The following is a 144179-nucleotide window of genomic DNA, read 5'->3' as shown; positions in this document are numbered from 1 at the left end:
CTTCCGTTTTCCTAAATTTTCAGTACTTTTCACCCTTTTTTACGTTACGTTGGTAGTGTGACTGTCCTGGTTTTGGCTAGGATAGAGTTAATTTTTCTCCTAGTATCTTATGTAGTATCCTAGCCAAAACCAGGACAGTGACCCTCCAGTGAGGTTTCCCACTTACCTCAGATAGACAAAAATAGAATTTCAGACAATGAGTGGGCATAAAGAAGTTGGGCTTTCTATCACCAGCTGAGGCAGGGGAAGCAGCTGCCTTTGCTGTTCCTGGACCTGGGAAGAAGTGGATTTTTCTGCTTTTAAAACTGTATTTTCCCAGCATGGAAGAAATGTAGCAAATAGACATGTATTTGCTACACCAACATTTCTCCAAATGTTAAAATAATCTACCATCATTTTCCAAGTACCAGACAGGTACTCCAGGAAATTTTTAATTTTTTTTTTTTTTTTCTTGTGGACTGCCAGTCTACATTTATATTTCCACCTCCACACTCCTGATTTCATTCTTATATGTGACAAAGCACTTCTCTGAGAATAGCTAAATCACCTGATCTCTGTGGCAACTTGCCTCATGAGACCACTAATTAGCTGATGTCTGGGTTTATAGAGAACTGGCATGAATTATGTTTCTTTCCTAGGAAAGCTAGAATCTCCCAAGCTATCCTTTTGCCAGAAAAGGCTACAAATTCTTCAATTTAATCTACCATGCAGCCTCTCATATGTGTTCATCTGGAGACAAATGAAGTACTTCTTAGCCACAGTACTTTTCTTACCCAGAAATCAAAGAAAAATTCCCATGCTTGATTTCGTAAGGCAACTCACTGTGTTCCCAGCAGGGCATGAACTGAGACCTAGTTACCAGTTACCTACACCCTGCAGGCGTAGGCTCCAAATTAAATACCATGACCCTTCTGTGAGGTTGCCTCCAACAGAGAAAACAATGAGCCTCAGACCTTCATTAAACAGTGTGTGGCTAAACACCACTTTTTTTTCCTCAGCTCATGATGTGAGGCAGCAGTCTGGTGAAGAGAGCAGGAGAATCTAGATGAAAAGATGCCAGAACTGTTTGTTTCCAATTCATCCAGTGCTAAAGGGTAACTATAGCAGGCAAGTGAAACAGCAAGCTCGAACAGAAGCTTGTTTTTGACTCTTCTTTAAAAATTAATGCATCTAGTGGTACCCCAAGGCTGTTCATGAAAGCATTTTTGGTTAAAATGATGAGTACAAAGAAACAGAAACCTGAAAATATGCCTAACATTTGTCTTTTCCTGAGCTGTCACAATGTCATTTCTCCTGCACCTGTTTTTCATAAGCCCTTGGATTTCTTTTTTCTTGTCTAGGAAGTAAATCTCAGGCTTAAATGTAAGTCAGATTAGGAAATGCTATGTTTTAAATACTCTGAAAGCACTTCTATTCAAATCCTGATTATAAGCATCAGACATTGTAAAATCTGTGATTCCAGAGCACTCCAACACCAATTACGTCTTTTTAAATGTGTCATCTGAACTTGGCTACTCAGCAGAGATTTCTAGGGAAAATACAATCCTTTTCTTTCATTTTCTTCACAGCTGATGGGCACATACAGATGCAAAAAAGAAATCATCTTTAATTAAAACTGTGATTACTTTGTCTGACCTAAAGACACTACAGTGTTTGGTAAACTGTCAATGAATAGACATTTCATCATCCTGTATTGTAGCTTTAAACTGTTTGTTTTTTACAGCAATTTGTGCAAGAGTTTTAAGATGCTTTTTTTTTTTACAGTTGTGATTTATGTTACCTTATTCCCAGAAAAATATATATTTATTTTAAATATATTCTGACTTTTTTTTTCCCTTCCATTTCTGGTCAGTATTTAGACCATTTCCACCTTCACACAAATCCTGGTAATAATATTTCATTCAATTTTTCTACAAGGCGTATAGAATAATTGCTGGAGGTGGCTTACTAAAGTTAAACGTTTGTCCACATCTTAAGAGAAGATTCAACATTGAGGAAATTTGCAGGGTGAGATGCGGCAGATATGCAAGGAATAGGTTTCATGGTAGTCCCCTTGGCAACATAACCTGTAACATTAGATATTGGTAACACCAGCGGAGCTTGGTGTACTGACTCTAAGAGATATAGCATGGAAGGTGGAGCAATGTGAAGACACCTCGGCCAGGCTCTGTGCTATCATTGCAGGCATAGAGCACCTGATGACACTATGTAACTGCATGGCCAGGCTTGAGTCTAACTGATAATCAAATCATGTCCTCTGGGTGAACTTCACTCATTATAATATCATTATAATGCCAGAACACCTCTGTCACAAAGGCTACTCACCTCCAAGGTGCAACCACCCCTCACTGGGCACGCACTCTGAATTTCTCTGAACCTATACCTTTAAAACAAAAGCAAGAAAATTGTATACCAATCACAATAAAGAAACGTATTACTAGAGTTGCTCAAGTTCCACCTAAAAAATAGTATTAAAATGCCTCAAGAGAGGAAAATGTCAGGGAAAACACCATCACAGAGAAGTTAGAAGGACATTGCTGACTTCTGGGATCAGTCAATGGGCTGAGCTCTCTTTCCCTCCCTACTGGGGACAGCTACTGGGTGAGATTCCAACTCTCGGTTATACGGAGTGCTTCCCCAGGAAACCAAACATTCTCTACGGAGTTTGTTTCACAAGTTAGCACATGTAGTTGGTTGTGTTTGTCATATTCTTGGTATTGGCACGTGCTTTGCAGTGTGGTTATCACAGGCAATCCAAAGGAACTTATATTCCAGTTTCTTCAATAAACTACACAAGTCATTTATTAGACTGAAAGTGTATTGAGCTATTTGTACATCCATGATCATGATTAATGTGATCTGACTTATAGTGCCAATTGCACTATTTCTGTATCTATGATCATGATAATTTAATATATTGAATGCGACCAAACTTATAGTGCCAAATTAAGCATCACTTAGAATCTAAGCCCAGCCACCCCCAAGCCCTCTGATATCTGAGGACAAGCTGGAACACAAGGGGGCTTAGGTCCTGATAAACTTCCTTACCCTTTAATGCAACATAGAGGTCATAATGCAACATATTTGCAGTATCTTACATATGCTTCCTTTTTTACTCAGGATAACATGTATGGCTCAGCAATTTCAAGAGCATGAAAATATTTTGTAGAGGCCTGCAGAGCAGAATTGTGCACATCTCCAAAGGAACAAAATATACACACCCTTCACACACACAAAACAAACAAACAAACAAACAAACAAAAAAAAGTCATCATCTACAGAAACTGAATAGCTGTAAGTTTTGTGGGTTTTATCACCTTCACGTAAAATTATCACCTTCTTAAGTAGAATATTTTCCTTTGGAAACTAGACACTGGCTCATCTGTTAATGTGTGTTAATTGTGGTGACTAACCTAAAGAGGAAACATTGATTGAACTCAGGCCAACCTCACATCACTCAGTAAGGCAAAACATTCATGCTACGAGTGCATTTAAACTAGATTTAAAGGCAAAACTTAATCTTGGAAACATGAAATTTATAGCTACTTCAGGAGACAGGATGTCTCTTTGAGGCCTAAACATACATCGGGTATGTCTCCTTAAGAGATGGCTTATTGAAAAAAAAAGGGGGGTGGAGGAGCCCATGAAGAGCAATTCTCTTATGGCTCCAGGCATATTGAAAAGCTGTTCAGAGAATATGAAATTATGTTGACAGAATGCGATATTTTTGTCATACTTACACCTAAGATTATCTCTGTGGTATTCAGCCAAAATCAAATTCAGAATTAGAAGAAGGAAAAAAAAAAAAAAAAAGATAAACTTTGGACAACAGAAAACCAACAACAAAATTGAGGACCCCATGAAACAGTTTAATTCTCTAGCACTTACTGAAAAGAAGTACAAAGCCCTTTTTCTGTGCATCAGTTCTAAGGAACTAATAATGTGCAAGAAAGAAACATGTTTCTATATCTTCAACAAAGAAATATTTATTAAGTGGCCAGACACTGCAGCCTGATCCTGGTATGGTGCTCTAGGAAATTAAAATAAAATAAAATAAAATAAAATAAAATAAAATAAAATAAAATAAAATAAAATAAAATAAAATAAAATAAAATAAAATGTTACACTTCTGATTATTTTTTCTAGGTTATCCTCCATATTATATTCAGATCCTAATATATTACAGAAAAATATATATGGCTGTTATTTGAAGAAAGCAAAGTTATTAAATTTCACATACCTAATGAATCAATATGGAGTAAAAATGGATTAACATAGAGACTCCAAAAAAAATGTGAACAACTTGTGATGATGAATTAAATCAATAAACAGTAAATAAAGTTATGACTAGTGAAATAAACCCCTTATAAGGGAAAAGAGAGAGAGAGAGATAGACTATACAGCTTCACTTGTTGTTCTGAAAAATATATATTGCATATTGATATTATCACTATTGGTAGTGATTCTATCAACTATGCAGATTTAGCATTGCTAGAGAACATAACTTCTGAGCATGAGACTTCATATAAGTTCTATTTCTTAGGAAAGAGAATACCACGTCATTATAAGAATTGATAATGGATTACAATGTGCTATGTGTTTAAACGTTTTAAAAAGTAGTGGAATTTTAAGAACACTTCTTTGCACCTTGGGGATTGTGTCAAATTGTATAAAAAGCTGTTGAAAGAATGCTTTAAGACTTTTAAGTCAAATTCTGTTTCAAATTTAAATTCACATTCCTAAATGAAGGCATCATCTTTGAATCCAACTACCTCTTGAAGCAGACAATCAGAATTCAAATGTCTGATTGTAAAAACTCAGATGTTAGACCCAAGATACAGTAAACATCATTAACTATCATGAGAAAGTAAAGCACAAAATATTCTTCCACAAAGAGTCAAGTAATTTAAAGCCTATGTAGTCACAAAGCAGCGTATATATATATAACGTCTGAAGCTGTTACCCATTGCTATGAGGTGCTCATGAAACCCAGATAGATAGGCAGAAGGTGTATCTTCCTGTTTATCTTATGTATAGCTATTTGTGTTAAAAATAATAAAATAAAATAAAATAAAATAAAATAAAATAAAATAAAATAAAATAAAATAAAATAAAATAAAATAAAATAAAATAAAATAAAATAAAAATGCTGTTATTCTGAATCCTGAAGCTGGACTGAAATGGAAGAACCAGAGTAAGGAGAGCTCCATCAGAAAGCCCTAAGCACAGCAAAGCAGTGGGCAGTCTAAGTCATCTCTTGGTGACTTGCACAATGAACAAAGTCTTTTCTTTTTATACTTTGTACCAGGTGGTGAGTGCAAATGAAATTACTAATACATAAATAAATAAGACCTTCACTTTCCTTCAAACTCTCATTTTCTTAGAGAAACTACATTTATTCTTGTAGTACATTTTAATAAAAGACCTATCATTCTACAACACTGATAATATGTAAATTCAAGATAGGGTGAGCATAAGGAACAAACCAAGAAATTTCCTCAAATACCAGTTAATCCAGGAGTGAGCTCCCAAACCTCCTTGAATAAATGCTGCAACAACGGTGCTAGAGCTGAGCTTAGCACTTTCTGGACTATATAAGCTCTATGGTTACAGCTTTTATGCTTCACAGGCTGTTATATTAACACTAAGGCTCAATGTGTGCTTTTACTTGTGCATACATTAAATGACACTATGTTATGAATTCACAAAAGAAAAGAGAAAAGAAAAGAAAAGAAAAGAAAAGAAAAGAAAAGAAAAGAAAAGAAAAGAAAAGAAAAGAAAAGAAAAGAAAAGAAAAAAGAAAAGAAAAGAAAAGAAAAGAAAAGAAAAGAAAAGAAAAGAAAAGAAAAGAAAAGAAAAGAAAAGAAAAGAAAAGAAAAGAAAAGAAAAGAAAAGAAAAGAAAAGAAAAGAAAAGAAAAGAAAAGAAAAGAAAAGAAAAGAAAAGAAAAGAAAAGAAAAGAAAAGAAAAGAAAAGAAAAGAAAAGAAAAGAAAAGAAAAGAAAAAAGAAAAAGAAGAGAAGAGAAAAAAGAAGAGAAAAAAAGAAAATAAAAATGCTTCTCTGAGAGAGACTTCTTATAGGAAGCAGGGTAAAACTATGACCTATGCCACATTCACAGAATAAGTGTGATCTATTTCTCACTATCAATTAGTTTTCTGGTACAAAACTTCCTTTATCCCAGAACCTAAGACAGAGACTATATAAGTGTTAATGCCTGAATGGATTCTTTTAACTTTTTATTATAACATATAACCTTTGTATTAACATTTAAGAGTACATTTTGAGTGCTAAACCCAAAGAACAGATCTAAAAGTACATTTAAATTAATACTTTATTTTAAATGATCTTTACCCACCAGCTTGCCTGACTAGTCATAAAACCAATGTTGCTATTCCTGTACTTAAGCTGCTCGAAAAGGCTAAAATTTGAGGTCAGAAATACAGCTCAGTGTTAAATAAACAAAGTGTGTTTTCTGGAATGAAAATACTAAATGTGTACTGCAGTGTTAATCTCCTGTTGCTTAGTTCCCAAAGCACTGGAAAGACACCATCCTTTTATGAAAAAATTCAAATTTCAGGGTTGGATTTCTGCCTTCAAAAGTGCTTCTAATCACACTGATGAGTTTTGGAAAGCCCTGCTCTTCTTGAGTGCTGGGGGCCAATACAAACCTATACACTCAAGGCATTTTTAAGGGTATGTGGAAGCAAGCATCTAGTTCATTAATTTGTTTAGATAAGGACTATCAGTACAAAATAAATAATAAATAACAAGGGATGTGATTAATGAAAATTAAAAGGAGAGCACCCATAACAAAGACTAGAGCTCTTTGGCCACTGGTCAATGGCTGTTAAGGGAATCACCCTGAACTGTGTAACTGATAAAAAGTACAAACATGATTATCATGAGCATTGGGAAATATTTCAGGGGACTTCTGTGAAACTACTGATGGACTTTCAGAAGGGTCTTGTGGGATTATGTAACACTTTTTATGAGATGTTTAGATTAGAGGCAGGAAAACAGAAGGATTGTGGCAGATTGGAAAGCAGGAAACACAAGAAAAAAGAAAGGAGGGAAGGGTGAGTAGTGGCCTGTCTTGCATAAGCAGCCATGAGTACATCTGTCTGAATGCACCCTCTGTCATGTCACCACAATCTACCCTATCTTCTTGCTCAGTCCTATGCTTAACTATTTGTTCTGTGTAATCTCACTCTCTATCCTACATGTAAGTGCCACCAACTGAAGAATGGCTATGGGTCACAACATTCATAAACCTAAGTGCCAGCTGAGGTGTGTTAATATTTCCCTAGTGAATTTACCCTTGTGTGGATGTGTGTATATGTGTAATTCACTAGTGAACTTCAGGATGGACTAGCCAGTTAGCAGGAGAAGGCCCACATCTGGAAAGACTGAAGGTCTGAGCGAGTGGCTGGCTATGGGGCCAGGGCAAGGCATGGATATTAGCAAAATTTAAGACTTTTGATAATTTTGAAAGAATGCAGGAATGTGGGTGTACTTGTGAATTTAAAGAGTGGTGATGGTGTATTTCACAGTGAATTTCAATCCTGATTGCTTAAGTGGTAGGAAAAGGATAGGAATAGGAGCAATTAGAGTTTGTCAGAGCAAGAGGCCTCACTTCTGTTGAGATGTAACTTTATAAAGGGGATAATTTAACATGGTAGACTGCACAGCAGGGGGGCAACCTTCTTGAGCCCATGTGGAAGCCAGTAATAAAACCCACACGCTCTTCCCAGTCTGTGCAAAGAGAAGACACCAATTTCCATTTCTGTGGATTTGGTATCTTTCAGAAGCAAATCCTCAGCAGGACAATTACTGAATAAACATCTCCTCATAAGAGAAATTATACTTTCCTACATTGTTTCAATGAAAATATTTATTTTGATGTAATGTTTCTTTAATCCAAAACAAATTAAAGCTGTTAAATCTTCCTGCACTAATTGTCACCAAAGCAGCACAAATCCTTTATCAACAGTTTTCATTAGCACAGAATGTCAGCACAGCAAGAACCCTAACTCTTTATCCAGCTGGTATTGAAACAAATATATATACATATAGCTATTCAAAAAAAAAAAAAAAAAAAAAAAAAACTGATTTGAGTACTCCCCACAATCTTAATTTCCAGACTGTTGCTTTGAACACTAGCAAACAGGTTGATACAGTTTCCACATAAACCAGAAATATCATCCCTTTTGTGTACATTTTTCTGTTCTTTGCTTTACTGTGTCTGTAGACAATATTAAACCTAGGAGTGGAAGTGGGTTTCTGCAGCTAGGGCACTAACAACACTGGTAGGTTTAGGTTGCTAAATTTCAAAGGTGAAGGATTACCAACATGTTTGAAAGCCATGTTCTGATATGGGAGGACAACCTCACCCTGAGCCATGTAGGGTTATAAAGCACTTTTCCTCATCTCATGTAGATTGAAAATGATTTTTTAACATCAGATAGCCTCCGGATGAGTCACAGAATCACTGAGATTGGAAGGAGTCTGAACATCACCCAGTCCAACCCCACTCTTCATAGCAGGGCCAGCTAGAGCAGATTGTTCAGGGCTATGTTTTGGCAGATTTTAAATATTTCCAAGTATGGAGAATCCCCAGCCTCTCTGGGCAACCTCTTCCAGTGTTTGACCACCCTCACAGTAAGAACTGTTTCCCTGTGTTTGACTGGAATTTCCAGTATTTGTGTATGTGCCCACTGCAAACCCATTTGCCAATGGGCACCACTAAAAAGACTGTCTCTGTCTTCTTTACTCCCTCCATCAGGTATTCATGTACATTGATAAGGTCCCCCTGAGCCTTCTTTTCACTGGGCTGAACAGTCCAAACTCTCATCATCGGCTCATATATTAGATGCTCCAAGCCCTTCATCATCTTTGTGGCCCTTCACTGGACTCTCTCCAGGAGCTCCTTGTATTGGGGTGCCCAGGACTGGACTTAGTGTTGCTTATGTATCTAGCTAGTGCTGAGTATAAAGAAGGGATCACCACTCTTGGCCTGCTGGCAAAACTTTTCTTAATCCAAACCCTTACACCACCAGCCTTCTTTGAAACAAGGACACATTGCTGACTCATGCTCAACTTGGTGTCCACCAGGACCCCCAAGTCCTTTTCTGCAAACAGTTTTCCAGCTGGATGGCCTTTAGCATGTACTCATAGATGGGGTTGTTCATTCCCTAAGGCAGAACCTGACATTCTTTTGCAGAATTTCTTGAGGTTCCTATCAACTCTTTGTTCCATCCTGCAAAGATCCTCTCTGAATGGCTACCTAAAGATCTGATACATCATGCACTCCTCCCAGTTTTGTGTCATCTGCAAACCTACAAACTATTTCCCATCATCAAGGTCATAAATTAAGATGTTAAAAAGTACTGGCCTCACCCTCAATGCTATGGGCTACACCACTACTGACTAACTTCTAGCTAGACTTCATGCTGCTGATCACAGCAACATGACTCACCCTCTGAGTCTGACCATTCATTTTTCAGACCACCTCGCTGAGGTAAACAACATCCACTTTCCCATCATCCACATTGCCAGCCATGTCATTGTAAAAGGCTATCAAATTGTTTAAGCATGATTTCCCCTTTGTAAATCCATGCTGACTATTCTCAATCACTTACTTTGCCTTATATTTTGAAATTGCATCCAAGAGGATTTGGCCTATATAAACTTGGTAAATGATGGGTTAGTTCGAAATGCAAATATATACCTTCCAGCCAAACAACATAGGCAGGGAACAAGAGGTAGTATAGGTGTGGATGAACATGTGTTGTAATATATGTTCACCTGATTCGTGTCAGTATGGAACAATGCTAGGGCCGCATGGTATGATGAATGTGACCTTCTGTCTTACGTATCCTTGTATAACCACAAGTCTAAGAAAAACAGAGTGGTTAATGTACATAATTCTTGTATCTTGCAAAGGAATGTTTTAGCAATTCGTGTCAACAGAGAGCTTGAAGGGAAATGTGTTTGTAGTCTTTTCCTTGAAGTCTCTGATATCTGGGGGGTTTCAGAATAACTGCTAACTATTATGACTATTGCATGGGACACTATGCAAGTCTCTGATATCTGGCCAGGAGATTAAGGAGATGGGGAGAGCTGAAGAATGACTAAAAGACAAAGCTTGCAGGGAACACTGCACAAGTCTCTGACATATAGCCAAATTGGACAAAGGAGAAGGACAAGAGGGAGGAAGACTATGAGCCTTCGGCACGAGAGACCCCCAGAGACTCCCAGAGGGACCACCGGAGACTGACACGCATGCTCCAGTAGGAGGGTTTGGATTCCAGAAACTAATTATAATAACCCTGGTGTTTTTTTAGAAGTAGTAATGAATATGTATTAGCCTAGGAACATAAAAATCAGCTACTTGATGTAACTGGTGTGCGTCTTGATGGAGCAGAGACTCCCAGCACACCCAGCACTGTTTGCTTACCTCTATTCCTTTAATAAATTGTAAACTTTGATTATAGTCCTATTTTGAAGACTGAGCCATTTATTACAGCTAGAGAAATAAATTAGTTTTCATAGAATGTGGTGGTCTGGTTTTGAGTGTATAAGACATTCCAGTTATCCTTGAATAAGAAGTTTATCCTGAAGAGGACTTTTCAGTGCAAGAATTGCATCTGGAGAGGAAAAAAGAAAATAGATGTGTGTCTACATGAAAACTTGGTGTCCGTGCTCTTGTTACTGTCTGGTGACTTAATTTGGTTGCCCAAAGATAGGTGCTCAATGCTATTTCAGATGCTCTGAACATGCCCATATGCATGGATCTGGCAGATGCAGGAACTACACAAGACCTACACCCTTTCAGTGCAACAGACATGGCTGTGGATGGAGCACCTCAAATGGCCCTGGGTATCAACATTTGGAAGGCTGAACCCCACTTGTAATCTCTGCAGCCCATGGAGCACATCACAAACAGTAATGATTAGATGATGTTTTCTCTTCAAAGCAGTAGCATTTTTCTTCCTTCTAGTATCAGACTCAACAGATACAGAAGAGAGGAATGACAGTAAGTACCTTATTTTCCTTAGATTTCCCAAGCTGCCAAATTTGTATTAAGAAAAGTATTGCCAGGCTGCCAAATCTGTACATTTTATACTGCTTCTCCACTCTCAGTTTCTCAATTTAAAATGTTTGAAAATGTCTCTATTAAAGCTTTTAAGGGGGAAAAGGTTGGTATTCATAATTAACACAATAAATGAGCTGTATCTTTCAAATTAAATAAAAAACTGAAATCCATGGCTGTAGTGATTATTTTTGCAACAATACTGAAGCTCTAATTTTTTGTCATCTCTGTTCAAAAATTCTATTTCTTCCCTAGTTATTTAGCAGCCAGCTAGGGCCTAAGGATTATATCTAAGCCTGGTTTAACAGCAGTCCTTAAGGTGATAAAATCTAGTTTGCTAGCAATAGAAAATCTCGGGTGAATAGTTGAAATTCATACATCCATTTCAAAAGACTGAACTCATTTGCCTCTGTATGTTCCTCTGTATCTAGAAATTTACATGGGAATATTACATTTAAGGGCTGATGTAAATAATTTGTGCTCTCAGCAAGGAAAAATAAATTCAATAAGCGCATGAATAAAATCCTTGATGTAAGTGGTAGGTATTGATGTAAAACAGTTTGGGTGCTCACTCAAGTGTTTCTGATACTAAGTGTCAGCACAGAGAATGTATTTTTTTCCTTTCTCTGCAGCTCAACAACAGAATGGAAAATAAGCTTTTGTGGAGTATTAGAGATACATTTCACTGATAGATTTTGGAAAAGAGAAGATGCTGAGCCATGGCCCCATTTTTAGAACATTCTTAGATGCGCTGATAGGTGAAAATGATGTTGGCTCAAAAATAGTTCAAAGATTCTTGATATGGAAGGCTACACAACTCAGCTGATGGTGTGTGTTTGTGTGTGAGGTGTGAGTCTGGGGGGTTGAAGAAGGAGTTAATCTTTGGTATCAAATGCTTCAGCAAGGCAATATCTTTACATTTTCTATTTGCCCCAATTCTTCTTTTCCAGCATGTTTATAAGTACCATGGTCTGCTGTGCTATATAGATCATCTTGTAACTCATATCTCTTGTGCCAGGCAAAACGCCATATCAGGAGGAATATAGGAAGCTGTCACTCTGGTTCATCTTCCGCAGCAAGGCTGCAGTGATGCCGTACAGCGCACCAGCACCTCTTCCTCTTCAGGGAGGGCTGGTGGTGAGACAGATCTGGTACCAGAATACATAGACTGGGAAAGATAATGCAGTACAGTGGAGGTGGGGAAGCATGAGGCAAGGAGAAAGCATCAAAGAGGAGAGCAGGACACTACATGAAAAGGTGAACAAAACAATTCCATGCTGTTTTCTTCCCTTCTTATCATTATTTTCTCTCAGGACCTTCTTTTTAATTCTTGGATTCTCAAGCATTCCTATATCCTTTCTCTCACACCTTCTACAATACTGAACAAAAATTTTCTTATCAGGGTTTCCCATATAAACAAACAAACAAACAAAACAATTTAATTTGTTTGACTTTTATTTTTCTTTCTTCTCTTCCCCACTACATCTTTTCAGAAATCTTAAATAAGTATCAGCCCAGCACAGTCTTTACTACCGTTTTACTGCTCAGATATTCTCATTGTGAATTATCATTTTCATATAGTTCTCTTTGTTCTAAAAAATTAGTTCCATAAAATATAAAAATATAGTTCTAAAAAATTAAAGCATCATAATAAGGTGAAAAATACTCAGCTGGAAACAATGCTGGTATTTGTAAAGTGAACCAACTCCTCTTGCTTACTTTGTGTTCCAGGATGGATGCTTCAGTATTATTACACACTTGTACTAACAACATTAGTAAGCATTTCTAAAAAGTGCTCTCATTGGAGATTAAACTGGCATGATTGGCTGGCATTATATATACACAGTCATATTTCAAAATTAAATTGAAGATAAAAACCTTTTCTGCCATTTCCATGTCACACCATACTTTCTAGATGTGTGTCACTGTAGTCAAGTTTAGCTCAAAAGAAACGGTTAAAAAGCAGTACCCTTCCATCTCAGTGGCGTAGGGCTAAGTTATAAAGATCACAGTGAGCCCCTCTATGTTGATAATAACCATGGGCTGTTAACTCAGTTAAAGTCACTGCTGGTGAACTCCTTCCTTCAAGCTAAAGCCTCTCGCTGTCTGAGGTAGAAAGAAATATTCCCCAACGTCACACAATTTCCTTAGGGACCTTCTTCACCTCACTAGTCACTGAGATGTTTAGACACACTATTTGATCTTTCTGAACCAGACAAAAGAAACACCTCTTGCATTCACTGTATTGTCTGCTCAGGAAGACATCAGAGTCAGGAAGGAGAGGCCATTTCCTAAAGGCTAATGTCATTCACAAGTGTCTGGTTGTCTGTTCATTAATTTTACAGGACTCAGAGAAACTTTTTTCTGCTTCACCTACTCAGCTGACACACTAGTATGCATGCTGAGAGACATCTTGTACTCTGCAGATTGTATAATGCAATCAGATGGCTATTGGCAGCTGAAATACAATCAGAAGCATTGTTTTATGTAGCAAAATCATACAGAAATTTTGAAAACTGAATTCTCTCCCTTTCTCTATAGAGTATTTACGATGCTAGGTTGTCATATCTCTTCCTGATTATGAACACACATTGACTGTCTCTTATTGGAGAGTGTCTGTCATATAGAATAATACTGCCCGCTCTGGCTGAAGTTTATTATCTGACTTGTGAAGTAAACACCTTTAAAGGCTTGGAAAATGTTTGAGCACTTGTTTGTCACTTACTGCTTTGATGCAAGCTCTATAGCCTGTTGGTCTCCAGACACACATACTTCTAAAGAGCAATGAAAAGGGTGAGCCTGACCATCTACAAAGCTCTCATTCACCCCTCTGGGAAGAGCCAGTGTTACAACCAAAGACACAAAGGTCACTTCTTTCACTGACTTGTAACTGTGCATGTCTCCTGGGCAGCCCTTACCTCAGGTGCTCCTAAGAAGCCCAGTCTGAGAAGCACAAAAGCACCTTACAAAGTAAATTAATCTGCATGGTTGCTGACTTAAGAACTTTTTCCAGCTGGATCTAACCAAACCATCACCTCTTTCAAAGGTTTGGATTTACTTCCATCTATCTCATTTTCCAAGAACTGTGACACATGGCACCCTGTCTTTCCTTTGTACATCTTTACTTAATTAACATAATACATGCCTCCATTCTTATCAGCCCTGGAGTCTGTGACAGCACTTTTCTTTTTCTACTTCAGGAATCAATGAACTGGACATTTGACCCTGTACAGCCATGTTTGACCCCATGACCACACACCACTCTGTCAGAATAATAACTCAAATACATTGTCCATCCTCTAGCAACCAAGCTGGTTAGAAGAAATCAGGACTTGCACTTACAATAAGGTACAAGAACTGAAAAATCCCGGTGGGTATAAAATTTTCAGTCTGCTGCTCCAAAGGTCCAGTCACTCATTACAGTACAGTGTGTGACAGCTTTCAGGGCAAGCAATGTCTAATATTGGAGGGAAAAAAACAGCACTTCAACAAAATAAAATAAGAGAAGGAAAATAAAGATGTATCTGACCTCAGTTCACTGTGTAAGAAAGTTGCAATGACGTTGCAATTATTTTTTTTTTATTTAGTCAGAGAAAAAAACATTATTTTTCTTCAGATTGCTGATCATTACAGTTTAGTGCCTTTGCGCTTAACCTAGGAATTTCTTTTCCGGAATGCTTTGCTGGTAAAATAAATGCCAGCAGGAAATGATAGGATAGTTTAAAGAAATGTCTTTCCATAGGGCATATTGCTGATTACTATTATGTTATCCTGATATGGCAAGGCACCAAATCTTAAGAGAGGAGTTTTAATTAAATAGGAGAAAGCGCTTATTCCCTGCTCGAGACAAAGCTGACAGAAAGGTTTGTCATTTCGACTGGGGCCATATTCCCAGTGCAGAGAGATCCTTTTAAGCCAGCACAGTTTTCTTAGTAAGTAATTGAAACACATTCAGGTGCAATGTGGAGAGCAAATGTCATGAAAAAGATTTTCTGGCAAGAGTCAAGCAGCGCTTCTTCTGATCAGTAATTCAGATGGAGTTTATCACATAGATGGAAACATAATCATTGTACTGCTAAACGGGGTAACGTGCCAGTGCAGCACTTCACTTCTGATTCAGTGCTACAGGAGGGTACACAGACCTCAGTCAAGATGCTGGTGGGCACCATGCAGGCTCACAGGTAGATTTAGTACCTGCTGCAGCATGCTTATATTTTTGTCTGCAGATATATTTTCCGAGCTTACCGTTTTTAATGTATTACCTTATTTTATTTTATTTTTTTACTGAAGATCATACTCTATAGCTTTGATACGGCTCCTTTAATACACCACAGAAAGTGGAAATTTGCCTGAATGCCTTTCACTCGGTTCCAGCAGAATTGTCAGGAGCCTTTCCCTCTTCACCTGCAATGACCGGAAAACTGTTGCAAAGGGATGATCAGCATCTCACCACATTATCTATGGGCACAGAGGTGTAGCACTTATTGCCTAGCAAGCTGTTACTCCCTTTACTCACTTTTGAAATGATATTATGACATTACAGAGACACACACTGAAAATTACCTAGTGGCCAGTGACAGTTTTATTCAAATATCCACACATAACTAATAATATCTAATACCAACAGGGTAATAGAAAATGTTTATCTCTTGAAATGAAAGCTAGAATAATTATAACACTTATGTTGCATTTTAAGTGTGGTACAAATGTAACATTAAATAACAATAGCTTTGTAAGTAATATCACAGACATTATCATTAGGAAAGAGATTCATATTAGTGTAACTATCGTGGCATGATAAAATGGATGACTTTTTTGTTACAAAGAAGAAATATAAATATAGAAGGTTGTCCAGATGAATTATTCTATTTTAGGGCTCATCAGCTCACCATGTTTTGCAAAGAACTTACTGTAAACTGCCATTCTTCAGGTTTTACACATACTTTAACTATTTGAAATATGTAAAAGCAAATGTAGCATACGCTTTAAGCAATAATATACAATAAAATCAACTCTGTCTAACTATACATTCCCTTCCTGAAACTGTTTGCAATGCAATGGACATTTCTCACAATGCCTGTTAAAATTTATTCACGTTGTACTTGAAAAGAAGAAAAGTAGAAAATAATTTGTTCCACAAAATTGACTTTACAAATGTTGGAATTTAACAGTTTGCATACAGAAATGATTGGGATTTCAGGAACACAATTGGAGATCCTCTGTCTTCTTAGCTCACTGTCAAAGACAGAAATATCTTTTAAAAAAATAAATTGACTTTGAAAATATAAGGAAAAAAAAAAAACTCAGCATAGTTCTTTTGTGATATGTTCATTGAGGTCTTCATTGATTTTTCATTTTGATACTTATGTTCCCACCCACTTTCTTGGCTTTTTATTGGAAACAACAATCATGCCATACTGCAGAGGATAAGACATGGCTTCATGTAGAATATTGCATAATATAAAATGGTATTCCCCAGCAATTAAATTAGCACAGAAAGACCTTTGTCTCACCTGTCAAACACTCTTTTGGAAAAGCCCAGAACATAGATTCTGTTTTAATGTAGTTCAGAGTCTGGACATGGCAGTGCTGAGACTTGACTTCTCTAACTGTCAAGAGCCTGTGACTACACAGACTGTACAAGAAGTATGTAGTCCATGGAGGTTTTACCTTCTGTAATCCTAGTCCTGGGGTGCTGGGTAATTATGAAAAAGTGCTGACAGCTGTGAACTGATCTGGATCCATGCTATGTTTTTATAGGAAACACTGGCTGGAATCTGGGGAAACATTAGGGGTTTTATCATGCCTCATAAATTACTGATTTGGTAATTGTACATTAGATATTCCCAAAACAATTGTGTATATTTTCACACCATAACAAAGATAAAACTGCTGTTGTGCACTCTTGCCAACATGGACTGTGCTCAAATTTAACTTCTAGCATGTAAAGTAAACCTGGTATTACACAATCCTGGGTAATGTGCTCTAGAGGACCCTGACTGAACAGGGAGGTTGGACTAGATGATCTCCAGAGGTGCTTCCCAACCTCAACCATTCTGTGACTTTGTGATTTAATTCCGTGATTATCTAAATTCTAAACTCTAAGTAAAGTACTCCAAATATTGCTCTATAAAAGACTTTGTTTTCATGTCAATGAACATTAAATGAGTAAGGGTTTATGGCTCAATGAAAAACCTGGTAATCTTTAACTGTAGTGAATCTAAATAATGAGCACAAGGGATAGAGCCAGGATACCAGTTCTCTGCAACCCTCCCCCAAGTGACATTGGTTTAAGCTGTCAAAAAGAAAGCGATGGACCTAGGCTCGTCTGATGCCTGATTAACACCCAAAGTGAAGTTGTGTTTGGGGAAGACTGGCCAGGAAAAGATTGGTTACTGACTTTGAAAGGGCAGTGGCATGTGAAGAAAAGATCAGACAGTTCTTTCTGTGTTTCCCATACAGGAAGAAAAGAGAGCAAGTATTGTAAATGTGCTGTCAACATCGAGCAGGAGACACAAGCATATCCAAGCACTTGAGTCGTGCTTAATTGGGCATAAGCTCATTAACCCCTAAATATATAGGATCAGAGCATTTTCTAGGCTGCTGTCTGAAGTTCATCTCCATACTGGATTTTTTTATTTCCTAAAAGGTCAGTCCCTGGGCTAGACCAGTAGTACATTATCCTTGACATTGAGACTAGATCTAAAAGTCAATGGCTCATATATGGAGTTGAGTTGCCAAAATTGCACTCGTGATAACTTCCTGGTGCCTAAATATCCTCAGATGAGCATTTTGTGATGCTAGAATTTCCTGAGCATGAGAAAACTCTGCTGTCAGGCATGTGCAGAAGGATCCCAATCTGGACAGAGCTGAAATTGCCCAGGTCCAGAGCATAGCCAACACTTGCTTTTATTACCTCAATTTAGTAGGCAGTTCAGAGGATGCCTGCAGACCCGGGGTCCCCACAAAATCCATTTCCTTCTTTTTTTTTTTTTCCTATTTCCTGGGTTAGTGCTCTAACCACCAGTTTCATCGTCTTTTCTAAATTACTTTTACTCATGTCTGGAAGACAAGGATGCAGGTACCAATGATTAGGAGAGGGGACTGAACTGCAGAAAATGTTGCCTGATGCCTTACCTTAGAGATCAAATTTAAGATACACACATGGGGTTTGCACTTTCTACCAGCTAGTATGTTCATTATGACTTCTTGCAACATCTAAAAATATATCAAGGCACTGCCTACCCTGTGACTGTGCCCATTCTTTTCTAGCTGCATGTCCCTTATACACTTCAATACATAAAAAAAGTTCCTCTGGACATTAATGATATGGGAAAACACGAAACTATGAGGATAATGCATTAAGTCCTTAATTGCTGAATGAATAAGAAGTGCAGAGACTTTGTGGGCATACTAAAGGAAGACTGAAATCCAACTAGCACTTCTTCTATGACAACATATTTTATAGCCAGATCATGTTTTAGAATTTATGTTCAACACCTTTGCTGTTCTATTCTCTGGAGAGGAGCTCAAGAGTAGTTCTTTTACAAAAGCTCAGAGCCAACAATAACATCTCATACAACTAACTTAATTATCCACCTGTGTTTGATGTTTAACATGAGACTGAATACCAAAGGAAATCACTGTATACCGATCTTACTTTGAGCCAGCCATGAAGTTATAAGATGCTGGTCTCAGGATCCAAATACATATTACTCTACAAAAATCTGCTTCTGACTTATTTACTCTAATAAACAGCCATGACTTCCTTTTAATAAAAATGTAAATTCTCTGATTTTTAATACTTATTTTTAAATTATTTAAATTTTAAAATTCTGAAAAGGATTCTGGTAAGACTATACTGGGGAGGGTAGCTTGGTTTGGTTCTTAGTCAATGCAAGCTTTGGAGTAAGAAAAACAACATTATCTGTGGATTTTTGGCTTTCTTCAAACTTATATAATCACCATCTGGTTTATCATTCTGAGGTTTCTATTTTCTGGACAATGATAAATGCTATCAGATTTATGAAGCTGGGAAGGGATTTGGAGACTCAGCAGCTCTGCTTGCTGGGACGGAGCCCTCACTTGTCAGGAGTTGGGCTTGCACAAATGCTTTCATGTGACAGGCAGAAATGAGTCTTGTTATTCACCTCTGCTGCTCCTGTCAATGGAATCCACACCCTGGGACTAGAGCAGTAATGCAAAATGATGGAGTTCTGGCTGATATCAGTCACGGAAAAAAAAATGATTTTTGCATCATTTAAAAGAGTGACTGATGCCACCTGCTAGAATATTTCACACCAACTTTGTCCATATGAGACTTTCATCTTATGTTTTGTTTTAAATAGTTACAGTCCCCCTGGACTTGTAGAAAATTCATGGCTGTGTGTGACCCTGAAAGAAGAAACAAAATCCTTTTACACAGGTGTGCAAACACTCAGCTATAACCTTGAGTCTGAGATACTTCTCCATCACTTACAGATTTGGTACAGAGTGGAACAGAGCTGGAGATGAAGGAAGAACACTTTAGTAGTCTTAATTTAAGAGGGGGTGATTGTCCACCCATCTTTGTCTACCGTCATCCTACCACGACTCACTCACAGACACCAGTTGAAGAGCCTAAACACACAGCATCTCTTGAAAGACAGACTGCATGTTCACTGCACCAGAATGACACAGGTCCCTGGTCACTTAGAAGAAGGAAGATATCAGGACTCAGTCCCATCAACCTTAGTATCACCTCAAAGAGCTCCATCTCAATGAAAAAGTAGTTATGACCTTAATAGATTTAGCCAATTTTATGTTTGTATCAGTGTTCAATATTAAGTTTTATTATAATGTTCACCAGAGGAAAAGTTTTCATGTGGAGGCATGCATATGCTCTCACAAAAAAAAAAAAATCACTGAATATACTTTTACCCAGAGTTTATGCAAATAATTAATAATTAGCAAGCCCAGAAGAGTTGACAACATCTGGTTTAACAAAGATATATGTACATCTCAAGAGGAAAAATGTTTATTCTACCTCAGAGGAAACTCTAACTTATCTCCAGGTAAGGAAGAAATAAAACACGTTCCTGGAAGAAAGATTGTATCTTTCCAAAGCTGGCAAAGGACTTCAAGGGAGACATTAGCTAGCAAGTTCAACCAGTGTGGAAGCTCCATAATGAATGTAATTTGTAACCCAAGGCATTTGAAACACAAGAAAGAATCTCTGACAGCCATCTCACCAGAGAGAATTACAGCAGGTCAGCTGTTGGATAAGATAGACAAAGAGAAACATTTCTTTGATTAGTCTTGCTGTAAGCACACTTAAGCACGATTTTCTTCCATTTCTTCATCTCTCTCTCTTTTTTTTTCTTTTTTTTTTTTTTAATACATGATTGTTGCCTATTTTGGTTGGTGAAAAATGTCAACAAATTATTGAATTGGCTTAAACAAGGAGTGATTTTCAGATAGCTTATCTTTTTTTCTAGGAATATTGCTGGTGGTGAAAATCCATATAGTTGGCTCCAGAATTCCATACAAAATGTCATGGCTTCCCATCATCTGTCCTTAATAGCACCCAAAGGTGCTATTAAGGTACCAATTAAAGGAGCATCTGTGAAAGCTGGCTAAGCCACATGGAGATGTAATAAGGTAGGATAGTGAGAATTGTTTTCCATTCCCTAGCATGGCTCAAGATATGAAGTACATAGCATAATTGAACCCTAGGGTAACAAATCTGTACAAAGGCACTAACCATGTCCAAGACAGAGACACAAGCATAGGTATATAATGTTTTAAGCTGTTAACACTATTTATGATGCAGTCTGGGAACCCGGCTAGTCTGCAGACAAAACCTGGGCACTGCCAAGTTATGAGCCCAAGGCTGGGATTATTCCTGGAAGGAACTTTAGATAAAATTGCCCTGTAGTAGAGGTCAAGAGTGTAGGCACTAGTCACACCTTGCCACCTGTACACAAGAACAGGAAATGGCCCTGGAAATGTTTAAAGGTATTGCTGTAGCCTGATCCAGCAGGTTTAAACTCTTGCTGCAAGTCTGCTGTAAGACAAAAGATTTGTAGATTCCTGCACCACTGACCTGGCCCCAATAATACTGGGAAAACAGCATCTTCATGTATTCCTTGTGATGTCCATGGGGATTAGGCACCTGACTGCTGGGGAAGGTTCATTGTGATGATTTCTGAATCAGTTGTACTCCTTCCTCCATGTTAGTCAGCTCCTGTGGTGTCTTGGTGCACAATCCCAGTCCCCTTTTCTCAGCATTGCCTGCCATTTTGATGCCTTTTATTGTACTAGACAAAAATGAACTCGTGTTATATCAGTGCTGAAGTTGCAGGCACCACAGTGCTAGTGTATCTGCTGCCAGCAGGCTCCAATGCTACTTATTACAGGAATGGTCAGTTGGGTGGCAAAACTTTAGCAGTTTCTTGTGTGACTGCATAATTTCACTGTTTGTTCCAACAGTGTGTTAAAGCATAAGTGCCTACAGAAAGGTCTTGGTACAAAAACCAGATTTCTGACTCTCTAAGCAAGCTGAATCAACCAGTCAAGCTCCCTACTTTCCTCACCACACACACACACAGCCTGTCACATCCTCCCTCCGTATAGATAGACATTTGTGCACTTTTTGCACTATTGTACTGACTACATTTGCAGGGTTTGTTTTTTATGTTTCAGCAAGCCTTCAAGTGATCAAAACATGCTAACCCATGCACTCATAAGGCTTCTCTCCCAGCTTGCTGACACCTGGGACTTGTACTCAGATGTGCAGGGAAGTTTGGAGTCTATTTGAGGGCTAAGGGTGTTGTAGAGCAGTGAGACACCTGAAGTATTGCAAGGCTCACAGCTACACTCGCACCTCAGTCACATTATCCCTGACAGATTTAAATTTGATATGTAAGGCAAAGGGAGGTCAGGGAGAGAGAAGATTTGGGATAGAGTTTGCTTGTTCAGGACAACCAGCAACTGTTTTATAAAGCACCATTTATTTCTTAATTAGGATTTTCTAACACAGATAAGAACATGCTGTTTCACAGAATGGGCAAAAAGGCAGAGCAGTGAAACAGACTGTAAGGTGTAGCTGAACCAGCATGAAGAGCTTGGTATTGCCATCTGGTTTTGGTATGCAGCAACTGAGGGCAGTTCCATGTGTGACAGTGAATTGTTTTACATCACGTTTGTGCCTACCTAATAACTTGCCTCTTTTTGGTGCAACAAGTTCCTGCTTTCCCTGAACCTTTTAATTCTAAAGACTAGTTGTTGTTGTCTCCTTGAGAATTTGGAAATAGTTTGTCTAAGAAAAAACTGATAAACAATATCCTGAAACACAAGACATATCAACTGTTTTCTATTCTTCTGCCAGCTTTAACTGATAGATTCCTGAATACATACTCTGACCATGTAAATGTAGTAAAATATTTTAAAACTACCTGCAGCTTTACAATTTTAACAAGCAGCTCAGACTAATTTTTGTTTTTCCCTCTGTAGGATGATAAAACTGTTTTGTTTTATTTTGTTTTGTTTTAAATATCACTATCTCAGCTTGAATTTCTCCCACAGATCCCAAACACGATTTTTTCTAGACAACTAGCAATCATCTACCTGGACTCTTTTCAAACCACAGTCTACATGGTCCCGTTATCTCTGTACACTGGAGAGCAAAGCTTCCCTTGAACTTTCACAACACCTAGTTCTGCTTCAGACAGACCACAATTATTTTATTTTAATTTTTTTTTTTTGTGTGTGTGTGTGTGTGTGTGTAGTTGTTTAAGTATGTTTGCTGTGTTGTCACTGTATAGCTGCCAAACGGGTAGTGTCAGGTGACCTGCAGAGCTAGTATGGATTTGGATTCATGTAACTGTTCTTTTGATCAAACAGACTCTCATGGTTACAGCTAGTTCCCTCTGTCTAAGACAAATGTATTATTTTGGGTTGATTACTGTAATTTAACACTACTGGCAAAGGAAGGAGATGTTATTACAGATTATCATAGCTCTTTCACAGCCAGTATAGCACAATTATTTTTCCCCTTTTGCTGAAATAATGTTTTGCTGACTCCAAAGGCAGGCCTATTTCAAATTTGTTTATATCTGAAACAACATCCGTAATTTGTGCTTGATGCACATGGATGGTGTTCACAATTGTTTTAAGGCAGTGGTGCAGAAGCATTCTCTATTACTTGCTGTCAAGAAAATCTACATTACAGCTTTCCTGTAACACTGATTCTCATCTGTCATCTCTAAGCAGTCAAAATGAGCATTGGCTGCAGCCCACAGAGAGTTAATGTAAAAGCTTGCTGAAGCTTCAGCAACTTTCAGAAATATTCTTGCTCTCCTTATTATAATATCGCTTCTCTTTTTAAAAGCTCTGATGTCAGCTTTTAGTTCAGCACATAAGAACTGAACTGCTGATCTCTTCAAGAGAGGTGAACATTAATTTTAACTTTGTAAGGGGCAGCTCTTTAGCTAGTTTAAATAATGTTGTGCAAGTAGCAGAGGATCTTTGTCTACAGTCTCAGAAATCTATCAGGTTCTTATTTGTGTGATTACCAGGAACTTCTCTTTCTGATCCTAGTATTGCCTGAATCAGGACAATGCAGAAGAGAAAACAGCTAAAAATGATAGGAAGGATTCGACTTAAACAGAAATGTCAGTATGCCAGCTTGTTTTTTTAAAGCATAGTAGAAATCGGCTTTACCATGAGTTAATAATGAACCTTATATATTTTCTTTATTTGTACAATGGAGCAGTGAAAGAACTAAAATGCACACATCCATAGTGGTGGGATGTCTCAAAATCCCCTGTTTGTCTGACAAGAAAAATATCTTTGTTTAATGCTAAATGTACATAATTTGTTCACTATGGACAAAGTGTTCAGACTGGAACTGACTGGCTAGGTAGGACATTGGAAAAGCAATATAATGTGATTAAAAAGAAGGTGAGCTAACCAAAACTTTGCAGGACATGTGAAGCATCAGTCAACTTTCAGGATATACTTTAGACCCCTGTCTGTGGATTTAAGCTTTTGAGCTCTCTAAAGTCATATTTTCACAAAACAGTAGTTCTTATGGCCCTACTGGATTAAGAAGTGTCTCCTTCTATTCTTGTCCAGTCATTCTTTCCTTTTCACAAAAGTAATGTTTGTTTATGGGGTGGTTACATTTTTTAGCCAGTTCAATGATCCATTTTAGCCCAATGCTAAAAGCTTGATGGGGGGGATCATGATGCTGTGGAAGGGCAAGTATGAGTAGATTGGTTGGGGTGAAGAAATGGATTATACTGCTTAGGCTGATATTGCTGTTGCAGCTGCATTAAAAGAAAATAGAGATGAATAAATTTGGGAAATTAAAAGAGATTGTACCTCAAATAAATACATTTTTTTTCTTTGTTAGCATGCTGAAGGCAGAATTTCAGGACTTGGCAATGACTGTATTTCAGCTTTGGGGAGCTGTTTAAAATGCTTTGGTAGATTGGCAGATAATTAGACAGTATGCTATCTGCAAGACACCTAGAAGCAAAACTGTAGTCATCAGTTTTTTAAATATAGTAGCATAGTTTGTGGTGTCTTTTTCTATACTGTAAGGTCTGTTTAGCACAGAGTGATTTCAGGAAACTCAGTAAAAGAAAGATATGGGAGTTTCCTGGACATGGTAATCCAGAGCAGAACATATGCATCACCTTCTGTGCCCAGGATCCCCAGCACGGGCCACTAGGCCCTTTGCAAGGCTGCTGCTCCTCGGTGCAGGTGGGATGGGAGCTTCTGGGGGGGCACACGCCAAGATATCCTTCTTCATACTCATCAGGCTACATGATAAGTGCTAAAACTGCCCTCAAGATTGTAACAGAGAGTTTTTATGAAAGTAAGGATTAGAGGTATATGAATGTCTCTGTGATCGGCATGTCCCATTCTGCTGATCTGCATGCATCTAATAAGGATTTCTGTCCTTACCTGCAGACAGATGATGTACATCCTGCTTCTACAGGGCATACATTTTTAATTTGTTGTCAGTTGTAACATAAATTCTGTGGCAAAGTATCAATTAGCTCCAAATATTTAATAATTTAGTTTTTCACAGTTGGCCAATTCAGCAGTGCAAAAGATGATAGAAAAACAATGTTTGTAGGCCAGCAATAATTTCCCCACATAGCAGATGTTTGTATGGAAATAGACACATGGTGACTGACTTATCTTATGTTCAAAGCAACAATCTCTTCCAAAGATACAGACACTTAACATATAGGCACTCCATTCACTCTGCTTTATTACTACAATGAGAACCAGGTCTTGAATGATTTGCCCTAAAACTTTCCAAAAAATAGGAGGAAGGAACAAACTCAGAAGCACTGACAGAGACCCTGATGGAAGTAGTGATGCTGTCAGCAGAGGAACTGGGCTAATGTTACTTGATATTTACTCTACATGTTAGGAAAATTGGATAGTACCTATCTGAAGCCGAAGGAGATTATGCAACAGAGAGAAGAAAATAAGGTTCTTGATTTTTTTCTCTGTAAATGCTTGATATATAAAGGAAAGACAAGATAAAGGATGAAATCCAGTTAAAGTCTAAACAGATCCAGCATGACCTTAGAAGCCTATGTCCAACTATGAAAACCATCCAGCTAATTCCGGAAGTGCATAAATCCTTAAGTATATTATTTTCCTCTATATATCTTCTGAAGTTCTGCTTTTTGGGCCCTCCACTCAGAGCATTTACTCCTTGCCTGTAACCAGCAGGGCTACAGACACAAGCTGTCTCAGTCTTGGTAGGTTGTGGGCAAAACCCTCACATCACAAGACCACTTTGCTTTAAAACTCAGGTGTTTAAGAAGTTGCTTGTATTCACCCAGGAAAAAAGAGATCTGAGTTAAATGCCCTCTGTGGCTTGAGGGAATTAAAGCCTCATAGCCCAGCGCACCCTAACCAATAGATATACCTCTGCTCCTTGCTCTAATTTTATACAGTGAGTGATTGAGGCTCAAGTCTAAAAGCGAGCTATACAGCTAGTTCATTATCAGGGATGAGCAGTAGCTCCTTCAATTCCAGCTTCAGCTTCATTTTAAATGGAAACTGCTAACTTTGTTTAACTCTTCCAAAGAGTGGTACTTCAGGCACTTTCCTTGTTCACAGAAAGACTCTGGACTCAATTCCAAGCAGATAGAGGTACCATCCTAATGCCCTGACTCAGGATTTTGCACGTGTAACTCCTTTTCCGCATGTGATTTCATTGCCAGGTGATTTTCAGAGCTTAGAGCAGTGTCAGAGAGGAGCTATCAATCCTATGTTTCAGCGTGAAGTGCTAAGAACAAGTTTCAAGCTTACTCTCAGAAGTTGTACCAGTGCATCACAGATGATTTAGGGAGTGACACTCAAGTTTCAAGGTTGTTGAATTGTTCACATGAGCAGAGAGGGGACAATGTGTAAATATTCAGGGGAACTATAAGTACCGATGTTATAATGCAATCCCAGAGTAAGGCTGTGGTCTGCAAAAAATGATAGGGAACACAAGCTCTATTTATCATCTCAAATGGCTTTTATCATATTAATCTAATAACATCCTAACTTTCCTTTCAGGCCTACATATCAAATCTGCTTTGTAACCTGCCAGCCCAGACTGTGGACAGGACCAGCATGTGACACCATTGTTACGTATTCACCCCTTTCTATGCTTGTTTTGATTTTATTCATTTTTGCTATATCTCCTTCATTCAACATCTTTTTTTTTTTTTTAACCTCAAGAATCCTAACATGTCCCATTTTCTCATATGGGAATGGTTTCACACATCTGCACTTCATAAACTTGCCCTTCTCTGAATATTTTCTAATTCAAAAACTTCTTTTAAAAAAGAAAACTGACAGATGCATGTAATAATCAAGTAGGAGGAGGAGTTATGGATTTTTACTTTGGCCAGTATTTTAATGACACTTTTTTGCTTTCTTCTCTAATCCAATTCTATAATTACTTTTGTCTTTTGACTGCAACTGGGTATCAAGATCATCTGTACAGTTTTCACAGCATTGTCCAAAGAGATGATGGTAATAATTTACTTTAAGCTCTTTGCTGTGTGTTTGTGTAGTTGGGATTATTTTTGGTGTTGCTGCCACTTTGTGTTTCTTGACACTGAACTGCATCAGATCTCAACTAACCCCAGCAGCTTGTGCCTGGAGAATTTTCTGCAGCAGTTTTTGGTAACTTCGGTTTTGACTATTCTGATTCTGTTAAGATCAGAAAGCCTGTTCTCTTCCTTTCCAGATTATTAATGAATGTGCCAAACAACAAAGTCATCCTATCTTCGCTGAAAAAAAGTCTTATTATTCCTATCCTTTTTATCTGTCTTTTCATCAATGTTAATCCATGCATAGAACTTTATATACTATGACAGTGTATTTTCTAGAAGTATTTTTTTAATAGGCCTATTCAAAGTTTTTTGGAAACTCCTTGTACAATGTATTGAACAATTCACTGTTATCAGTATGTTAATGGACTTTAGAAGGCAATACTGTGAGGCATGACTATCTGTTGAAAAAAATATTTTTCCTGTTTATATTTTTTTCACCCATATGTCTCTTAATTCTGTTCTTTATCATAGTTTACATCAGTTTGCCCAACACATTACCCAAACTTCCTGTTTTTCCTAGTTGTGCCCATAGTTTTTTTAAAGGTATGTCATGTTTACCACTTCACATTTTGCTGGTACCTCAACTGATTTAAACTATCAGCAAGTTGTGGTTCATTAGCAGTTTCATAGTCAGGTTCCCTAAGAAATCTTTGATGAATACCACACTGTTATTTTGAAAGACCACTGATAGTTTGATTATTTACTTAGTAGAAGAATTCTTAATGTTAATTGTGTGTTTTTAACTGAACGAAGAATAAACAGATGATTTTATTTGAGATGGTAATTGCTGCTGCTAAAACTGTTCTGCAGAGTGGTTGTATCTATCGGGAATAGTGAAGGACTGTCCAGAGTCATGGTAGTATAACAGTGCATGGTACAGCTGGGGAAATGGTTGAACACCACAGGGAAGAAAATCCTGTGGTCTCCAGAAGTAAACAGCCACTCACAACAGTTAAAAATGCACAAGAGGTTAACTTTTCCAAGGAATTATTTTTAGAATCTATTAACAGGATGTTCAGATTGAGAAGTCTGATATCCTGTTCAGTTATCTAGTAATAAATCAAGTTTCATGCATCTCCTTCTCATTAGTCTTTCATGTGATGAGTGTCTGCCAGCCTCCCCAGGGTGTTCAAACCAAAAACCATTTTACCTACCTAAAATATAGCATTCAGACATAGACTTGACTGCCATGGTTCTAATGATCTCCAGTGTTTGAGAATAAGTTTATTGAAGAGCTTTATGCAAATATTTGTAAAGAATGGATATATTTGCCCTGAAGCCTCCTCTGGAAGATACACCAATTCAAGTCCCCAGCTTTTTTTGTTTTGTTTTGTTTTTTCCTTAGCAAGAAACAGAAGAGACCAGAAATCCACCAGAAAGACTGGAGTATTTTCATAATAAAAGGAACAAGGCTACAGCTCACCAGAGGAGGTCTTTGTAGCAAGGAAAGGATACAAATACCTCAGCTCCTTCTGGACTTTTACAAAAATATCTGCAACACAGATTCCTTTTTAACTGATGTCCTACAAGGCAAATTTTGTTATCTTCTGTGCCTCAGTAAAATATCATGTTTTAATAGTCTTATATCTTCTACATTATAATGGAGGAGAGGAACATTTACCTCTGAAAAACAAGAGGACTGCAAATTTCTTTTTTACCTTTTTCTGTCTTCATCAACAATAAAGGGGCTGTTGGTATTTGTATACTAGAAATTCATTTTAAAATGAATCTTTCAGTAACCCTATAAATAAATCTGAAAAAGCTAATGATGGTAGGTTATTAGAGTGACTTGTGGAAGCATTCTGCTCTAAAGACATGTAATGGCCTCTCTGCTTCATTTTTTGCTGTTCACAACAGTGACTCTACTTTTTCCAAGTGCTTTTTCTCAGTGTAAAATATTTTTTATAAATTCATAGAGTCCTAAATGAGGCAGAATGGGATTTCCAAAGAGCCCTCTGTGTTGGTCAAGCCCTGTTTTGTGGAAGTTGACCAGATGCCTTCAGGAGAGGAATGAGGCCAAAGAGGAGTACTGCTGACCTTGCAAGAATGGGGAATTCCAAAGAATTCCAAATATACATAATAGATACTTAACCTGGGGTGCAGATCCATAGTGTGAGACTTAAAGAGAAGTGATGTTCCAAGACCTGTTCTAGATCTGGCAGATTTGCAGCATCATTTGTGCATCACCAGGCCCAGAGTCAGGTAGTGTGACAGAATCGTGAGACCCTCCAGCATGAGAAGATGAGGATAAGGTAAAAAAATCCAGCAAATTACTGTTCTCAGATCTCACGTCTTGTGAAATGGAAGCAGCCATTTCCATATTAGATGCTTCCAGACAGGAGAAGGGAGCACATCTCAGCAGTCTCACAGTTGAAGGTCACTGGAGGAAAAGAGTCTGCACATAAATACTCCACAGCTCAAAGTCTTCCTTCTGTTTCCTAAGTGTTGCTTGTCTCCCAGCCACAGACTCAAAGAGATCAAAGCAGTCACATTATGTTGGTAAAGCAGTATGTCAAAAAGTGAGAGGACAAGAAGACCCTTATTCTTCCTAGCAGAGCAAGAAAATGTGACACGAGTTTCAATGGATTTCATGACTGTAAAGTGATAGATATGTAAATTATTCTGTCTCTGTGCAGCAGGGAACACTCAGAGTGAAACTGGGTTTTGAGACCAGAGATTTCATTGTGTCTTTTCTAATGGTGACAAGAACCATTAAAATTCCTTACAGATTTTTATTTAAAAAATAAAAAGGAGAAATAGCAGAGTTAAAACATTTAATAAGATGAAAAACAGTTTAACTCTATCTTTAAGTTTCTGTGTAAGTGCAGGAAAGATTTCTTTATTTACTGTTTGTTCAAGAAAATTTTCTTAGACTGAATGTGCTGTGGAAATTGCAGCTACTTTTGAAATCTTGACTGCTTCCCATAAATGAAGCAAACAAACAAAAAAAAAAAAAAAAAAAAGTGAGAAAGAAGATGGAAGGGAGAGAACATAAAGGAAGAGGAGGAGGGAAGGAAGGAAAGAAATAACAGCATAGCAAAATCTGCAGCTTTGCCATTGTGCAAAACTGCTTGTTGCTGAAGAAAAGGCTGGTCACAGCATCATCTTATCAGCAACCTCAGACTCTGATATATTTGTATCCAAGCCAGGTTAGACCAGATATTTTTCCAGCCTCTCTGAGCTCCCAGGCTCATGGCTGCTTTGAAAAAGATGCAGTTTTGGCTAGCTAAACCAATTCTCATATCTAAGATTCCACATATACCAGGATGTATGGTGGTGTCCTCAGCTCACTCTCTGGCTCTAATTTGTTAAAACATCTCTGATCAGATAAAGCCATGCAATGTCAGAGAATATAATTTTATCCCAGGGTCGTGGCAGATGTGAGGAGCTGTGGTAGTTCTTCTTTCAGGCCAAAACATATTCATAACTTTTCTTCTTCCCATTTCCCTTTGTTCAGTTTTGCTGAACCCTGGACTTTACAGATGAAATTTTACTCAATTTGCTGTACCAAACAGAGGATGAGATTTGTTATTCAGTTTTCCCTTACTGGACCTGACTATGTGAGCTATGAGAGTTCAATAGGCTGTGAAGAGCTCTTGTGCTCTAGAGATCAAACAAGTATTTCCAAATGCAATAAAACAGTAATGTAATAGAACAGCCAAATACAGTGTGCTGTGATGTCAGATAAACCAGATTTGTGAAGATGATGCCTAACAGAATTAAACTTTCACTTTTAGCATCTATCCAGTTCATGGTGGATGACTGACCTCAGTTTAGTATTGACCCATTTCATGAAGTTCCATTTGAATTTGGTGCATAGTTTTACACAATGACTGTACCTGCCTTCCTGGGAGCCAAAGCATTGCCTGCATACACGGATGACTTCCACTGCCATGGGAGACATTTCATGGTGTTTCACAAAGTTAATTTGCTGCTCATCTATCCATAAAGCCTTACCTAGAACACTTTTTACTTCTACAACTCAATACTACAAACAAATATGAAAATTTCCAAGTTTTATCCTTATATGTCACAAACACAGTGAATCAAGAAATTTATATTCTAGAGAGAAAGAGCAATATCCACGCTACATACAAAGATTTCTTTAATTGCACAACCCCCCAAGCTGTATATTGTCCGGTTCTTGCACAAACACTGAGTATCAAAATACCTTTCCTAGATGGTACACAGAGGAAAGATATGACCAATATGAACTACCTCCAGTGGCATAACCCTTAAGTCAAAGTCAATCAAGATCCATAACTCTGAGTCCACCTGGAATAGCTCAATACAAATATGCCACCACATTTTAGCTGTATAGCATCATTTTAAAAAAAGGAGGAAGAAGCAGGAAAAGGATGGGAGAGAATAGTTTCATGCATTTTACCCTCTTTGGCCCTTCTGTCAATAATGAGTTTTGTGAATGCCATGGTTGAAGACAAACAAGGACTAACATACCAGTTTTTCTGGCTGGGTCAGGAAGATCTACTCCCTGGAGACCAGAGGAGATAGATGTTGGCTGCTGGGTGGTGAAAGGTGGAAGCGCTGTCAGAGTGAATGTAGCATCAGTCCTATCTATATTTATGTCTGTTTTGTGAGGGTGAATTCCTACACTGCCTGAACTTTTCCCCTTTTAAGTAGACTTCAGTGTGGCAACTGTGGGCTGGAGGAACTAAGACAAGGATCTGGACTTTGTACTATAAATGAGGCTTTTCAATAATTGCCACAAAAAGGCACTTTCATAAAGCAGGTTGCTTTGCATAAATGCATTCACTAGCATGAAATACTGTTGAAGAGGAGAGCATAAATGTATCATACCATTTTTACTTACAGTCAGTTGAAGTAAATTGGTAAGGTGAACAGCAAGCAGCAAATGAGGTTTTAATGAGAGATACATCTCCTGCCTCTGAGAGGAAATTTTTGCCTGCAAGAAGTAAAACCAAGACCACCGCAGAGGGAAGAAAACCACAGCTTCAGTTTGCTCGAGTGAAATCTCCGCTGCCTCAGCAAATGAGCAGTGTAAGACAGCAGACATTATTGGCATGCAGACAGTGTGGGAGAGAAGTACAAAACTTATCCTGCTCCGAACTCATCTTAAAGAAGCAGAGAACAGTCAGGGGGGGAAGAAACTGAATTCAGCGTGACTCTTGGAGAGCTCAAATGATGCAAGACTTTGGAAAATAATCCTTGTCTTATTTGATCAACTTGACAATACAATGTCTGAAATAAATTGCCTAGTTAAGAGAAGAAACAGAGAAGAGCTGAAAGAGGGGAACTGATTTAATGGAGAAGTAAATCTCTGTGCTAGATTTGTGGCGGATTAATTTCCTTGTTTAAAATGGGAAAGTCTCCAGAGAGCCAAATCTTACCGCTCACAAAACAGGGTAGCTTAAAAAACAAGGTAGGTTATAAAATGGAGTTTTTCCCTTCCCTCATCTTAAAGAAAGTAGTGAGGAGTATTTTTGTCCTCCTTTTATACAGAGAATTTTTAAGCCTATAAAGTAACCATACTAAACAGAAAATCTTTGGAGCAGAGCCAGCTAAAACAAAAGTTTCGACAAAATCGGCCACAAGAAAAAAATAAAAATAAAAGAATCCAGGTTAAATAAGGAACATTGCAGAATTATTGAAAAAATGACCAGGTTACATGACAGCTATTAGATTTAAATGCCCCAGCGGGCTCAAGCATCTTGAGGACATGAAGCTGGCAACGCCCTGGATCCACTGGAATTTGTGGTTTGGAAGTTTTTATGGTGTGTATCTTTGTCAGGCCTGAAGACTGGATTGACCATTGCAAACTAGCTTGTGACAGAGAATCTTGAGTTCCTAGACATCATATTTCCTTGTCTTTCACAAGAGATAACAGCAAATGAAACCATATCAATAGGTTTTAGGACATGTCTTATGCTAGTCTGTTTTTCTTTGGGGGAAGGGGAGCGGGGAAGGGAGGAGACTTCAATTTCTGCGTAAACATAATCTAAGCATAGTAAAATTCATTTTCCAGCAAGAAGTCAGTTTCAATGTCTCTCGAGTATGTGTAGTAACAAACATTGAGAATTGATAGCTTGAAGTGAAAAATATAGAGAATAGTTAATTTTATAGTTATAATAAAATGGTCATTTATCTTTCATTTGATAGTGTTTTGCTGATCAAAGTAGATAAATACATTAGATGAGTTATCATTACATCCTTACTGTTTTTCCACCTAAATTGTGCTAACGGCTCCTGCAGGACTTGAGGACAGTTACTAGCTTTAAATGACCAGCTGTAGGGACCATACTGAGTGGATTGCACACTTCCCTCCAGGAGCCCATGTGGTATGGGCTCATGCCGTGTCCTCACAGCATGTTTGACTTGTTGCTTATGCTACCAAAACAGTGCTATAGAAGCCCTGCAGACCTCTTGCAAAATTACAGCGCACAGTCATGAGACTGGGGATGTTTCAGTGTTTTTATATGAGTTTCTGCTTTTAACATTTGAGAGGAAAGGAAGAAGGAAGGGAGAAAGTGAAGAAGAGAGGAAGGAAAAAATTCGTACTTCTGATACTTTTTGACTTGCTTCAGTGAAGAATAAACCAAGAAAAAATAAATCTCAGAGGTACTTAAGGACATCTCCATCAATTTATGACAGACAGCATTGTTTAAATCATATGCTCTAGTTCAAGTTCAAAATGATTGCTAGGTTGGTATTCTTTCCTCAATTTCAACCTGACAGAGCTTTTGCCTTGCACCAAAGGGCATATCTTTTAAGATCATCTGGACATATTAGTTCCTGCCAGTTACCAGTCTTGAGGCTCTGTCCTCTCTTTTTCTGTCTCTAGTCTGATGAAGACTGAAATGCTTTACTTGAACTAAACGTGATAAAGCTGATATAGAGTATCTGGGTGAAATCTAATTGTTTGCAAAACACAGGAGGTCAGTTCAGTGGTCCTTTCTGGCCTTAAACTATAGAAAATCTGTTCAGCAAGCCATTAAAATGTTGCTGTGTCTAGTAATCATGAAGATAACAAAAGCTTTTATATATGCCCCCTAATTTAAAGGGTACCCTTTATAGTCCGCTTGCAGGTTCCAATTAGATATTTTAATAATGCTCATAAACGTAGTAAGTAGTTTGTATAACCTAGAGTTTAACAGTTACTTGCTAATAAGGGATAGTGTTTTTGCTGGCAACAGAGCTGTGCTAAAAGCATAGTAACATTTCTGTTATATTATTTTAAGCCTCTGAAAGTAACAAAAAATTCCATAAAAGTAAATTAAGCAGTGCCAAGGAACAAACCCAGGCATTTTAGCTACCTGTGACCACACTATTAAGAGATAAGAACAGACCATGTTATCTACTGTTGTGCAATAACCACAGAGTCCATCAATTTATTCGTAATGGTTTATTGGGACTACTTTTTCTGTTCACAAAACATATGCAAAAACATGCAAAGTGTAACAATTTAGGTTATAATTAATTGCACCTAATTCCAAACATCAAAAGTAAATATTTAGCTCCTAATATTTGTCTGAATAATCTTTATGACCAGCCTAGATTGCAATCTTAGACTGTCAGTTTTCTTTCTAAATAGCTAGAGATAGGTTAGAATTACCTTCTCCCTCCCCTGGATTATTTAAGTGAGCTATTTGTAGCCTTTGTAAAATACCATATGGTTATTTGCCACATAGGAGTCTGAATATGTGATGGGTCTCCCTGTGTCTTAAAGCACAGGGAGATGCTTAAAGCATTTTTCTTCCTTAGACTTACAGGGAATAGGAAGACTTACAGGGAATAGGAAGCTGAAAAGTGATCAGTGAAAAGTCTACTTTTCACTGAAAAAAAAAAAAAAAAATCCTTTTCCTGAAGGCAAGCAGAAAATAATAAAGGAGTAAGCAGCTCACAAATTCTCAGACCTTCAAATGTTTTTTTCAGATTTACATTAGAAATGAAATTCAATTTCAATGTGAAAATGGTCTTTCTTATTTCAAAATAGCTGGCTTTCTTCATAACTATGGAACTAGTATGACTGAAGCCAGATTTACCAAGCATTCAACAGATTTGCACTCAGTTTTCTGTTATGTTCAAATTGATGCACCCTTTTGCACTTGTTTTTCAGAAATTATAACCAGATCTTACCTAGTGCCTTCCTGCTGAAATAGCTGTGTGAATGAAGCTGTGCTTATATTTTCAGAATAATATGGACACCTCTGAAGCTATATAAGAAAAGATGTTGAGCAAATTAAGCACACTGGGCTGTAAACTTTACAGATTTTCCGCACACCAAGTCTTCTGGGATTGCAGATTTCATTACCCAGGTCTTCAGACCGTGCCAGAGAAGTTAATAACTTTAGTGCCAGTTCATGGGTGCTGAGGCCAACATTGCAGTTGATATAAATATGAAAATGTGTTACCGTGTTCAAATAGCTTTTCTCTCTACTATCAACTTTAGTATTTCCATCATCACTTCTTTGTGCTGCTGGAGTAATTTGTTGACTTATTCCACTACCTTAGAAAGGCTTTCAGGTAACCACAGGTCAAATCACAATACAAATTTTAATTTAAATATTTGTGTGAAAATCTGCAATATCAACTAACAGGAGCTGTCATTACTTATAAAAATATTCTGAAATATATTTCTGAAGTACACTTTTTGTAGTTTTCGTAATAATGCCACTGGCTCATAAAATGAAGAGAATATTTTCTTCATCTGGTCCTTAGTATTCATAACAAGATTTAAAACCTACCACCATTGGAACATCATTTAAAAAATAAATAATAATAATAATTTTACAAAAATATTTATTTTATTTATATATATGTATAAAGATTTTGTTACCTAAAAAAAAGGTTTTTAATATTAATTTTCATGATTAATTATTTCCTTGAAGAACAGTACATGAAAAAGATAAATTCCTTGCTGTATGACTATGCTGTAGTTCATTTAATTACTGTTGTTCATTCTCCCTATAGCAATGTTTTATATTTATTTTCTCTGGAACTTTAATCCAGCTCTTATCATATATATACCTGTGGCTACTGTCATGTGGAAAAATAAGCTTTTCCTATCACTAAAACTGTATATATTTAAATGGAAGAAACTTCCATGTTCTTCTCTGAAATCTGTAAATAATAAACTCTTCTATTAGTTTTACAAATAATCTAAATATTTCAATTTTAAACTTCTCTGTTGAAATATGAGGCTTAAATTAAATGAAGTTAAAGGATTTTTTCAAAAAGCCAAGAATATTTAGTTGCACATTGAATTATGATAAATTAAGAATCTATATTCATATCTGAGGAATTCAGAATTCATTATGATTCTATGATAAGATCCCCTGGGAAAATGTCTTTGGGGGACTGGTGCTGTTTAACATTTCTATTAATGCCATAAACAGTGGCATTGAGTGCACCTTCAGCAAGTTTGCAGATGACACTAAGCTGAGTGAGGCTGTTGACTTGATAGAAGGAAGGGATGCCATCCAGAGGGACCTGGACAGACTTGAGAAGCCCGCATGAAGCTCATGAAGTTCAACAAGGCCTAGTGGGTAGACCTGTGCAGTGTCAAGAGTTGGACTTGATGATCCTTAAGGGTCCCTTCCAACTCAGGATATTTTATGATTCTATGATTCTATGATAAGTGCAAGGTGCTGCACCTATGTCAGGGAAATCCCAAGCATCAGTGCAGGCTAGGGGATGAACGCACTGAGAACAGCTCTGTGGAGAGCTTTGGGGTACTCTTGAATAAAAAATTGGACATGAGCCAGCAATGTGCACCTGCATCCCAGAAAGCCAACCATATCCTGGGGTGCATCAAAAGAAGCATGGCCAGCAGGTTGAGAGAGTTGAGTCTTCCCCACTACTCTGCCTTTGTGAGAACCCACTTGGAGAGCTGCATCCAGAGCAGTGGTCCCCAGCACAAAAAAAGACAAGGACCTGTTAGAACAGGTCCAGAGGAGGGCAACAAGAATGCTCAGAGGTTTGGAGCACCTCTTCTGTGAAGACAGTCTGAGTTGGGGTTCTTCAGCCTGGAGAAGAGAATGCTCCAGGGAGATCTTATTGGAGTCTTTCAGTATTTAAAGGGAATCTTCAAGAAAGATGGAGAGAGACTTTTTATGAAGGCATGTAGCAATAGGATGGTGGTGGTTTAAAACCAAAAGGGGGTAGATTTAGATTAGATATTAGGAAGAGCATGGTGAGGCACTGGAACAGGTTGCCCAGAGAAGGTGTGGATGTCCCATCCCTGGAGGTCTTCAAGGCCACGTTGGATGGGGCTTTGGGTAACATATCTAGTGAACAACGTCCCTGTCTATGAAAGGGGGTTTGGAACTAGGTGATCTTTGAAGGTCCTTTACAACCCAAACCATTCTATGATTCTGTGAAATTGGCAACTGCTGAGTGTGTAAATTGCCTGCATCCACATATTTGACAGGAGTTTTGTGATGCTGTATTAGTGCTAGTGGTAGGAAGCATAAGGATTTTTTGAAATTTAATAACTATAGGCTTTGGTTTTAAAATCACAAAAATGTTTTATGAAACTTTCTTTATATTCCAGACATTTTATATCCCAGACATTAATTTATTTTAGTGTTTCTTGAGAAAACAACTTTTCAAAATAGGCCTCGAAAATTTAGTTATAATTGTCACATCCGACGTTAGATAACAGGCAGCTGGCTGTATTATGTTGGAGAGTTTGTTTCATTTGTTTGAGCAGTAAAGAAGTTCAAGTCCTTACATTATTTAAAGAGTACCTTCAAATAAAGATAACTCCTATAACATCTTTATAGTTGCAAGGATGTGGATAGAGCAAGTGGGAGCAAAGTCTTCCAAACAAGGTAGCAGTGAATAAAAGAATTATCAAGGAGAGAAATAATGATGCTATGAAATTCAAGAAAATTCCAAGCAATTAAAATATAATAAGATGGAATATATATATATATATTAATCTCATATAGGTTAAGGTATTGTGCTTTAAAAAAAAAAAAATCTACAACAACAAATCTAAAATTTCTAAATAAATATGTAAATATTGTAAACTAGATATTACCATTTTAAGAAATGTTTTAAATATTAAAGGAAAAAATATATATTGCCTGACAAATAAGTGATTTATAAATACTTTATAATGCACTAAATCCAAATAACATAGAAATATAATATGGAAGTTAGTTCCTTACTTTCAAGTCCGAAGTAAACAGATTTCAACCTGTAGAGAAAACACAGGATCTTCTCATCCCACAGAAGTACCCTAGTCATTACCAGAGAGTGAAATGCTAGACAGTCCAATAGCAGTCATTGGTTTATACCAATACTGTGAGAAAATCATGTTTCTCGCCCTCTCAGTACACAGGAATTCTTTCCAAAGAAAAGTACTTCCCATTCACTACATTCCAGCTGTGAGATCCTAAAAAAAAAAAAAAAAAAAAAAAAACACTTTAAATTTTCCAAAACAAAATTTATTTTTAAAAAATTTAACTAACTCTGCCCTTAGTCTCAGCCACTGATCTTACATTGTTGGAAGGAAAAAAAAATGTTAAATACAAAGCCCCCTTGAAGAAACACCACAAAGCTAAAGAAAGATAACAGATCCTCATCAGTCAATTGCCTTTGCCCTGAAGGTTAACTATTAGCATAAGATTTAACATTTCCTTACTCTCAAGTTCAGGGAAGGCAGTCTGTGTTCATGCATCTCCTACACCCATGAGGGAGGAGTTTACAATTAGCAGTTCTAGCAGTTCTACCATAAGGAAATTTCTTCCTGGACCTCAGCCACTGCCTTTGAGCAGCTACTTCCTAAGCTCTAAAATCTAACCAAGTGAGAAGGTAGCCATGCATTTCAAGGTAGGCTTCTCATGTGAAAAATAGACCTCTGAGCAGATAACAGATGAGTGATAATGGTGTTCTAACAGAATATTAACCATGCTGTAAAGCTCTATATGAATTCTGCTCCAAGAGGGCAGCAGGCTTGGCATCCTCTTTTATAAAATAAGATTTTCAGAACAGGCAGACATATTTTTTAAGTCACTCCACTGACACTCCACTCAAACCAATATGTGACCTTTTACCTAAAGTCACCATTTCACACATTTTTTAGAGTATAGTGACTGCATGATTTCCTTTGACAAGCACACTGATAGCTTTGCCATTAGGTAAGCTAGGACACTGACCTTCTCAAAAATATGTGAAAATAAGCTCAGAAGAGAATATATTAACCCTCTAACCCTCAAGTAATTCAAGTGTACATTACAGAATAACTCTTCTCTGAAGCCTTTATGAAAGGGCAGCTGCTAGAGGGCACCGTACTTTGTACGTTCAAAGAAGGATGTAATGCATAGGGGAAGAGAACATCAGAGTTCACTGGAGAGCAGCCAGACCCTCAGTTGGGTAGCATACCTTTTGCAAAAGTGAATTACTGCAAAACATCTCACTGAAAACATTGTACTAATGTTGCATGTGATTCAGTGGCTGTTTTCAAGGAATTGATTGCCTCACGCCAATGTTTTACACCGAAGATTGTTATACAACAATTTCTGGCACACAACAGGCCAGAAAAAGGCAAATTGCCTACTCTCTAATGTGAGCTGTTTTTGTCTAATTTCATTCAAAGTAAAGACCGTGGATATTATGACTGGGTACCATAAGGGAACACTCTTCAATAAAATTTGAATGGTTGCTGAAAATGAAGAGAGAAATAGTTTCCTCTGAAACCTCAGGTTTAGGGGTAGTAAGAAAGACAAAATCACAGGTTCTTCCCTTAGGAGTTTGAAAGTGAAAAGGAGGTTCCAAAAAATAAAAATCTAGAAATGGACAAGAAAAAGAGAAAGAAGAAGGGAAATGATAATACAATCAAACAGATGCTTAGCCTAAGAGAAAGTAGTGCATAGTGCTGTGTACTTGGTGATGGTTACTTGACTTTATTTTCATGTTAACAACTGTCTTGAAAGATACATCAGTAATCAATGCTGTCAGCAGCCTTGCATTTAGAAGCAGAGTGTAATTCAGCTTGCTTTATAAGTTTCTTATCAGTAAGTTGCACCAAACTACAGTGCTACCTTTTTATTTGTCAGTTATTACCACCATTAAGTACCAGTTCAACACTGTTACAACCACTTGCCTGTTAGTCACCTGAACCTATAATTCCTATGACAAAGCATCTACCAAGTGTAGAGAAAGGGTTCTGTTTGGTCCTACTCTAATTTTAAACACACCAAATAAATAAATAAATAAATAAATAAATAAATAAAATTATTAGGAACCTGTCTGCCCACCAGGAAAAGTTTCCGACTGAATTAAAAAAAAAAAAAAAGCAATTCAGTTCAGTTCAGATTTTCATATTTAATATTTTAATTTAAAGTCCAAAGTTATGGGCACTTCTCTTTCTCTTTTAGAGGTTACACTCCACTTTATTACCATAAAACAGAGGAGGATGTACAGATGTAAACAGTTTTTGAAGCACAGCACATCATTTTGTTGTTAAAAGCTGAACATCTTTTCTTTTTTCCTCATTTTTTCTCTTTTTTTTTTTTTTTCTCCAGTTCCTTCTTTACACTGTGGTACTTAAAAACTTCATATAATTTCAGTGTATCTAGAGACTAAGGCCAGGGATTTTTGGATCATAAAGTCTGACCTTCTGTATTTTAGAAATAGACCCTTCTGGGTCTTAGGACCCAGATATCCATGAATCAAAGCCCAGAACATTTAGTCTTTCAGACCCATTATTCCACTTTCTTTCAGCCTTCATACAGATACCCAAACAACTTAGTGATTCTTCTGTGGGGAGTTTGCCCTGACTGTCAGCTCTTATTACAGCTTTTCTTTATTTCTAATTCAACTCTGTCTGACCTCCACTTTCAGACACTGGTTGCTACTCTGCCTTTCACCAGTCAGCTCAAGAGGCCATTAGTGTCCAGCTGCTCTTCTCCAGTCCTGTTGCTTCTTAATCGCCTTTTCAATAACAGAAAAGACAATGAAGAAAAGCTCTTCTCCAATCTATTGCACTTGTGGCTCTTTTCCAGATGACATCCAATCCTACAATGTTAATATCCTTAAGTATGCCTCACCAGTGCACTCATCTATTCATAGAAACATCCCAGTAGATTGCAGTGAAGCTCAAGAAGTCACTGAGGTGTCTATTTCTCTCTGTTAACCATTAAGGGAGCTCCAAGTAGTTGGATGAGATGTCTAGCATCAAAAGTACCCATGAAAATACCTGTGAAATGATTCCTATATCTGACTTTTGCAGAAAGGTCCCTGATTTTTCAGCATCATGTTAGAGAACGGTAGATTTTTTTTCTCTTGTTCAAATACATTAAGAAATATGATTACTATATTGTACTGTGGGTACTTTTAATTGAACTAAATATATCACTAAAATATGTTGATACAGATTTTCCTGTGATGCTCATTTTTTTCCGTGAACTTTTGTGTATTTAATATTGTTTCCTTATTTCAGATGCACATTGCTTCAGAAATTTGTATCACAATACAGTTTTAACAGCAATAGTTGCCTGCATGGGAAAATCAATAAGTGTATTGAATGATAATACAGTTACAAATATGGACAGTTAGAGGATTGAATTTTGGAATTGACTTCCCACGTCAATGTTAAGTGGGACAACTTAAGTTCTTGAGAAATTGCATCAGGCTACTTTGCAAACATAGCAAGGCAACTCTACTTTACCAGTCTTGTGAGTCGGTGTTAGTTCCATAATGCACTGTGAAAGGTGTATAATGCACTTTTTTTTTTTTTACTTTCTTTTTTGAAAATGAAAATATAGATTTGACAGCATGGTTTTGCTTGAGGATGTGAATTTGACAGTAAATCCCCTGGCTGTAAGAGGTCTTGCTTGTAATAAGTCACCTCTTGACAACCTCTAAATCACAGGTTGAAATGAATCTGAATAAATTAAATTGAGTGTTTCTATTTAAACTGGGTATATTTTCCCTTGGTTCCTTTCGCTTTCGTCTTTTAGTTACCTTCTCTTCTGCCATCTTCCACTTTTCTTAAGCTTCTTCCTTTATTTCTCTGCACAAAAACACTGCATTTTTAGGAAAGGAAATAACGTTTATCAGCTTTCTTTTTTTTTTTTTTTTTTTTTTTAACACCATTTAAATGATTTTATATATCTGGAAACATGACAAAGAATTTGCTTAATCAAGTTCTAAATTATTTTGTTTCCTTTCACCTCTGGTTACTCCCATCTCTCTTCCATTTTATCACATTCTTTCTAGTGTTCTTGGTTATCACCGTGTCTCCTAACCAATTATTTCCCTAAATAAATCTCTCCTTCTATTATTATCAGATAACCTCTTTCTTCTTTTCCACTGTTTCTTTTTCTTCACTTTCCCTTCTCAGGCTTTTTCTTTCCCTCTTCTTTTGCCTCAGAGGTTTTGTTTTCTTTTGCCTCAGCCATACTAGCAAGACTTGTACCCTGTTCTCAGGCGTTTTGCTCTGAAATCCCCTGAGACTGGAAGTCTCTTTCTGGCTGAAAGCTAGTTTAAGAAGTCTCAATACTGTGTTCATTTGAACTTAGAAGAACCATTGTAATTGATGCAGCTGGTGTGATGGGACTCGCACCCAAACTTTATAAGGCTGAAGGCACACAACACAACACAACCACTGCCCAGGCACCCCTTTCCTTCGCAGCCCCCTTCATGCTTCCAGATCTGCTCTAGTCAACTTTCTATAGTACAGGCAGATATTTATTCACTGCTCCATTTCCTAACTCCTATTAAGTGCTAAATTACCATTCTTCAATCTTATCCATTTAGCATGTTGAACAGGAAAAAATTATTGTTGATGAATAAGAAATGCTTCATGCTGACATCTCTGCTGTGTTTTCTCACCTATATCTTGTTCTTAAGAGAAAGCAACAGACTAGTTCACTGGGCTCATGAGCTGAACCAGTAGGAAAGGCTGCAATTGCTGATAGTTCATATTACATATAAAAGCATATCTCTGCTTCTAACAAAGCTTTAAACAGTTCTGTCCAGACATTTTTTTCTGATTTTATGGTTAAAAAAAAAAAAAAAAAAAGATTGTTATTTCATAGTGTTTTAATTCAGCACAGTTTAACTAAAAAATCTTGATTCAAAATAACCACTAACATCAGTTTACAGCAACAGAAATCAAAAATTAAATTTTGAAACCATATTCCTATAGTATTCCTATTGAAATTATTTCGGAAAAAAAAATGATGTTTTTCATTAAAATGTTCGAACTTTATTTTTATAGTTTTTTGTGACAGAAAAAAAAAAATAATTCTTCAAAATGCCCACAGTATCAGGTGCAATTTCTGTGCTTTTGTTGAGTATGTTATATATAGCATTACAGAGAAATTTTTGGGTTTGCAACTATACAGCTGTATTTGTATCCATTTGATTCCACACCATAGCGATGCATACGAATTTATGTTCCCCAGTTGTCATCTTGGTAATCATCGTCCTTACATTCATCCTGGTTTATTGCACAAAGTAATTTAATACTTTAATAATGGAATAAATTATACACTATAACTCCATATTTAAATGCCTATTTCATTAACATTTCATAATTTTATTTTCCACATAAGATCTACCATATAACTCCCTGTTGCTCCAATGAATCATTTTACAACTTTATTCACTATTTGGTTATTATATTAAATTTATTCCAGAGCTGATAACTTAAATAATATTAAATATATCTCAGCCGGGTATTTCAGATTTCATTTGTTGAACAACTGAAATCTCACAAATGAAGGCATATTAAAAAAAAAATAGTTTTATTAATATTTTCTGTTTATCACTAAAACAACCTCCCACATATTGAAAATTGGATGGATGGATGGATGGATGGATGGATGGATGGATGGATGGATGGATGGATGGATGGATGGATGGATGGATGGATGGGTAACATCAACATTCCTTCATTCACAACTTGTGATAGTGACTACTTAAAACACAGAAGGATTCTTACAATGATAGTTTATCTGATTCATTCCACCACATACTGTGGTAGTACTCACTTTCAGTATGGAGACTATCAGTACATTCTCCTTTTCCAGAGATTCCTTTCCTTAGATCCCAGCCAGCATCTCTGAAGCCAGTAAGATTCCCTCCTGAAACACCCAGCCTCCCCTTCATGAACAGCACTGCTTATCTGTCTTGGTTTTGCTGTCTCTAGGGGCAGTAATGTACATATAGGCACCTACTGTTAATTTGGTTATTTGGATTCCAGCACAACCACCCATAAGACTTCCAGAGACCAGTTTGGTACCTGCACAGCAGGACTCCCTGTCTGGGCCAAGGTGATAGAGCAGGCTGCCAAAATTCACATTAGCAGAGACAGGATCACTGATTCATGTCAGTGGGGCAAGAGGGACTGTGGCTTAGGGAGACAAGTAAGGTGGCTCAGCACGCAGTCCTGGGGACTGGGAAGTGACTGGGAAGTGCACTTCCCAGAAATGTGTGTACAGTTTTTATATAAGAAATAATAAAATAATAGAATAAAGGTTCTGGATCATTTCTGCTCCTTACCAGGCTACAGGCAAGCTGTGATTTTCTTCTGGGCTCCCTCTTAATGAAACCTCATCAATCTTGCACATTGATTGGCTTCAGCAAAAGGGGCAGTCTCACCTCATCTTTACATATCTGCCCTAGCATAGGGGGCTGTGCAAGAGGTGACCCTGCAAGTTACACAGTTGTTGGGAAAGGTGTGACTACTTTGAGAAGTATAGTGTTATCAAAAGTCCCCATACACCTTCCAGCAACAGAGCAGAGTTTGGACCCTTATTGCTCCTCAGCACCTCTCCACAGGCACTGACACTTCTTCCTGGGGATCTGGGAACAAAGTGGAGCATCTGCTTGATCTTTTGTGCATCTGAGTTTACCAGAGCAGAATATCAGAGTATCTCAGATGTTTAGGTACCAAGACAAGGTTTGTCCTCCTAATGTGGTTTACCATATAGACATCTCCAGACAGTCTAGTGACTTTGTTATCCCCTTAATAGCCAATGAAGAAAAATAGACCCTTCTAGAGAACAATCTACTTCAGACTCTAAAGTATTTGTATAAAAAATGTTAGCCAAAACATGGCCTATGTCTTCTTCCCAACACTGGGATGGGTAAGTAGTTCCAACTGAATATACACTTTCCGTTCCTAGAAGCTGATCAAATGTGTTACAGGGAATGTATTACAAAGAGAAAAATCAGCTTGACAATATGAAATTCCAAGTATGAATTCACAGTTACTGTAGTGGGTTTACATAGCAAGGTTTTGGTAGCAGGGAGCCATAGAGGTGGCTTCTATGAGAAGAATCTAGAAGCTGCCCCATGTTTGGGAAGGGCCCCACTGTTTTCCAGAGCTGAGCCAATAAGCGATGTTGTTTTGCACATCTGTGAGAGCATATTTAAGACAAGGAAAAAAACACCACACCACACAGCAGCTGGGAGAGTCAAGGGAGTGAGGAACAGCCTTGCAGGCGCCAAGGTCAGTGAAGAAGGAGGGGGAGAGGTGCTCCGGGCGCCAGAGCAGAAGTCCCCTGAGGCCTGTGGTGAGGACCATGGTGAAGCAGGATGTCCCCCTGCAGCCCATGGAGTACCACGGTGGAGCAGGGTTTCATGCTGCAGCCCGTGGAGGAGACCACGGTGGAGCAGGTGACCTGGCAGGAGCTGCTGCCCGTAGGGGAGCCAGGTTGGACCATTTTTCTCCTGAGGGATGGACCCTATGGTATGGACCCATACCTGGAGCAGTTCTTGAGCTGCTGCCTGTGGGAAGCCCACGCCGGATCAGTTCACCAAGGACTGAATCCCGTGGGAGGGACCCCACAGCACAGGGGACGAGAGTGACGGAGAAGGAGCGGCAGAGAAGAAGTGCTACAGACTGACCATAACCCCCATCCCCCCATTCCCCTGCGCTGCTTGGGGGGAAGAGGTGGAAGATGGTGGATGGGGGGTTGGGGGGGAAGGTGCTTTTGGTTTCTTTCATTTGTTTCTCATTTCTCTAGCTTGTTAGTAATAAGTAATAAATCTTACTATCTCCCTATGCTGAGTCTGTTTTGCCTGTCACAATAATTACTGCACAATCTCCCTGTCCTTATCTCAACCCTTGAGCCTTTTTCATTATTTTTTCTCCCCATTCCTCTTTGAGGAGGGGGAGTGAGAGAGCAGTTCTGGTGGAGTTCAGCTGCCCACTCGAGTCAAACCACCACACTGATCTAACCCACAGTCTAAGATAACCTAATCAATATTTCATACACATCAGAGTAAACATGCGATAAACAGAAAATGACTGTCTGAAACAGAGGGTTTTACGTCTTCAAAGAGGCAATGAGGTATGCTCCTGAACAAATGAATAGAGTTGAAAGGAAGGAAACAAACTACATTTTGAACATAAAGATATGTTGGCATTTCTCAATTACAAAGTTTCTTATGTTCTTGTAAAAGTACAATACTTTACCCTCAAAAGAGATATTAAAGTTGAGAGGAAATAAGAGCTGAGAAATAGACACTGCTGTGTTTGAAGGGTATTCTAGCTCATCAAATGTAACCTTTGAAAGAATGGTAAAGAGAGCCTTTATGCTCATCAAGGAAAGAGCTTACATGACATTTCCCAAACCTGCTACTTACCAACAGTCCAGTCAGCTGCAGCAGTAAGTTCTGGGGTGCCCAGGAGAAGTAGAGAGAAGGGATGGCTCTTTTGTCCTGTCTCAGTCTATCACATTTTCAACTCTCACCATTACCAATTCTTTTTTTTTTTCTTTTCTATTTTTTTTTTTAATATCCATTTCACAGAGCTGAAGTAGGTTATTTCGTTACTGGCTTTAAGAAGAAGGTAGTATCTGTGGAGGTGGGCTTTTTGTTTTTGTTTTGGTGTTGGTTTTTTTTTGCTCCATGATACATTTAACATCATGATAAAAACTTCAGTATGTGGAATAAGACCTGAGGCACTTTTCTGAATAATAAAAATCTTCGAAGACTGGGCTAGCAAGACATATTTGACAAGAGTGTGGAGAAGGAAAAGAGGCAGGGGCTGTTCTGGGTCTCTGTCCCCTTTTTGTAGACCCTTTCTGTTACTGTAGTGTAATACATCTTCTCTTAATGAGTCATGTAAAGATCTTTGGATGAAATTCCTGAGAGATTGTCATCAGTGTTCCAGTGCCTATGTCTCTATATTCAAGCTGATGGTGAAATTACAGTTCCTTACAGCCTATTATCTTGCTACAGGTGTTGCTCATTTCCTACTTAAGGTCTTGGCAAACTACTTCTTGCTATTTCTAATCACAGTCCCTGTACCTTTTTTGTTTCTAAATCAGCTATTCCTATTTATTTTTACTTGTTTTACCTCCAGCTCAAATTTATTATCACCCACTACCTTACCTCATGAAAACTTTACCTGATTGCCTCTTTTCTCTAATTTAAAACTCAAATGTGCACATTCATTTTTTGCTGATATACCATTTTGCCTCACTAGAGCAATATGACGGTGTTCATACATTACTAGCAGCCATATTTTTGGTTTATTTTTCCATCCTTTAAATACAGTCCTGATTTGTGTTGCTGTTGCTCCTTTAAATGTTTAAATCATGAACTGAAGGAAAAATGCTTATCTGCCAATGTGGACAGCAGAAACCCAGTGCCATAAATTCTGAGTGTAACTATGAACATATATTGCTGCTGTTCTCTGTTAGTATAAGCAGGAACACTGGGCTCCATAGAATGAATATTTCCTAAACAGTGCTCTACTTTGTGCATGTAGTAGTACTATAGTGATTTGCATGTCTTTATTTTGCCTTAGAATTAAAACATACCACTTTGTTATAGGTCTGAAGTTGCTAATGAGCTATTTATATACTACTAGAAATTATAATTTGTATTTCTTAGGATAAAAAAAGAAATAATAATAATGATGATGATAAAGAAGCTAGAAATCTATTAAACAGGAGATGATTTACTTGAAAAGCAGGTGTTAGTACGGATTCTTCAACCACAGCTGGGATCTAATTTCATATACACTTTAAAGACCAGAACTAGTAAGCAGAAACAGAAGTAGAGATATAAAGTGGGGAGAAAAGTATTTTACCTATATATGTAAGTATGTATGAGCATTCAATACCATGCATTTAACACATTATCCATATTCTTTCAGTGAGAGATAGCATGGTTTGATTTTGGAATGAGAAACAGCTTTCCTAGATGCAACTTATGCTGTAATTAACAGAAGACTTGAAATGTATTCATCAATACAATCAGTGACAATGGTTTGTTTACACCAACAGAAAATTTGTCCTTCATCATTCAGTGGGCTAAAAGTTCACCACTTCAGGTTATACAATGTCTTCTCTATTTTTTCAAGTAGCTATTGAAGTTTGAAGGTCAGAGAATGCTTGGCTAGTGTATAGCTACCTGACCATACTTTCTTCTGACCTTTAAGTAACTGGTGAGTATTTTAAGTGGCCACACAATTTTTAAGCCTTTCCCATGGCATTTATTCAGGAAAGAATTACTTGTTGTTTAACATTTCTGTATTTCAGACTGCCAGTACTCCAGCTATCATTGTTGCTCCAGCTCACTGATCAGACAAAGAGAGTTGGATGAGGTCTGGGGCATCAGCTGGTCTTGACTGGTTCAGTTTATGAATTTTCGTGATAATGTGTTTTAACCTTATTTCAGCAATGTCCTCAGTTTCCCAGTGTCTGTTCTTTAACTTCAGGCATGTTCATCTGTCTCGGTGACAAATGTCTCCATTAGAACAGATTCATTTTATTTTCTCAGTCTCACTCCACATGTTTAAAAAGGTCTTGGAGATTTAGGAACTAATAGAGCTAGGCGAATACAGCAAGAAATGTCAGTGAATTATTGGTTCAATATTTTTTAATGAACTCTCTTCATCTGTGTCCAGCAATTGTCCAACGCATTGGTTTCACAGCTGGCAGAGCTAAAGAATCAGCAATTTTAAAATGATTATTGGAGTCTAACATGAAGATTCACTTTCTATGAGATATGTACACCAGAAATCAAACTCTAACGATTTGATAGGGAATTGGAGCACTCCTGTTGGCATGAAGTTAAGGAAGTGTTGTAACTGTATTTCGTCAGGTACAAGTCACCAATTTCAACATAAGAAAAACTGCCTAAAAATTGGTAATACATGCTGCACTAATGGCCTGTTCTACCTTTACAGATGATTCTGTCCCTCTGTCACTGCCTGTGACAGAGTTTATTTCTTTCCCTGTTGTCTCCTGTGAACAGTAGGCTCAGCCTGAGCAGAACATCCTGTGCTGGTTGGTACCATGCTTTTGGCAAGCCCAATGGCACAGTGGGGATCCTGGTGGTATTTAAATCTCTCTGAAATGGTTTGAAAATAATTTTGTGGAGTGGCTATGGATTTGAGACTTGTGAAAATAAATGGTAATGGTGAACGGGTCCCTCTCATCCACTTCAGACCACAGAATTATGTTGGCTCTGTGTGGTACTTGGCTATCAAAACACACTTACCTCTTGTTTCCATTTCTGCTTAAACCACAGCAAGCAGTACTACAGAGTACACTTTTTTCATAGCAGACATTAGCTTGTATTGAAATCTCTAGGCCACTCAAATGTTTAAATGGTAGCTTGAGAGGTCTGTCATTTTATTGGGGGAAAAAAAAAAAAAAAGAAAGAAAAAAAAGTAAAAAAAAGTATAAGATTTAATTATTTCAGAATCAGAAGCAAAAGAATTTCAGTAAACACTGTAGTCATCTGATCTGCAAGGGCATCTTGTTTAAAGACTTCATAAGCAGTTCATTATCTATGAATGTGCTATGGGCTATTTTCCAATTAATCTATCAATTTTATTCAGGTCTGCATACTAACAATATAGATCAAAAGAAAATATATTCCTCTAGCTTCAAGTAGTTTTGCATTGCACTGGTAATTTACTTTGGAGTTGTTTATTTCTTCTTTCTTTTTTCCCTTCTAACCATCCCTGAAACATTAGCCAGATTATGGTGTTGGAGGACTTGTGTTCTCTAATAACCTACTTGCAAGGTGATGCTGAAAAGACTTTTCTCCTCAAAACCAGAAATATTCTCTCTGGTTATAGATAGATTAAAGGAAGTTTGAGGAGCACAAGAGGATAGGGAGAATCTCAAATTTTAACAGCAGTAAAATACAGCACCTCTTTATTGGAAACATCGATCAATAGCAGAAGGGAAAAGTAATCAGCATTATTTGCATTTGCCAGTATTTTTTCATGAGTAGCCTAGTAGCTCTCTTCTTCTCAACAATGTAGTATATAGGCTGTAAAGCCATACCTTAAGAAAATATTCACCTAGGATGCCAAAACCTGTCACAGTCCAATCAAAATATAATCAAGAGTACTATTAATTTCTAGTTAAAGCATGGAACTAAAATGTGTCCAGTCAAATAAATAACATACTTATCTACTTTAAAAATTAATGAATTTAAAGTGAAATAATTCTGCACTAGTTTGCTAATGCACAGCATAAAAATGTCACTGTCATTTGCTCTATTTCTGATTAGGCATCTTGTGTTTCATCATGTTTAAAAATGCTTCCTGCAGTCAGTCTCAGTCATTTTCAGGAATAAGTTTACCGTGTTTTGACACAAACACTTTCCTCGGACTTCACCTGTAAAAAAAAAATCTTGAATTATTCTGAGAGTGACCAAAAAAGAAAGTGAAATAAGCAATAGTTGAATGCTATTTTTTCCAAATTAAGAAAATTTCCTCAGAACACTCATTAGTGTTTCATTTTTTGCCCAGTTAGCTGTTGGACGGGGAGTCTGCCTTGTGCTATAAACACAGAAGTTTTTTATCTTCTCTTAGAAAGCATGGGAAAATGGTTTTCATATCAAATATTGGATATTCAAACTTTGGATGATTTTGCTATGTTTGGGTGAAAGGCTAAAACATCAAAATACCCAAGTAAATAAAACATCCTGCAGTTGCTAAGTGCTGTCTGAATAGAGTAGATGAGCTTTCCCCTTGAAGTTTTTTGTTTATCAGCATTCATATAGGCAAACAGGTTTTGTTCAGAAAGATGTAGTTGGAGGAATATCATTGTAAGACCACAAGCATTGATGTGAACGTGAATATTTGGTGTGTTTCATCGTTTATTATTTGTTACTCATTTCATCTGACTGCACAAAATAAAAGCTGAATTTCACATAGCATCCTGTGTAAGTAAGTGTCAAAGTCTCAGATGTCAGTATTTAAGACCACAGACACAAAGAGCCACTGCCAAATCTGTATATTATGTATTTCCAGAATTGCCACAAATGGCTGATTTCTTAGTTTATCAGTAAAGCTACTGATCAATAAAGAGGATTCTCATTAAACTACATTTGATTTTTCTTATTAAAAAAAAAAAAAAAGCATCTAGGATGGGATTCAAACTGAGACCAAGACATCTAAATCTAAATCTACACATCTACATAAAGGCACTCAAATATATACACATCTGAGCTCGTACTAAATGCTGGGGACACCAACTCAGTACCATCAACCATGTACTGAGAGAATAGAGTTCTTTAATTGACAGGCTGTATGGCAGGTGTCCAGCGTCATCTTACATTACACTCCCCCTACAGAGAGGGATCTGGGGGTTGTGGTTGACAGCAAGCTGAATATGAGCCAGCAGTGTGCCCTGGCAGCCAAGAGGGCCAAGTGTATCCTGCGGTGCATCAAGCATGGCATTGCAAGTCGGTCAAGGGAAGAGCAAGGGAAGAGTAACGGAAGCACTCTACTCTGCGCTGGTGAGGCCTCACCCCGAGTACTGTGTGCAGTTCTGGGCACCACAGTACAAAAAGGATGTGAAACTGTTGGAGAGTGTCCAGAGAAGTGCTACAAAGGGACTAGAAGGGAAGGGACTAGAGGGGAAGACATATGAGAAGCGGCTGAGGTCACTTGGCCTGTTCAGCCTGGAAAAGAGGAGGCTGAGGGGAGACCTCATCATGGTCTACAGCTTCCTCACAAGGGTGAGTGGAGGGGCAGGCTATTCTCTTTAGTGACCAGTGACAGGATCCGAGGGAATGGAGTCAAGCTGCAACAGGGGAGGTTCAGGCTGGATATCAGGAAGAGGTTCTTCACTGAGAGGGTTTTCGCACACTGGAATAGGCTCCCCAAGGACATAGCCACAGCACCAAGCCTGTCAGAGTTAAGAAGCATTTGGACTGTTCTGTTCACTTAGTCATATGGTCTGCAATTCTGGGTAGACCTGTGTGGTGGCAGGAGTTGGACTCGATGATCTTTGTGGGTCCCTTCCAACTCAGGATATTCTATGATCTATGATTCTATATGCTGTGAGCTATCTTTGCTATCTTCATTTGCTGCTTCTAAAGTGTGGAGGTCTGCTGTGCCTGTCCTATCTGCCAAGCCTGTCCAGGTCTCCTGAGCATCTCAACCACTAGCAGCCTGTAGACAAGTAAGTCCCATCCCAAGTGACTGCTCTGGGGTGAGATGAACTGTTCTCCAAGCATGAATGACTGCATTGACTGTGACAGGAGTTTCAACCCCCGGCAAATGCCTACTTGTAGAAACCCTAATTTGAATATCTTCTTTTTCAACTGAATTGCACTGACAAGCTTCCCTTTGTTAAAAAACTTTTATTTATAATATATATATATACCAAATAATAAATATATAATATATATATACAAAACAATATTATTCCAAGAAACTCTAGGAAAACAAAGTTCTTTATTCCCAAAAATGCAAGGAAAATAAAAGGTTGTCTTTTCTACACTCTTTCAGGACTCAGAGCATTATAGATTTGTTTTCTTCTGCTGCTTGTGAGGGCTGGAATGAATTTTTTTCCCATGTGTAGATGTGATGTACTGAGAAGTACTCTGCATCTTTTCAGCTAACAGTTCCCATAGCTGTAAATCAAGTCTGTAAATCCATCATAATCCAGGGAGTGTCAAAAATGGTAGACAAGAGTGTCATTTTAATGTTCTTTTATGCTGTTTGTGACTGTATAAGCAGTTTATGCCCAGAAGAGGAACTTTAATAGGAAAGACTTGAGCTGAGGTTTCATAAGATGAAGCATTCAGGTATTTTAAGATATGCATGGCCTACAGCTCATTCCCACCTTGTGCTGTGTGTCATTGCTCTTCTGCAGAGCTGGAATAGCTGCTTGTGTGGCTGCACTGTGAAATGAGTCAGGGAGCTTATCCAGCTCAAAAATAAGCCAGTCAATAAAGAAGAGTTTTTTTTATAGCAAAATCAATCCTCATGTCCAGTTTGCAGTGTAGCCACTAGAAGCAAAGTTGGAAAGAGTGCACATGGGTATGAGGACAGGCAAAGGGTCTGGAGAGAGAATGAAAGATGCAAGAATAGGACAAGAATATTTTAAAACAGTGTTGTAATACATGGCTTTGTCATGCGAAAATGAAGTTTGAAGTAACCTCATTTCAGAACAGGTATCTGACAGGTACAATGCTCTAACTGAACTCCACCCTGCAATTTCCATCAGAAAAGGTGCTACCCTCTGAGATAAACCCATTAATGGAGCAAAATCAGATGGGAAATCTATTGCTTTTGCAGAGATTTCTGGATCCCAGATGTCCTGAGAGTTGCTGGAGTCACTGGACTCTTTTGCTAAGTCAGTCAATAGCCTTGCTTCTCTGCAGGAGATAAAAAACCAAAATGCACATGTTTTGGTAGATGATCATTCTCTTAGGTAGGGAATGATATCAAGATCCTGGGAGAAGGGCAGGCTGCATAAGTCCACATCTCCCAGTGTGCCAGCCTGACCACATGCTTTGCCAGGGGCACCTTCAGATCTGGTGAAAATGAAAGTGTGAAAATACTAAGTGATGGAGGAGCACCCTTCACTACGCAAGATCTCTCATGGATCTGTCCAGGACACCTGGGTTGTATCACTGGTCTCTGCATGCATGGTGTCAGCTGCTAGGACCTGGCTGTTTGTCATCTAGTTACCCAGATACGTGGCCAAGACCATCTTTCTCAACCTAGAGGACATCTCCAGGCAGTTTTAATTAAAATGAAAACAAAAATATATATAAATATATATATTATATGGTTCCTTCCCACCCTGCCAGTAACCCCCACACTTGCTTGCACGGACTTCACAACACAAGAAGTGATGAGACTGTGCCAAGAGCTAAATTGTTTGGAGCCATGAGGGCTCCAGCGTTTGGGTTCACTTGGCCTCGGCTGAGATCCAGGGTGTCACTGGCTGCTGAGGTGGTCACACCTCAAGCTGCAGCCCTTCATTCATTCACACACGTTCTCCTCTGCCAAACTGATGTTGTTGCTTAAGATATATTTGACAGCAGATTTGCTTCCAAAATCATCATCTGTTCCCAATTTCCTAGTCAATTAGAGAGCAGTTCACAGGCGCAGAAGGGAACAATAGACTCTGAGGCGATAACGTTACGACATGCTGCACTGTTCAACTACTTGCTTTGCTATCATGGTGTGCATTTAATCTTGCCACGAGCTAGAAGCCTTAATTATGATCTTGCGTCTTCCATTGTTTGAGGCAAATGACTAAGTGGTTTATAAAGACAATTAGATTGGGATCTGTTCTAACTAATCTCTTTCCGAGTATAATATCCTATTAGATACACCAGGTCTTTTTTTCTGGGGCAAGAGGATTTAATTAATTGGCATTGTTCAATCTTCTTTGGTTGTCACCAACCACCTTTACTGCTCCTCCCACACTTAAATGAACAGAGTTAAAGCTACAGGTACTTGGATGACAGAAAGTAGATGAGAATGGTAAGTCCAAGACACTCTTTGGTGAAAATGTATTTATTATCTGGGCAAGACCAAACTGTGTGATGGTTTGTCCTGATCATGAAGGTCTTGTATTTGGGAGAAGGGAGGGTGCCTGGCCATTCATTCATTTCAAACTTGACTTTAGGATCACACAACTTGTTTGTGCACAGGGATATATACATACTCATATATCACACCATCTTTGCACTAAAGTGGTCATTAACCAACCCATTATACTGAGATAGAACAATAACTTTAAAAGCAGAAAAAACTTCTGATTTTTCTCCCTCTTTCATTCCTACAAAGGCATGTTTATCTTCAGTAGCTCACAGCTTAGCACTGCATTTCTTGACCCCTTCGCAGTCTTTGTGGACAATTAGATTTTTGTCACAGCCCCCACTCAGCTACTATTCCAATGATGACCATTAAGACTGTAACCACTGACAAACATATAGTATACGTCTCCATCAACACTCTCTAAAGCAGTTTCTGTGGCTTAACAAAACTAAAGGTCATTACAAAAATAATGACATTAGTAGATAACAATGGGGCCAGCAATTTTATCTCGTCATTTTAATTTGTACTCACACCTAGCACCAAGGGCAAAGTATATGCGATCAGAAGTTAGTATAAGAGACTCTGGAACTATGTTTTTCAAATTAGCAATTCAAAATAAATAATTAATTAAAAAGAAAAAAAGACTTGTTTTCTCCGTATATGAGATAGATACTTACACGTTGCTTACTGATGAGACTTCTAAACATAAAGAGCACACAATGCAGCCACAAAGAAGGGTATCTGTTGGTCCACATTGTTATGTGTCAGGTCTGAATTACCAGCAGCCCTGAAAAAATGTGAGTACTTCAGTCTCAAGAAGATAAAACCAAAATGGAAACATAATAACAGTTTTCAAAGCAATTCAAAAGTACCAGCAAAACAGAAGAGAATTAATTATTCTCCAGATCCCCAACTGATGAAAGGACCAAATGTAACAGGTTTACATCTGAAATTCAGGAAATGGGGCAAGAATAACTTCCTAAGCATAAACGGCCCAGCAATGGAATAGGTCACAGGGGGAAATATTGAGCAATTATTGACTGAGAGTTTTTGAGAAGTGTTTAGGTGTATTTCCATCAGAACTGGTTCAAGCATAACATTTCCTGCCAGAAAACATTGGAGGACAATAGAGAAGACAACCCAGGCAGGCAGGGTTCAGTTTCCTATTGTTTCAGCAAGGAGTGGAAGGACAAGTGCAGGTGAAGACGTACCTTGTCAGTAAAACACTCTGAAGGAATCTAGTGTCCATCAAGAGGGCCTGATGGATGTTGATAGGTTTAGTTGGTGCAATCTGGAATAACTATTGCCCCCATGAAACTAACATGTATTTAATGAAGTATGAAAAGAAGTAAAAATCAATTTTTCTTACCATCTACTGAGTCACTAAATGATTGCTTTCCTTTTTAAATTATCTATAATTAGTCTCCCTTATCTATTAATCTAAAAATGACACTTCTGGTTATCCTAGGGTTATTAAGTCTTGATAATGAGAGCTGAAATACTGTCAGCCTAGAAATTTTCAGAAACTGTCTCCAAGATTAGGGTACATATAATTTTCCTAAAACTAGAAAAAAAAAATGTCCACAGCATACCATAAGTTATTTTATTACCACGTTAGTTAACATGGTACTGCATGCAGCAAAAGTCCAAACTTTTACTGATACATGATTCTAGAAATACAGTTTTCAAAAATACATATAGCCAGTGAATCTTAAATACTGTAAAAAAACAGTTTAGGTTCTCTTCTGAATCGTACTTAATACCAACCTGGGTCTTAGAATGTATTTACAAAGTTTGACAGTATTCTTAGGGCCCACATAGCCTATTTCCCACATTCAAATATTTTAGGAATAATGTACTTTATTCCCTTTACTTATAGCAGTAAACCTTGGAGACACATACATTTTCAAATTTTGAAGAGTATGTTTACAAATTAAGAATTAGAAAACTTAGAGTGATCTAAAATAAAATAAAATAACAGTGTCTTGAAATTTGTGACCCACATAAACTTACTTTATGAAGCTTAATGTAGAGATTAAAAGATTTAATAGTCGATTTTAATTTTTAGTTGTGTAACCAAAAATATACTTTAATCTTCAGAAAATAACCATTCCCTTTACAGTACTTTGATCACCTATTTTTATAAATTCCTTTTATAGATGCAGCTGAGCAGCTTCTGAATGAGAATCCTTGAGAATTTCAAAATAACATCATGAAAGACCTCTCCTTGTGATAAGATATGTTTAAGTTACTAGGCTGGGTCTCTTGCTCTACCAAATGTTCCAGTGATTTAGAAAGACATTTTGAGTACACAGAGAAGGAAGATTGTTTTCCTAAATATGGGTTTTAAGTAATTCTTTAAAACAATACGGAGTTTGGATACTCTTCCTATTTGATATTTCACCTACTTATTTATGCTTTGCATCACTTTAAGTTGAAACTACAAATATTCTGCAACATATTAAAAATATTCCCAGGAAGTCCACCTTCAAAAATGGCTAGAATTGTACCTAAGGTTGAAGAATATAATTACTGAAAAATTATTTCCTTAGTCCATCAAATGTAGCAAATAGCAGCTGTAAATTAAGAACTTAAGGTTTCTTTATTTCTTTTTCACTTTAATTCAGTATTTATATAAACACCTTATGTATATTTTAGTCTTTTGCCCTCAGCGTTATAGAAACTAAGAACTATCTGAAGCTTTAGAATATCTCAGAGATGTTCCATGTGTCCATTGTCTATACCCTTTTTCTCCTTTCAACTTGGAGATTCCTCAGATTAATAGCTAATCCTAGGAAGAAATAATGTTGTTCTTTATTTGAGAATTGACTTGGCTCAAGTTCTACAAGGGCTACCAGTTGGCATAAAACACACCCCAAGCACATACAACACCAGCATCTTTAAATAGCATCCTGTGGAAGTAAAATAAAATGCTATCAAGCTGTATCTAAAAGCAGGAATGTGGTCAATCTTTCTTTCCATGAAGGCTCCTGGTTTTAAGCTTGACCTATCCTCAGTTCAGAAAAGGCAACCACTCTGCTTTCTGAGCCACTGTGGGCTTTCAACATATCAAGAGACTAAAGAAATGCAAGTTATGAGAAGCTACTTCAGCATTTCAGACAAGTTCTGCTCATGATGTTATGTGTCAGCAGGAGTTGAAGAAGAAGAGAAAGAGCATTAGTGTTTTACATACATTTGCTCTGAGTAAGGAGTCTAGAAAAATGCAAAGAGCCTTAATTTCTGAGTTTCTCTTGTAAAACGTTGTGTAAAACTGGCTGATAGAAAACTTCAAGTAACATTATAAATAGTGCTGTCATACAGGTCATAATTTCTGCAAGCTGAAGCATGCCAGCATGGTGTTAGGATTCATATGAAAATAGGTGTAGAGTGCAATTTTTCCCTTCAAGTTTATAGAAAAGGTAATTTGCCTTTTACTTTAGAAAGAAAAATCTTTCAAGCGCTATAATAGACAGAAACAGTTTCCAAAATACAAGCCTTGTAATTTTTCCTTCCAATGATATCTGTCAGGGTACAGCACAAGCCAGCTGGTGGATTCTTAGCTACAAAGAAGCAGAAATGGGGGTATCCTTGGCTGGGGTGTCCCCACAGCACTACATGAGACCCCAAGGTCTCCAAAGGAAGGGGCCATACTACAGACCTCCATGAGGGGGGAATGCACTCGGTCCTGATATTGGATTTCACATTCACCATCCAGCATACTGGGGGAAAATGACAAAAAGACAGACAAAAGGAGTCTTTCAAAAGCATAAAACACCTAATCCAAAACTAAACTTCTGCCTGCCATCCCCTCCCTGGCTGCTCACCAAGGTATTTCCTAGCTACTCACCTGTTAAGCTAAATCTTGTATTCCATCTACCTTTCTTCAAGTGTCATCCGAGTGAGCAGTATCTATATTTTTGGACTGGAAAGGTTTTTAATGAGTTTGTCAGTGTTTTTTTTTTAATAACGGTCTTAGGTCTTGTTCCTAAGGAACTTCACAGAGACCCAGGATCCTGATTTTCTGGGAGAACAGGCACTGCTGTAGAAATACCTAAATAAAGAGTTTATCATACAAGTCACAAATACAGCCATCATGCTTCCTGGGAACCTGAAAGTACAAAGCAACTCTCTGGATCAAGGCAAAATACACCAAGCATGTTAAGGAGGGTGGATAGTATTTTTTAACAGTGTTTGTAGAGGAACCTTCATCAGGGAGCAACAGGGAAAGGAACCATAGCAGATATCCAAACTGCAGCAGCTCGCGTGCACCAGATTCTTATCTGCAAGTTTTATTTCATGCTGAGTATGTTGTGCTCTAGCTTAACCCACTCCTAAAATAGTTGTTTGTTTTTTTTTTTTTAAAGCTAGGTTTCAAGAGGTTATACTCCAAGATGATAAAGCATCATAATATTTTGTCAATGTATGACTGAGGTAAATATCGTGCTCAGAGAACATCTAGTGTTCATCAAAGCATTGAGTTTTGACACAGACAAAGCTCTTTACTCACTTAGTAACTGCTCTACTAGTCTGATTCAATTGCAAATGTCCTGGCAAATAGCATAATGCTGAATGCAGAGAGCTATGAGCCATTCAGTTCTTTGTGGATGGTCCATTTACCACAATAAAGAAATGAGGGTCAATGGGGGACTGCAGGTATTGATTTATTTATTTCATTTTTAATAAAGTTCATTCATTCAGGACCATTAGGCTGCACATCCAATCAACCATAGAATCATATCAATTTCTTACAGTATCCTCCTTTTTTCCTATTGTTTTTAACAAGTTTTTTACATCTTGTTTTACTTTTAACTATAAAACCCTCACAAGGGAATTTCTTCATCTAAGTTCAGATATTACCCATAATAATTAAGTTCCAGTCCTTTCTCAGGTGTTACAGAAGTGCAAATAAGTATAATAACAAGCCAAATTTCTTGCTTCTGTAACTCCATTGACTTAAAAGTGTTCAGCTGCAGATAATGTCAGATAATAATTCCCTTCAATTGTCTGCAGGTAAGACCACCAGACCAAAAAGGTGCCATAACAGCAGCAGATTCAACAACAGAATATAGAGAACTAAAACTACTGTTATTATATGAGCACAGACAATGATCCATTTTGAACCATCAGATGGTTCTTTGAAAACTGGTCTGGAGGTTTCTGATAATGTTATCTTTTGAGACAATCCAAGCAGAAGATGCTCTGTGGAACTTCATGAAAAGTAAACCAACATCATAGCTGAGAAAAGTCACTGATCTTCACCTCACCCATGTTTAAATGTTTGGGATTTGTGTGTGTGTATGTGTGGTGGTTTTGTTGTTATCGTTGCTTGGTTGTTTTTATTTATTTATTTATTTATTAAATCAGGCTTCAGAAACTGGTGTAGTGAACAGCAGGGTTAATGAGGTAGCATTTCTTAGAGCTGATAAAATTCTGTCTTTGGATACAGTTTACACAGCTCTATTAAAAGTAGTGGAATTTATCCACAAGGACATAACACAATCAGCCTTACCACGTGGCTTTTCATCTTACACTTAAGTTGAATTTGGTGTATGATTTTGTCAGTGCTGCATTTGGCTTCTGCTCACATTCCTGTATTTTCACATATTCCAAGCTGGTTTTCTTTACTGACCATCAGGAGCACTTAGTGGATGTGCTTTAATTTTCAGATTCAATGTAAAGACACACGCAGCTCTGGGAGATGTCCAATAAGTTTTTGTTGAAACAGATACCCATAAACTGAGAGTTTAAGTCACATTATTATTTGTTCTGAACTAAAATAATTACATCTTGCCTCTTTTTTTTTTTTTCTGGTAAATTGAAGAGATTTTTTGTACTCAAATACACATGACTACACTTACTCATCTTTTTGCACTACTATTAGGAATACTTTATCAAATATTTTGTATGGAAAAACTCAATGTGAAAAGGTCTTTTTGTGGGGTTAATTCTACCCTGACACAAAACTACTGACTAAAGTGTGTTTATTCCAGGGATGATTATGGACAGGTTTTTTTTACTTTAAATTAAATACAGATTATAATTACAATGAATCACTGCAAAATGGCTGAATAATTTGAAAATGTAATTAAGTGAAAAGTGTATTAGCTTTAAAAAAACATTTAGATATCTCTAAGTGTGCTGCCATGGCTTAGATTATTGCATTCCTGTGACCGCAACTGCTACTAAGGACCATGTTTTAATGACTTTCTAATGATTCATCATTGAGGGCATTCTGATGACCTGATATTCTAGCAGATGAAGCGGATTTACAGAAAGGTGTCATTTGGGGAAAAACCTTTGATAAATCTGAACAGAACTGCAAAAAGCTTCAAAAAGATAGATGACTGTCATCATTTTTATATGTGTTTTGCTATGTAATTGCTTTTTCACTGGCATTACAAGTTTAAATCTCTGAAAATAGGATTCTTTTTCACAAGGGGAATCCAAGCTTAGGGAGTGAAACACTTTGTATCCAAACATACAGAGAATATTATCCACTATGACTCCTGACAAGGGATTTTAAGAAGACATGCACACATCCTTTCTTAAAGCCATGTGTACATGGCGCACATCCACCCCTGGGCAGAGCTCTGAGGAGCACCCTGAAGGTGAGGCAGCCATGAGGAGAGAAGTGTGTCCCTGGGCAGGATGGAGCAGAAGCATTGCTCTCTAGGGAGTGGAACTAAAATCTTATGGCACTTGGATGAGGACTTCTTGTGGCTTGGTCTCCACAGTGCTTCCAGTGGGCATCTGGGATGGCCTGCATGACACATGATAGCAGCACACCCATGAGATGCTCCCTCCAGGTGAGAAACATTGGTGAGCACAAAAGTGGGAGGAGGCCAATAAAACCTTGGAGGTTACAGTGCTTTCAAATCACCCTTTACAATTTCCAGACCCCTAACAGCTGCAGGGACAGCCAACCAACCACTGCATCATCCCCTGCTTGCTGTTTGGGTGGGTTTTAATGGCCAAGAAGGTACAACTGCAAACTGGGAAGGCACAGTTTGGGATGCCCCCCTTTCTGCCTCATTATGCCCCACTGTCACCCACAGCCCTTGGGCTCCTGTCCCCGCAGGGTGGGCAGCCCTGTATTACAATCAGCCATGAAATTTGCTTTGTTATTTCTCTACTATTATACTAGAGATTAAAATAATAATAATAATAATAAACTGCAGAAAATGTATCAAACTGCAATAACTTCATGTGAAATGGATAGTAAATCTTCCTATCTTTTAACAAAATATAGTAGGCACAGCATTAAATAAATTAGCACTGCTGCTGTTTGTTCTATGTTCAATAATGCAAACCTGTTCCTTATTTGAGGTTCTGTATAAATTTAATATATATATAGTATTACAACAAGGTCACTTTGGAATAATCTCTTTGATTAATTCCAGGGAGGCGGCATATGGAGGGAAAAAGTAATCTTGAATGGAAAATATATAATATCAGTATACACAGAAATGGCAAACAGCCTGCTTTCAAGTCAGAGTACATAAATGGCAACTACTATAGTTTTGCTTATGCTGCACAGCCAAGTGCAGTTGCAACGCTGCCAGTTGTTCTCCATAATAAAATAAACTCTTTTGGATTTTATTCAGTGCAGACCTTCTTGCCATGTTTGTCACTGTAGTATCACAATACTTTACATTAAATAATTTTTTAATTGTTTTTTTTTCTTCAGATGAATTCTCTATACTAGCTGCTCTACTCTGTATATAATAATATGCTATCAATCAGGATGAGAATGGCTTACCAATAAATAAATAAATAAATAAGAAAAGAAAGGAAGAAAAAAAAAAAAAAAGTAATATCCTTTATTATGTTTCTCCTCAGCACAATATTGTTTGCAAACACTTCAAGGCAACCAACAGCACTGGGAAATAAATTTCCATTATACTGTGGGCATGGACAACAGAAATCCAAGCAATAAGAACACCTCCTCTGCTCTGGGCACACTACAGTGTCAATACCTACTCAGTATTGGTCGTCAACATTCAGACACATGTATCGATTGCTGGATTAGGTAGATATTAAAATATAAAAGTGCTTGCATTCCATCCTCTACATTTTTTATATCTGAAATTGTTGTGAAACTTTACTAATTCCAAGGCACCATTGTGCTCCTCTATTCTGACTGATAAATGAAGGCCATTGGATTCTGGTTCAAACCAAGCAGCTGTGGAGCATCTCTGCATATAACTATCTTGCTTCAAAGACTTTTCCAGGGATAGAGAACTTACTGCAGCCTCTCATAAACTGCTGCATCAGACTTTTGATCTGGCTGTGGACGAGGAGGGGGGGAGCACCCATTGTTCTGACTCCCATTACTGTCAACTGCCAGCTAGTGGATGCAGCATTCCACTGTCCTACTGGTTTGAAGAACTCTCTATTGCAATAGCTGTTCTCCATGTAGGTGTTCATCGATGAATAATTCTTCAGTCAGTCCTTTGGTATGCTCAATAGACACACCTCCTCAGACCCTTTGTTCTTAGACTTTTTTCTCTGATTCTTTCATTATTTTAATAACTCTTCCCTGAACACTACAAGTTTCAAGATCTTTCTTGAATCATGAGCACAAAAGCTGTGCCCACAATAACATCAAACCAGTAATAGAGTCTCTTTCCTGTTATTCATCATTCCCTTCAGCAGATGTCCAAGGATTGCATTAGTACGTCAACCACACTGTTTTCTGGGAAACTCTGGTTCATCTGAGGATCTGTGATGACCCTCATGTCTCCTTCAAAGACAAAGCTTCCCAAGGCAGAGTAGCCCTTGCTGTCATTATGGCTTTCTGTCTTTGTTCCAGACATGTGACCTCTCAATGAACTGGACTGACTTGTCCGTACTGCTTTCATGCTCCAGTGTCTGCATGTGCCCCAGGTCACCTGATGGCTTAAACTCACAGAGATCCCCCAGAGCACTTTAGAGTACATCTTGGCTATCCTCTCAACTCTGTATCAGGGTGGGAATCATGTAAACTTCAAAACCCCTAAGGTCTGTTTACTCTTCCTTGTTTCAGTGGGGTCAGAACGGAACTCAAATCAGACCTGCAGGGGAGGCAGGAGGTCCTGAGCTTCCTGACAAAGTCTCTGAGCTGGGAAGTGAGAGGATCATGCTGGTGGAGTGGACACCAGCTAAGAATCAGGGAGAATGAACAAGGACTTTCTTCCTTCATTATTACACATGTTGCACAATATGTTTTTGTACAGTGTCCTCTCTTACAACCGGAGAGAGAAACAAAAGTGCTTAAAGTATTAGAAAAACCTGTCTTATCAATGACTGAAAAAGCATCCGTGTTTTCCATGGAAAATGAGCACAACAGGAAATGAAAGAGAAGTACCATAGATTGCAGATGATATGGAAAAACATTTTTAGTATTTGTATTCCCTACCATTCAAGTAAAAAAAGATATAGTTTGAGTAGGTAAACTTTCTGCAGATGTCATGCACGTACACAAATGGATTGGAAATCGTTTGAACTACATCAGGTCCGAGATTTCAGATGTTAGATCGTGTTGGGCTACTTTCATACTTGCACCTACATCTACTTTTTATAATTGCAAGTTATCAAGTTGGATACCTCTGTGAGCAACTCTCATAGCTTTCCTCTGTCATTAGCTTTGAAAAATAATAGAGACCTTTCCCCTACTCTTTGTTACATGCATAAAAGAAAATATAATGTATGTGCTTGTCCTATACCCACTAGGAATGTCTTTTTTTTTTCACTAATCTCTTGTACTCTTATGAGTACTTTTCAATACTCATAAGAATCAAAATGCCAGACTTCCTAGAGTTCAGCCCTCCATCAACTGTTGCCACACTTTAGATCTTCTTGTATAAGTTGTAATTTGTAGAGGCTTTGTGGATGAATGATGCTCGCAGAATTTTTTCTTATACCGCTAGTATCAACATTTTTGAATTTGTGTCATTTAGTCTCCTGTGTCACTGCTTTGCTAGCAGCAATTCTCCATCCATACCAAAGTTTTCCTGAAGAGCCCTGATTCAGCTCTTTTAGCATGAACATTTGCGTACTCTAAAAAGCTTTTAGACTCTTCAGGAAAGTCAAAAAGCATTCAATATAGCTGCCCTCTTCCTTTAAAAAAACATTTGTGGTGGACTAATATATTGCCTCAAACATGCTAATTACATCTGGTAATGGTTGTGTATTGCATTACAGGACAGGTGCAGTAAACTCAACAGCCGCACTCTTTACTTGTTGCACTCAATCATGTTAATGAAAGCAATAAATCAATGACATGTTCCAAACCTTGACTTACCCCAGAAAAGAGAAACATTAACAAAATTTAGCAGATCTAGCTCAGAATTTCTCACCCACGGATAACTCTTTTTTCACCCTGGAAAGGATTAAATTCTTCTTTCATCAGTAGAACGATCCTGCCAGATGCTAAGCATGCATATGAAGACTCCCTATTTTTAGGGACTATATTAACTTTGAAAGAGGTACACTGTTCAGATTAATGATATGAAGAGCAGAGGGCTCAGATTAATGATGTGGCAAACAGAGAGCTATGGAAGATGATTTTACAGAGACAACAGAAAACAAGTAAACTTAAATTCAGAAAGTCAAGTCTGTTTTTCCTGTTATGGGACAAACATGCAGCTTCTACAGACAAAAAAAAAAAAAAAAAAAAATGGATTTAAAACATTGCCAGTACATAGTCTAAGATAGAAGGTGAAGTTAAGGCCAGGTTTGAAAGATCAGAGACTTAAATCACTTCTTCTTTTTCAGTGGAGCTGTACTGCATTTGTTGAAAATTTGTTTGAGTGAGTTTTCAATTTCATACAGTGAAAAGTGTTGTAAACATGTCTTTGTTATCTGAGGGTGCATACACAGTATTCTGTATGTACTGAAGAAAAATTTTTCCTTTAAAGCTTTGGTACTCTTCCTCAGATGCTGTAGTACGTATGGACCTTCATTTTATATAGCAAAGGTAAATAGAAACAGCTATTAGTGATACCTAGAAGTCACTGAGAACTAAATCTGTCACTCTGAGAAGGACCAACATGTCATCTTCCTTGATTCATAGTGTCAAATCTTCTCATTATTCTAGGTATCAATGCCTTCAAGGCAGTGACATGTAATTACTAAAGGTTGCAGGTATTATCTTAGCATAGTCTAGCATGGGAACCAGAGTAACCAAAATGCACATTTCATATGTGCCAATGATCTGAGCATGTCTTTAAAGTTAGTGTAGAAAGAACAAAGACGTTTCATTTTCATTTCAATGTACTTTATCCACCTGCAAGGAGCCTGTTTATCAGAAATTATGGACATGAAGCTGGTTTCTTTCCAAGGGCTAAAGAGAGGTATGTATCGTATCAAAGAGAAGCTTTCAATTTACTTTATTAATATTGCCAGTAGCTGATAATGGTATATCATAACTACTTGAAGAGTTGTTCTGACATAGTGGCAGCTGGGTCTTGCACGTCTTTAACTCAAGCAGAAGAGTTTTGAAGTAGGTCAGCTCACAACATCAGTGTCTGAAGTAAATTCATTCACTCGCTCTGTAAGATCTTAGCTCAATGTACACAACTGTGTAGTTGTGTACAGGTATGTACACAATTGTGTACATTAGGTATGTCAGCCACTGGCAGTTACAATCAGCAGTATAGACCACTGTGGTTGGCCATGAATAAATGGAAAGATGAATGATGAATGAACAGGAATGATAAGAAACAGTTAGGGGAGGAAAAGAAGAAAAGAAAAAGGGAAAAAGAAAAAAAAAAAAAAAAAGAAAAAAGGAAAAAGGACAAAAAAAGAAAAAAAAGTTTTGTTTTTTTTTTTAAAGTAGATGAGGACAAGTTTAGAACTTGTACCTTTCAAAAGACATCTGGTAGTCAAATGAAGCTGATAGTTACCCTGGCATCATCTGTTCACACTCTCTAGATCTGTCTGGCCATGGCATCTCTCAGAGTAGGCTGATAATGGCACAGTGGTATTAATACAGCAGCCTCTGGAGTGCCAGGCACAATGGTGAAAATCATCTGTCTCAGCTTCATATCTTACAACTACCCAAATCAAATTGTGATCATTAAGATTAGACATCTGCTCATTACTTTGTCCACTAGTTGACCCTAAATTTAAGTGAAACAATTTTTGGCAAAAAGATTATTTTTTTCCATGTTCTTATATCTCTAACTCACAAAAATGCTCTTAGCATTACAACATTTCTGGTGTATCCAGAAACCTTTTCTTTCTTAGATTAATTTTAATTTTTCTGTCTTTAGCAGATCCTTATAAACAATTTTCCATAACGAAATGAATTGGATTTCTGTTACTTGGAACAGCTCCTCTGAGCTGTGTGTTAAATGTCTTTCCTCCTTTTTTGCTGTGCTTGATACGCAAAAGAGCTGAACTGGCTGCGACACAACTCCAAGATATTTGTGGCTGTGAAGCTACAGAGCAATTAGACAATTTATTCTGAGGAATGGAGCCTACTCTACACCTCCACCTCAGCTTTTCCTTATGAGTAACTTCAGTCGGGTGGCATGACAACTGATATCCACTCTCCAAGACATCTACTGCCATGAGGCAGGGGGCTTCCCATCACCTTGACTGGGACCACAACATCAGTGGTTGTCAGGTTAATGCAGGCACATATTGACACTGACCCTTTCTCTTTCCTTCAAGCCTGTAGGCTTAGCTCCAGACTGATTTGTGTGTTTTGATACATATCAGTAAAGTCAACCTAGTGAAGATAACTTGGCTTGTAAACTACAGGAGCCAAGAGTCTTAGTTTATTGCCTTCTCTGCCAATGCATTACCATTTTAAAACTCTTCTTATATCATTCACATTCAAAGTAATAATACAGATTTGCAATAGCTGCCTTAGAAATATGTGGTAATTATAACACATTTGTAATAATGAACTTCACTACACAAAAAGCCTCTTTATCTGAGAGGAAGCAGATGAGACATTCAAAGACAGAAAGGCTGATATTCTTCAGATACAGTAACTGTAGGGCATCCGGATAAATGAAGACAATTCTAGAGAAATGAGCTCAAAAAGACAAATATTTACTCTGCATCATACATTAGGCCAATCTGCTTTCCAATTGCTGGAATGATTTAGACCATTGAGCTCAGGCACGTAGGAGATTAGTGCAGCACAGCAGTCAGTAGACTGGTCCAACCCTGCCAAGATAGCATGTTTATAGGAGACACCACAGGGTCTGAGAGTTTATCTTCAGAGTAGTTAATCTAGTAACAGCAGTAGTGCATTAACTTCCCCTTGGTCATTTTGCTTTAATTCACTTTCAGAACACTTGAAACCAAACTTGCTCCAGTCAGCCTCCATCCAGTCTCAGCAGGTACTGCTGTCCCTCCAATACTGAATGACTTTAACAACTTCTTTCAAGATTCTTTCTACTTTCTACTTTTTTTTTAATATATATACATATAGCTTTTAAGATAATAAGAAGAGAGATTCTGCATTTGATCATGCCCTCAGTACCATCTCTGAAAACCTTGTGAATGTGGCAGATTATCATGTTAGGTTAAGCACTGCAAAGTGCCACTGATTTCCTGCTGAGCTGTTTTTGTTGCTCACCCTAGGCATCTGATCTCTTTCTGGGTGCCTAAGCATGGATTTACACTTAGTATGAATGTTGTAAGAAATTATAAAAAGTAATGACAGTATTGTTAGTGTATATAGGACATTTTGGCTGGAAGACTGAGCATTGTACATTGTTGTATGGGTCTTTTGCCTTCAGGAAGACTTGGTGATTTGGAGATCATAGAAAATATGAGAAACTACACAACAGCCAGATAGCTTCTCAGGGTGTTTCAGAGATGATGGAAGGGAGGAAGGAGAGAAAGAAGAAAGAGAAGGAAAAAAAGGAAGAAGAAATATTTTCATCCTTGTTAGTGTTTGGTCTTGCTTCTCTTCAAATAACTGAGAATTTTGTGGTTGCCCTGAGATGTAACTTGAGAAAAGTGTTCTGTACATTCTCATGCAGGTAATAATACTCTCCTGCTTAAAATAATAATAATAAAATTAAAAAAAAAAAAAATTTCAACACAGATATTTCCCAGGTGCCAGGACTCAGGGCCTTTTTTTTTTTTCACTTAGAAACTGCCTGTCTCTCATCTCTTCTCTGTAACAGAAAGCAGGGTGCAGACAGCAGAACTGCTAATTCACACTGAGATTGGTAATCACGGAGCTCTCTTTCCCCTCAAGAATCTCCATGCCCACTGCCACATTTCACGTCTCTAAAGGACATGCCTATAGCCTTACTTCCGGCCCATACTTCCTGTGCCATGTACACTTGTTTGGTGGCCTGAAGGGGCTGATGCTAGGATCAAGGAAGCAGAAAGGTCCCTGAGGCGCTGAAAGGTGGGCACTGCAGTCCAAAAGGACTCATAAGATGGCACGCTTCACAGCATGCCACTGCCTTCTACACTGCCCATCCTCTTTCACATGATTCAGCACTCCACACACTTCCTCTGTGTATGCTTTCACGGTATCAAGCTTTTGTTTTGGTATCAAGACATTCTTTGCTGGTTAATCTGAATAAATAAATATGCTCCTTTACCTTCCATTCATCTTATTTTTATTATTAAAGTTATTATGCAACAGGCAAAGGCAAATACTTGAGCTAGTGTACCTCTGGAGTCCTGGTGTAGTACTCTCAGCTAGAACAATTTGGAATTTCTTCAGAGTCATCCAAGAAATCATCACTCCAACTTGTCCCACTTCAGATGTACTCTAGGTAGCTAATATTTGCCTGTATGTAAGGTCGCTGTCATTTATTTATTTTTAATCTCTGCATAGTGCAGTACACCTTTCTTGCTGTATGTCACACTACTGCTCCCTGCTGCCCAAGTCTATTTCAGATCAATAGATCCATTTTAATGCCACCTTTGCAGGAGATAGATCATGTACTGACTGTGGGTAACTGGCTTCTCAGAAGCAGAGTCTGCTTGCTGTCAATGAGATGCTTGTCTCTCCATGATTAATTACTGTGAAATGCCCACAGAGATTTAAAATCATGATTAATTACTACAAAATGCACAGAGATCTTAAAGACTAAATTCTACTACTAGCTAAGTTTACCCAAGAGTTCCTGTACATCTTGCATCTGGGGACACTTCTGCAACACGTAATCAGCTGATAAAACTCCCACAGAACATATGGTTAATTATCAGGAAAAGGCTAAATAAAAATAGCTAACAGCAAGTTCTGTGTCAATATTCATACATATTCAATGACTGGGATGTTAATAGTCTATTTCTTTAACTGCTCCTTTGTTTTACCTAGAAGATATACATTTATTTGCAAAGTAAAATACCCTCTAAAAGGAGTTACATTGCTGGTGGTGTTTTTTCTTGATTTGACTTGCTTAAAGACACAACAGTTCCCAAAAGGTTAACATTCCTTCAGAAAAAAAAAAAAAAAAAAAAAATCAGATCCCATCTATAAGATGCATTTATTTCCCAGTTTACTCAGCACAGAAGCTGAGAAGATTAATAAGCTCTGGTATTTTATACTAAGCTTATTAGAGATGGAAATTTTAATAGGTTTGAAATCATCTTCTGAAATCCTACATTAAAAGAATAGCAAAGAGCAACCTGCTTCCTTTTTTGGGAACTCTCCCAAAGACCTTTACTATTCAAATAAAAGAGAGTTCAGAGCAGACTACTTCATGTGGCAGGGAAGGAAGGGCTGTCAGTCTACCTGCACTTCTTCCACCTTCAGTGTCTGTCAGATTCATGATAGTCTCCTCCCTTCTGGCAGATGAGCACCCACCAGCACACTCAGTTCATGCTTCAACAGGTAGAAGCAATCTGTTTTGCTCTGTGAGAGATAAGATGGGGCAGAGGACAGGGCAGCAAGGGTGTCCATGACCTGCATAAACAAGTGACTGTAAAGTACCACAGATCATGTTGGCTCCTCCGATTAGTGAAGCCTTGTCAAAAACACAGGCTCTTCAAATGAGAAAAATGTATTATGCTAATCATTTCAATCCTTCTTCACTTATCCATGTGGAGCTTCACTGCATTATTCAATACTTTTCAGTCTAATGCACTGAATTGAGTATTTTTAAAAAGTTTTGTTCCTGTAACAATGCTGGAAAATCATACTGAATTTTATCTTTGGGCTTTCTGGGAAAGTACTCCTTTCACAATTTCTTTCTGCTAACTGCAGAACATTTTAACAGAGATTTGCAGTTTTGTCCAGCAGATTGCTGTTAAAACCACAGGGGAAAAAACGTACAGTGGGATTGCTTGTCAAGATTCACCAACATATATAAAACCAAGGACTGTGGTGACCTTTAAATACACACACACCACCTTACAGTCTAAGCACAGAGTAACTGTACCCTTTGGCAACAGGTATTTTATGTATGGGAATTTCATTCTACGAGGTTTGTTAGGCACAGCATTATTTTTTTTCTTTTGGCAGACCTGTAACAGAAAGATAAATGATCGCACTTGCTGAAGCCAAAACAAGCTCCCTTATTCACTTGTTTTCTCAGAGCTTTCCACTTCCTCTAGTTTTACAAATCTGGGTGAAAAAAAAGCTGCTGCAAGAACACCATAAACATTTAAATCCATACAATTATTATTATTATTATTATTATTATTATTATTATTATAGAGCCCAAAAGAGGGGTGGATTCAAGTGTGAAAAGAAAGAACCACCAGAATTTGACTGGGGAACATAACACGCTCTACTTGTTAGACACTGTCAATCATCAAAAGTTCTCATTTCAGGGACAGTTGTTGAAAAGGCTCCAGTCTAAGCCTGAAGATGAGATAACTCATGGAAGGAGACACTGCAAAAAAATTTAGAGAAAATGAACTTGACTTAATAGGATCAAAAAACAAATACACTCTCTCAAAAAATTACCTACAAGTTGCCAACACAGAGCTGAGCTGAGCATTGGGTTAGAGTTAATGAGTACGCTGAATCTTTTTAAGACAAGCTGAAGAATCAGGAAATCATTAAAATCTATAATTGCAAACATATCATTCACTGACACATGAATTGGGTAAGAGTTACATGTCCTGTGGACAAAGAACTGTGACAGCCTGGGAAGCAGTTTGCATATCAGAGTACATAGAAAGCTGGCCTCTACCTCCAGCATCAACCAATTGTTCAAAGTGCAAATATGTCTCTTTAAAACACTCAGGCAGGAAAAAAAAGAAAAAAAAAAAATACACAGATTGGCCCAATGAAGTGTGGTTATGAGTAACAGCTTTTTAATGGGAGAGCACAGATGTTTAATACACAATGGCTATAGTTTAAATTGAAAAGTGCCGTTGTTTGGCCATCGTTAAAATCAGGGTACCCTAAAGGAGGTATTTCAGGACATGCAGACTTGAGGAGCACATACATAAGGTACAGCTGAATTGTTATGTCTTCCCTGCTCTGACTGAGTGCAAAGAAAATGTTTTTAACATGCATAGAAAGCAAAAGATAGAAAACTACAGGTTTAGCTGGGGTAGGAGGAATGAAAGGCAAAGAACATGCAGAGGAGCATCAAAAATTTCCATTAGAAACTGTAAATGGATGTTTTTCCCACAGCACCAGTACTACCACATCCAGAGGGAAAGCAGTGCCACTGGCCCAGTGTTCACAGGCTGGCAGTGACTGAACTTGTTCCACTGCAGTGGTGCCCAAGTCAGCTGTACCCTAGCGTGTCTTTACGGTAAACAGTAACACCCTATGGACAGAGTATTTGTAATAAGGGGCACCTGCCAGTCAGACTCATTGCTACTTAGAGTAGCAAACTTTGAAGTTCTCTATAAAATTATGTTTCTGTGGATTTTCCCCTCCAAGATGTCACTGGCCACTAATTCTCGTTATACAGGCCAGTCAGGCAGCAGCTAATTATGCCCAGAATTGCAAATAGTCCCATATGCTCCCCAAACCTGTTTCTCCAACACTTCTCCCCCCTATCTATCCAACAGAAACAGGGGGATTCAGTTTAGTGAGCAAAAAAATACAACTTTTTCATACACTTCACCATTACACCAAACAAAAAAAAAATGGAATACAAAAATCTGAACAATGGTGCACAGACACTAAGACAGCTACAGTGAAAAGAAGTCTGGACATATTGTGATTGCTTAAAATCTGTCAGAGTTATCCCATTGCAAGTCATGGTCAATCAGAGTAACTTTGTTCTTAAGACCTCAGGGAGGAAGGGGATGATGGGGTAGCACTGATAAGAGTTTTTACTGGTCAGGAAAAATGCAGAGAGAAGTAAAAGAGCCATTTAGTTCATTTGTTTCAGGTGAATGTAGGTCACCTTTTCCCATTTCTTCTGCTCATGTGTCTCTCTTCTTCTTTCTCCTTTATTCTGGATTGCACAGCTATCAATTTGTGAGTGACAGAATCAAGATGTTATTCAAAAGGATCAAACCCATAGGAGATGTGGGAAGTGGTTGAAAATCCCTAGGTAAAGAAGAAAATCAGGGGCTCCCACTCCTCCAGTGCATATATCCACCACTAGACATTAGGGAAAAGGTATATTGTCAAAGACAGAGGTATCTGCACACATCAAGAAAACGAATCTGCAAGTCTAGTATAAAACATAATCACAGATTTTTGTCAGCTTCTAAAGTTAGTTCATAAAGTGGTGTGGAATGGTTTCATAACATGCATTAAATGAAGCAGAAAATGAAGCACAGGTTCTTTTGACTGTTCTCAACAAAATGTTATCATCTGCCTATTACAGAATTTCACTTTAACATTTTTTTTTTCTGTGACTGTAATAGAAATCTGCTTCCATCTCTTCTACAATTCAAACAAACACATCTCTGAGATTGCCATCCTTCTTGCTGAGCAGTAGTTAGGGGCTAGGAGAAAAGCAACTTTATGAGATTCATTAGCTGAGAGTGACTGGGCAGAGCACTGGTTAAAGTTATTTTGGCTAAGGAGTGTGCATAAATCTTTGTGTGTATCCAGCTAAATCGTTCTTAGAAGCAGGTAGATATGGCACAATAAATAACACCATCCTGTTCTGTCCAGAATTATCTATGCCCAAATGGTCTGAGAAGCACAACCAACAGGTACAGTGCTGGCTTTAACTTCTGCCACTAAAGTCAATGGGCCACAGTCCTCAGTACTTAAACGTTTCAGTTTCGTTAACTGCAGGAGTGTGTCCTAAGCTGTACAGCCACACGCTGTTTTGCATTTCTATTAATGACCCTCTCTCATGCAGAGATCTCATCAAGGTTCATTACACTTTCTTCATCTTTATAAGACTCTGTAACCACAATAAATACTAGTAGTTAACAGTCAGCTGTGAGTAGTACTGACCTTCAGTCTGCATGCACCAGCCTGCTCCCATACATTAAGTATGTCCACGCTGTCCTCCTTTTCTACCACTTTGCCTTGCGCATAACTTACATCATCTGAACACAGCAAATTGGTGTTTATACATAGAACCCACAGCCCAGACATGCCCACAAAATCAGAGATAGAAATGAATGAGGTAGGGAATAATAAAGATGGGAATAAGAGACAGAGGCAAATGAGAAGGAGGAAGGACACTGCAGTAGAGAGCAGCCCCAAGGGGCTGAGGGGGAGGAGAGGATGCTTCAGTAAATTCCAGTTGCATTACCCACATTCATTTATAACTTGAATGGCTAAACTTTTGTTCATGAGTATTTTTTCTCCCAGCTAACCTGGTAGCTATAAGTGCAAAAATAGAGTATATATCTTTTCCAGAATGCATTCCCTGCTTCTCGTCTCCCACTGTGCAGAAACTAAACATGCATTCATTTTAAAACACTTCTTAAATGAGTTCTTTAGCCTCCTCAGGTATGGGATCAAAGAGTTAATTACTGCTTAACTTCCAAGCTGGTTTTGTCATTTGGTTTAAACAACAACTTTCAGAAAGCCTGGTCAAATAAGATCCCAATCTGTGAGACACTGAGCACCATCTCTGATGCTTAATGCCCTCGGCTGCCTTTGTCTTCTGGAGGGGTTTAGGATGAGGTCATTAAAAGCAATCACCAAGAAGTCATGGCTGATTACTCTTTCAATTAGGGCTTGATCCCACAGGCCGTTATGTGCTGTAAGTGCAGAAACCAAGGGCTGGTGTCGAATACTCAGTATTTGCTTAGTGCCTGATCAGTGAAGCTCAATAACAGAATGAGTGAAGGCAGAGGAAAAAAAAAAAAATAAAGTGATACAGCCAAATTTGTGCTGTCTCAGTGCTGAGTCCTGCAGAGGACAGAGAGGTGAGAATGTCCAGCATGAGCTGCTTGGGACAAGAGACAGTCACAGCACTGAATGTGAGGGGTTCAGGTATTGATTGTGCCAACAGAACTCATACATACATTACCATATTTGAGAAAACTGCAGAATAAAGTGAGATCAGAGGTGAGAGGCCAGTATTTGCCAGTATTTGGCCAGGTCTGTATGCAAGGTAACATTTTTGCTGTTTCAGGAGATAGTAAGCTTGTACTGGGCTGCAGCAGCAGTCTTCCCAAGAACCCTGCAGCAGTTCAGCCCTGTTCCCCCACTGTCACAAGGCCCTGTCCTGGTTTTTCATGGATTGGTCTGAGAGGCCAAAACAAATAGAAATGTCATCAGAGAAAATAATTTCTCTCACTTGCTGGTATTTTCACACCCATTGTGCCTTCATTTTCTGCATCTGTCTAGGCAGCAGGCTTAGTAGGAACATTTGCTGAAACAGCGAATGCTCACTCAAGCTATAGATTAAGAGCTTTTAGTAATTATTCAATGCATAAGGAATAAATTAGAGGAAATCAGATAATTAAGAAACAAAAAACAGAATCCAATTTCCCATTAGTCACCAGCTCTCCTTAGCAGTTCTGACCTCAGAATGGTTGGTGTCTTTTCTGCTTACTTTAACTGATTTTCCTACTATTCCCAGGTGAGACGAATTTGGGGGTTAATAGTTAATAACTACACTCATTGGAGTTGCATTAGAAGAGCTGTCTTTAGTCAGAATATTTTCAGAATTTCTTATTCATGCCTGCAGTACATGTCAAAGGTCTTAGTTAATTTTTCCACCCTAATAAACTGTTTTCCCAAAATTGAATGAAGCAGAATGCCTGTCAACTTTGTCTCAAAATCATTCATCAGTTAATCTATTTCAGTCTTCCTAATAGTGTTGATTTTACTTTTTACAACATATGGTGTATCTTATATGTGGTATCTCTTATACCATTTTATGCCATAGAAAAGGGAGATCACTTTCAAACTCCAGCACCTCCCCTAGCAGTTAATGACTAATACTCTGATTACCATCTTTCTCAGCTGCACAATTATGTTCTTTTTTCCAAGCTTCACATCTCTTCTGCTTTCGGAGACAAATTTTGTCTCTCAGAGGTGGCCTCAGCGGAACTCACCATATGCCTTCAGATACCCGCTCTATCAGCTGTCTCCCTTCTCTCCTCGGCCTCTGAGTTTCTTGTATGGATTTAATTTGCAAAATGTAAGGAGAGGGGAAAACTGCTGCTACGGTGCTGGTAGGAGAGTCTTGATCTCAGTGGAACTTTGATACCAAAGGACAAGCTCCAGAGATGGGACCTGCATTGTTAATGAGGAACTTCAAACACCAGCTATGGAAAGCCAAAATACGGTTTTTCCTCTGGGTTTTGTGATTTATTTCTTTTTTTTTTGTTTGGTTGATTGGTTTTGTTTGTTTGTTTGTTTGTTTTTCTCAGGGGATTGCTCTCATCTATCCAAATGACTACCTGTGCCATCAAGCACAGAGACCAGTGGGCATCTCCTGGTGGTCATTTCTATTCCCTACTGACTCCTAACACTTTCACCCTGCTTGTCACACCACAAGCAAACAACCATTCCCCTCAAATGGAGCTGACATCTCTGCTCCAGCTGCCCTGATAATCACACTGCAGAATCACTGTCAGGCTTCCTCACTCACACTCTCTTTAATCCACTGGAAATTGAATGGGATATGAAATGGCATCACCGGAGTGATAGAGAATACCGGTCTGAAAATATTTACTGTTCTGGTAGCTACCATTATCATATAGAGGATCCAAGGCCTGATTTTCAGGCAGATGTCTAGATTTTCCCTGGAAAAGAAACCAAAGAAAGAACCACTATTTTCAGGCAAGTGACTGGCCCTGGCAGAAGTTTCAGGTTGCAAACCATAGTGAGACGCAAATGTTCCCCAACCAATAAGATGTATCTACTTGATACATCTTATTGAATCACTGAGGAGTCTTTCATCTCCACATGCTCATTTTTCTGAATTCCATTTTAAGGCACCTGGCTACGTCATGTCTGATGGCAAGGTGCCCAGGTTCCTCAAGTGAGGAAGGGCAGGCATCACAGTAGGTGTCAGCACATCTTAAAATCAGGAATGTCCTGCCTGCCCTGGGGACCCACCACCACTCCTATCCCCCACAGAGCCCCCTCTGTAGCCTGGCACACAGCCTAGAAGTGCCAGCATCTTAGTGCTGCCGTTCAGCTCTGGCTTTGTCCCTGTTGGACTAAGCAGTGTGTACACACTGGAGCTGCATTAGCTCACATTTATCTGTATGCTGATAGAAAATCATGATGAACTATCCAGTCCATTTTGGCTCTGTGAAGAGCTATCAACAGACTTAATACACAAACTGATCCTGTATATCATATGATAGATTCTGTATAGCACAGCACCTAAATTACACTGAGTTTGCAATACCATCTGGTTTCATTTTTCATTACATTAGGGGATCACTTTATTATGTTTGACCTGAAAATTGGCACAGGAATAAAGCAGGGCCATGGCTATATTCACAGTGGCACAAAGCTCTATTCTCTGACATAGGAGAGTTGGGTCTCAGACATAAATCTCTTTTCTTATCCTTGGGTCAGGAAAATAGCACGTACCTAAAAGGCGATTGGCAATATCTAGCATGTTGCATCAGGTTGACCTGGAAGCAGTGTCAGATGACACTTCCATAGAGGTGGAATTCCATCCTAATTTCTACTGTGCAATAGAAAAAAATCTGCTAGATGGTGCTTGTTGCAAGGTGACAGTGAGGACTCAGGGTAATGGCCTACAGGTTTCAAGTTACTCTTGGTTTGATACGTTCTTAAAACAGAGAAAAGAAAATGCTTCAGTTATCTTTCAGTAAGATCAAAGTTTTCCTGTGACTTCCAAGGAATGATGGGCCAATATATTTATTCTACTGGTGATGAAAAGAGGCTAAAAGAAGTTGACATTTTCTCATTGTTGTCTATGTTTCACTCAATCAGCCAAAACTCTTCCTTGAGCTCCTCTTGCAGACCAGCTCTCTGACTGATTAAACCACAATATGATGATTCATCATTGTCTGTCCATTCCCACTTTACTGTCTAATTAAAATGATTTTTATGCCCAACGATAATTGCTTTCTTCTATTATTACTCTGAAATGTTAATATAATTTAGCTCACCAGTCTCTGTGTCTACCACTAGAGACAATAAATAAATTAAACACAGAAAAATGATGTTTAAATAACATTCAGATTGAGTCATAAAACTACAACAGCATGGATATTCCAGTTAAGGCTACACAGTCTTGCCAAAGACATTTGCTGTACATATGGCTGGTTGTTTCTCCGAGTTCCAGAAAAAGCAGTGCTATGCACCCTGGGTGCTTCATTAGCAACACATTAGTGGCCTTATACAGTCAAGTGAAGCAGAAAATCATTTTACAGTGGTCATTATTTTTATAAGTCAGTACTTACTGACAGTTCTTATCCTACAGCATCTGAAATAATGTGGAACAGAAGATGTTGCCAAATGTTGACTTTTCAGTGGAAACCTCTTGACTTAATTATCTCATTAGTTTATAAATTTTTTAAAAGTATTATCTTTGCGGGCAGTCTTTGTCTAGTGATCTTTTGGTAAAGGTAGTAGCAACAAATTACTTCCCTCAGAAGACAGAAATGTCTTCTCAAAAATAAAATCCCCGCAAATAAGCTATTTCAGTAAAAAGCAATCAAGTAAATATCAATTTGGGATGTTTTGATTTTGAACATGCAGAATATATATTTCATTCTTCCTTACTAGGTTTTTAACTCCCACCACCATAATCCCATGTTCAGTCTGTCACTGTTTTCTGGTTTTCAGCACTTTTCCTTCATGCTTCTGGTCCTTCATCCACCCGAAACACACACATATGTGAGTGTACATGCACATATGGATGTAAGGAATGCCAGTTCAATTATAACTGACATTTGGGACTGATCAAATGCTCAGAAAGCTGTAGTGTACAAATCATCAGGACTATCTCAGTAGCAAACTTCAAATTTATCCATGTGTTTTCTCCCTTTTCCTAACCTGAAATTTTCCCTATGCTTTTAGTGATAATTGTATTAGTTGCATGATCTCAAGTAGACCTTTTAGTGAAGTCTGGAGAAAAAAATTTGGTAAGAAACACATTGGCATTTCCAGAGACATCTGATGATATCTTTCCATCCCTGCAGAAATGCACTGTAGAACTTCATAATAACCAGTTTTATCACCCAGATGCCTCATTACCTTATACCGCTGATCCATGTTATTAGGGTTTGTAAATTTCTGTGACATCATAAAATTTCAAACTTTGCTTTACTTCACAATGAAGCTGGTCCCCACAAACAGTAATTTTGTTTTGTGGGGAGAAGGTTGAACTTAGAAGTTGATATCTTGACATATCAGATGGAAAGGTGAAATGTTTTAGGTCTAGATGAGTTTCTTGAAGTTGTTTGAGATTTTTGAGGTTGACTTTCAACACTCTACAGTTAGTTTTACACCAACCATAAGGAACTTGGTTTTTAAAGGTAAGGGCAGTGAAAAGCAAGCATAGATTTTCAGGAGATATGAAGGGTGACTTGCTGACACAGCCTAACAGACACCTTGGGACACAGCATGGGGGGCCATGTTGCTGTCTTTCCTTTACACCCCATTCTACTACAGGTGGACATACTCCTGAAATGGCGCTCACACAGTGCTGCTTATCTCAGTCCCACCAGTTTTCTGTTGCACATACAGCATGCTTAACTTCAAAAATAATTGTGCCTCCTGACAGACTCAGGTGTCCTGTCCTTGTCCTTTTGACTCTTTTTCTCTCACAGCCAATTGTGGGCTCAGCTGACTCAAAACTGTTTGGGAGGTTTGCCAAAATAATTTTCAGGTGGTCCCTAACCAGCATCAAGCCACCAGCAAAGATGCAAGAAGGAAGAATTCTAATCTTCCTTTCACAACAGAAGAGACTTTTTTTCTAACTAGGACAATACTCAGTTTGCATGAGGAGGCAGTAGCAGGAAGAGCTCTCTAGGGGAAACTATACCATATGCCTATTTCATCCAAGCATTATCAGCTTCAAAAATTTAAATGTTCAGAGAGTAAGCTTCTGACTTAAAAAAAAAAAAAAAAAAAAAAAAAAAAAAAAAAAAAAAGTTTTATGTTCCCTTAAGCCCTTTCTGACCTTCTTCTCCTCACATGGATATTCATGTGCATTTGCTGGGTACTCCATCTTATTTCCTGCTGCTGGGACCATCCGTACTGGCCTGGACTGGGCATACTACTTAGCTCCCTGAATCAAGGCCGTGCTGTTTCAAGAATTCATTATATATAGGAATCTTTTATTTATATAGATTACAGCTGAGTATTTATGATGTCCCGTTCTATATAAACTAGCTCAATCTCTCTTTTACAGCTAGGGAACTGATATGTTTGTTGCTAAAAATCTTCAGTGAAAGATTTGAAATTCTTTCTCTGTGAAATGAGAAAGACAGAGAAAGAAAGAGAGAGAGAGAGAAAGAGAGAGAAAGAGAAAGAGAGAAAGGGAAAGAGGGAAAGAGGGAAAGAGGGAAAGAGGGAAGGGGAAGGGGAAGGGGAAGGGGAAAGGGAAGGGGAAGGAAGGAAGGAAGGAAGGAAGGAAGGAAGGAAGGAAGGAAGGAAGGAAGGAAGGAAGGAGGGAAGGAAGGAAGGAAGGAAGGCAGGCAGGCAAAGACTTGAGACATAACAATTGTTTTGAAAATTCAGATTCAAGGATTCAATTTTCAAATTCCCAGCACAAGACATCCAGTAGCAGAGATTTAAAGCAGAAAACAAATTCTTCCCTGTCTTTGTCAGCAAATGGATAGGAAGTTAATGCCTTTTTCTCACACACAAAGTAGCCAGAAGACCTCTGCCTTCCGAGCATCATTTAAAGTTGCTGCTCACTTTCAGAAAAGTACTTGATTTTTGTAATAGACTATACTGTTGGTTATTATATAATTTCATCTCTATATAAGGTTTGTTGTGAGACAGAAGCTTACAGTGTCTTTCCATCTGTCTAACAAATCTTTATCGCAATAGATATTAAGGAGTAGTTCAAATGGTAACTGAGACACAAAGAAAGCAAGTGCCTTGCCAAGTTTACACAGAAAGTACATTAGATTAGGGTCTTTGGACTACAAGCCAAACCAGAGTTCCATTCTCTCCTCCCTCATTTGCTTGAATACCTGCATCAGCCAACCTTGAAAACTGCCTTGGTATACCACTTTAGACAAAACTGAATGCTGAAATGTGCACTTAGTATTTAGTTGCTTTTCTTCTAAAATCTTCAATTTCTTTGCTTACAATTCAATCCTCTCTATTATATAGAGCAGATTATTCTTATTGGCCATTAACAGTAGAAGGATGTACAGTCTCTTTGACTGGAGATAAATGCCATGCAGCTGGGATAGATGGGATTATATTTCTTCTTGAATAGAACTTCTCAAATCTAAGACAAAGCACTCTGCCATGATGCCAGAGTAGCCCAAGTGAAGTTTACACAAACAAATGCAGATCTGTCTGCAGAAAAGAAAATTCATCTGTATTGTTCTTGTCAGTCCATGGAATTCCTTTCAGCTTTAATTTGTAAAACAATGCTACTTAGAAGATATAGCAGCTGCATTCAGTATTATTCTAATACCATCTCCAAGATTTTATTACCAAAATCAAGATCATAAATATGCACAAAAGTAAATTTATAGAAATGTTTAATTTAATACTGCAGTGTTCCTTTTAAATCCTGACTGATGAAAGCAGAAGAAAAACAATCAATTTAATTTGACTTTTTGACTTTTTCAATTATTTCTGTAATTCCCTCCTCTAAAAATATAGATTTTCTCTGAAATCGGACTCATTCAGAGAATGTTCTAAACTGGGCTTTCTGAGTTTCCTAATCTAATGTTTTTAATCGATATGGAAACATTGGTCTGCACAGAGTACCTTCTACAGAACATAGCCTCACAATATGAATATTTTAGATTGTATTGTATTGTATTGGATTGGATTGGATTGGATTGGAATGAACTGGATTATAGGCTTCAAAAGCAGATGAACATTTTTTACATTTCCTGAACATTCTGTTATCAAAACCATAAGCTTTTTTAAATTGATTTTTTTGAAAAAGTGAATCTGTCACCCTGCAAATTTTGCACTGGTTGACACCGATGAAAGCATCAAAAGCTATCAAATCAGAACAGTATGTTTGACATACTTTTTTGTACTCTCCTTGTACTGAAGATATCATTACACAGGGTTCAGCATTACAGAGATAGGTTTGGGGGTTTTTTGTTTGTTTTTCATTTTTATCCTGTTATTCAACATCACGCTAATAACATGTAAGTTATCTTCTGTAACAGTAGTAATTAACACCACCAGCTGAATACTGACTGAGCTAGCTGGCAAAGACTAAATTAATTTGTTTTTGTCATGGGTATAACTATTTTCATTTAGTTTGTCAAAAACATTTGCTTTATTCCCTTGCAGAGTGAGAAAGCAATGCTGGATACCTCTCCTCCGTGCAAGATTAGGTAGAAGTTCCAACTTCACTTGCAGCAAGAGATAGCAGTCCAAAACAAGCCTGCACACAGCTGTCTACCAGCTGAGCTGTGTGAGCTCGGCACTGTTATATAGCCTATAGGTGTGTGCATGTGAGAACAGAATCAGCAGCAGAAAAGCTTTCAGAAAAGATGCACAAGTAACAAGAAAAGAAAATGTGCCCTGAAAACACTTTAATGAAGTATTGCCTCTAAAGAAGTTTGAAATTGGGAACAAGTAAGTTATTTCTCTTCCTTTTTCTTCCCTGTCCAGGTGAGACTTTGTGATTATGCTTTCTCAACAAAGAGGGCTAAGCCTTGTCTCCTTCCAGTGGGAGCTGCCCACAAGCCCTAGAAACTGGCTCTCCACAGCAGCAGCAGGCAGTGCCAGAATAACACAAATTAAAAACCACAAATGTCCCTAGCGCTGCCGTGCAAAGCAATACATTTCACAAGCAGTCAAGCAAATAAGGATTTAGATCAGCAATTGTGAGTACTACTGCTGGAAGTGCTTGTATAGATCTCATGAGAAACAGAGAAAATCCCATTCACTTCACTGGCCAGTCATTTTTAACCTATCCCCAGCAGCAAAATCACACCTAGGCTTCCCACTTTTAGACATACATACCAGTTAGATAAACAGGACTAAGCCTGCAGACTATGGTTGAAATGCATGAAATAACAAATCAAGACAAAGAAATTAGAATATGCTCAAAAATGTATTCCATGAGCATAAAGGAAGGAAATGTGTTGAATATGTTATTTTTTAAAGATAAGCCATTCTATTCCACCTATAAAATTAATCATGTTTTACCTGAACAGCTTTGCATATCAATAAAGCACTGCATTGCTTAGGATTTCAGGTATTTTATAAGAAAGTACAAATGTGTGGCATGTAGATCTCCACATCAGAATTGGGTCTTACAGTCTCATACAGCAAGATTAAATTTATAATTGCAAGTTGCAATCACTATGCTGAAACGAATGTTGAGCCAAAAGCCTACCTGCCCTGTAATATTGCAGGAAGGTTTTCTTAGCCTGGAGCTGCAGTGATTGATCTGTCATTTGAGTGCCAGAGAGAGCGTTTAGGACTGGAGAGAGAAGACCAATAATGCAAGTTGGTGTTTCATTAAAATGAGGCTGGTCAACAGAGTTAATTCAAAATGTTCATCCTTTTGCAATTTCAGTTATGTCTCTTAAACATTTTTTTTCTGCGACAGCACAGCCTCAAATAAATAAATAAATAAATAAATATTATTAGAAAAAAAAAAAAAAAGGTCCATTCCCTCCCTTTTGTTCTTAGTGAATGCTTATGATTTTTTACTGTTTGGGGTTTGCTTTACTGCATTAATGCAAATATGCAACAGTAAGGTCACAAGTGACATCCTAATACAGAGATAGATCACATAGGAAGACTTAGACCAAGGGTTACCTCACCTTATTGGGTCTCAGTTGCCCAAGATATTAAGCTGTCTCACCTTCCCTCTGCTGCAGAGGGAGCAAATTTTAGCCCTAATTTAGCAGCCTTCCATCCCCAACTCTGCTTTGCAGGTTTCAGCAATGGCAGGTTTTTTAAACACAGTGAGATCAGATCAGACATATCTCTATTTCACTCTCCTTCACCTTTTTATTGAGGAATTGCTTTTTCCTCCCAAAAGAGAGTCATATTGTGGAGAAAATGTCAGATGTAATAATGTATTGAGCCCCTAGGGCTATTAATTCTGGCTGAGTGGCCCTAACATTTGTAGCCCTGCTAATCTGAAGCAATAGCTCCCAAAGCCAGGATACTGGGGTTATAACCTGATAAACAGGACAGTGGAAAGATTTTCTTTCACAGGATGCAAGGGATGAATGTTTTGAGAGCCTTATTTGACCTGAAAGACCACCACTGTCTTATTTCTCTGTTCTTCCTCCAGGAGTAGAGCCAATAGGAACTTGCAGCAAAGCTATAGGAAAGGCCATCAGACTGAACAGAGTGTGGGATAGTATGCACATGGCCACTGGGAACAACAGGGAAAGAGAGGCAGGCAGCAAAACCTGTGGGCCAAAAGAGAGCAAAGGCAAGGGGCTCACACCAGGGCAGTCCACTGGAGGAGAAGCAGAGACAAGAAGGATGGCACACTGCCACAGCAGCTCACTTTAAACCAAGCCTTGTTATGCACCAAAACTTCAAGTTGTAAGCCGTGGCTAAAAGTTACTTCTGATGGGGGAAAACTACAGTTGGCCTGCCTCATGGAGAAAAGTGGGTAAATGGCTATTAATATAATTATACTTTAATACTCACTGTTGCCCTGTTTAGCTAGCAGGTTAAAGTTTTCCATCCAGCAATAAAAATATTGGTTGTTAAGACATCAGTTCATATTTGCAAGTGGATACAGTGAGTATGCTCATCATCAGAGAGTTCGTACTATCTTCCCTTATTTCTGGTATACTTTGAGATGCTCCTTTTTGTGCTGAACCCCTTCATCCCTCATTGCCACAAAGATATCCCTAAGGGAAGTGTTACATGTACATGTTTTCTGGTCTTCCAGGGGTGTCAGGCAGAGCACAGGTAATTCCCGACCAGCTTGCAGGGTTTTTTGACCAGTGGGTTGATAAAAATGGGCATAATAGGCATAATATCTGTGAGGCAGCCAGCTGGATGGCAGGTCAAAGATTGTATGTGTATTCTCTGGAGAGTCACTAATCAACCAGCAGCCACCAATGATCAGGGAGGAGCAAGGAAATTTGTCACACCATGACAGATCCAGGGGCTGGAGGCTGGGAGTGCTGGGAAGCAGAGGGTAGGCTGGGTGTTGTAGGATGAACAGAAAATGGCAGGGGAAACTACAGCAGCTTTACTGGAAATGTTACAAAAGGGATCAGATCAAGTGTGAGTAGGACATTGGAGACCTCAGTGAAGGCTGCTTGGGACAGGGGAGCATGGGAGGTCCAGTGGTGGCAACAGGCTACAAGGAAGGAGCAAGAAGTATGGAGGTGAAAAACACTGAGGGGCAAAGAGTACCATGAGGGAGAGCATGGGGAACTCAGGTTACCTCCAAGGGCAATGACAAGGTAGGAGGAAGATACATTACAATACATTGCCTTGCGTCCACTATCATTTGAAACCCAAAACACTCTAATCAAGTTACAACTAGATCAGTAGAGTATAACACTGGTGTCAACTAAAAGTGAACAGCATTGCTGGTCCCTGTTACATTCTTCACACGAACTATAGAGAATGTTTCCAGACTAGCAGGATCTTTCAAAAGAGAAGCTGTTTTTTTTCAAGAGAAGCTGTTTGTTTATGCCTGCAGCATTGGCTGCTTTTGTAAAGCAAGGAAAGAAATTCCTAATTAATTATGCTTGTTGCCTATCCCCTGGAAAAGGAAATGGATAGAGGAGAAATTGTGCTTACCTTGAACGATCACCTTCTGTGTTAGCTCAGCAAGAGGGACTTATTTGTGCTTAGCCAGATCAATCTTCAGTTCACAACGTGAGTGAAGCATCTGTCTTGGTAGCTGTTACTCTGCTGCCTGTAGCCATCTGGGCTAAGCAGGTGTATCACATCAGACTCCAGGTCCAAGATTAGGCTCAGTTCTCTGTGGGGCAAAGGGGAAAGAAGGGAAAGAAGGTTTGGCCTAAAACCAACTTGCAAAAACTATCTCTCGCTTCATCAGGGAAGTCATGACAAGGGATTAAACTGAAATCTCAGTCAAATCTGACCAGAATTTGAAATTTGATGTCAAAAAGTATCATTGATAGAGCTATCTAAGGGCAGCAGCTGAGCAAGGTAGTTGCAATTTTAACAAATAAAATTAAGGTTAGTGATAAGTGACAGGGTGGATACTTTCAACAGCACTCTCCAATTCCCTTTCTCTCTGTTCTTTTGTCCTAAAGAAAGTGGCTGAAGTTTCTCTAATATGTGTTTGTTTAGTCATTCCAGAAGTAAAATTAATATTCTGATTTATTTTAGGTAATATGATATTTTCCATAATAATTTCAAGCAAAATTTGTTGCTATTCAGAGAGAAACTAATGTCCTGTGTTGACCAGGCACATCAAGTTAATGCTTTCCTGCATAGTGTCCTTCCATAATAAAAGTGCTTATTAAGGCTGAGACTGAAAAACCAAAAGGAAGAAGTAGTTTAGCATTCTGATAACAAGGAGGGTACCCAAGTTTCAAGCGTACAGAGTTTAGTTAAAACCTTGCAAAAGAGGATTGTAACATTACATCTAGATAAAAACAGTTGGATGTTTATTAACAGCCCATGCAGACTGCATTAATATGTGTTCAGATTATAAATCCTCAGAGAACAGGCGTTACTGTGAAATAATCATTGTGCTTCCAATTGAGAAAGTCAAGGTAGTGAGCAGTGATTTGGATGCATTTCATCAGTGCCCTCTACTGGAAAAAAAATCATCACCTCTTTCTCACAGGCAACTTACTAGTTCTCCATTGATGTTGTATAAGATGTGCAATCATTTTTATTTAATGATTCAAAGGAAATTCAAAGAGTTTGTTTTTCCCATCATTAAAAAAAAAAAAAAAAAAATGCTCTTGGTGTCATGTAGGTTTGTCTAGATTGGGAGTTAAAACTTTTTTTTTTTTTCTTTTTTTTTTTTTTTTTTTTAGTGTAAATGATTCAAAGTGCTTCACTCTAAAAAGATTCATTTCAAGATTGAGTCTGTGGTCATCTTTTAATTATTATACCAGAGAGTTAAGACTGTAGATAATAATAATGAAGAGAAGGGCAAGAAGTTAATAACAGATCATTAAACGTTTTCTCCTGAGAAAATAATGGAACAATTCTGTTTCAGCTTCAAAAAAAATGGGAAGGTAGGGGCTTGAGGATAACACCAACTTCTTCCATAGCCTCAAAATACAAAGGGAAAACAGGGGGTTCATCATAAATGGTCCATCTTTTGTCTACAATTATTTTTAAAGACTACACAATATTACAGAGGACCAGGAGTACTTTTTCAACTTAGCCCTGTTGCTCCAGTTGTTTTTACATCCATGGCATACATTGCTTTTGGAGCCAGCAACAGGATGTAGTGAAGGGAAGCCCTGCCTACAGCTTACAGCCTCATCTTCCTGACAGTCTCGCCTGGCAGGGCTTGATTCTTTTCATCCAAGACTCTCTCTTAAGTCCCTACTTCAGATTTTAGGTGCTATTGTTGATTCCCTGGCTGGTTTCCTGTCTGCAGGGCCATTATTGCTAGGTATAAAGCAATGTGGTGCCATACTGACAGTCAAATTGTAAATTATTAAAGAAAATGAATAACTGGATTGGACACGGAAGAAAACAAGCAAACAAAAACAAAAAACACTATAAATGTTATTTGGCACTAGTGGGACTAATATAATTACCGTCATAATAATTTCAGAGGTATCGAAGCTCACTTCTGTTTTGCTTGTTTGGGAAAATAATCTATTATCAGTAACAAAACAGTCAAGAAACATTTTGAGAAACATTGTGAATTGAATAACAGCATTTAACAATCATGTACAGATGGAAAATAATTAAAGAGTTATCCTGGCTGTCAAAAACCTGGAGGTACTAATGACTTGAGAAGGTGTGACATGTTAGTTCACTCAGTACTGATAGACCTCTTATATTTTCAAGGTCCCAGTGGATAAACTTGAGGGTGGGGAGGAGGGCGGAAGGAAATATGTATGTATGTATGTATGTATGTATGTATGTATATATATATATATATATATATATATATATATATATGTATGTATGTATGTATATATTGTTATACCAAACAAAATGTTATAACCATTAGTACCCTAAAATACAAAAATGTAAAATACAAGTGATGAAAAATTATATTTCTCTTTTGAATTCTGCCAGCCTCCTGACTTTCCCAAATGTTCATGAAAGAAGCCAAACAAAAAAATAAAAATAAAAAGAATAAAATTCAATTCAATGAAGAGAGGAGGCACAGAGAACACAGCCCACAGCCAGGTTTCTTTCAGTGGTGCTTAGTGCCAGGACAAGAAGCAATGGGCATAAATAGGAGATTCCCTCTGAACATCAGGAAACACTTGTTTACTGTGAGGGCTTCAGAGTGCTGGCACAGGTTGCCCTGAGAGACTGTGGAGTCTCCCTCCTTGGAGATGCTCAGAAAACATCATGCCATGTTCCTGGGCAACCTGCTCTAGGTCGCCCTACTTGAGCATGGCTGCCAACCTCAACTGTTCTGGGATTCTATGATTTCAGCTGCAGGAAACTTCTGTACTGTGTTAGTGACTGAACATTGTTTCCCAGAGAGGCTGTGGAGTCTACCTCCTTAGACACCTTTAAAAGCCACCTGGACATGGTCCTGGGCAGCCTGCTCTGGGTGTCCCTGCTTGATTTGGGGTTGAAGCAGATGGCTTCCAGAGGACCCTGCCAACCTCAACTATTTCAGAATTTTAATAATAATTTTAATAATAATAATAAATAAATGAAAATGTTTAATCAGCCCGCAATGTGAAGCAATTATTTATTTTAGGCAAAATTAATGTTTTGGATCAAAGCTAAATAGACCTTACCATTCTTACTTCGACTATGCTTGAAACCACTTTTCTTCAGCCATTGCTGCTGCCAATAAACAACACTTCAGTCCAACTTCAGTCTCAGTTCAGGACAAGCACTGAGAAAATTATTTTTCACCTTATTCAGTTGCTGCGGGGAGGGTATTGCTCACCTTTCTTGGGTGAACAGTGATAGGATGCAAGAAAATGGTCTCAGGTTGTGCCAGAAGAGGTTTAGCTTGCACATTGGCAAGAATTTCTTCATGGAGAGTGTGGTCAAGCATTGGAATGGGCTCCCAGGGAAGTGGTTCTGTCCCCATCCCTGGAGGTGTTTAAGAGATGTGACACTAAGGGACATAGTTTTGTGATGGGACTCAGTAGCTCAGGTTAATGGCTGGACTTGATGATCCTGAAGGTCTTTTCCAACCTAGATGACTCTATGACTCTGTGATCCTCCTGTGCCTTGTGAGCTGACCTGGCAGGAGGTCCAGCAGGGTGGCGAGTACGTCGTCCTGGGACTGGTGCCTCAGGGTGGCAAAGAAAAAGCTTGTGGAGGTGTCACCCCAAGGCTGCCATGCCTGTATGGCACAGCAGGACTGCCTGGTGAGGCAGGCAGCCGGCTGCTACCTTTTGATTCTTGTACATCCATCATTTGTAGAAAGCAACGTACCCTACAAGTAACAGCTCCTTTCCCAAGTGAAGGCCCAGCAGAATGTTTGTAAAGATTTCTAATAATGCCAAGAGCCGTGTCGATGGGGAGAGCAGCACTCATGGCAGTGTATGTTTGAGCTGTGCAGTGATGAGGGGAAGGACACTGAAGATAGAACTGAAACAGCTATTGTTTCAGCTTTCCCGGCTTCAACCAAACTCTTCAATATTTCAATGGGATTTTTTAATGTATGAATAAATAGTGCTTTAATAAAAGGAGTAATATGTCTGGAACCATAGATTTTTTGTTTGTTTATACATCTTCTCTCATGCAATATTTATAAACCCACTCGTTCCTTTTCTGATAATTTCTCTAACACATTGAAAGACTGCCTGGCAAGTCATAAAATGCAATTGCTGTTTTCACAGCATATTGTGCACTTCCAAAAGAAATTTTTAGCCTCAGATGAATGCTACTCATTGTTTTGTAGCAAATTGCAACATGCTGGGAGCATACTGGGAAATCAAATGTCAGCCTCCAAAGTATCACTCTTCCATTTAAAGGTCACATCTCATCTTAATGGGATAACTGGAATGTCTGCTGTGATTTCATATCCCTAAAACCTCTCGTCTTTGCTCCAGCAAATGTTGCTTTCTGACAGCTCTTCTCCAAAAATACGTCACATGAACGCACATAGACACAAATGCTTATGGTGATGCTGGGCAAGTAGATGAGACAGTTTCATTGATTCAAAGAAATCAAGTGTTTTTCTCTGTCATTTCATTTTAGGGGAGAAATAGCACTATTATATAAGAAGAGGATCTTATTTGAGATGGTTTGGGGCACAATATTGTTTTTACTGTGTTGCATTATATTGTATGACAACCATAGTATAGGTATAAAATCTATATTGACATAGTATAAATTTAGACCTATTTCCTCATGCCCTTATACACTTTTTAATATTTTAATTAATAAAAAATAAAAATAAAAATAAAAGTCAGTGGAAATATAGCTGGACCTTCGCAGGTACAGGGCATACAGTGAAAACTGTCATAATTATTTTCTTACATTTGAATACATGGAGATTTTCCCTTCCTGTTCATTTTTGTACAAACTTCATCTGATTTGGCCTTTTAACTGAATTTACATTGATGTGTTCTTTTTTTTCTTTTTCACATATATGGCATTCAAAAAAGAAACTCCTAAGCTCCCATTCTTATATCAGTAAATCACTAAAAGTTCTATTACTAAATTTATGACAACAGAATATAGTTTGATACAGTCTGCATAAGAACTTCTCACCCATTACATTTTTATGTGGCATCTCTAAAGCCATTCTGAGGTGGCCCATAGGATAGGTCCAGCAGAGCCTGGATCTGGATTTGGGATATTTTAAGCCACAAAACCACTGACAATAACATGTACAATCACAAGGGGAAGAATATATGGCGCTGCATTGGAGTTTCTCTGGCTGCTGCAGTTTTGTAGCTTTGCATGTCAAAGTCACCACTAGTCTCAGTGGTAAGTTTGGCATACAGTTACTTTTAGATTGAGGTTTTGATCAAGAATATAGATAATTAAAATTTTGCTTTAATGCAAAAGAATTCTTTTTTGATTCTTTTTTGCAAAAGAATCAATTATTGGTTTGTGTTTGTTTTTTGTTTTTTTAAGGAAAACTTTTTCATTTTTCAGGAACCATCATGGAAAATTTGGGGTTTTCTTTATTATTTCATCTATGGCCTTTGGCAAAGATGCGGATGTTGTCTCCATTGTAGTACTCTCTGGCAACTCTGAAAAGAAACACTTTTTTTATGGAAAATTACGTGTTGGCTTCAGAAACCAGGCTCATTTACCTTGGTAAGGAAGAGCGTATTCAGGATAGAGTACTTCACAGGTGGAAAAAACTGTTCAGAGCAGCCTTTGGCAAGAACTGGAAAATATCTCCATTACATTATAGAAACAAAATAGGTTTGTCTGTCTCCGTGTGTGTGCACATGCACAGGAGTTACTTGCTGATATCCAATATCAAAGTTCTTGTTGAAGAAAGAATAACCAATGCACTTTGGTAGATAATCAATCCCTAAAAATCTACCATGTCATTTTAAGACAATTAAGCTACAGTTCTTACAGAGATATAGTTATGTGTTGAATTGCTCTTTCCTAAACTAATATTTCCCAAACCTGTGTTTCAGTTTTTGTTTTCAGATTTGGTGCAGTTTATTTGTTGATTGCATATTGCAAATCCAGCAGAACACCTAGAAAGCCATCCATCTTGAATGAGCACTCACCACAACGCCAGAGGCCTTCCCAAGCACACATACCCCCATGCCCATCAGCAGTAAATAAACAGACAGCTTGCTACATACCCAATACACATTATAGGTGTCCTTTTACTTTTCTGCAGGCTTCTGCTGTTAATGAAAACTAAGCAGAAACATGGAGTCTTCCAAACTCTTTGCACTTCTGGTGCAGAGGAGGAGCTCCACTTACTTTTTATACCTCTTTCTCAAGTGCCATACCAAATAGAGGTAGTCCAGTGCTGGAGCTGCTATTACAAAAACTGAAGGTAACATTTTTGAAGGTGACAGTTAAGTCTTCAGGTGTTACATCTGCATGTAGCCTGCCACATAAAAGTCCAGCTTTTAGAGTCCGAGCAGCTATAGCTCCTCCTTCCTTGGAAAAATACTGGCCTCAAAGAAAAAAATATTTGGACTCATATTTTCTAGAACTCTTCAAGCTATTCTTTTTTTCTTCACAGTAAGTTAAACTCATGGGAAGTCTGAAAATCTAGTTCTCAAAATTCAGAAAAAAATGTTGAGACCCACTTCTCTTCTTGACTTTTTCAAAGTTAATTCTAGATTAATTACCAGCAATACTAGCTAATTTTGTACCATGTGGAATGATGAGCAGAAGCTAATCCATTAGTGCATTTCAGAAACACTTCCAAACTTTGCAGTTTGTTACTGATGCTGTGAGCTGGAAAAATCAATCTCTGGGCTAACATACTAATGAGCACAGCAAGCAGTTTATCTTTCTGTAGTGCATTTGTAATGAGAGACAGAAGATTCTAGTTTTAAAATGGAGAAGAGATTAAACATATGGAGTAGACAGATGACTATTCACCAGGGGGTACCTAGGTGACAAAAAAAAAAAAAAATGTGCCCTACACTTGACCTGGCCACAATATGCAAACCATGCTGCCTATAAGGGTCTTAACATTTTTTAGTTTGCAGCCATCACATTCAGGTGTTTCTGGGTGGACAACGGGAACAAACTGAAGATCTCAGGCAGGGTTTGGCCTCCCAGCTCCTCACCTTGAGAAATTGCTTTTTCTCATTGTAACAGCAGCCAAAAAAAAATCATTGTCTGAAAATTACTTAATTGTGAAAGACAATGCAGAACAGCCCATAAGTTTTTCTCGGTTTTGGTAGCCTAAGATATTGATTTCTGTTCACTCTTTGAGCTGGCCGCAATATGAATGGCAACAGGGAAAGAGAGAGAAGCTCAGTTGTGTCACCTCTAAGGAGCTCCAGCTCCTCATCTTCTCCAGGCTGGCAGCATGAAAGGAAAGGTGGGGAAGGAGTTTGTTCAGAAGCAGCATCAGTCACACAGATGGGACTGGAACTCAGCCTGGGGAGATAAATGAAGAAGCATGAATGATAAATGCTTCTTTTTTAGGATTCTCTTGAAGATTCATTTCTTATTTGTGAGTGATTCATTGTTTTCCTTCTTGATTCTCAGGTTATCTTAATAAGCATTTGAAAACTTTTATTCGGTAACAAAAGGAAATAAGGCTTGAAGTCTCATTTCATAAATCATAACTGACATTCAAAATATCCTGAAGTATCAGGGTTTGTTTTTGCAGTATCTTTTGAAAGTGTCCTGTGGATCAGGCAAACTCTGTTTGCACACTCCTGGAGCTGATCTCAACAAAACTTCTGAGGGCCTGTGGAGAAAGTGTGAAGGCTCTCACAGTGCTTAGGGCCATTCTCCAAACTTTCTCCCTTTCCTTTTCTTCTGCTGCTACGTGACAGGCAGAGGAATTCTCCAGCATTACTTACTTGGCCAGAAGTATCAGTATGCCAGACCACAGATAGATTAAGCATATTTGATCTACTCTCTATGCAAATAAAATTCTGAAGAATTTAAATTTAATTTAAAAATAATTTAAATTCTGTTGAATATGAACTCCCTTTAATGAAACCTCAGCCAGATCTGCAGCGTGGCTTCACGCAGACAAATGGAGAGGGAGTAAGTCTGATCTGCACATCTTTCTGCCTGGCCCAGCATATCCTCTCTTCTCTCAGGACACTTTTTCCAATATAATTATAACATCTAACAAGAAGACACAAAGAAGTGGCACCGAACAGTGGGATTCAAAACAGTAACAAACTGGAAAACATAAGTAGCTAGAACTTGTATCAAACCCCACTCTTATTACACAGCTGAGCCTCAGGAGGGTTTAAAGAAAAATAAAGTAGCCATGATTTCCCCAGTCAACCCAGTCACAAACAGTACCAGCTACTGCCTCAGAGATTCACATTCTTTGATGAAACCTCCCAAAGCAGAAAGGAAATTTTAAAGGACTAGAAAGATGGTCTTTATTATTCATCTGTCTGCCTACATGAATATTATTGGTTTACTTAGAGATGAAATAACTCTGTAGAAACTACTGTTCATGCCAAAGGTTCATAACCTTTTCCAGCTGCAAAAGCCCTCACACAGTCTCTGCTGCCCCAGAACATTTCCTACCTCTGGAAAACACATACACAATACACTGGCAGGGAGGGTACAATAATAATTTGGGAAGAGGCTAGCAAGTGTTTAGGGCCTTTCAAACTTTGTCCTTCTTTCCTTCTTTCCCTGTCCACATTGGTATCTTGAGGCATCTCTGAAATAACTTCTCTTCATGGCAATCCACAGTCAGCACTTCTGTCATCTGAGATTAAGCATACAAACACAAATACGCTCAGTGGCAAGACAGGGAGATGTGGGGTTTTCATGAGTTCATGTTTTCTAATTAATTCAAATACCCAGATGAAGTTGCCATAGTTCTAACCAGGGTCAAGAATACTCATAAGTATTTTCTGCCACTGTTTAGTGTTTTGGTTGTTGGATGTTTTGTTGTTTGTTTGTTTGTTTGTTTGTTTTCAGTCTGTTAGCAGATATTAAGAAAGAGAAGTTGCTAATGAAATGACAATTTATGTTGTTGTCTTTCTTGAAATGAAAACCCAGTTACCTTTAGATGACTGAGTTTTATTTTTTTTAAAAAGAAATAAGACCACCTCAAGAGTCAGAATTTGGCAAAATTTGGCCCACCAATGCCAAAATAAATGGTTACCAATAGCATCTCTGTTAAATCAAAAAGCCAAATACAATGAGCTCTGCAGTCCCAAGACATTTTATTGGTTACAATTCCATTGTGATTAATCAGTAGTGATGTTAAGTTCAGGGACCAACAGGGACAGCAATGTCTTGAAGCAGTGAGGTATGTTGTAAATGTCAAACTGGCAGTAAATAGCCATTCTATTATCTGTTGGCCTTATGAATTAAGAAATCCTGCTTCCTTCTTCTTATTTTGCACAATATGAAAACCTAGCCAACCAAAAGACATAGAAAGAAGGCGAAATAAGAAGGAGAAAGAAGAAGAAGAAAGAAGAAGAAGAGGAAGAGGAAGAGGAAGAGGAAGAGGAAAGGGAAAAAGAAAAAGAAAAGGAAAAGGAAAAGGAAAAAGAAAAGAAGAAAAAAAAAAAAAGGAAAAATGAAAAAGAAGGATTCTAGAGTATGCAATTATTTACCCCTGATATTCAGAATAAGTCCCAGGTCACGAGCTTGTCTTAGGAACATACAGATCATATAATATAATTAAGTTTGAAACCACTGGAACATTTATAGCATTTTGTTGAGAGAGAAGACCCACAGTAAGAACTGTTCTAATAAACCTGAAGGCCTTTAGCATGGTTGCTTTGTTTTTAACAGCTTTAGGTCTCTCAACTCCAGTTTCGAACTAGGTAAAATTAATCTGAACTGCAACTGGAACTTGTTACCTATGTTGTTTCAAAAGGGAGCTTTGCATCCAGACGCAAGGTTTGTCCTTTACACCAGCTATTTTCTCAAGGGTACAGCCACTATCAAACCTATAAAATATATCTATAGCATTTATCATGGTAATTCAACAATGTCTTTATATGCCATGATGTTTCTTCCACAACGACTGAAATTCAGAAAATGTGTTCATGTCAATAATCAGACGTGATAAAATAGCCCAGAGATTACATAACATTGCAGATCTCTTAAACTACCCAGTGAGCGCAACAATGCATATTTCTTCTGAGATTCTAACTGGCTGTGTTTTTCTCAGACAAATGTGTGGAGATGCCTCCATCCATTTTTTAAAACTTTGGTATTTTCTGAAAACATCCAGACTCAGAAAGACCTTTGTAAACTTATGTTCCAAGCTGAAGTTCCAACTGAACACTGGCATGGAACAAACTCTGTGGAAATTGTCTTATCATTATAAAAAACTCTCAAAATCAAACCAATCTATCACATCAAAAACCTGAGCAGCCTTAAAAATATGCATTTATTCTTGGTTGTGCAGTGACATTTTTTTTAATGTTGGCTGATTTCAGAGTACTATGAACTTAGAATATTAAACACCAAAATTCCCAGTGATGCTGCTTACTGTTTAAAAAGCAGAGGGTTGAAATTTATGCATTTTAGAAGACAAAGAATTACATGGCTTTTGTTTTTTGTTTTTCTTTTTTTTTTTTAATAAATATCTGAAATGATGACCTACCACAGTCACTATAAATATTTTTCTTTATGGATTTGTGGTAGAAATTTAAAATGCATCCTGTACTGCAGGAGCCAGAAAAATGACTATGAAGCCATAGAGTAACTCTTCGCCAGCAAAGCCAGCATCCACAATGACTTTGAGAATCTATAGAATTTGAGCTTCTTTCTTTTAGGTCATACTTGCATCACATTAATGCTATACCAATAAAAGTCAAAGATATGATCTTTATTAGGTTGTTAATACAGTGCCGTGGTGAGTTATATTTTCTTTCTCCTATTCTTTAATAGATATGGTCTCAGACATCTCGGATGCAGACCACATCCTAAGAGCAAGGGAATCTCTTCCCACAGCCTCAGTATGACCAGGACTGAAGTCTTAATGTAGAGGTAGTTTTATTGAAGATCAAAAAGATGGGTTTGGGGTGTAAGACTGGGGGAGGTAAGAGATCCTTCTCGTCTCATCAGGTGAAAATCATCCTGGGATACAGACCCCTTTTTCCTAGCAGGAGCCTATGTCCGCTTTACTCTCCATGTCTCCTTCAAGTGCAAACCTGGCTCTCCAACATGCCAGCCCTGGCAAAGTCAGCAACAGGATGCTGGCTTGTCTTTGCTGTCACCATTTTGCCATCACTTATAGCCAGAAACCACTGCCTCTGTGCCTGTGCTTCAGTTGGACATGCTATCTTTATTTATTGTGGATAATGAGACTGTCAAACATCTGAGGGGTAATGGATGGTTGGAGAATAAAAGAGAAAATAACAGTATTGTATTGCTAGCATGCATAAGAGGGAAAAATACTTTGGTGTGTTTTTGTATGTGATTATAATAAGAAAATCCAGGAAATATAAACTAGGTTGGGCAAATAGTCAGTTCTCTAACGGATTAATGACTAATTTCTCCAAAGTAATCACAGCAAACCAAACAGGACCACATATATGCAGGCTGCTAGGCAGTACGGAGACTGCAGAGAAAGCATCAGACCCGAGCCAGATGGGTTTCAGTAATGCGGAGCTGCTGGGAGCTGGTTCACCCTTCCCACAAACAGGCTGCCACAGGGACATGTGCCCTGCCACAATCCATCTGCTTGGAACATGGATGACCCTCTGCAGGCTAACTCCACATCATGTTGCATTTGGTGGCAGCAGCATACACAGGCACTGCTCGGACTACAATAGCAGTGTGCATTTGCACTCCTATCAGCAGCAAAACCCCTATAGGAGAAGCACTCAGGCTGTGGGGATTTGTCTTCCACCCACTGCTCCCCCTAGTCCACAGCATGATGTGTGAGGTGTGGATAAGCACTTGAGTAGGCATGGGGACCTCTGTGCAGTTTCAACGCAGATCGAGCCATCAGGTTATGAGTTTTGGCCTACCATAATAAAATTGGCATTTTATTGCTCCATCTGAGCAATGAGTGAAGGGGAGGAAGCTTGCACTGGACAGGAGTAGGACTGTAATGACACAATCTATTCCTAATCTCTGTAATACATGGTTTTACCTACCCTTTTTACTCCTTATTGCATCCAAGCAGAAAGAAGGAAAAATAAATAAAGTGTTCATTTTCTTTCTGCTTTCCTTCATGTTTCTGTATTTACCCCTGTGTGGGATAAACATCTTTTATTACATCTTCAGTCAGCTGGACAAAGTCTGTCAGGCAACATCCATCCACCAGAGAGCTTGCAACATGGAGTGCCAAGTGACATGAACAGGTCACTAAAAGGAACAGCTGGAAGGTCTTACCCACACTTTGTTGAAAGAGAAGTCTCAAACATGAAAATATCTTTTGCCTGAAGAGTTGCAGGAAAAAAAAAAAAAAAAGAAGAAAAAAAAAAAAAAAAGAAAAAATCATCTATGGGCCTGCATCCAAAATCCCAGGATACAAAATGACATTGGTAGTACATAAAATCTGAAGAGCAAAACCATGAGCTGTGTCCATCTCTAGCTGAAACGAGCTCTGCCAGCCAAGCCCAAGTGCTAGCTAGTGCTTTCAAATAGCTCACATCTCTTGGCTGCTGCTTCCCCGCTCAGATTTTGGGGCATCTGAACTCCAAACACCAGCTGGGGCTGTCAATGCCAGCCTGTCCATTCTGTGTGGACAGTGCCAAGTAAGTTGGTTGTGTGGTTTGGAGCACAGTAAGTTCTCATTTACACAAATACTCTCTATGTTGCTGTTATTTATCCCAATTTTCAGACCAAAATCCTTTCACATAGGTCATATTCAGTCTCCTCCCATTCTATTATGCCTTGAGACTTGCCAGTAAGCTCTGTCTGTTAAACAAAGCTGACTGACATTTCTGAAAGCCTTTCTTAATGGACCAGCCCCATCATGATAACCTCAGCAACTGGATGCACAAAGCTCAGAGGGATTTGAGGGAGGTGATCAGCCACTCATTCTCTTCTGCAGAAATCCTTGCAGCTTTCTCATTCCCAGAATGTTAAAGTCCCTTCTGCTACCGCATTAAGCAGCATGCTGATCATTGTTTGTTCACCCTCACTCCAGGCAGAAATCACAACTGAGTGCATAATGCAATAGCCAGATGCACATAATGTAGGGCACATAATGGACCTTAGACGAGGACATGGAAAAAGCTAGCAAAGAAGCTCCAGAGATAGTGATGTGCTAGGGGGGTAGTGTTCCCAACCATGCCACATCCTTTATGTTCAGACATACTTTCAGACCTGCTTAATCCCAAATTTATAAGGGTCATCTTAAAGATAAGACCCAAGATTTTGACCAAGATTTAGTACATGTAAGAAGTTGCACTGAAGATATCTCATCTTCCCACAATGCATGTGCTAAGCTGATATGCTTGTTAAATCGCTACAGCCAGAGGCTCTGAGTCTGTAGTCTGAAGGAAAGCAAAAAGGCTTATTAGGTCAATAGGGATGTTCTGCTGTCAATCTGTGATCCAAATTTGTCACCTCAAATGGGGGAGATGCAAGTACAATTTAGTTTAAGATTAGGCATTAAGGACACATTTCAAGCACTATCCATCCTTAATGTAACTCCTCACACTCTTTTAGATAAATAATGCATGCTTTTCTTGTTTTGATAACTCTACAATATAGCCATGTATGTCCCTCCAGGGGACATCCCTACAGCCATGGATGCAAATTAACAACAGGCTCTTTACACTGTTCTCACCACATTGACAGTTACCCCAAAGCCCTGGTTGTTGAAGTACCTAACAATTTCATATTGTTTTTGACAGGGGAAGTTTCAGGTCTTCTTATCAGAGCCAATATAAGGAGGTCTTTTTCAAACCTCAGTAAATAAATGATGCCTTAAGAGAAGACAAAAATACAGAACAGTTGTTAAATAAAATAGTTTAAAACTAAGATTTTGGGCTACATTTTTTTTTTTTTTTACTTAAAAATTCATTATATGAAAGCTAAAGAACTAAATAGTATGCCTGCTAAACCGCTCCACCATTGATTTTTTAACAGCCTCAGGTCATAGCCTTCTCCATATTTGAATCACCAATTGAAATAATTGATGTGCCAAGTATGGGAACTTATCAATCCAAACTCAGAGGCAGAATTATGCCTCACATAGCACTTAATGATTTACCTTTCTGTTTCTGAGGTGCCTGATTTTACTTTATGTCTCACTTTGGACTGATGCTACTGAAGTTGCCTAGAGGGGCTGGATTGAAAGCACTTGAAGTGAAAGATGTCATTGCACAGATATATCACTCTATTACCATGCTTCCAAAACCTATCAAAAATTAAGCACATGATTGAGTAGAATACCACTGGGAAATAAAGTGTAGAACCCCACTGAGTTACCTTTGATTGATCTTAGTACTTCAGGGGAAACTCTGCCAGAGACAACAGTCTGCACCTCCTTGTGTCAGATTCTGTCTCTGCAGAACTGAGCCAGCCTCAGATCAGGGCTATTGCAGCAAAAGGCCTCTCTCCCCAGGCTCTGCCTCCACACCATTTGGTCTTTTGTGCATCGCATGTCAGCTTCAGAACCAACTGATGGTACTTTGGGACCACTTAGCCATTCTGGTGCCAAATGCTCACTTCTTCCAAACTGAGGAGTAAAGTAATTAAATGATCAGAGCAGCAGGGGCAGAGGAAGGAAGAGGCCATTGATGTCAGGGGTTTAAGCATGACTCTGCTCTCCTGCAAAAAGAGCTCCCAGGAAGCTCCAGGCTATATGGATGTTTTTATGGGTGATTCCTACCAGGGAATTCTGCTGTGCATAGGTGTGAAAAACTGGTGGGATGCTCACATTTATTTAATGTGGATTTTAAGGCTTCAGGACCTCTTTCAGCAACTACCTTGTGAGGTGTAAGAGGAGGAAAAATCAGCCAAAACTTTTTCTATTTCTCTCTGATTCTCTAATCTCTTATTCGTATCTTGTCCAGGCTGTGGATGTGAGGCTCTTTGTGCAATCAAATCTAATGATGCAAACTGAAGCCTGGGAGAAAGTGTTTGCTTACCCCAATACTCTGTCACTAGGTCTTATCTGACTCAATAAATGAAAGCTCTATGTTTCTAGTTTAGTCAGCTTTTGATTTTACCTGTTTGGAGTTAGAATTAACACTGAAGAAGGTTTGTTTGCAAGTATATGAAAAGTCTTAACTCATATTCTGGTCTGGAATATTCATCATATTGTATTAAATCTGTAAGTACATGTTTTATTAGCAATTCACAGGTTCATAGATAATATTATTCATTTCAGGATGCAGGACAGCAATGCGGGCAGCTGTCATCTGATATTGCACAACCAACAAGGAATCAGGCTTTGGCCGAGGGAACTACAGTCTCTAGTTCTTCTGAGAAACACCTGGCATCTTTTCTGCCCCTACAACACCTCTATCACCTCCCTCCAGCTCTTCAAATACTTGAACATTTTAAATCCACCATTTGGGGATACAAGTTTCAAAACCACTGTTCAGCCTTTGTCTGACTCCACAGATGACTACATTCCCACTGGTAGGCAGAAGAAAAGCCAATGTACCTTCTTGGTAAATGCACAACAAGCTAATGTGGTGGTTTCATACCAGGAGGTAGCTAAGCACCACCATGCTGTTCTCTCACTTCCCCTTCTTCATCAGAACAGAACTCAACTACATTTCCAGCTGGTATCTCGTGCTTTATATTTAAGAGGACAAACTTTTTTTATCAGCTCTCTATTAAATTAATTAATTAATTAATCTGAGTAAGGTTGTTTTGAGTGATTCAGTATGAATAAATCTAGCACATTTAGCCATTATCCTCTTTGCAAGCAGTCCCCTTTCTTGTATGAAAGTGTCAGTTATTCTTGAGAATAAGAGGAGAAACTTAACACATAAAGAAATTTCAGTTTCAAGTAATCCATAACTTGTTAATCTCAGTGTAGTATATGATTGGCTACACAATACAGTTTCTTCTCTCAAGGCAGACCTTTTCAGATTCAAGGATAACAACAGTGGACAAATAGCAAGCAAAAAAAAAACAGTGAATATTCTTGTCCCTCTTCAGTTTCATGTTTTTTTATATTAATACCAGTGTTCATACATAGAAAAGGCATCATTTTGCAAATACGGTCTCACCGAGATGCTTAGCAAAGAAACACTTTGTATGAACAACCATTTGAATTTCTAAGGAATGTTCACAATATTTTCCCTGTACTTCTACTGAGCATTTTGGATTGCTATCATACTAGCCTGTGTATTTGCATCTCTGCAACAAGGTAGGAAAGATACCAGGTATCTTTTTAGTCTTGCCTCTTACTGGTTAGCAGACTGCTTATGCTAAGAAGTGGCAAGGGTCACTGCAAGTGAAGTAGGTGCAGTGCCTAAGGATCTTATTGCATTCCCAAATCTCCATGATCTGATGAACCAAGAAGGAAGCTAATACCCACAGAAACACATACTGAAGATGCACACTGTCATGTGCTGCTTTCTTTGCTAAGCCTTCTCAGTGCATCCAGGTTTCAAAACTCTACAGAACACATGCCTCAAGAATTTAAGAGATTAACTAGCTCTTACAATGGATTTTCTACGGGCTTAGACACAGTCCTTTAAAAAATTTGGATGTTTAATTTAGGGTGCTCTGAAAAACATGCTGAACTGAATACTATCAGTCACTTATCAAATCAAGTAATGTAAAATGGCCTTTATTAAATTCTGTTCCACACTACTTTCAAGCATCATCTTCTTTTATAGCCCTCCCATTACTCTGTTAAGTGGGGAAAGAAAATATGTTTTCAGAACTTTTCAGAGCACACAAAGGTCAGCTGCCTCTTCATACTTGTACCTTTTTTAAAACTACTGATTTTAGAAAGGATGAGTAATTTTCCATCTTCTTTCCAGGGTGATTGACACATTCATTTTTACTCACATTCATATGAACTTTAAGAAGCATTATGGTATAAGAATGCTTCCCCACTTTACAGCAGTACTTTCACGTGGGAATAAATGCAGTACTTTGCCTAAAATACCAATAATTACACTGTAGCTAAAAGGTAAGCAGCATAAGTACCTGATATAGCATTGCTGCTGCATGTTATTGAACAGCCACTTAGCCACTGTTCTGTTTGACAACTGTAGAGTATAATTATATGTTACTTGAAAATGTTTCTTTAGCAAAGTGCCACTACAAAAAATCATTTTTATTTTAAAAAGACTAAAACACCTCAAAAAAGAATGCCCTGCTGAGCTGAATGCTGTATTACAATCAAAAGTAAATCTGTCATTAATCGAATGAATATATAGCATGATAAATGTAGCTAATATGAAAGATCTATGGGACTGAATTTGGAGAGAGTTTTCACCATTTCCAGGTGGAAGTGGTGGGGCAAAGAAAACAGGAAACAGAGGGTGCAGCAGCAGGCTAAGCCCAGGGCTGGAAGCAGAAGGGACATGTTGAAACTCCAACCCTCTCACCAATGCCCTGTGCATGTTTGGAGAAACTGTAACCTCACTGCTCACACCTCACCTTTTATAGGATGGAAAGCCTATAAAATCTCTTCTTCAGAAGTATGTTATGAAGAAAAGCTGCCTAGCCCTGTGTTTATAAAAACACCAATTTCAGCCCTAAAAGGCAATTTGTGAATCATGGGAGGCAGGACTGCCTGCAGACTTTATCCATAAGCTTTAAAAACAACAGCATGTTTTCACAGCATTTACATGACCTCCTACCCAGGGCCATGCTTGCTCTGCCTCCCGTCCCCACGATGCCTGCCAGCTCTCCCCAAAGGCACTGAGTTCTCCTTCCTTTTAGCCCGAGCACAGCAACTTAGAGAAAGAGCTCATTTGCTTTCAGCATTTGCTAATGGTGAAAATCTGTAAAAATAGATGAGTGGATGCAATGCAAACCCACTGGTGTAAAGATCAACAAAAAACTAAATATGGTTATCGTGAGCTCTCCCAGTCTCCCTTGCTCCACGCTGCAGGGCTATTAACAGTTTTTTTCTTCACCATCTGGTACCAGTTGTCCCCAGTGGTTTCCAGAATATCAGGCTCACTCTAATGCTGAGCCCAGCCTGTGACAAAACTTTGGACTAAATTCCTCCTGGGGTGATCCAGAAAGAAAATTCTTGTAATAGAACCTAGAATTAAAATGACAATATCTAAAATTGTAAGTGAATTACTGAATTACCTCCCTGCTTATAGACACATGCAGCCTGGAACCTATTAACAAAGACTACCAGAGTCTGACACTTATTTGACTGGAAAGCTCTCTCCAAGAATTCAAGGCAATAAACTTCAGAAGGGCTTAGAAATCAAGTTATGTGACAGCACCCCCTCTTATTGTATATCCTAATTGAATTTAACATCACACTACATCCCTACAGTGAAAGACAGTGACAAATTTTATTTTGTTACACAATACTCAGAAACATATCTGCAAGATCTCTTCTAGATTACGTTCTTGACAGCAGTGATAAATGATTGTCATTTTCAGCCTTTAAAGAACTTTTAAAGTAATAAACTAACAATCCAAATGCTATGGTGAGGTAAATAAGTGCACATTTTGTTAGCCTTTTGTCAAAGCTAACAAAATGGCCTCGTTGTGAGTGCCTTTACCACAGAAACGGCCAAGCAGGAAATGCATCTGCCCTAGTTCCCATTTTACTTTCCTTGATGGAACACATCTATACTAGGAAAGTAAATCAGTTATTCATTTCCAAGACATTCTCCTGGTGCAGAATGCCTTGTTACCATTCTATAAAATTCTCTTTCCCTTGTCAGCAATGTAGCCCTACCCAAACTACTTACTGAGAATGGCTCAGGATAGAAATTCCTACGTGGAATTCCGAGCGCTGATTCAGGAGACCATGTCTCAGGCCAAACCCATCTGAAGGACCATTCTTGCAGCTCAAGAACAGAGACGATAGCAAAGCCATAGAAATATTGCTTGAAGATTACCTAGTTCAACTTCCTACTTGAAACAAGACCACTGCCATCAGGTCTGTCATGTCTTTGGCGAGACACGTTTTGAAAAGATCCAAGGATGGAGATCGGATAGCCTGTCTGAGCTACTTGTTCCAGGGTCACCCTATACTTCTGGTGGAGCCTTTTTTCTGACATTCCAACCTCAACTTCCAAACCATAACCTATAACTATTGCCACCTGCTGTATTGTCTGGAACTACCAAGAGTTTATTGGCAACTGAACCAAATTACCACCTGCTTCATTGTCTGGAACTACCAAGAGTTTACTGGCAACTGAACCAACTTACTGAACCTCACTTACCAATCTATTTATTGCAAGCAGCTCCGAGTCTGGGCTGCAGAAGATGGATGGGGAAGAAATGGAACCATGACAGAAATAAACTGCACAAATTGGAGAGGTAAATGCTTCGAAAAGGAGTCCAAAACACCTCATTTCCAAAATCCTCCCTCTGAAAACACCACCTGGACGACACTGTTGACTTGTAAATCCAAACCAGAGTAACCTCCCAGGACTCCTTCAGAAAGCAAAGTGTTTGCACATAAACTTTATACAGGAGAATGTGGAAAACATATATAGAGTCCACAACAGTTCATATGCATGGACATATGTTGTCTGAACTACACTGAACAAAAGAGGCACATAACTGACTCCCCTAATCATGTTTTTTGGTCCTTAGGTTTGCACCACTTTCATCTGTGGAGCAGTGCTATACCTTCTCCTAGGACAAAAGATCCCAGCCTGTTCTGGGATTCATAAGCATGACAGAGAAGGGGTGAAGCTGTCATGCACCCTGTAGAGATTCAAACAGAGATGTTCCTCAATCTATGCTATGTTCCTTCCCATAGCACACCTTCCAGCCCACTGACTTATTCCTTGTCTTTCTCTCACCCTTGGTGCAGGAGGTCTAATGTCAAGAAAAATAAAAAATTGTGAAAAACTGTGTCAGGCTCAGGGCCAAGAAATAGAACTCCAGACCAAAATACAAGTTAGTGTTTAGAAAAAAATACCTCTTCTTATTTTCAGAGTCAGAAAAAAAGATAGTCAGATTTCATCAGTTAGACAAGGCCTTTGCTCTAATCTCAGTGAGAAAGAGTAAAGGTAAGTTTGGTTTTGTGTGCAAAACTTCAGGCCTCAGTACTTGTCAGTGCTGTGATTGCACCAAAAGATGAGTAAGGTGTCCCTTTTTCCACCTGGCAGTGATGGCTCTGGTAGTTGTGACCATATTGTCAGAGACTGTCTCACCAGACTGTTGAAGCTGTGCATTTGATATTGTCTGGTGTGTTTGACTGACAGATTATGACTAAGACTGACATGCAAATCACTGGTGGCAAAACCATTGCAATATAGGGCGTAGTTTTATGGCAATTAAACATGATGTCAGTAGGACACTGACTGCTGTCAAGAACAGGATCAATGATCCCCAAGGAGTCAGGATGTGTGCGATTTCCAGGTTTGCAGTGTGGATGGTGCTCCCAGTTATTTCATCAGTCACAGGCTTCATCATTAACCCTCTTAGCTCAGGGTTTTTTTCATGTGCGTGAACTATTGCATCAAATTGACAAGATTAAAAGAAAAGAGGTAGGACAGAGCACGCAGTGAGCAGCTTGCAACACACACTTCTGCACAGTGTGCCAGAATCACCAGGAGGAAAGAAAAAATCACCATACTAGCTGTCAGGGAGGTTGCTTTGGTAGAATGGCTCCTTTCCCATTGCGCTGAGAAGTGAGTATCAAGTGCTGTGGGACACCTTCAGATCTGGGTCTTTATTTTGGCTTCAAGCCATTGCAGATTCTCCATCTTCAGGCACAGAAGTCTGGCATTCATGTGCACCTCTCCTACATCCCACACAACCTGTGTTGAAGACAGGCAGTCACAATCTTCAGAGCCCACTGGTACCAGTGCCACCACCACCTCTCCTAACTGAGACATTGCCAAGAAAACCCAAAACACCTTAATCTGCAGCACTCCCCTCCACGCTCACCCATCACACATCATTTCAAACACGATTTTGGCACCTTAGGACAGAGGAGGAGGAGAAAGAGACAAAAAAAAATACAAAATAAAAATAAAAGAGAAGAAAATAAAGGGTCAGCAAACTGATTTTTTACAAGCACTGGTGAAATGTGCTGTTACTGGTCTTTTCTGTGGGATGTGCACACTACAAAATATTAGCCACTACTATCCAGCCTTAGGTAAACATGTCAAATTCACCATGAGTATACACTCACTTACTATACGAATGCACTTCAAATTTGTGTGTATCCCTCTAAATCTAGCTTAACCTGGATATTTCAAATATATATAAATATATATTAAAAAAAAAAAAAAAAAAAAAAAAAAAAAAGCTCACATAAGCTTAAATTGATTTAAAAAAACAGCAATGACACCTTGTATCTGCAGATTACCATTGGAGAGTTGTTGCTGAAAGCTAGTCCCATGCATCATTTTCAAGCATCAGAAATAATGTCAAGTGATTTGCAGAATTAAACTCAATAGCACAACAGAATATTTCATTCTGATACTTTATAAACACACTTCAAATACTTCAGGCCCAGTGGAGACTCACAAATAATCTTTGACAAATACAGTGGAGAGATTATTAGGATTTTGTTGTTGTTATTGTTGTTTTATTTATTTATCTATTTTTTTACCAGTCCCCTGGGAATATGAAGAACAGACTGCCACCAGCTATTAACATTATTTTTTTTACCCCATTCTGCCTTGCCTCATCTATGAGCTGCTTGATTTCAACCTCCTGCTGCAAGCCTAAAATCTTGGAATAATCATATCCACCCCTAGAAAGCTGAACTCAGTTGACAAAATACTCACAGCCATACCTTAGTCCACTCTAACCAGAAAGAAAGAAAAAGAAAAAAAAATCTATTAGTTTGGTTTCCTATCCTCTCATTCTCTTATTTCTGGGAAATCTGTCCATCAAATTTCAGATGTTGCTCAGTGTTGTCTTCACTACAAGATGAGCAGCTTGACATGGGAGCTGTCATTTGTCTTTCATTTCTAGACTGTATTACAGATATTATATGATTACAGGAGATCAAGTGGGTGAAATCCTGTTTCATTTCCCTGGAGGCTGCAGATCATCCTTATGTAAGCTGTCACAGTTTTTAAGCGCTCCTCCTGCTGTTGGCTTTCTTCCTGTGCTTCAAATGGACCTTTTTAGTCCCTGGGATGAGCACACCCAGGGGTGCCTGGTGTGAGGGCACTGTGCTGGTATATCTCCTTCACAGCCAGACCATGATGGGGGAAGATTTTGTGTTGGATTCACCAGATTGAGATTTTACACATCTTGCAAAATGTTTCCAATGCTGCACAAAATCATTGGAATTCTGGTGCTCAGCAGGTTGTCAGCCAGCTTTATTAAGCCCATTCAGAAAACACCTGTGACTAACAAATCTGGGCCAAGGGAAAACAAAAGCCAAACAGAAAAACAGACTTAGTAAACTCTTATGGGGAGGAGCAGTGTAAGGTGTGTTCATAAAGTCCTCCTGCTAGGAAGACAGAGAAAAATAAGCTTTGGGACGTGGTCCAGCTCATCACCTGGAATGCAGATATGAGCATTGCCCATGGCCACTCCTCAGCTCCTGGCCCTGCTGCCCAGCTCACTTTCTTTTTCCAAGTACATGGTACAAGCCAGCCAGCAACTTAAATTGGGGTAGATGCAGGTAGCAGGCTGTCTCCCCACAATGCATTCGTGTACATCCGCACCTGGTAAAATTCACATGTCCCACAGTGAACAGCAAAGATATGGCCCTCTTTGTGGACAGTTCTCACATTGCTGTATCTGTCCTTGGCCTGACCATCTCTAACAGTGGGACATAGGATCACTTGTGTCTCTTGTCCCTAATAATACCAACCCCGCTTGAACTAACCAAGAACAATTGTATCAGTGCAAAAATGGAAACAAGGAAAGAAATAACAGCCTGCCACAAAACGGTAAGTTTGAACTTGGTCAAAGTCTATGAAACAGTTTGCACTGAAGTTATCTGAGTTTGTATCTGAAGATAGTGAAGAACCTTTTCCTAACCCCCAGCCTGACCCTCCCCTGTCCCAGCTCCATGCTGAGATCCCTCGGGTCCTGTCGCTGTCCCCAGAGAGCAGAGCTCAGCGCCTGCCCCTCCGCTCCCCTCATGAGGGAGCTGCAGGCCGCCATGAGGCCTCCCCTCAGCCTGCTCTGCTCAGGGCTGAACAAACCAAGGGACCTCAGCCACTCCTCATATTTCTTGCCCTCCAGACCCTTCACCGTCTTTGCAGCCCTCCTTTGGACATTCTCTAATAGTTTTATGTCTTTCTTATGTTGTGGTGCCCAAAACTGTACTTAGTATTCAAAGTGAGGCCGCACCAGTGCAGAGCAGAGTAGGACAATCACTTCCCTTGACTGGTTAGCAATCGTTTGACTGATGTACTTCAGTATATGTTTGGTCCTTTTGGCTGCCACGGCACACTGCTGACTCATATTCAGCTTGTCTTTGACCAGAACCCCCAGATCATTTTCCACAGGTCTGCTTTCCAGCCTCTCATCCCCCCAGTCAGTATGTATAGCCAGGGTTGCCACATCTCGAGTGCAGAATCTGGCACTTGCTCTTGTTAAACTTCATGTGGTTGGTTGTTGTCCAGCCCTATAATTTGTCTGTCTAACATTTCTCAGCCTTCAAGAGAATCAACAATTCCTCCTAGTTTAGTGTTATCAGCAAACCTAGTGCACCTTCAAGTCCCGCATTCAACTTATTTATGAAAATATTGAAGAGAACTGGTCCTAAAATGGAGTCCAACAAAACCCCACTAGTGGCCACCAGCCTGATGTAACTACATTTACTATAACCCTTTGAGTCCTACCCGTCAGCCAGCTGTTCACCCATTGCATTATGTATTTATCTAGCTGTATGATGGACACTTTATCCAGAAGGATACTGTGAGAAACAGTATCAAAAACTGTGCTGAAATCCAAAAAGATTACATTGACTGATTTCCCTTGGTCAGCTAGGTGGGTGACCTTGTCTTAAAAGCAAATTAAGTACATTAGGCTTTCCCCTCATGAACCTGTGTTGGCTACGACCAATGACTGCATTGTCTTTCAGGTGTTCTTCAATAACTCACAGAACAATCTTCTCCATAATTTTACCAGGCACTGAAGTGGGACTGACAGACCTGTAATTACCAGGGCCTTCTTTCTTGCCCTTCTTGAAAATGGAGAAAACATTTGCCACTTTCAGTTGACTGTGATCTCTCCAGATTTCCAAGACCATTGAAAAATAATTGAGAGAGGTCTCATAATGACATCAGTCAGCTCTTTGAGTACCCTAGAATGACCTCACTAATTCTCAACTCTGGACCTGTGTCTATATCCTTTTTTTCTCTGATCCCTTTTTGAAGCTGTTACCACCTGCCTCCATAAACTACCATGGAAATGGCTTCCAGGTCATGGCCCACCACATAAAGATGTCATTTCTTTTGTGTACTTTAAACTAGTTTCTCACCAGTTTCAGTGACTTCTACGAGTTTTTGTATTGAAGGAGAATACCAGTTCTACATGAACCTTAAATACCACCTCCATGATTTTGTAAATGTCAGGCATATGCCACATCAGCCCTATCCTCCTGAACTGCTACCCTCCGAAGTCCCAGCTACTCTCCAGTTGCTACACCCCTTAATCATTTCAGTTACTTCTCCCTGTACTTTTTTTAAGACTATTTTGTCCTTTTTGAGATGTAAACACAAATCTGCACACAGTATTGAAGGTATAGGTGCTCTAAGATTTTGTATAGCTGCAAAATTATGTTTGTTTTTTTTTTTTCTTTTGCATCTAGTACCTGATGATACATAGTGCTTTGGAGTAAGACAGGAAGGATCATTATCCTACTTGCAGACTTACAACCAAAAGCTTGAACAGGACTGCATGTCTGAATTACTCATTCTATAATATTTTCTGTGTATGTGTTTCATGATCTGGAAGCACAAAGGTTGCAGTGTCTTTCAGTAGTAGTATCTGTTTGTTGCCACTTTACAGGAAGCTATGCTGCTCATGAGTTTTGTAGGAGTTTCTGAACCTTCATGGTCATGAATTGAACAGTGAGCTGAAGTTTCGAAACTAAGACCCTCCTCTTCTCCTGTGCTTTTACCATGTTTGTGGTCATTTAGACAAATATGCTTGACTCTGCAAATGAAGTGAGCTGAGAGATGTGGCTCAGAAGACCAGGTGGTAACTCAGCATGCCTCAATAACTCAGTCCCTTTGGCTTCAAACTTTTAGAGAGCTTGTCAATGACAGAGGAAAGAATTAGCCTCTTGCTATGCTTTCTTTGTAACCCACTGGTCACAGAAGCAATCACATTTTGTATTTTTGTCTCTTATTTGTTCAGATGTCTTTGATCTAAACCAGGGACCTACTGGGTAAGTATTTCTGGCTGATGCCTTTGTAGTATTTGTCTGTTGCATAGGAAGGTAAATTCAAGAAAAATAAACGTACATCAAAAAAGATACAAGGGTTCATTTGTATGAACCCTATGCATGTATATGCAAATTTGAGGGGGTGCAAAATTCTGAAAATGTGGGTATTAAAAACATGTTTTCTTGGCACTAAAAATATTTTTGTTTACTGTCTTAAAGAACACATGCCACTGAAAGTCACAGTAGCAATAAGAAACCTATGACCAACAAAGGATTTGCCTTGAAGGAAAATAAAGTTATTTCCAAGAAAAAGAAATTAGGGTAGGAATTGATAACAAAAAATTGAAGTTTTCTTTCCTTCAGATTTCACCTCAATTGGAGAATAAGGAATTAAAATCCATAACACACATTTTTATTCTGGCCTGTTTTTTTGTTTTTTTTTTTCAAAATTATTTAAGCAATGATGGCTTTCCGTTTGAGACTGCTGCTTTAGTGCTACACTAATTATCAAATGTATATAGGCATTGAACATTCCCCTCCATCAATATTGATATTGAATTTATGTTTAAAAAAAAAAAAAAGATGCCAGTTTATACCACGTGTTTCATAAGCAAATGCATTGACACTTGCTTCAGGATTCTTGTTTTACATTCTGTGGCTGAAGGGCAGGTATAAATAAATTAATCAGGTTATTACCTTGGCCCACACTATGAATTACAACTCTGCACACAGAGAGCAGAATATCCGACACTTGCCCTCCTGACCTGCAGAACAGTGGAAGAACTGGCACAGAAACATGGGTATGCTTTCCAAGAGATTTGAAAGTCAGCCAGCCTGGCACATGCTTGAATCAAGGCAAGCTAAAATATTTTAGCATAGACCTATCAATGAAGGTCTTCACTCTCTCCTCTGAACTTTATGCCTTAGGTGAGAACTGTCTCCAGCCTTTCAATCCATAGGAAACATAACTGACCATGACTACTGTTGTATAAATACAGAAAATACCACCTGATGTGCTTTCAATGCTTTTGGTAAAGGCAAATTCAAGGGGTGATATTTGAGAAAATCGGAGTGCATCTGGCACAGCATTGCTAACCAGTCAAGGGAAGTGATTGTTCTACTCTGCTCTGCACTGATGAGGCTTCTCTTTGAGTACTGAGTACAGTTTTGGGTGCCACTTAGGACGTAAAACTATTAGAGAATGTCCAAAGGAGGGCTGCAAAGATGGTGAAGGGTCTGGAGGGCAAGAAATATGAGGAGTGGCTGAGGTCCCTTGGTTTGTTCAGCCCTGAGCAGAGCAGGCTGAGGAGAGGCCTCATGGCGGCCTGCAGCTCCCTCACGAGGGGAGCGGAGGGGCAGGCGCTGAGCTCTGCTCTCTGGGGACAGCGACAGGACCCGAGGGAACGGCATGGAGCTGGGACAGGGGAGGGTCAGGCTGGGGGTTAGGGAAAGGTTCTGCACCCAGAGGGTGGTCGGGCACTGGGACAGGTCCCCAGGGCAGTGGGCACAGCACTGAGCCTGACAGAGTTCATGAAGCATTTGGACAAAGCTCTAAGACATACGACCTGATTTTTGGGTGGTCCTGTGTAGGGCCAGAAGTTGGACTCAATAATCTTTGTGGGTCCCTTCCAACTCAGGATATTCTAAGATTCTACATTTTTATGCATTGTCAAAGCATAATAAATACATTTGAATAGTGCAGTTGAACATAAGCCATTCAAAACAAGCCTGTCAAAACAGCCAAAGGCTTAGTATGTATTAATCACTTTTGGCATGCCAATACCCTTCTGACATCACTAGAGAAAATACAACAATACATCAAAATGATGGCAATAAAGATAAAATATGGAGAAGACCCAAGGAGGTGCAGAGAGGTCTTCTCATTGGTGCTTGGTCACTGGCCATCATGAGAGGGGACTTAGCCATACGATCTCCTGCACCCCTATCCTCCTTACTTTTCTGGGTGAGTAGTGGAAGCAGTCACAGCACAACAGGGCCTACGAGCACAGCTCACTGCTTTCTTTGCTGATGGAAAGTTTGGTCCATGCAATGAAAATATTTATTTGCAAAGAGGAAAACACAGCTGGAATCTAGAAGTATCTCATGACATCCAGCCCTGCAGAGGACTTGGGGGTAATGGTGGACAAAAAGCTTGACATGAGCAAGCAGTGCATGTTTCCAGCCCAGAAGGTCGACTGCATCCTGGGCTGCATCAACAGAGCAGTGGCCATCAGGTTGAGGGAGGTGACTGTCCCCCTCTGCTCTGCCCTCACGAGGCCCCACCTGGAGTGCTGCATCCGGGCCTGGGGCCTCCAGCACAAGAAGGATGTGGGGCTGTTAGAGTGGGTCCAGAGGAGGTCCACAAGTTTGATCAAAGGACCGGAGCACCTCTCCTATGAGGAAAGACTGAGAGAGCTGAGGCTGTTCAGCCTGGAGAAGAGAAGGCTCTAGGCAGACCTCACTGTGGCCTTTCAGTACCTAAAGAGGGTTTATAAAAAAGATAGAGAGTGACTTACTACAAGGGCAGATAGCGACAGGACAAGGGGAAAGAGTTTTAAGCTAAAAGAGATTTAGATTAGATGTTAGGAGGAAATTCATCAGTCAGAGGGTGGTAAGGCACTGGCACAGGTTGCCCAGAGAAGCTGTGGATGCCCTATCTCTGAAGGTGTTCAAGGCCAGGTTGGACATGGCCCCAGGAAACATGATCTACTGGGTGACATCCCTGCCCATGGCAGTGGGGTTGGAAATAAATGATCTTTAAAGTCCCTTCCAACTCAAGCCATTCTATGGTTCTATGATTTACTATGTATTGCTTTTATGATATAGCACAATAGTTGTGCATAGCATTTTGATACATTAAGTGAATAGTTCTTGTCTTATAATTTTATGATGTAAAATGAGATATATGTGCATATAAATAAATACATGTATGAGTATACTTTTAAACACATAGATCCCAGTGCTGACAGCACAGAAATAAGGAAGTCAGTTTCTCACTTGCTTAAAAGAGCTGTCAGTTTTCAGCCTGTCCAGTGGGGAAAAAAGAAAAAAAAAAAGGAAAGTTGCTGTTAATGATGACAAACTGAAGTCTACACTGGCAAATACACCATCTGTAAAAACAGTCTTTGAATTCTCATGAATGAGTTGCTGAAGACAACCTTAGTCAATTAACAAGCCATTCTTCAGCTGCCTAACAGATAGCTCAGCATGGTCACAGCTTGCCTTGGCCCTCATATTACAGCTCAGTTGTTTCCCAAGACAGTGCACATACAAACACACACATTCCACCAGCTGTCTTCACTGGATGAACACAAATAGACAAAGATGCTGAAAAAGCTGGAGGAACTTGATCAGAAATTAATAGCTTAGGTCAGGTTACCTTCAAGTTTTCCTTTCAACACAAAATACAGAAAATTCCCTCACAAAATAAATTTGCCTCTGATGGATGAAATGCACTCTGTGGGGTCTGATTCTGGACCAGTTGTCATGTGTTGCAGGTTTGGTTGATCTCCTAACTGGACTCTTATCAAGCTACACTGAAGGATGCTCCAGTCCTGGATTTCTAGGTGTCCCTCTGAAACAGAAGTGCAATGGGCTTTTTCTCTCCCATTAGTCTGTTTTGTACGTTCAGTTGGGTACCTGCACCTCCTTTGCCACCACAAAACAGGCAGACCAACAATCAGTATTTAATCTGTGATGGAAGCATCTGCAGTGGTTTATGTCCTCCTTCTAACATACAAGCAGTCTTCACAATGACAATATCCCATATTCCATGATGTGACTGTGAACCCATCTTAAAGTATTCCCAAGGGATCAGGTTCCTAAGACCTCTGCAAAGGGGCCTTCAACACTTCTCCCAAGAGTCTTTTCAGAGTTTCTAGGGCTTTGGCCCTGAGGTAGGACAACTCTGCTGCTGTCTACAAGCTAGTAAAGCAAAGGAGAGGTCAAACTAAAGTGGATTTGACCTTGATCAGCTGTTAGACTTTTCAGCATCTCCAAGCTGTGCAGAAACTGAACAAGTTTTTCAGAAAGAGAATGTGGGTGCAAGATGTAATGAAGATGAATATTAAGCATTTCAGCTCTCTGCCCTTAGAATGGGAATATCACTTTCTCACCTCAGAGAGGTGCATGTTTAAGTTTCATACCCAACAAACTGGTATGTCTAGCAGGAAAGTTTCTTTTAAAACTAAGAATTCACAGGGAAAGAAGGTCATTGCATAAATAATTCAGTATCAACATAAAGGAAAAAAAAAAGAGAGAGAATAAAAATTAAAAGCTCTGTTCAAGATTCTTCTCATCCTTCTCCTTGAAACCTGTAGAAAAAATAGCAATAAACAAGCTAAATCAAAATTCATTGCAGACCTGTTGAAGGCCACCACAAGGGAAGTCCTTGGAAAGTGCCAGAGAAAATTTAGGCTTCTTAAAAGAAGACATCATCTCTCATCTAGCCCACCATTAATTGGTCTTCCCTAGTGAGAACATGCCCAACAGTCATACATTTCATCATGAATGTAGTTTAAATGTTCATTTATAGTTTAGTGCTGGAAATGCCATAGAACCTTTTGGGAGTCTTTTTTAACCCATACGTGTGAACACTGCTATGATATAGTAATGCCCCAATGTTGTTCAGAACATGATAATAATATTTCTAAAACAAAATATGGAGTGCGTACAGTTTTGACATCCATAATATGTGGCTATGCAAGGAGTAATATGCAAGATCCAAACTTCTGTCTACTGGGTTTTGAAGAGATATGAAGATTTTTGAAGAGAGAAGAAGTGCAGGAAGGAGATGAAAGCAAACAGATATGTATTTTAGGCTTTAAAAGGACCCGAGTACATAGACAAATCAGCAAGGAGTTCTGCATTGTAGAGGGAAAAAAGAGTGTAAGTTCTGTAATATTTTCTTAATATAAGTTTAAAAGAAAAAAAAAATCTTATGAAAGACTAGGGTAGTTCTCTGTCCTAACTTAAGGAGTTTGATTAATCACTTTAATCACACTTCTTACACTTTTCTAATCAACTGCATAATGATTTCTATGCTTATGCATGAAAATGCCATATTTGTATTGCTTACAACAGCACAAGTAGCATGCTCAAAAAAATACAGGACTGACTTCACTTAATTGTTATCATAGGTAAGGCTTAGGCTAAGTCATTCTTTTAGGTACTTCCAGATGGTGATTCAGAGAAGGTGGGTGAGGCTCCAGCTCTGAATTACCTTCAGAGGATATTTCTTTCTCCATAAGCACAGAAGTTTGAAGAGACTGTTCTCATAAATCTGGTACCTAGGCATGACTCCTAATTTTGGTAGTTGTAAACGCTTTCAGTAGTTTCAGATGCTCTTCACATGTGCTTTCCTTAGGACTGTGGCCAATGTGCAGAATGCTCTGTTGCTTAATGACAGGAAGGAAACTACTGTTTGGCTCAGTAATTTGGATCCATTTGTGTCAACATTGCCCATCATCTCTCTTGCCACTCAGGAAAGTGGAATTCCAAAGAAATCAGACTTCATTAATTAAGCCAGAATATTTTTTTTCAGAACTATTACTGGATTACATTCAATAGGAATTGCAAATCATCTGTTACATGTCAGAGGATCTTGCCAAAATATTTTCAAAAATAATCATTTCATGGTGCCTGACTAAGTAACACAATTTGAACATCCCTTTCCAAACACATGCTGTGCCTTTTTAGATACAACTTTTCAGCCAACTGTTTCTCTGTGACAATCTCCTCAACTCTTCCAAGAAGCTTCTCTACATAAAAATATCCAACCTTTCTTCATTGGGTGCATGTGCTTATTGGGCACTTGTTATCTCTACAAATATATCTGCTTGACACAATGCAGTGCTGCATAGAGAAACTTAAACGAGCTCTGCAGAAATCAGAGAGGCATCCACATCTGCATTAGACTTCTCTTTACCTAAGACTAAAGCATCTAGCCTTGAAAGTGTCCTCATCTGCTCTGCACTAGGGCTGCCACTCTGGCTCTGGTTCCTAAAGTAGATCATTCATTAAATTGTGCTGTCTGTATACCCCTTCACCTCGGTTTTCAAAACAATGTTTTTTCCTCCTATGGAGACAAAATAAGTGGAAGCTATCAGAAGCCTGAAAAAAAAAAAAAAAAATTAGGCTGAATTTTATTAGAGAAAGTAGTGAACACAAAACAACAAATCCCATAGAAACAGCCTCAAGGCTGTCTTCATGCCTTGGGTGGTGAAGACTTCTTCCCTTTCCACATTTGCAGACATGGATGAGGGAGCCAGGCAGTGATACAATACTTGGAGCTGTGCTACAAGAAAGAAATGTGACTGTGAGGCATAAATTAACACTAGAGTGAATAACTTCAAATTATATTGAGAAACACTCATTTTAGCATGGTGGAAGTTTAAGGTTGACATTTAGTTAAAACTAGTTGTCTAAACTCCCTCTTCCATGAGGCTAGGTGGGTTCCTTACAGGTAACTATCTAGGGGGATGGAGTTACACAAGACGGACACATGGAGGAAGACAGGCTCTGTAGAACTCCTCCCTTATTCTTCCCTGCTAAGGGCTGCCACATCTTTCAGATCTGTCATGCAGGTTTTCCTCTAAGACCCAAGACAGAAAAAAGTCTGCCTACAGGTTCTCTTCAGCACTGGGAAGCTTCTCACACAAAGTCACTTCTTATGCAAAATCCATTCGGTGAAGAGTCCTTCAGCCTTCTCTCAAGATGTGGACTGAACAAAGAGGGGGGGTTATTATTATTTGCTTTTGCCTGTTTTCTATTCCCCTCTGTTAAAATTTTACAAGAAGGCTACTAATCAAATCTAAATTTAAATAAAAATCCTATTGCATTATCCTTTATTGTTGGTACTGTTGTTCTCATAATGCTGAATAATGTTAATGGTGTGCAACCAAAGGATAAAGTGTAAAAAAAAAAAAAAATCTCATTGTGGCATTTCTTGTTTCATATTGAACTTAGGACAGATTTTTCTAGATCAAGTATGGTCTGGTCTATTTTATTGCAAAATAATTCACATTTTCTTTTTCATTTTCTGCAAAGGCTACAGATAAGCAATTATTTTATGCAGAATACTAAACAAACTACAGCCATATACATATCTACATAGCCCACTCATTAATACATTCATGAGATGGAACACTTATGCATTCCAAACATTTTTGCAAGTAATTTATACATTTTGAACAGGGATGTTGCATTTTCAATGCAAGGTCTAATTCTAAGGAATGCTACCCCCTGTATCAGTGCAGTCAGCATTTTGCCAGCCACTCCTACATCTTTGCTTTCATCCATTTCTACGTGCCTTTTGTCTTTGCATTTGATTCTATTAGCATTGAGATCAATCACAAGATTCCTGCTGGGAGCAGAGGGAGATGTCTAAATCCAGTATTTATGATATCTAAATCCAATATCTGTCACCATTCCTCTCTAATACCAGCTGCAAACCAGTGTCTGCTCTTCTAACTCATCAGTTTTAGATATTTAACTGCTTAGGTCTTCTCACTATTCAAAACAAAGATAAAAATACGAACATGAAAAAACTTTCAAATAATGCTGACACCCTAGGGTGTATTAACACCCTAGAATTTTTGCACAGTTAGTTTTCTAATTTAATTTCATATATTCACAGTTGTGAATATACTTGTTTAGCTACTTGTTTAGCTACACAGTCCCCACAGGACAAAAGGTTAATTTCTCTGTGGTTTTCACTAGTGCTGAGCAAGCAAAGCTCACATTCACTGGATGTTTATAAGTTTTCAGAGTGCACAAAATGCACCAACTTACAAAAACACACCAACTGCAGCCATTCAGGTAAGGAAAACCAACCTGAAGGTCTGCAGATTGTAGAAAGGTCTACCCCAGAACTTTCTTTTTGTGAAACAGTTCCTTCATTACTTACTCTGGTGACTCTTCTTGAGAAATACACTTTGATAGTTTTCACACTGGGAAGAAAAAAGTAAGTATACTTTTTCCCTTTAATACCAGCTCACTAACAAAAGGAAAGTAATTAAAATTATATCTATTCTCATATCATTTTTATTTTCTGAGAATGTGTAGTACATGTAAGATTGCTCATCTTAGTAAATATACTTGTAAAAACACTTTAATTATGAATACTTGCCACTGGATATCATTTTTAATCCAGTTAAGATTGACGGTGGATGACAGACCAGCAAAGTAAATACCATTTTAATAAAAACAATTGTTGTAACTGATCTCTGTTGTTTCACTACTGCCATACTTGACATGGAAAATTAAAATTATTTCTCTGATATTTTCACACCTGGAATTTCAAGACTGTCACTACTATGAAATAAATAGAAATCTTTTCATTTGCTTTTTTTTTTCATGTGCTTTTTTTTTTTTTTGAATCAATGTTTATTCTTGTTGTAAAACAAATGCCATGGGAAATATAAAATTTCAAACTGTCTTTTCTGTTAGACTGGTAAATTAGCACACAATTCACTGATGTTTTAAATTCCTGTGTTACCACAGAGTTCAAGATACTTCTGAACAACACATAACATTTTTATGAATATATACAGCCCCTAAATTAGTCCCAGGATTACCACAGATTTCATTAGGTGTTTAGACCAGGATTGTTATTTCCAAACGAATGATAGAGAATGAATCAGCAGTGAAGATGGTCTGTAGATATGAATTTGATATAATCTGGAAGGCTGGAGGACTTTCCAGAATACTGGAAAATTGCTACAAAAAACAGTGTGCTTCCCTAGGAGTGACAACCTGATATGAGGGTTAAAAAGAGGACCACAACCTACAGGGAGTGTGTGGCTACGTGCAACACTGCCTTATCAACATCACCTTTATCATTTATAAATATTCAAAACTTATAAAGCAGACAAGTGATAGAATTTGGCTTTTAAAAACACTAAGCGTTGGATTGTTTTTACTTACCTTCTAATTTATCTTTGGAGAAAATTAGTGTTGTGCTTTTGAGTTTTTCACTGCAACCAGTAAGACTAATAACTGTTTATGGACTTTTTTCTTTCTGAAATAAAGGATTTATCTCCTGTAGCCACTTGTTTCCAGGAATGAAGGCTTTGACTGAAAAAAATAACCACTGCACAACTTGAGATCTATTGTTCCCCATAGAGAGCTGGCAACTCCAAAACGCAGTGCACCTTTCCAGAAATAAGAGGAAAATTGGAACTACGTAGGGGTTTTATCAGATAATATAAAAGAAAACAAAAGTGTTATCATACTTGTTAGTAGGCACAGAGAAAAACAGGAGCTGCTTGGTAACCAAGCACCTCCTGTACTTTAGGGCTGTTCAGAACCTGGGATTGTTTCCAGTGTTACCTTTAGTCACTTCCAGTGCTGGACCTGAGGATTTTCTAATACACACTGGCCCTCTGAAATCTGGGGACAATGACGAAGACAAAGAGAGATGGTATCTGTGAAGCAAGGGGGTATATTAAGCTTTCATCTCTATGCCTAGGCAACTCAGAAAGGGTTGAACTAAAAACATGGGGACAGCTCAGGACCTCCTGATGAAATGCACAAAATATCAGAGATAATAAAAAGACATTCAGTTGACTCTCTACACCACCAGGTAAGTGTCCATTCACCCTTGAAAACAAATAGAACAGAAGTCAAAATATAGCTTAATGGTCTGTTTAGCATACATAATTTCTGATAAGTTTTACCTAGTTTTCTTCTACAACCTAAGTAGAAAACGGGTTTTAAGCTCTGAATGGGGGTGCTGCATGTGGTGAAGGTGTTGTGTAATTATTACCTTCCAGCAGCTCCATAGCACTGACTTTCACACGTCACCACCACTTGGGATGCCTAGGAAGAGGACAGTCACCTACCTATTATGCTGTCTGGATGCATGGTAGAGCCTAATTCAGTTTGACTGCCACATCAAAATGCAGCTTGTGCTAGATGCTAATGACAGGCTTCTGCAATTCAATGCTTTCAACAACAATTTATTATCTTGGATAGAATCTAGCAGGGCACAAGGCATTTTATTCATGAGAATATATTGTAATAAAGGAGAAATACCATCAAAATGCAACTGCTGTGTTCATGACGAATCTGAGGGGGCTTCCACCTATTTAAAATTTTAATACTTTTTTAGAGCTCCCAGCAGCACTAGTGACTAAAATGTAGGAAAATGGCTCCTAGAGCACACAAAAGGGCAAGGACATTCAGGCAAGGTGACAAAGCGGGAAGAAAACCAAGAAGTCTGTTGGTCCTCCAGGCAGAGCAGCACTCACTCCCATCATGGGATTCAGCTCACAAGTACAGGGCTACCACTTGCCAGCCTTCTCCACTACCATGTATTTATGTCAGGGTTTTTATTCTGTTCAGTAAACATAACATATTTAAAGATGAAGCATACTGGATATATATACAGAACACTGCATAGCAATGGTTTTGCCAGCTAGATACAGGCTCAAACTGATCTCTGGTACCTGCAGGAGACTCACACACAACTATTTGGCAGCAGCATAGCTCACTCCCACACTGCAGACACCCAAACTGGGACCAATGGCATGGCCAAGATGGCTTAAGCATCACTCCATGGACTGCAGAAGAACACATCGGTGAATAATATGACAGCAGGGTGGCAATTGCTGAGGAAAAGGTGGAGAAACAGTCAGCAGTCACCTCCTCAGCCCCCATAGCATCACTGTTTGCTGTTTACAAGTCAGCTCCTGCCATGGGCCTGTGCAGTGCAAAGCACCTGGAAAGAATAGGAGAGATGTGAAATCAACACAATGAAATGTGGACTTCTAATCCTTGTATCTCCATACTTGTAAAACAGCCTGCCTCAGTGAAATTCAAACAAAAGGAATGGCCTCTTCTTTAAGCTTTTAATAGTTTCTTTTATAAAAAAAGAATAATATTAAAAAGAAAGAGGTAACATGAAATTGTCTAAATGGAGATACAATTTTGTCTTGCCTGATACTCGAGTTGAACACTAATGACATCTCAAGAGTCCCATCTTAATTCCAGTCAAACCAAAATCATAATTAATTACTTCAGGAGGCTACTAAATGCCCACAGCACTGAAAAGTCTGTGGAAATCACTTCAGTGCTTCTGTGCCTTAAGTACAAAATCTCAAACATGTAAATGATTAACCAGGTCTTGTCAGTTTTCCATGGAGAGACCAGCTTCTCCCAAAATTTCCTGCAGAGCCTCATTCTCCCAGTGTGCAAACACATACACTCACTGTTTGCATGAAGAGGTTGCCACAGCATTGATTTTATGAAGCAACATGCAGCAAAATGTTAGAGAATATTGGGAGAAGTTGTTGGAGCAGGGGGATCCACCCCAGTTCAAACCACTGGGGTTAGTAAGTTCATGATGCACTTTTGGTGAAACCATCCACAATCAATTACTGAAGTATAAATAGGAGTGTGGGAAGCAACCCCCTTTAAATAAAACAGTGATGCACTTGGAGCAAGGTCCTTTGAGGAAAACTGTTCCTTACTTTCCTATCCATGAGAGAACTGGCTCCTATACACTTAAATTCCTGTGCAGTCCTGGGGGCTTAAGAACCAGCTTTGATCACTTTTCTCACTGTGGCAGCTCTCTGGTTAAATAAGAGGCCTTTAAAGTAAAGAAGGGATAGTATGAAATACAACTAACATCTCCCTTTAAGGAAAATACTGTTTGACTAAGAGTTGCTAGTGAAAGCGATGAGATACATTCAGATAATTCAGAGATGCGTTCAGATTGCTCAGACACTAACTCATGTTTGCTGCAGCCGCAGCCTCAGGTAGAAGCCCTTAAGATTTAGGAGCATTGCTGAGTTTTTCAGAAACGCCATGTTAACATTTTCCACCAGCTTGCCTCCCGGAGTCTCACATTTAACAGCTGAGGCAGGAGAGCCTGCAGACCTATTGGGACCACTAGCAGTGCTGCCTGCCGCCCAGTCCTGTCCCCATGCTGGGGGTGGCACTGGCCCAGCCCCACATTTCTGCTGCTCACCAGAGCGCTGCCTTGGGACTGCCTTTGGCAGGGAACACTGCACAAACTGGGCTGACACAACTCTTTTCTTTTCTATCACACAGCTTCTGTCATGCACCAGTTGAAAGCAGCACGCAAAACAAAGACCAACTATTATGTAAAAGAAAGGAAAAAAAAAAATAATCTTAGGGCTTAGATTTAAATCTTTAAGCAATTACCAGGAAATCAGACTGACTGTACAGGAGAGATAACCTTAGAAGCATGATGCCTGTGTTCATTTCTTTGAGTTGCATTTTGTTCTAATAACCTGGTAAAACAAAGTATGAAATAGATTCTGGCAAATGAGCAGGTTATTTCAGATTAAATTAACCAGTATTTAATAACTGCTTGTTTCAGATACTGTCTCCTTTTATAAGCAAGGTTTTTGAATGTTCAGAGTATATGTATTTCCAACCCTCAAAAGGTTTCTTTTGTCATTTGACAGAAATTCAACCTGCATGGGAGCACGAGAGCAGGAAACCAACACAACAGAATTCCCTCCCAGAAGATATTTAAATTTTATGTAATAAGCAAGGCCTATGACAAAAGTACGTGTAATGTAATGTAATTGTGTCATTTCTCAAAGTTTTACATAATGATTTTCTGTTTCTAAATTGTACTTCATTACTAGGAGCAGGAGAAGGTAATTGTTCTCTGGGTGCTGCTTATAGCTCCTAAGGGTACAATCAATCCTGCTGAGACACATAATTCATGCACTGTTTGCTTCTGATACAGCTACATTTACGAAAGCAGTGCTGTGATTAGATTCCTCTGGAATAAATGTGCCTATAAATCCTTGTGTTGCGAGTATTTCTAAAAACTACATCCACTAAAGGACTTGGGCCACTAACATAAGGCTGAGACACAGCTAACAGGTCTCCAACCAAATCGTAATTCAATAAATAAACAAATAAATCTCATCTATTGCTTAACCCTGGGCACAGTTTCACTCACGCAGCACCTTCCTGTCTAACTCCAGTCCACTGGTGCCTGAGGCACTGCTCCAGCTCCTGCTCAGCACGAACTGTCTGAGCTTCTCCTACAGAAGGGAAAACAGTCGGGGCACTGAGCCCTCTTCTGCTAAGCTTTTGGAAAGATTGAATCTGATAGGTATTTAACACAGCACAAGCAGAATCAGATGTCTTCACAAAATGCAACTAGGGACACTCTTATAAAAAATAGTTGCAACTTTAGCTGTCAGCAGGTGATCAAGAAGGGAGATTGCTCTCTGAAACACCTCAAGCCAGAGGAGAACAGGGTTCTTAGCTACCATGGACTAAACACTGCCCTACGTTATAATCCAGGTACACACAGAAATTACACAAATAGAGCAAAGGGTCAGGTTCATCTCTCCAAAATAAGACATCTGCATTGGAGCTAGCTGGAGAAAGATCAGTGTTTTAGGGAATAATTCATCTTACTTAAGGAAAGTACCTAAAACTCATGATGTGTTTCACTCCTTAGGGTTGTGATTCCCATACCAACTGTAATGGGAGCCCCCAAAGCTAAATCAGATGTAAATGTATGCACTGCAGGCTGCTAAAGTTAGCTGAAATCAGTCTTGCACTAAGCATATATTAATAATTTAACTAACCAGAAACACAGACAAAAGTGAGTCGATGCATTGTTTTAATATTATTTATGTTACCATTGGGCTGAGCAGAGAGCAGAAAGATTAGATACTGAAAAGGCATAAATCTTTCCTAACCATGGAGAAAGTCATATTTAAAAATATATATCCTTGTATCATATTGATTTCCATCAATTCCATGTAGGCCATTAGTATAAAGAAACCAAATTCTGAAGTCAATAATTAAAAATAAATAAAAATAAAAAATAAAAGAATGGGAGCCTTGATAAGCCTATAGGACTCCTATGGGAGTCATAAGAGTTTCACATGAGGCTGTGTAGCCACTAAAGTTCAAATTGGGTTCCATGGACACAAATGTAATCAAATTGTTTCAGTCATTTCTGAATCAGCTTTGAAAAAGATGTATTTTTTTTCATCTTCCAGTATAGTCAGATTCTCAGAGCTTTCCTCCCATTTGCAACTAGGCTGTATAGTGCTCAGGTAGGTACATCTGTGCTGAGTTGTTCTTTCCACCACTGCCTGTTTCCAACATGCATGTAATTTAAGAAAAGAGCACCAATATGAAGGCATATTTCCATTGTTTTTACACCATCTGGTAGCATGAAACCTCAATGCAGAACTTATTGAGACTTTATGGACAGTATTATATTAAAAACTTTTAATAATTCCCTCTATTAGCCAGACGTCATGTATGCAGGCCATACGTGAAGACAGACAGAAGAATGTGATTTTTGCCTGGTGCAGTGACCTGTTCATATCTTTACATTTGCAAAATTGATACCAAGATTTCCAAAATGATGACATAGGAATTTTTATCCTTTAAAGCAAATCATAACTACACACCCTGTGCATCACCTCTTGTTGACACTAGTCTCTAATTTTGAATATGTCCTCCCCACCCCATGAATCTTGCCAGTAAACCTTTCACTCTCTTTGGTACATAGTCTGACTTCCAGGACAGCATCACTGACTGTTTTCCGAGTGTTCAATTAGCTGGTACTTCAGACAGGCACATAAAGTAGTTTTCCTGCAAATGAGCCATTTAAGAAGAGCCAAAGATGATAACTATCAAATGTCATGGGGGAAAAAAAAAAAAAAATAAGAGAAAAACAGAGAGAGAGAGAGAGAGAGAGAGAGAAGAGAAATAACAAAACTGAAGGGAAATGATCAGGAAATCCCCACTAGAAGAAACAAAGATAAACAATCCTTAACTGAAAGAAAGCAGGACTCAAAGACCAGCACTCACACTTCTTTGTTTTGAGCTCTGTTTTCTTCCTGAGCACAGACCAGCTGTGGCATAGCTAATGTTGGCTGTGGTCATCTTTCATGGTCTAATTGTTGCCCACATTTGTAGCTGCATAGGGCACAACCCTGGGCCACAAAACAACCTAACCTGGTGTAGGTGGAATAGAGCATGAAGTATATAGTATATATACAGTAAGGTACAAGGTATCTGAGCTCATCTGGCCATTTCACAGAAAGATGGGTTGTTTTTGTGCAGCCTCCATCTTTCAATGCTATCACAGCCTTGAGGCACATCAAGACTTTTCCCCTTTCTTTTTTTGATGTCTCACAGTTGCTTTAGCTCTAAATCAGACTCCTCCACACCCAGACATGTGTCTCCCAGCTTCAATCATCAGTGGCACATTCTCAAAAAAACTACTCAGTGAGGAGGAGGGCTTAATGTATTTGATTCCCAGTTTGACAGGTTGGGCCCTCTCAAAGCTCTCAGCAGTCTGCAGCAGTGATGCTGACAACAAGAAGCCAGGAGCACAAATATATATTAAAAAAACAGCACTGGGTAATCAAATACAGGTAATAATTTTCCTCACCCAGAAAACAAGAAAAATTAAAAACCTCAGAGGTACACCTGTGAACCCCTGGATCATATTCAGTAACCTACTGTTATCTTCCTTGCAAATCCAGACTTATGAAGGCTAATTGTGCTCATCCCAGTTAATACACTGCAACCCCAAGTAGGACTAAGGAGGACTCTGAAATTTAGCTTCTGAGCTCTCAGATGGTAATTGTCAGTCCCACGTAGGAAAAGGAAGGATAATGCCCATCTCTGCCATCTGTCCAGTATCAGCAGTGCACAGTAGCTCCAATACAATACCAGATCCAGTTGGGCTCCTTAATATAAACAGGACCACAAAGACATAAAACCTTATTAACTTACCCCATCCCTCTATTGTGCAACTGTAGACCAGAAAGGAGCTGAGGGCTGAAATGGTTTAATGAGAGCTGACCTGGACTGGAAGGAGACAGACTGGGCATCCTCCTGAGGTCCCTGACATCTCTATCTCCTGTGACTGCTCACTGGTTCAAGTAGTGTAGCTCTTATCTGTACACCTAACTTTAGGCTTCAACCTATTAAAGGAGCTAATTTAAAATAGACAAGAAAACATGTCCCAGACTTCCATTCATCTGGAGGATGTCTCCCTCTTTAAAAAGAAGGTCTATTCACTTAGCACTTAAGCAACATTCCTAAGCCATGCTCAGGCACTACCTTCCTTAGAAAAGTTACAGTACTGATTATTTTCACTAGAAGTTTGTAATATTTATCATTTTCACCTGGATTTTTTTTTTTTTTTTTTGATGTCAAGACCCTTAGCAAAGGTAAACAGCTGCAAAATAAACCTTTAAAGAAGCGCAGTTCAGCATACAATGGTTTCAGTTCAAGGGACATTAAAATCCCAGCCCCACCAGACCAGGCTGCCCAAAGCCCCACCCAACCTGGCCTTGAACACTTCCAGGGATGGGACATCCACAGCCTCTCTGCGCAACCTGTGCCAGTGCCTCACCACTATCAGAGTAAAGGATTTCTTCCAAATATCTAATCTAAATCCACACTTTTTAAGTTTAAAGCCTTTACTCCTTGTTCTGTCACTACATGTCTTATAAAGTCCCTTCACAGCTTTCCTGTAGGCCTCCTTTACATCCTGAAGGCCACTGTAAGGTCTGCCTGGAGGCTTCTCTTCTCCAAGCTGAACAAACCCAGCTCCCCCAACCTGTCTTCGTAGGAGAGGTGCTCCAGCCCTCTGGTCATCCTTATGGAGAATCACCTTCCTTGACCTGCTGGTCACACTTCCCTTTATGCAGCCCAGGATCCAGTTGGTTTTCTGAGCTGCAAGCACACATTACTGGCTCTTGTTGAGCTTCTCATTTACCATCATCCCCAAGTCCTTCTCATCAGGGCTGCTCTCAATCCATTCTCTGTCCAGCCTGTGTTTGTTCTTGGGATTGCCCCAACCTATGTGCAAGAACTTACACTTGGTGCAGTTCTAGTAACTATTTGTTGTACAAGAAATTGGTTATAAATGTATAATTTAGGGCTTCAAGGAAAATGTTAAAGCCAGGTATAAATTAACAACCCAATGCTGCTGTCACTGAAGTCTGTTAGAACATGACTGGATTCTAAATGACCACTGGAAGTTACCATTTCCCCACAGAAATTCAGTGAGTCAAGCATTATGCTAATTCTTCTCAGTTATTAAGGGCAGACATCCTTAATATCAATAGCTGCAAAATACTCCCACATATGGCAAGCTGTGTGAGTGTGCTTGGGGCATGATGGGGTGTGGGGTTGTATTTGAGCATGTAAGCATAGAAAGGTGTTTGGAGAAAGATTTCTTGTTGCTTATTATTTGTTATAAATAGCTTTATTACCCCAGAACCTAGAAACCCAATATCTCATAGAATCACAGAATAGTTTGGGTTGGAAGGGACCTTAAAGACCATCCAGTTCCACCCCCATGCCATGGGCAGGGACACCTCCCACCAGACCAGGTTGCCCAAAGCCCCATCCAGCCTGGCCTTGGACACCTCCAGGAATGGGGCATCCACAGCTTCTCTGGGCAACCTGTGCCAGGGCCTCACCACCACCAAGCAAAGAATTTCCTCCCAACATCTAATCTAAATTTCCCCTCTTTCATTTTAAAATAATTCCCCCTTGTCCTGTCATTACCTGCCCGAGAAAAAAGTGGCTCTCCGTGTTTCTCTGTGTGACGTGCTCTACAAAGCTGTAAGGCTGCTCTAACCACCCACAGCCTCAGCGAAGAGACAACAGAGCATTAACGGCATATAAGAACCGATCAGACGGTATTGATTGGCCTGATAGACAACAACATCTGCATGCCAGCAGCCTCATCATCGCTATGTCCTGGCAGAAATTACAGGAACAGAGAGCTATTTTAAGGTGTCATCCAAGAGGAGATAACAAAGCTGTTCTGTACTTGCTTTCAGAAGTTATTCTGCAGCACGTTGGCAACATGAGCTATATCGGTGCACTTTTGAAAACTGGTGAGCAGGCAGTCTTGACTTTCTGGGATGACTGAGTGCAGCAACCAACATCTTTAGTATGAATGAGAGATGCTAGCCTGGCTAATATGACTGATTATCTCTGCTTGCATATTTTAGTTACTGTGGATACCTTGTATGACACCACGTGAGGAAGAGACACCCCAGCAGCTTTGGTACCAGAACACAGATAACAACCTTAACACATCACTTCACCTTAGAGCTTGTGAGAAGGTGGTCATTTTAGGGCAGACATGGTATCATCCTCCTTTGGCTATATTACTTCAATTCATAGCTTGCTTTTTTAAAAAAAAAAAAAAAATCTTCTGTACAGCACTGGAGAGCCTTAGGTTCCTACTGTAAATTGGGGATAATAATTGTCTTTTTTCTGTCTCACTCATTTGAAGACAAGATCTGGGAGGCAGGCACTGTCTTTTAATATTCATGTGTGCAACAACTGTACAATAGAGCCCAGATACGGGCAAGGGCCCCTAGAAATTCCTTCAGTACAAGTAGTAAAAGCAATAATAAGGTAATCCTACCTCTCAAAATATCTTCAACAAGTAGACACGGACTATAGTATTATCAGTCATGTCAGGAAGAACCTAATGGTAGTTTACCCACAAGACCTGTTCTTCTCACTCACTACTGGCACTCAGGGGCGCCTAATGGCATGTTAGAGGCAGAGCAACAAGAGAAGATCAATGTGACACAGAAAGAAAAAAACCTAACCCAGTGGTGTGTGGAGAAAGCATTCAATCAAGCACAGGGGAAGCAGCTGCTTTGTCATCTGCAAGGCTCTGTAAAATACCACAATCTAAAAAGAATAAAAGAATTTTAAAAATAGCACTCCATTTTCCCTTCTTTAAAGATTTTTCACCCCCATCATTTTCTCTTCTGCAAAGTTCTTCTCACCATCAAAGCATTTTAGCGTTAATATTAAAGTGACATATCACTTTCTTTGTCTTTCCTTTTATTTTAGGAGGAGGAGGGGATATGAATACTTTCCTTCACTGTTGGATTTATTTTCTTCAATCTAAAAATGGTTTTGAAATTCTAAGCAGGTTGAGAAGCTCTGGTAGAAATTCAACAACTTTCTATTTATTTTATAATTAAAAAAAAAATCTATTATATAAACCTCTATCATACTGTGCAAAGGACATTAACAAACCCTTTGCAGCTCTTGCACTGAAAGTCTTTCTGCAGGTAAAGCAGGACAATGGATAAAAGGAAGCTCACCTACCAAGATCCCAAGTCTGGTTGTCGTACAAACACCTTCCTTCTGGCACAGACAGGCATCCGCACTTTGGCAGTAAGATATTCTTCTGCCATTTGTCACTCTGAACCTGGGTGAGTGTGGCAGTGGAGGGTTACCACTGCCTCTTAAACAGGCTCTGGAAAAACATAGCAGGCCAGACTACTCTTGGGGCAAGTCATTTGGTAATCCCTCTACTGGGACTTGAGTGGAAACAGCTGTAGGTAGGTTCACTTTTAAGGGTAAATCACTGCTAAAGCATCATTCAAGACCTTACTCAGAGACCAAGGGATATTATACTGATGCAATGAGCAACACAAATGACTCAGAGATCAAACCATCCCCACTGGCAACTATAAAATGAATGGCTTAACAAGCAAATATTTTTATTAAAGGGAGAAAAACAAAAATGCCTCTAGCAGGCAGATAAACAGGGTAACAATAAGTAATCCTCAAAGCATAACTGTAATGTATAGCCTTTTCTTCTGCGGAGGGAACAGCTATGCCAGCTGGATGCCTTTCCACTTTTCTGCCAACCGTCACTCACAGGGCAAGACTTTGCAGCCTTTCAATGGCAAATTTCAGTTGGGCAAGCTGGTTTTGGGAAGCCCTTGCCTCTGCCCCAGCTGCTGCCCTTTGCCTGGGGCTGGGAGAGAGAGGAGCTTTGTGGTTCCTGTCCCTCTGCCACCACTCTGCCTGACCCCTGTGGTCTCTCTGATGGGTTCAGCTCTGGTGCCCTGGAGGCTATGGGCACAAACTGGAGCACAGGAGGTTCCCTCTGAACATCAGGCAGCACTTCTGTGCTGTGTGGATGATGGAGCACTGGCACAGGTTGTCCAGAGAGGCTGTGGGGTCTCCCTCCTTGGAGATCTTCAAAAGCTGCCTGGACATGGTCCTGGGCAACCTGCTCTGGGTGGCCCTGCTTGAGCATGGCTGCCAGATATGCACGACATGAACATATCTCAACATATCTGTGCCATGTCTAATGGCACAGATATACCCCTACATCTGGATGTGGGGATATATGGGCCTATTTGGGCACACCTCCCAGAGACATTAAGGGTGGCTTCTTGCATGAGTCACATACACAGCACTGAAATATTTGTGGGTTGTATAAGGGACCCAGCTGGAAATTGCCAGCTCAGGCCCCTGCTTCCTGACTAGCCCATACAGAAAGCAGACATCCCTCACCTATGAGAGCAAAGGCACCCAGCAAACAGCCCTCAGGGCAAGATGACATGATGATGGCTTTCCCGTGTCTCCAGAAAAGCATCTTCTGCGTGGCAGGCAAAGAGGAAACACACGGGGGAGAAGGCAGGAGCCACATGTGGGAGTCCCCTAGCAGAAGTGAGAATAAACACTCGCAGCCAGATGCCCAAACACAGTCACGATGCTGGGACTGGAAAGGAAACAAGAAAACTCAATTAGTGTCATACTTTTTCTTTCCTTTTTTTTTTCACAGGTCCAGGAGCTCCCAGGGGGGTGAGAGTGTAGCGTCCACAAAGCCTAGGCAATATTGTGTTTTATCAAGGGCAGAATAAAAAAGAATTTAAGGATTCTCAGTTTCCAATGGGATAATCATCCCTGTCTTTTATTGCAAGTACGACTCAATGAAGAATGCTGCTACCGATAAAACCTCACGCAAAGCTCTGAAAGAATAGTACACAGGATCCTTAAATACTAATATTATAGGGCTCAGTTTATGTCTTCACTGCAGAAAAATATAAGGCATATATTATATAAGGCAGGACTGGTAAGTTCTGAACCAGCTCCTTTAACGGTGCAGAGATCTCAAGAGCAAATAGCGTCATTATCAATAAAAATAACTTTTCATTTACTGCAGTTTTTGTAAGAACGCCTATTCTGTTCACAGAAATCTGCTGTTGATTGAAAAAGCCAGCGGTTTTCAAAGTAGTGACAGAAATTACCTGCCTTTCTCTGTATGCAGTGTTTGCTTTCTCCCCTATGATTTAGCTGCCTTGATAGCAAAACTGTTTTGACTAAATTACTGCAGCCTGCTTAGGCAGACAGTTATATCAATATAAAGGAGGTAATATATTTATAGGCAGTACCAACAAATATTCACATTGACATAATGGTTATATAAATTTAAATACATTTGTACTTCTCCCACAGTCACTTCACAGAGGTAAGACTTCTGAATAAACAACAGCTATATTAACCACTATATTAACCATGCACAATAGTCAGTAAACTTTTATATCAGCTTGATTTGATTACTAAAGTTGAGACGAAAACTGTCCTCCAGGCTTCAATGCATGAAAGTCTAGAAACAGCCACAAAAAAAATAAGGTAAAAAATGGTATTTTGCTGATGGAGTTATTTTAACTCTGGAGTTAGATAAATTTCTGACTGCGCAAACTGACAAAGTGACACATTCAGTGGTTCCACTTTGACTGCAACCACTACTGCTTTGCTTGATCCTGTCTTTCTTCTTTTAAAGATTTTGTTTCCAGTGAAACAAAAAACAAAAATATGTGGAGCCTGTCTTTCTGTTCCACCTTTGAGCAGCGCTAGGACAGCAGGAGGTTAGCTCACAGTAAAGTGAAATAACCGACAAGCAGATATATTGCAGCATAGCTTGCAATTATCAGTTGATAATGAAACTGTCAAGGGTTATCTAAGAGGAAAACACATCTGGCTATGCAGAGCATCCCAAGTAATCCATAACTTTTTGTTACCTTGTCACCAAACAGTCTAACAAGTATTCAATAACATATTAAACCGAGCTCGTAATAGAGGCTATATGTCAAAACATCCTTCAAAAATTTACTAATGAAATTTTTATAACACAAAAAATTCTTGATAAATCAGGCCATTAATTTGGTCATATTTTCTTAAAATCAGGAGCAGTAGCTGTTTGAAGCCAAGGGCATGCAATAGCCGTTCCAGTCAAGATGAAAGGAGGAGATGCCCATTTCAGAGAATGCTCTTTCTAATCACGATCAAAGCCTTCTTTGTAGTGCAGGTGAGAAATTTTTCAATTAATGGCTCCCACCTACCCAGTGGGAAACATTGACTTGCTAAAACTTTTTGTAGAAAAGACCTAGATTTAATAGATTTCTTCATAGTGAACAGAAAAAAAAAAAAAAGGAAAAAGGAAAAAAAAAAAGAGGAAATGTAAGTTTTCAAATTGTTGTATGGTTTTATCTGGGAAAAAAAAGTTACAATTTGTTTATTCAAGCTACTTTGTTTTGAAATTTAAACTAAAACACTGTATACATTCCCCAAAACTGTGTGATTTAAAGATTGTTAATCGTTAACATTACTGAGATTTTAATTTCGCATTGCCACAAAAGAAAACATTTTTTTAACTTGAAAATTCTCCCGCTAGCTTCTCTATTATTTATTGGTTTGTGGTTTTGTATTATTTAGTTTTGTTTTGTTTTCCCCTGAGAATTAGGAGATTTTTAAATAAATTGAATACTTTGATTCAATAGACACTGAAGTTGCAGCTGGAGACAACTGTCACTGCAGTGTTTCAACATGTTTTCATCTTTTTTCTCCAAAACAAGTTTTCAGCAAAATAAATAAAATTTCAAAAGATAGTACAACTAGTCTATGTATTTTTTCTTAGCAGATTTAACCATGTTATTTATCTTTTAATCCTCTAATGTACTCACATACTTCCTGCTTCTTATCTCTATTTTGATCTCTTCAGGTTTTCTACAGAAGCTTGGCTTCAAAAAATGCTGCCAACACATGAGAGAGGTCAAATATCTGAGTGCAGAAAAATGGGACACCCAGCTCATAAATAAATTTCCGTGCAGGAGAGGTCACCGTGCTACTCTTGCTGAACCATCTCCATGTGCAAGGTATTGCAAACTTACAATGAATGTCTTTAGGTGTAAGAAAGTAGTTATTGTAGCATTTCAAAACCACAAAACTTTATGAAAATTGTAGATATTAAATGTTATTGGTTCTACTAAATCTGAGACCATGCAGGCTTAAAGTTTGTCTAGAGAGAACCAGAGAGATATGTCCCCTGTAACTCTGAGAGAGTACAGCTTTACTGCCACCTTTTTCCAAAGCACAAGCTAGGGCCCTTATTAAAGGAAGCACATAAATTCACTTCACTTACTCATAAAGGAATAAAACAAGTTTGACTCTTTAACACATTCTTCCATTTGGAAGAACACTGACAGACAGTAGATTTTAATCTGGGTTTTCCAGAAAGAAGATATCTGCTTTATCTCTTTTGATGCAGCTCTCGGTACAAACAGACTTTAAATGAACAAAATCACTTCTTTTTATCTTCCAATGATGTCTTGGAAAAGATGTGATGGTAGAGGGTTATTTCATAGCTGAAAGAAAAATAAAATAAAAAAGAATGGGACCACTATTCCATAGTCCATCAGAGTCTTTCTAACCACTACCTTCTTCTCTGGATTATGACTTCCAGTTCTACTGCCAATAAATTTCAGGAGGTTTATTGTGGTTGCAGCTGGGAACCTCAGCCCTATTATGGCTGGTTATCTCAGTCTCACAATGCATTTGATGCAACCTAATCCATGAGTAGTAATTTCACCATTGGTTGGAACCATTATAGTCTCTCTAATACAGAAACAAACATAAAAATAGTGAAAACAAAACCCTCAGGTGGCACAGTACACATTATAGAGTGGAAATCAGAAGTTTTCTATGCAATAAGCATTATCAGCAAAATGTAAATTAACCATAACTGAGAGTGCAATACCATCAAAAAGAAATGGTTCAAATAGAACAATGACACCCTAGGAGTAAAGAACAGTTTGTTGTTACACTCTTTTCTCTGAGAGAGAAACTAATTTCCTAGCTCCATGAGCAGCTGAGGTGATGCAAGTTGGTTTCCTACAGCTCCGTATCTCCAGTCTGTGTTCTCCTCTGGATTCTGTGATGTCTGACACAAGCACTTCACACCAGCCTCTCCTCTGCTGGGGCATGAGCCTTCCACCTCCTCCACTTGACCAACTATTTTCACTGAAGTTGTAGGGGGGTTTTGATATATCTTTACCTTTCTGACAAGTCTGCATGAAATCAGCTCACATGTCCAAAAGTTTTGGGCCAGTACAGGCAACTGATCAACAACCAGTCAGACAAATGCAACATTTTTTCATAAGTTTTGTTTTCTTGTTTCTGCCTGCCATCTTCCAACTCATGCTGCTTTTGATTTATCTGTGGGATGGGGAATAAATTATATATCAGAGAAAGAGGTGAGGGAGGTAAATCATCAGCTTTCCTAAAAATTACAGAGAAGAAGTGTGCCTGTAAAGGCAGTGAGCAAGAGAGATGCTTAACTTCTGTGTCACGGATGTGCCATGGGAGGATACTGAGAGGCAGATGGCTAGGGAACAGCAAAAACATGTTAAAGAGAAGCCTCTGGGAAGACTTTATAGTGGCCTTCTAGTACTTATGGGGTCCTACAGGGAGAGACTCGATCAGGAAGTGTAGCAATAGGACAAGGGAGAACAGTTTAAAACTTAAAGATGATAGATTTATATCAGATATTAGGGAGACATTCTTCACAGTGAGGGTGCTGGAGCAGGTTGCCCAGAGAAGCTGCGGATGCCCCATCCCTGGAAGTGTTCAGGGCCAGGCTGGATGGGGCTTTGAGCAACCTGGTCTGGTGGAAGGTGTCCCTGCCCATGGCAGGGGGTTGGAACTGAAATATCTTTAAGGTCCCTCCCAACCCATGCTGTTCTGCAATTCCATGGTTCTAAGGGAAACTTGTTCTACACCTGAGAGTTGGAAGAGAGTTAAAGCCTCTTGACATCTACATCTAATGAGAAACCCATGAGAAACCCATTCTTTAGTGAAGACTAAATTTACTTTCCAACAGCATGGAAGCAAAACTCTGCATTGTCCACATCAGAAATGGTCTGAATCACATAGCTGAGAATGACAAAAGGAGTCACAGACACAATAAGTGCTCCTTATCCCCAAGCACTTCCATGACTCATCTGCTGGTACATTTCACGTCTAAATGATTCTCAGAAAACTTCTGAAGCTCCCTAAGGAAGAGAAAATGAGAGAAAGAGAGAAAGAGAGAGAGAAAGAAAGAGATTGGCAATAACGTTTGCCATTTTAATAGCATCTGACTTCTTTGAGGTATTCCATGCAAGACAAGGGGAGCTGTCTGCTTTCACTTACCAACAAATATGAGTGTAGAAAGAAGCAGTTTTTATAAACATGGTTTCCTTTTGGGTGATGGATTTTGATTGAATGCCACTGCTGCTTACAGTAAAGGCAGAAGCACTGCCTGCCCAGGCTGTGGTAGCTCCAGAGCTACCAGTTTCTCTCTGTCTCCAGCACTTTGTATGACCATGCTTCTTGCACTTGTCTCAAAGCAAAGGGGAAGGTTGTGGAGCACTGCTGACTGACCCAAGTTCAGCTTGTGTTACTGTCTTACTGCTGGCCTCTACAAAATGAATTTGTCTTTATAGCATTTCATTATTTCATTAACAATTAAACTCAATCTCGCCTAGCTGTATGCTTGAATAAGATGTAAATCAGAGGACCACTCTAGTTAGAGATGGGCCAAAATTAGTGTCAAACTCTATGTCACATTAGCTTTCCAGGGCGTTGAATTTTGAGGCGTGAATCCAGATTGGTCTCACCAATATTTTGCAGCAGAAGATGAGCAATTTGTCCAAATATAGAAGCCCCATCTCCACTCAGACAGAAATACTGAATTCAGCCTCTCCTCCAGCATGGGAGATGTAAGAAAAGGCCCCCACCTTCTGTGTGTGATTGCTGTGGAGATCAAAAAGGCACCCATAAATCTTTCCTTCATCAGCCTGAAAAAACATGGGTGAAGGTATCAAAGGCTAGACATGAGCCCAAGTGGATCTCCTGGCTTTGCCCACAGAAAGGCATAAATGTGCTGTTGGTATCTGTGCCCTCAATGATAGGTAAACATCTACATTGAAATGGGCTCAGCAAAAGCTGTGCAGATATTTACCTTTAAGAATCTAAGACCTAAAGCTGCAGAGATGAGTTCCTGTATTGTCCAGCAGTGAAAACTAAATTGATTTGGACTCAGGATTTAAAATAAAATAAAATATAAGCCCTACTTAAGTTAAAGAAAAAAAAAATATATCTGTTCCATCTGTTTCTAACTAAAATTTACTACCTTGACCTTAAAGTCAAAACTTCAACAAAGATTTGAAGATTGAGTCAAATTAACTTTTCTTTCTGAGATATAATCCAGAAAGAACTGTGGCATGTGGTTCTTTGGAGCATACTTGTGTTCTGGAAGGTTTTTTTACAGAGCTGAGAAATCAGGCTTAGCAACACAGTGCTTTCCATCTTAAAGTACTTCAAAGACTTTGCCCTGGACTACGGCTCTGTGAGCTGCTGCAGGACTTGCCTCTTCTCAATCCTCTGCTTGCCAGGACTGGCAGCACTGACCTCCCCAGCACATTCCCCAGCTGCAGCCTGCCCCAATGCAATCCTGAAAAGCATTCCCAGGGAACACTGAGCTGCGAAATTACATTGCGCAGCCATGTATCAATTAAACACAATAGCCCTCATGAAAACACAAGGCAACTTCTGGAAGAGTGAGCCTCTTTGTGGTCTGCTGTATAGCAAACCTCTCAACCTTTAATTTCATCCTGCTCCCAGTGCTGTGGGGCTCTGAACTTTGTCAGAAAAGATGCTTGTTAATGACTCAGCTCTGGGAACCCTGACTGGTTTAAAGAAAATGTACCCTTTGAAAAAGATCTAATGGGAATCTTCTCTTTCAAATCATTCCTCAAGATCTCTCTGTGCTGTGACATCCATCAGCCAGACTACAATTGTAAGGTGTGATAGCAGACGGGCAACCCGCATCCCCTATCAAACATGTTTTCAGACAATTCAGAAACACCACGCTGGGTGTATAGTTTATGTAATCTCCGTTATAGTTTATGTAATCTTGTCATATCGTTCTCATCTTTTTCCCTTCCTTGTTACTTCTTTCCATTTTAAACATATTTGTTGCATTTTTTATGAGCCCCTGCCCTCCTCTGGTGTTGGGGCAGCATGAGATGCTGGCCAGATTGCACGAATCCTGCAGCTGAAGCTCTGCACAGATAGGCGGTTGGATGCCTATGTGTACATACTTAAATGCACTTAAAAAACAGAGATGAGTTTGTATATATAATGTATATATATAATATATAATATATAATATATAATATATAATGTATATATATATAATATATAATATATAATATATAATATATAATATATATATGCATGCATATAAGTGCATGCACACACCTATACACCCCTCTCCACATACCCTATCGGTTCCCAGAAAACCTACCTGGAGCTCCCTACAGCAGAGTTCCCAAACATGAAATGATTCACATCGCTGACATGCCACTTAAAAATCTTAAAAATCAAAAGTAAACAAGCCAAATTCTCTTAGGTACATTTTTAATATCTGATGAGAAGAACATTTGTTTTTAAGGAATATGAATTAATTCCCCTAAATATACATAGCTACTTCACTGGAGAAATGGAATATACTTAGCAGGATCAAATAAGAGACTAAATCTGCCAGAAGAACTCTCTTTAAGGAAAATGTTCAAACACATAAAACTTTTAATACTTTTTTTCCCTTGGAAGCTACACAAGATAAAAGCAAATGTGTCACCATTCTAAGTGAATTTTAAAAGGTGAAGAATCACTGCATGTTTTACTACCTCTATATACATTGTAGAATTACTTACAGCATGAAAGATGTTTGCCAATAAAATGGTAAGTAAAGCATGAGAAAATAAACTGAAAATGCTTTGGGACTGTTAGGACCAGGATTATTTATTGCAATGGATGACAGCCAGCCCCCTTTGGAATCGGTTAGAGCTTCACCACCCTGACTTCACCCAGGTGGCTGCGCTGGGACACGGGGCCAGGTCTCAGTCTGATTACCTGGCATGAGTACTTCGACCAGTAACACTGGGACATGGAAAAAATAAATGCAAGCAATGGTGAAATGTCCTCTCATTGCCACATTAGGAACATAAATCTCCCAATAAGTTCACACGGTTGGGTACAGCTGGATTCTGGCCCTGTTTGTACTGGTCACTCCAGTAAAGTTGCTGGTGCATCTGAGAGCTGCTTTACCAATTACCCAGCAAGCTCCCAGTTCACTCACTGTGCCTTGAGCCTGTGGCAGACTACCAGCTTCTCTGTTTGGATGCCCAAATTCACATGCTACCAGCAACTTTTCCCTAGCACTGAGTAACAGTGGCTGAGTTTCGAGCTTTGGCCATGAAGAGAAAGGGCAGAGCAGCACGGCCCCTGGCCCATTAAGACACTAGGTAGCAGTTTGATAGATTCCTGATCCTGGCTTTGAACACATTACAGTTTTTTCTCCCTATTTGAAAGCTCTTTAACACTTTCACATCTGACTGAACGCTACATCAGTGGCAAATTATTTAGCAAAAGCAGCAGAGTGCAGCTGAGAAGAGCACAGCCAGGAGATTTAGGAAGTCTTTGGAGTCACCTGCTCACAGGCCAGCCCATGCCAGAGCAGCCCTACCCAGCATTGTGCCCCTCAGTAGGACTTACAGCTGCACACCAGCAACCAGGATAAAAGCCAAAGCAGTGGTTTCATACCACATAGAAGTTTTCTTGACAAAGCTGAAGTCCCTAAACTCAGGGAAAAAGTGAGTTTCACGCTGTCCACATAGCACAAAGCTACCTCCTAGGGGGAGACCTCTGCAATGAACATTCCCAAATAACTTTTCCTTTATCAGGTTAACTAGAAACATTCTCAAAATTTACTACTATTACAGTCTATATAAGAGAATATCAAGGTCAGACATAGCCAATTTGTAAAGCTGAGTTATGCTAAACTGAATACTATGCTATAAAATAGCATACTAAAGCCTTTGCCACTGGAAGGCCTCCAGATACCTTACTCGTTATGTGTCAGAACCAATCTGGTCAGGATCACTTATCACCTGTAAATCAAGCTAACAAATCTGATGTACACAGTAAAATGCCTTTTTTTGTGTGTTAGAGGCTCTTGTCACACAGACGGAGCAGCTGCTAAGAGGACTGCAGTAGCTGCTGTGGCTGAGATGCTGTCAGCTCCTGTTTCAAGCCATTTGATGTATTCTGAAAAATCAGCATCAAAAGTACTTACCAGAAATTATGTCGCAATATACTCACCAAGGGTAAATAAAAAAAATATACCTGTCAAAGATATATAAGAAGTGGAACAGCTGCATGAAGTTGATGATTTTAAAATATACAAAAGCTATAGAAATTGGGTGTTAGGGAGTTAAAGTCTGTTAGGGAAGAAGCTTGCAATGCTGCACAGAGAAAGGTCAAAGCTCACCTCCTTCCATCTGTCTTTATTCTGGTTGTCTACTCGCTTCTTGGACTACAGGGTGTGTTTGTGGCTGAATCTTCTGGCTAAGCTGCAGATTTTCTCTAAAGAGTGTCTTACTTCCTTGAGACAAATCCAAGCTGGCACCTTGGACTTCCTGAGCCAGAAGGCATCCGAACACCTGGGTCAGTCTCTGGTGACACAGATATGAGAAGATGCCTAGCCAAGTACTTGCCACTGATGCTGAACAGCAGAGCTGCAGACCAACTCCAGGTTTTTATGCACATGATGAATACTTTGCCTAATAGAAGATAAAGTACTTTGCTATCATATATCAGAAAAGCTCTTGAGCAGAATTTAAACAAGCTTATTAAAACAAGACTTGACAAGCTTCCAGAACAACATAAGCCAAGTGATATTCCAAAATACATCCTCAAGATCACTACGACCAACAGAAATTACTTCAAAATTACCTTATCTGTGCATTTAGGTCGTAACTCCATTCAGACTGAATTAGCTGCCATCAAATACAACCACGGCATAGAATCGCCACCTTCATCTGATATTTGCTGTCTCCTAGAGTTTGGGGTTTTCTTTATTTAATAATTTACAGAAAGGAACAGATGTTAGTGTCCTTGTAACTAGCAGGCTTTCCATAAATTCTTAAGCCCATATTTCAACTTCAGCACTGCTTAGGTATTGCTTTTACTGCCAACAAAAAACAAATAAACTTTCCCTGTTCTGAGAATAAATTCACTCGACAGTGTAGCAGCTTCCACCTCTTTACACCATCAGGAAGAGAAAGAATCAGCTGCTGATGGTTAAAATAAAATAAAATAAAATAAAATAAAATAAATAAAATAAAATAAAATAAAATAAAATAAAATAAAATAAAATAAAATAAAATAAAATAAAATAAAATAAAATAAAATAAAATAAAATGCTCCTCGGTTAGAGGGGAATTTGAGGTGTATTAGGCAATCACATGTCACACGGATTCCCAAAAAATTCTCTCTCTGCTATCCTGCAGTAAAGCCTATGTCCCCAAAGTGCATCTGCCTGCCAAAGGAGGAAGCCATAGGAAAAGGATTTCTTTATTCCTGTTTAAATACTCACATGCAGCTAAATGTATGCCACACTGCTGCATGGACACACATTGCTGCAGAGGTGGTGAACAGCAAGAGGAGGCTGTGCAGGGCTCACGACAGTCCCTTGAGATGGGACAGGAATGAACCTGGAGTGTCCTCTGCAAGTCCCTGGTGGCCACCGGACACTGCTCTGGCTACTCTTTGTGCAGCTTATTTGTGTGAGGAAAGATAAAATCTATCAACTTCCAATAATGATTAAATAAATCTAAAGGAAAGGAAAGTTTCTATGCATCTTAAAATTGCTATAGTCTCATGAAGTTTAAAAAAAAAAAAAAGAAAAGTATACCATTTGGTGCAATGCAGAGTATTCCAAGGGCAAGAACTTTTGTTCTTCAGAATTATTTTTATAATGTCACCTCTGCCAGGAATGATTTAGGAGTTTCCAGATAAAGGAATGAATTTCATCAGAAGCAGAGAGATCACCTCAAGACTCTCTTCCAATTCTTGATGAATAAAATCCCCAGCCCTTTCCAGCAGCTTACTGCTCCACTCAGAAGCAGGACTTTAAAGCAAGGGAAATTATTTCTGAGTCTCAGTCTAAAGACCGTCCTAAAAAAAAATTAAGAAAGGACACACGAGTGTACTGAATAGAGTCGAGCTTCTTGACTAAGTTTTAGATGCCTTTAAAAGTGAAATTCTCTTAAATCAAGTGTGTTCAATGTAGCTCTCTGAACCGTTATTACTGCATGGCACTACCATGCTCGCTGCAAGTGGGAGCAAATATCCGCTCACATTTTCAGAAAGTGTCATAGCACTTCAGGTGTCTTGCAAGCAGGAATCCTCTCTATAAAACGGACACTTCTTTTGGTGCTAGACACAGCAGAGTATCAGCTAAAAACTTAAATAAGGCCAGCTCCAAAAGGATTTAAATATCCGCACAGCATAGAGGAGGTTCCTACTGAGTCTTGCTCACCAGGCATTTCCTTCTCAGTATCAGTTAGTTCCTCTTAGTAAGCACAAATAAACGGGCAAAGAAGAACTAGAGATGGGAAATTGTTTGCAATATACTCCTTCAGCCAACAGAAGCATCCGATAAAAGGGCTCTTCCTCCATTATAACCCTTCTGCATAGCTCCAGTAAGGAAAAAGAACCCTAAACATTGCATGCTCCCAGCCACAAATCACCACAAAAGGCACTACGCTGGGGTGCCACCAGTCCTGGCCACATGTTCAGGGAATGCTGTTTAGATGAATGAAGAAATGGAGAAGCTTGTCTTGTAAGGGGACACTACTACAAATTGGCTTACTCAGCCTAAGAAAAAGCAAATTCCACATCCTGAGACAGGGTGTGGTTGTGTTACAAATATATTGGGGAGAAAATAAAAGAGAAAAGAACCTTCCCAGCTCACCGACAGTGTTGGTATATGAAAAAACGGTTATGAAGAAATCAGATTTCTAGACATCTAGAGACTGAGGTTCTGGAACAGATTTCCAGAAATATATATATACATATTAGGAAAATCAAACAAACAAGCAAGCAAAACTTTTTACAAGGTAGAGCTGACTGTGTTTGCACAAGGGGATTACTTGGCACAGTTTCTCACAAGGAAATCCAGTTCTGTAATTTATCTGCTGCTCAATGCTACTAATAACCTATAATCAATTCTAGGGAATCAGAACACCGAAAGGCTGTTCAAGCAGAGCATTGGTCACATCAGCCTCTACGTCAAAACATGGTGCCAGCATAAAGATTTTTTTGCACACTCCTGCCCCTATGCCTTCACTGCTGTAAGTTCTGAGTGGCAACTTTATGAGGTATGGTAGAGCATTATATGCAAACAGCACAACATACTTAGGAAAAATGTATCTGAAATATTTAAAGATGAGGAAACACACAAAATGAAAGTTTTAAATGTTCATTTAAGGGAAAGAGCTATCTACAATGCACAGTATACTGAAAGGCAAGGAATTGAATTAGTATTTACTGCTGTATTTCAAGAGCCTTTGATCATTTCTTCTTAGCATGTAATTTACGTATTAATAAGGGAAGTGCCATTTGTTTGTCCATTGCATTATCACTGTCTGATAAGCAAGTGTCATTAATACATACAAATAAGAAGC

General features: G+C 38.9%; 1 long non-coding RNA gene across 1 annotated transcript; it reads right to left on the bottom strand.

The window, feature by feature from the left end:
* Positions 1-49878: 49878 nt before the first annotated feature.
* On the bottom strand, positions 49879-131232 carry LOC110352380 (uncharacterized). Its single transcript, XR_002401288.4, has 5 exons — positions 130636-131232; positions 120439-122233; positions 86160-86343; positions 55651-55760; positions 49879-50801 (listed from the first exon to the last, which is right to left on the bottom strand). It is a non-coding gene; the product is annotated as an uncharacterized lncRNA (long non-coding RNA).
* Positions 131233-144179: the final 12947 nt, after the last annotated feature.

Source organism: Anas platyrhynchos, chromosome 3 (assembly GCF_047663525.1).
Source record: "Anas platyrhynchos isolate ZD024472 breed Pekin duck chromosome 3, IASCAAS_PekinDuck_T2T, whole genome shotgun sequence".
Lineage (NCBI taxonomy): Eukaryota > Metazoa > Chordata > Aves > Anseriformes > Anatidae > Anas > Anas platyrhynchos.
Note: the sequence above shows the minus strand (reverse complement) of the source record. Positions and strands in the feature narration are given on the sequence as shown.